We start from the raw sequence: 144,179 nt of genomic DNA, 5'->3' as shown, positions 1-144,179 counted from the left end.
ACATAGTTTTCTGATTAGGGAAACTTACCTTGGAGCCTCAGCCTCTTTTGTATCTTGTTGCGAATTTTCTAGTGTAGTAATTATTGGGGAGTGCATTTTGCATTTCCTATAGTGCAGTCAGGTTCTGTTTTATTTGTACTGTTTATTCCTGTCTGTATTGTCCTGTCCTTGCGATTGTACTGTCACCTGCGGTGGCTGACAGTGAATCGTTTGGTCTCGCTCCTAGATCGCATTCGCCCTAGCGGTAGAGGTGGTGGATCTCCCTTGTCTGACTCTTGGAGTTTAACCTCAGCTGCGGTTGCTATTGGTTGTTCCTTTAGAATTATTGATGAGTTTACCAGAAAACTTAGGGATTTGTGCTTCTGAACTTTTATGTGATGTTTTGGAGACCTCTGAGTCCCTGTCTGAGGGTGCAGAGCTTTTAAGTTATGCTTTATGCCCCTTAAGTCCCACTGAAGTAATGCCCACTTCAGTGGGCATCGCTATTATGCTAACTACTTTTGCAGCTCTTTTGGAACTTCAGCCATGTGTAGTCAATAACAAATTTTTGTTAGATACAGTTGTAGTCACAGAGACTTCTAAATCTGATTCTGTCTCTCTTTTTGAAAGTCCAGTACCTGTGACCACCGGTCACAATGATTTTTTGTCTTGCTCTGAATCTGGTCTGGCTGTGTCGGTTTCTGAGGTCTACAGTCCCTCAGCATGCCCAGTGGTTGCTCCTGTTCCAAGGTGTCCAGATGTTCTCCGTGATCCGGCACGCCTGGAGGTGCCCTCTGTGTTTATGTACTCTGATGTCCCCCTGGTGGTGTCTTGTCCAGAAGGCGTCGGAAGCGCCACATGCCTCAATACGGTTCTGATTCCTGAAAACTCTGTTTGTGACAGTTGTCCTTGTGACTTTGGCTTGGGGGTTTCCCTGAGTCATGTGGGGAGTCCTATTGGTTCACCATGTGGCTCTATGGGATCTTCCAATCTTTTGGGGTCTCTTTGGAATTGTGAGCCATTCTGGGAGATTCCTGGAGGTTTTTGCCTTGGTGCTGTGGACTGGTCCTATAATGAATCTGGGGCGGATTGTTTCCGTCATGGTTTACTCAGTTCAGGAAGCATGGTCGGTTGGTCTACCCCGGGCTTTTTGAATTATTTTTTTTTTGTGGTGGTTTTGCGGCAAGGACAATCTTCTGTTTTGAAGGACGTCTGGAAGCCATCCTTAAAGGGAGGGGGGGGGGGGGGGGGGGTTGATGTCAGAATCCGCTCTGCTGGCCTTGATTCCTTGGACTGTGTTGTTTCCTATGCAACTTGCATAGTGCAGTCCAGGGAAAAGAGGCCTTTCTGTCAGTTTGCAAGGCTGACTGATTTGCATTCACTTATCTTGCAGATCTGCTTGTCTGCTTCCTTTGGAGATTTAGTATAAATGTCACTTCTTCCCAGAGCTCCTTGCTCGACATAGTTTCCTGGTACGGGAAACTTACCTTGGAGTCTCAGCCTCTTTTGTATCTTGTTGCGAATTTTCTAGTGTAGTAATTATTGGGAAGTGCATTTTGCATTTCCTATAGTGCAGTCAGGTTCTGTTTTATTCGTACTGTTTATTCCTGTCTGTATTGTCCTGTCCTTGCGATTGCACTGTCACCTGCGGTGGCTGACATTGAATCGTTTGTTCTCGCTCCTAGATCGCATTGGCCCTAGCGGTAGAGCCGGTCGATCTCCCTTGTCTCACTCTTGGAGTATAACCTCAGCTGCGGTTGCTATTGGTTGCTCCTTCAGTCTGTCTTGTCTAGCACAAACGCTTGCTGTTGTCTGGGGTGCGGCAACCGATTAGCGAGCGTTCGCGTTATTTGTCTGCCGTCATTTTCTGTGTTCATTTGTTAGTTAGGGTTGGTACGTTTTGCCACTGTTGCGCTTAACGTTCGGTGGCCGTACCGTTAACGCGCTTGTCTCTGTTGCACATATCGTGCAGGGACCACGTTTAGCTAGTTCTTTTGTTATTTTCCTTGGCGTTCAGATTGTGGTTATTTGCTGTGTCTTCCTTACTCAATTTATGCTCTGTCTTTGCTCAGTCTTGTGTTGCTGATAGCAATCGCCTTTCTTGTGATTAGCTTTCTCACTCTGGCTTGTTATGATGTGATATGTCTACCGTCGCGGGGTCGCGACTAGATTGGTAGACATTCATATTGTCTGTCCCTGTTTTGGCTTTCTTCTGAGTTGTTACTTTATATTGCTCAGTGTTGCTCAATCGTGCAATTTCAATCTGGCATCTGTGGCGGTACAGAGGACTTGTTCCTCTGTACTCCACAGTTCCATCTGCTGGTTGGAATTCTCCTCTACAAATCTATACTGGGTGCTTTGCTTCTGTGACTGCGGCGATTTCCTTCTGCTTCGGCGCACATGGTGTGCGCTGACTGGAAATCGCCTGCAGATCATTACACCTGGCTTGTGCAGGGTCTATGACTTAAAGGGGCCCTGAGCAGGACCAAAAAAAGCCACAATGAACTTACCTGGGGCTTCCTCCAGCCCCTTGTAGTCTGCGATGTCTCTCAGTGTCCTCCAGGCTCTCTCCATTCTTCCCCACGACGGCTTTGTTAGTGTCATCCATTGATTTTCCATCCTAGAAATTTTGGCAGCATAAGAGGAAAGAGAGAGAAGTTGGAACTGCAAGAACTTTGGTTTAATCCACGACTAAAGTGCAACAGGAAAAATGGTAACAGTCCAAGCCTGTGCGGCAGTTCAAAAAATGGGTGCACATACTGGTCCTGGTGGGCAGCCAGTGGGTGGTGGATGCAGGGCACAGCTGCCTGATAGCCGTTTTTCGCTGGTATCGCTTCTACAGAGGCTAGCCTACAACAGGAGTGGATTTGCAGGCAGATGCTGGTCCATGTGTGTCTCTTACTCTATCATTGCTTTGTGAGTCCTCCTGGCTTTATTGAAGCTTATGTCACCTGCATTTGCTGCTGTATGAGAACGTACTGTATGTCATACATCTGTCATGTTTTAACCAAATAGTGTTCCATTTAAGTTACAAAACTTTGCTTGCAGCTTATTAGTGGTTAGTTCAATAACTATTAAGGTCATGCGCAAATGCTAATTCAGAAATAAGTACTGGTTACATCTCCAGGAAACCCTAAAGCATTAAAAATATGCACTGTTACAGATTTAACAACAACATTATTCCCTTAAACTGTAGTATAGTAAAACAACCACAACACGTCACCCTGTGTGTAAAATGTGATGATGATCTTTATGGGATTGTTATTTCCTGTAGTTGCGCTCTGTTCTGATGGTGGTGTACAATATATACAGTATCTACATGTTTTTCTTTAGTAAAGAGTTCTAACTTGTTATACTGGGTGTTTACCTGCTCCTTCACTTTTATTGATATCTTTCAACCATCTTGGCCTTTTTTGTTCTACCAAACAAAACTGAATATTGCTGGAAACCCTGTTTCCCCTTCTCCACCTAAGTGCTTTATAACTTAACACTATTTCTACTATTTTTTTCATCTACTCTTTATAGCTTTTATAATCTTCTATTCTCCTACAAGCTAAATGCTCCTTCTTCTCGTCTTTCTTCTTCTTGACGTCCTCCTTAATCTCATCATTCCACTAGGCGGTTCTTTTCATCTGATTTCCTGCTCTACTTTGACCATATACTTCTTCTGCAGGTATGAGCATACATGCTTCAAATGTTTCCAAGTTGCTTTTTAACTCCCCATTCTCGCACAGTGATGCAGATAAATAGAATGTTACTTTTTTTCCCATGACCAAATAGTGGTCATTATTTAATTCATGTATTATTTGACATGGCAATAAATTATTATTATTGTTATTATTATTACTTAGTAGTGGCGTACCTAGGGCATTTGCTAGGTATTAAATTACACCCCCCGCGCGCCCCCCAAAGAAGGAAAGGTGTGAGTGTGGCCCTAGTATAAATAGCCTGGTATAGGTAGCCTAGAATAGTTGCCACCAGTATAGGTAGGTGGTAATTATTCCCCAACACCCCCAATGCCAAATGTGTCCCTAAACTTAGTTTGCCCCCAGTTCAGGTATCCTAGTACAGCTAACCAGATGTGCCCCAGTAATAGCCACCTACCCAGCTTAAGTAGCCAGGTGTGCCCCACTTTTACCAGCCCCATCCACAGTTTAAGTAGCCAGGTGCCTAAATATTAGCAGCCCCCCTTACCAGTTATTAGACAGACAGGGAGTGAAGAGAGCCAGAAAGACAGGTGAGGGAGAGAAGAGAGCAAGAAAGACAGGGGAGAGAGAGGAGAGGCAGAAAGACGGGAGAGAGAGGAGAGACAGAAAGACAGGGGAGAGAGAGGAGAGGCAGAAAGACAGGGGAGAGAGAGGAGAGCCAGAAAGACAGGGGAGAGAGAGGAGAGGCAGAAAGACGGGAGAGAGAGGAGAGACAGAAAGACAGGGGAGAGAGAGGAGAGGCAGAAAGACGGGAGAGAGAGGAGAGGCAAAAAGACGGGGGAGAGAGAGGAGAGCCAGAAAGACAGGGGAGGGAGAGAAGAGAGCAAGAAAGACAAGGGGGAGAAAGGAGAGGCAGAAAGACAGGGGAGAGAGAGGAGAGCCAGAAAGACAGGGGCGAGATAGAGGAGAGCCAGAAAGACAGGGGAGAGAGAGGAGAGGCAGAAAGACGGGAGAGAGAGGAGAGGCAGAGAGACAGGGGAGATAGAAGAGAGGCAGAAAGACAGAGAAGAGAGGGAGAAAGACGGGGAGAGAAAGGAGAGGCAGAAAGACCGGAGAGATAGAAGAGAGGCAGAAAGACAAAGAAGAGAGGAAGAAAGACAGGGGAGAGAGAGGAGAGGCAGAAAGACAGGGTAGAGAGTGGAGAGGCAGAGAGACCGGGGGGAGAGAGGAGAGGCAGAAAGACCGGGGGAAGAGAGAAGAGGTAAAAAGACGGGAGAGAGAGGAGAGGCAGAAAGACCGGGGAGATAGAAGATAGGCAGAATGACAGAGAAGAGAGAAAAGAGAGGGAGAAAGACAGGGTTAGAGAGAGGAGATATAACAGCAACAATCCACAAGGACTCGACCCTCCAGGAGTGTAATACAGCAAAATATTTATTTTTATACAGCGGTGTTACAGCACACTAAAAAGCACAACGTTTCGGGCAGAGGCCCTTTCTCAAGTGAGAAACGTTGTGCTTTTTAGTGTGCTGTAACACCGCTGTATAAAAATAAATATTTTGCTGTATTACACTCCTGGAGGGTCGAGTCCTTGTGGATTGTTGCTGTTATATGGACTTTATGGTGAGGTGTGATGGGCCTCTGACCGCATTGGACTCCCCGTGTGATTAATGATCCCTCTGAGGCCGGCAGGTACACCGTGTTCTTGGATTAGAGAGAGGAGAGGCAGAAAGACCGGGGGGGGGGGAGAGAGGCAGAAAAACAGAGGAGAGAGAGGAGAGGCACAAAGACGGGGGAAAGAAAAGAGGCAGAATGACAAGGGGCAAAAAGTAGTGTTAGGCGAACAGTGTTCGGCACTGTTCGGGTTCTGCAGAACATCACCCTGTTCGGGTGATGTTCGAGTTCGGCCGAACACCTGATGGTGTTCGGCCAAACCGTTCGGCCATATGGCCGAACTAAGAGCGCATGGCCGAACGTTCCCCGAACGTTCGGCTAGCGCTGTGATTGGCCGAACGGGTCACGTGGTTCGGACCCGAACGCGCTCTGATTGGCCGAACGGGTCACGTGGTTCGGGTAAATAAATACCCGATCCACGTCATTTCTCCGCCATTTGTCTGTGGGTTTAGCTTGGGTAGGCAGGCAGGGTAGTTCTCTCTCCAGCCAGGCTAGCCAGGGTCCCCCCAGTCATTGTGTCGCTGCTGGGAACAGTAGTACACCGCTCACCCACCACTGTATAGCATTGTGCTCTGTGTCGCTGCTGGGAATAGTAGTACACCGCTCACCCACCACTGTATAGCATTGTGTTTACTGCCACTCTGTGTCTCTGCTGGGAACAGTAGTACACCGCTCACCCACCACTGTATAGCATTGTGCTCTGTGTTGCTGCTGGGAATAGTAGTACACCGCTCACCCACCACTGTATAGCATTGTGCTCTGTGTCGCTGCTGGGAACAGTAGTACACCGCTCACCCACCACTGTATAGCATTGTGCTCTGTGTCGCTGCTGGGAACAGTAGTACACCGCTCACCCACCACTGTATAGCATTGTGCTCTGTGTCGCTGCTGGGATAGCGTTACCGGTCCCTTTTCCTGGAACCTCTCATCTGTATTACATTTATGACTGCATGCCGACAAAAAGCAAATTGCTATCCGCACGCTTCTTGTCCGCATGCAAGGCCTGGGTTGTTGTGTCTCAAAGCGTGGCCTTCTCCTCCTGCGCCGCCCTCCTCCTGTTCCATCACGTGTGCTGCTGCTGGGTTAGCGTTACCGGTCCCTTTTCCTTTAAACTTTAAAATCGATTTTCTCAAAAACTATAAGCTCTTTTTGCTAATTATTTTTTCCTCTTGTACCCACTCCCAAGGTGCACATACCCTGTAAATTTGGGGTATGTAGCATGTAAGGAGGCTTTACAAAGCACGAAAGTTCGGGTCCCTATTGACTTCCATTATGTTCGGAGTTCGGCTCGAACACTCGAACATCGCGGCCATGTTCGGCCTGTTCGGCCCGAACCCGAACATCTAGATGTTCGCCCAACACTAGCAAAAAGGAGATGCAGAATGACAAGGGGGAAAAGAAGAGAGGCAGAATGATGGGGGGAAAAGAGGCAGAATGATAGGGGGGGGGGAAGAGGCAGAATGATAAGGGAGAAAAGAAGAGAGGCAGAATGATAAGGGGGAAAAAGAAGAGAGGCAGAATGATAAGGGGGAAAAAGAAGAGAGGCGGAATGACAAGGGGGGAAACGTTAGAGGCAGAATGACAAAGGGGGGGGGGGGGGGGTGAGAGAAGAGCGGCAGAAAGACAGGGGGGATAGGAGAGGCAGAAACACAGAGGTGGGAAAGAAGAGAGGCAGAAAGACAAGGCGGAAAAGAAGAGAGGCAGAATGATGGCGGGGAGGGAGGAAGAAGAGAGACAGAAAAGACAGGGGGAAAAGGAGAGGCAGAAAAAATTCAGCTGACTGCCCAGTCCTTAGAGCGACTTAGTGTGGGGCCAACACTGGCCTGTAGCTTAGTGCTCTCAGGGGATCATTGGTAGCCTGCAGCTTAATGTGGGGCCAGGGGACCAGCACAGGCCTTTGGCTTTGAGTGGAGACAGGGGATCAGCACTAGCCTGCAGCTTTGTGGGGGGCCAGGTTGTCAGCACATGTCTGTAGGTTGGTGTGGAGCATCACTGACCTGCCAGCAGTGGTTTGAAGACAATGGTGCAGACTCAGAGTGCATCTGAAAGGAGGCTGGAACCAGTGAGGGAGTGTCCGGGTTCCCGCATGCTGTGCTGGGCTGCCGAAGAGCGCTGACGGTGTCCCCAGGCAGCGGCAGTGAAGTGGTGGCAGCAGGGACCGAGAGTCCTTTAAAGCAGCTGGGGCCGGTATCACATCTTTAGGCTGCGCAGTGTCCCAGGCAGCGGCAATGGATTGCTGGAGCAGATAAAGCCGAGCCTGGCAATGGATTCCTCTTGAGCAGACACAGATCCCAGACAGCAGTGGTGAAGAGTCCCCAGGCAGCGGCAGTGAGATGCAGAGTGGCTGGGGCCAGCGACACGTGGGTCATCAGCTGAACTGTCCACATGGTGACCTCAGCACAAGTGCCGGAAACAAACAGGAACTGACGTCACAACGTCACATGGCGCGATGGAGGCAGGGACTACAGGGGGTATTATTCAATCACTGTTCAATTAATGCATGAAGGAGGCGCAGCTGAGGCTGCGGTAGGCAGCTTAGGCAGCAGCAGCATGCGTAATTAATTATCGGACTTCAGTTCTGACATCTGCTCAAGCATTAGGCTTTATAATGTACTGGTCTGAGCTAAGTAGCCATGTTCCCCAGATAACAGAATGAATCTGATCTGAAAGCTGTGTCACAGGGGCAGGCATAGCGGTGCAGCACAGGGGCAGGCATAGCGGTGCAGCACAGGGGCAGGCATAGGGTGCAGCACAGGGGCAGGAATGGCACCCTTGGTGCTGTGGCGCCCATGGCAAGAGCATGCCTGCACCCCTCTAGATACACCTCTGCCCATGGCAACCGACCAGCTCAGGATTCTTCCTAAAGAACTGTTTTTCCTTCTAGGACCTTAGACCTCTAGCGCCATCTAGTTTCTGGAATGAGCTATGCATCCCTGTTTGCACATGTGAGCTCACTTCCTGGACTTGGTTTTAGAAGTGCTTCCTTTGCTGGTACTCAGTGTCTGAGCTTCAAGTTTACTGTGTTCCTGTTTCCTCAGAGACTTATTTTTTATGAACTGATATCCTGGCTTTTAATCCTTGGCAAGACTTTGACTATCCATTTGTCCTTCGTTTCTGTACCTCACCTGACACGGACTGATTTCCTGATAACGAATTCCTGGCTTATCCCATGTCTTCTGTCTGTTGTACCTATACCTTGCATTGGATTTCTAGTCGCGCTCAGCAGTCACCTTCGGGCACACCCATCTGGTCTCCAGGGCTGCAACCATCCAACTACAAAGAGAATTCACGCTCCCCAGGTACGTGACATGGAGGCTCTGATAAGAACTGTCAGGCCACACTGTTACGCACCTGGCAATCCCCCCTGCATAGCTTCCTCTCTAAGATGCAGTTTCTAAGGATGTGACCTTCCCAGTTCCACCTCCCCTAAAGTGTACCACAATAACTAAGAGGAAGGCAAGGCTGAAGATGTTGGTTTCTTAGAAGTTGCTGCATAGCAGAGAGGAAGCCAAGTGACAGGGAAGTAACAGCAGAATTCATATAACAGTGAGGCCCTATAAGCATATGCAAATGGACCTCAGTACTTCCCCTGAAGACGGCATAAGCCCAAACTAGTCAGGACAAGAGCGGGAAGCATTTACCAAGGTCCTGTGTAAGGCTGACTAAGTACCACTCGTGTGGGAAGCGCAATACAACAAGGGGGTCCTAAGTGGATTAGGACCCTCACAAAGGTAAGTGTAACCTCCTGTACTTTGGCTGCCTTTTATCCATAAATAAAGTGAACATGTAATATACCACTGAGAGCATCCCTGTTTTGTCTTCCTGCACTTTGAGTGCATATGCAGGTGGTGAACAAGTGGAACATAAAACTACATAGAAAGAATGCCTATTCACCTGCACTGTGTTTTACTACATAGGTCTTGCCTCTATGCTTCAGAGGCTGTGTTGGTGGGGGCTCCCTGTCGTCTAATTCTGGGCCTTATGGCATGCCCTGTTTCAGGGGGGGATTTAGGGCTTGTTTCCACTGTTGCGACGCGATTTCGGCCGCATTCCGACGCTTGTAAAAACGCATGCGGATACGTTTCCACGTGCGTTTTTACCCGCGATTTCGCATGCGATTTCGCATGGCAGGGTGCCATGCGAAATTAACCATGACACTGCCAGGGCTAAATAAAATTGAAAAAGGTGCGAAATCGCACGCGAAATCGCGGGTAAAAACGCATGTAACAAACGCATGCGTTTTTACTATTAAATACATTAGCGGCGATTCGCACGGATTCCCGACGCAGGCGAAATCGTTGGCTCTTTTGTGCGTTTTTTTCACGCTGAAAAAAACGCACCTCAACAACGCTACAGTGGAAACAGGCCCATCCACTTGTATTACATGTGCGGATCTGCATGCGTTGGACGCATGCAGATTCGCGATAGTGGAAACGAGCCCTTAGGGTTCTTATCTCTTTGACACACAAAGATAAAATACACTTACTAAAAAAGTAGTGTCAAACAGGCTTATCATGGGTGAAATCCTTATTCAATAACCTCCAGCGGCCAACCTGTTCCTCCTCTGTGGCCAGCAGTGGTGGGTGTCCAAGATGGTGTGGAGTGATGTCATGACGCGTTCCAGTGTGTCCACGCCTTTGTCAAGTCTTGACACTACATCATTTCTTCTCCTATACCTCCCCAATGATACAGTTCCAGGCGTTTTCTGTATTATGTGCACGTATATTTTATTATCAGCTCATTGGTGTAAAGCCTTTAAATTGAAAGCACCTGATCTTGATATTGGCCTTGTTAAAGATAGGCTGGATTTACTTATGCTAACTGACAGGGTATTTTATGCAAGTATGGAAAACCTGGATCTGTATAATGCCATATGGGAAGAATGGATAGCCTATAGGGGTCTGCAATCCTATTAAAGTCTACTCTCTTTAGGTATTAGCCGTGGTGTGTTCCTTTGACACCCTGACGTCAGTCAGTCAGCTGTGTACTGTTTATTTTGTAATGGTCCAACTGTTTACTTTGCTTCCTGGACAAACTTGTTTTTGTTTAACCTGTTTTGTATTTGTCTTGCGTTTTATTGAGCCATGTTTTTTATTCTGAGATGATTTCAGTGTTTATTCCATTATTATCCTCTCAATAAATGCTTGTTGAAAAACAAAAAAATGACAGTGGCCAAAATAATTATACAAAAACGAATGGGTGTCTTGGCCACTAACAATCAGCACTGAAAGCTATGATAACGTGTTATAAAAATTTCCAACAGCCAAGATGAAAAAACTCTCATGGTGTACAGTTCTGTGCTAGTTTAAGCGTAACATCTACCTCACTGGACGCTCTCTTTATATACAATGCTTCCATTCACAAACAGTGTGATACAGACACATGAAAAGAGAACCCACCATTAATAATTCAGACCTTTAGGTACACTGTCAGCAGCATTTCCAACCACAGCAGCTCTTGTCAAAGTTAATCAAAGAAATACAAGCTTTCCTTGTTTATAAGACATGTCAGTATCCTATAGACATGCTGATGTCACCACCAGCCTCTGCGACAGTCAACGAACAAACTTTAACGAGGTAAAGCATGACAAGGACTGGGGACTTGGAATTATTTGTATCACAGGATGCGGTTTGTCAAAGACGTTGTGGTTCAGAAAACATGGCCCAGTTTTACCCTTTTGTTGATGTTATACAGTATCTTTATCCCTGCTTGTGTTCATTAATCGTCTTGCTTGAATTCCATACGCAACTTGGCGTAATGTAGGGTTCACTGCAAACAGCTATGACAGTACCAAGAGAGGGTATCTCCAGCGCTGGTTCTAGACTTTTTGCTGCTTTTGAGCCCCCCTCCCCCCGGATTTGGCATGATCGCACAGCACCCGACAATTTACTCTGCTTCATTTAATGTTCTCACATGAGATGCTGCAGCTCAACACAATAGCACACTGGCTGGCTGTGAGTCTATGACAACCAAACTGCTCACCCTCAGCCACTCCATTCCTCCTCAAACGGGACAGAAATGCCACCTCCTCCCTTCTGCTGTGCAAGTCAAATAAAACACTGCTGCTCTCCTGCCTCCCCCCCTTCTCACTCACTGTCAGACTCCTCACACAGAACAACAAACTGCTTTTCCCCAATGATGACCTCTTCACCTCGCTCTCCTCTTACTATGACTGCATGCTGTTAACACAGTACAATAATACTGCCCCTGTAACCTCTGCACCTGATGCAAATGTTTCACCTTGTTTCATGAGAGAACTGTCCCTGGGTATCTCTTACCCACTAAAGTCCTTATTCAATTACTTCCTTTTAAGTTTTCTCCTGAGAGAACATGTTTAATATTCTGTTTAAAGCGGATCCGAGATGAAAAACTAACTATAACAAGTAACTTGTCTATATATCTTATCTAAAGTTTAGATAGTTTACACAGCAAATCTAGCTGCAAACAGTAGATTATTTCTTCCTGTGATACAATGAGGGCAGCCATGTTCTGTTTGTGATCATTACACACAGGCAAGATGATCTGCATCTCCAGCCCTCAGCCTGAGAAAACTTCACTCCCCTCTCCTCCTCCCTCCTCCCCTCTGCCTGTGAAATCTCTTGCTAGTAACACCTCCTCCTCCTGCCCAGACTGAGCTCCCATAAGCCCTGGATCTCCCATAGGCACTGGAGAAGCTGTGGGCGAGGCTTGCTTAGTTCATAGGGAATTAGAGTACTGAATAAAAAGTATTGGTTTTGAGGAATGCCCTATAAACTATATGAAAGGAACACAATTATGCAATGAGTAAAGGCTTATCTCGGATTCACTTTAAAGTGGTTTGCCTTCTTAAAACAGAAGGTATTTGCAATAATTCAGCTTAAATGTATAACAGTGGTTACCCACAATTCACCTCTGCTGCAAACTATCTCTTTATGCCCTTGAAGCCAGGCTTACATCCAGGAAGGCTGGTGTATAGCAAGCCTATAGCTAATACATTTTACAAAGCCACATCAACCCAACATGCAGACAGCCTGTTTCAGAATTTTGGTCCTCCTCAGTGCATGGCAGGGATTGATATGGCTCTATGGGATAGGGCTTGGACCAGTACAACAGAGTAAACAAGCAACTCAGGGTGACCCAAAACCACTAGGAAAGTATTGGGGACTAAAAGAGCCCGAAAAGCCCTACTACTAAAAAGCAATGCTTAATCCCTGCCATGCACTGATGAGGGCCAAAAGTTGGAAACAGGCAGTCTATTGTGGGGTTGATGTGACTCTGTAAACTGTAATAGCTATAGGCTTGCTATACACCAGCAGCACTGGATGTAAGCCTGGCTTTAGGGGCATAAACAGATAATTTGGATATTGGACAAAGGTGCAGAAAAGAGCTTCCGGGCACCGGTTGCAATAGAAAACAACACCTTTATGACAGCCTGTTAGCTCTGCTTCTTCAGAGGCAAACTTTTGAGAAGCAGAGCTTGACTGTGCAAAACAGGCTGTCAGGCTTAACATCTGCTTTTTAATCTTTGACTGAGGATGAAATAAAGGTGCTGTTTTCTATTGCAACCGATGCACGGAAGCTCTTTTTCTGCACCCTTGTCATATTGGACTGTATTTTGGCGGAGGCACGGTACTTACACCATCCCCTCTGTGGTTTAACCAGTGGTCTGGTGCCGGTCCTATATCTCTACTATACCTAATTTGGATATTTGCAGTACTGGTGATATCTTAAACCACACATAGGGCCATATGCAATTCACTTTTTCACCTGAGTTTTCTCCTAAGAGATAATTTTTAATTTTCAATTTAAAATAACTTTCTAGCACTTTTCAACTAAAAAAGTACCCAAAAGAAGTTGAAAAAGTACTATCAAAATTATTTTGAGCATTTTCCTGCTTTCTGGTGGCTTAAAAGGCATTTTACTGACAAGTTTAAAAATGTCAACTTGGAGAAAACTAAGGAGGAAAAGTGAATTGCATAAGGGCCCTGCTCTCTGTATATTTTTGTACTTGTATTGCTGGATGTCCTGATTGTCCAGACTAATTTACAACTTTTTATGTTTAAATGCTCCCCACCGTGGCCCATATACAATTAACTTTTAATTAATATTTTTACACCTTGTCAATAAAATGCCTTTTAAGCCACCAGGGCCCACATGCAGTTAATTTTTTCTCCTCTGTCTTCTCCTAAGTGATAATTTTTCATCTTTTGTCTAAAATAACTTTTCAGCATTTCACAATTTAACCACTTAAGGATCATGGGCTTAAACCCCCCCCTAAAGACTAGGCCTTTTTTCACAAATTGGGCCACTGCAGCTTTAAGGCCTCGCTGGAGGGCTGCACAACTCAGCACACAAGTGATTCCTTTCCCCTTTTCTGCCCACCAACAGAGCTCTCTGTTGGTGGGCAAGAATCGCTCCCAGGATGTTTCTTTATTTTTTTACAAATATTATTGTTATTATTTTTTGAATACATTTCTGTTTGTTTGCTTTTTATTTTCCCTCGCTCCCTCCCTCCCTCCGCCAGCCAATCACTATGATCGGCTGTCATAGGATTCAGCTTCCTGTAGAGGTTAAAAAAGTACCAAAAGTAGTAGAAAAAGTACTAACAAAATTACAATTAAAATATCAACTTGGAGAAAACTAAGGAGAAAAGGTGATTGTATATGGTTCCAGGATTTAAGAAAATACACCGAATAATATTGACAGTACCTTTTCACCGACTTTTGCTATTTTTTTCAATTACAAAGTGCTGAAAAGTTATTTTAAACAGATGATTAAAAATGATCTACTAGGAGAGAAGAAAAGGTGACTGGGTCTATACATCTATCTGTTTTGCACCATGTACAGCGCTACAGAAGATTTTGGCACAATACAAAAAAAAAATTAAAAAATAACAGCAATAATAATAATGAGCCGACATCCTATTTTTGTCCTTTCTTACAAAGGAAGTGGGGGTTAAGTCAAGGGGCTCGATTCACAAAGCGGTGCTAACCCAGTTAGAGACTTTAGGCGTGATAACCATTGCACCACGCTGGTGAAAAGCCAGTTTAGGCATGATAAGTTTAGGCGTGATAAGTTTAGGCGTGATAAGTTTAGATAAGTTTAGATCGCACGCAAAGCAGCGCCATTAAACTCTATGCGAAGTGCACCAGACTTTGCTTGCGCAAAACTTTTGATCAGCTGTGCACTGCGGTGCTAACCCAGTTGGTGCTTAAACTTATCACACATAAACTTATCATGCCTAAACTTATCACGCCTAAACTGAGTTTAGGCGTGATAAAGGGCTTTTCACCAGCGTGCTAACTGTTAGCACCGCTTTGTGAATCAGGCCCAAGGAATCCTGCAGACACTTCAAGAATCCCTGAGGTTCTACAGAATGTTGGTTGAGACAGCATGCTCTAGACTTTTGCAGAAAGAAGTTTTGAATCAGGATGATACCATTTATTGTCTAACTTAGGAGAGAAGGAGTAAGCTTTCGGCTATGAAGCCTTCCTCAGATTTGATTCCTGTATGCTCAAGTCTGAGGAAGACTTCATAGCCCGATAGCTTATTTCTTTTCTTCTCAGTTAGCCAATAAATGGTGTCATCCTGATTTATTATTATTTAGTATTTATATGGCGCCAACATCTTATGCAGGGCTCTACAGAAAGCATAGTCTTGTCACTTAACTGTCCCTCAGAGTTGTTCACAATCTAATCCCTACCATAGTCATAAGTCTATGTATGTATCGCGTAGTGTATTTATTGTAGTCTCGAGACAATTTAGGGAAAAGCCAGTTAACTTATCTGTATGTTTTTCAGATGTGGGAGGAAACTGGAATGCCCGACGGAAACCCACGTAGACACGGGGAGAACATACAAACTCCTTGCAGATGTTGACGTGGCTGAGATTAGAGCCGGGGACTCAGCGCTGCAAGGCAAGAGCGCTAACCACTACGCCACCGTGCTGCCCAAAACTTCTTTCTTTGACTGATGGCTAACACGGTACAATATTCCCCTGCCACTACCGGACTTTTGCAGGATAATGAAACAAATATAAACTCTTTTGACCTATTTTGGTAGTTTTTTTAACACCAGTAGTTTTGTATACCTACCTGGTGTTCTCTTTACATAATTATTTTCCTAAAAGAAGTAAATAAAACATCGCTTTTGGAGCAATCACCACCCAGCCTCTAATAGCTTTTCTTGCAGTACAGCCTCAAAACATAAAATGCAATCACTTTAAACGACATTGTGTATCGCCACAAGCATCAATAACATTCTGCACATTCACAAATCTTTAAAAAAAACAAGCATTTGATCTAAATTGGCTCATTCCTTTCCACAGATAGTGTTACATATCTGGTTTACCATATATCTGAGAAACAATGTACTTTTACAAAATAGTCCTGCCTTTCTCCCCAACCTCACATATCTATTACTTTGATGTAATGCTACACAGTGCGTTGTTGCCAAACAATTATGATCTAGCCCAAACGGATGTATCATTTAACATTTATCCCTTGATATCAGTGTATCAGTAAGACATGAAAATCAATGCACATTACTATGATTATAACCATGGTCATAGATCAAGACTTGTGTTACAAATGAGACCGCATCATCCGCTTCATCTGAAAGATCAGGAATGGGGACTTTTGTTGTTGACGCTCTTGGCCTTATTATCATTAGAAAACAGGAAGTGACCATGTTGTTGCCTGTGACAACCAGCATATTCCTGTACATTTTAAATGCATTGTACTGCAAAAAAAAAAAAAAAAAAATCAATGCAAGTGAGTGTCTTTACAGCACTTAAATAGGCCTTTAACATGCACATCATGTAACTCTCAGACCTTGTTTACACAAAGATTTTTTAAACCATCTGGAAAAACACATACAGCATGTACTTGCTTTACTTTGGGTTGGGGAAGGAACTCCCACTCTCCAATAAGGAGCTACTGGATGCAGCCTGCCAGAAGCCAGAGCAGTACTTGCAACATGCAGTACACAAAACTTTATGCAATGCTAACTAATGCAAATAGGGATGGCCCTTGATGGGAGAACTCACAGAGGAGCATGTGATCAGTTTGTGGAGCTCATAGATTTGTGGGGTTCTTATCTGGTGTGAAATCTTGGCTCTTCCCAGAGCTTCAGTAAGCCAGCACCTATTCAGTAAAGAATTCATGGGCAAGACTCCCTAACACTGCTACTGCCTACTAGTGGCTGCCTTGCAAGCGATTGGAGTCTGAAAGGAGAAAAGCACTATACAAATATTGGTATTATTATATTATAGGCTATGAGAGCCTTAGGCCCGGTTCACATTAGCATTTCATGCCGAAACTGTCAGTTCCAACGGATCCGTTGTCCGTTCGAACGGATCCGTTGCGGACCGGTGTAAATACGTTTCAGTTCCGTTTGTATCCGTTTTGCATACATTTTGTGTCAGTTTCCGTTTTTAAAGGGGAAGTTCTAAAATTAGCATTAAAGATAAGCTATATATACCCCAGAGCTCTGAACGATCAGTAAATAAATTGTGGTTATTGTTGAGGAGAGAGCTTGCTGTTTGGACAATGGATCCTGTGTATTCCTACAGCTTCTGGCTTGGAATAGCCTCTTTTTGCATATTTACGTACTACTAAGTGGGACGTAGACCTACTATTCACAGGAGATGGTGGGTGCACCCTGTACTCCTTCAAAGGCAGAGGAAGGGACAGTTCAAGACACTGTACCAGGACCTGAGGCGACACCCAGAAAAATTTTACAGCTACCGCCGGATGTCCATATCGCTGTAAGTATCCATACCTACCCAACCCCACTCTCCCAACAATGACCTCAGGAAGAAGGATACCTGTTTTCAGAAGGCTGTCACACCAGAGGAACAGCTAATGATCACTCTAAGGTTATTAACAACAACTCCAACATTTTTTTTTAAACCAAAATGAAAAGTTTGATTACAAAACCTATCAACAATTGAAAAATAAATAACAAAGCTTCCAACATGGAAGTGAACACAACAGTCTTCCAACATGGAAGATAGAAAAATGTTTTTTTTTTTAAAAACAGAACATAAACTGTGGGCACAGAGTCCCTTGGGCGTCGCCTTCTAAACCTGACCCACAGAGATGGAAACATTCCATGCCAAGGCCAAAGGAACCAAGCCGGTAGCCGGGTTGGGCTGAGCCATGACATGTTGCGGTCCCTAGGGGACAGGTTCTGAAGGCCATGTCCAAGGGGAGGCAGGCAGAAGTAGTGCTACAATTTGCAGTTCAGCAGACACACACTGGGTGCGGGTACAATGGGGCACAGAGCCCAACTAGTGCAAAAAAGGACACTATAGTCCACCATGGGTGAGGGTAGAATGTGGGCACAGTGTCCCTTGGGCGTTGCATTTTAAACCTGACCCACAGGAACGGCAACATGCCATGCCAAGGCCAAAGGAACCAGGCTGGTAGCAAGGTTGGGCCAAGCCATGACATGTTGCGGTTCCTAGGGGACAGGTTCTGAAGGCCACGTCCAAGAGGAGGCCCAAATAGTGCTAGAATTTGAAGTCCAACAGAAACATACTGGGTGCAGGTACAATGGGGCACAGAGCCCAACTAGTGCAAAAAACAAGTGCAGGTTCTGACGGCCACGTCCAAGGGGAGGGCTTGAGAAGCACAACTTTCTTTTTCAATTGTACATTACAATTTTGGGTCTGACCCTGATCCAAGAAAAAGGTGTAGATGGTTGGTCAGGAGTGTCCGGGGTACTAATGGTTGAACTGCTAGAACCTGTTCCTGACTGGGTGTACCTTCAGTCCTCAAATGCGCTACCTCTATACCCTTGGTAGGTTTGGGAAGGGGATTGCCAGGTTTTAGGTGGTCTAAACACTGGTGGTTGGGCCTGAAACGGAGGTTCCATGAGTGATTTGACAGCCTCTAGAAGGCTGTAGTGGTATGACAGCATACTGCCACTTGGAACTTTGTCCACCAACGGAAGAAGGGATATGAGGGTGTGGTAGGCTGGGTGCCCTTGATGTTGCATGAGTTCTGCACTATGGCTTTGCATTTGATGTATCTGCTGCTGCATTTGCGATACTTGGTTGTGGTGCTGCTGTTGGATTTGGTCAAACTATGCACGATCTTCATCATGCTGTGCACGATATTCATCATGCTGTGCACAATATTCATCATGCAGCAGTTTTACATCCTGGTAGTGCCTGTGCACCGCTTCTAGCTCTTTTTTAAGCGACTTGATATGGAGCCGATAGCCCTCTATCAGGTTGCTTCTGTCTCCATCCTTCATCTGCCTAGTAATGATGGATTCTTGACTTCTGAGGATGCCAAGTAGGCCTGACACTGCACATCTCTGCCTCAGTCTCCCTTCTTGTGGGTACAGGAGCAGCTCTCCATCTCCTTGGAGCTGGAGGGGTTTCTGCCTCTGAGGATTGGACTCTACGGGGCTGGGCAGCACTAGTGGATGGTGACGGTGCCTGTGGAGTGTCCTAGACAGTGTCGGTTGGGGTAGGATCAGGGCCAGGGTCCTGAGGAGGGAGGGTCAAGTCCTTAGTTTCGGACCACCTGGAGTCCACGGAAACCTGCCTACTGGCAAGTGGTGGTGGCAAATAGACCCTGTCCAGCACAGGGTCATCATCAATGTCATCAAAATTATCTTCGTCATTGTCCCCAATACCAACAACCCCCCCCCCCCCCCCCCCCCCCGATCCGTGTCAAGGTCCTTATCCTCCTGAAAATTATCTTCAGTCCTGTAGATAATATAATTGGAAAATGTTACCATAATATACCGCATGTTGTTGTTGTTCTTATCATCATATACCGTGTTTTTACCAATGGTAAAAGTAGTTAAACTTACTCTCTAGCCTCCACAGAAGTTCTCAAGAATGCCAGCTGACGTGCGTAACAATCAGGCGGGGTGAAACTTTTGCCTCAGGCGGCATACTTCTAGGGGTGGCACCCGCCCGTCCGTGGGTGCGAGGGGGTGGCCGCCGAGCTGGAGGGGTATCGGGCAGGACGAGGGTATTAGGCCTAGCGGTGGGGAGGGGGTCGGATCCCCCCCTCCCTCTCCTGGGTCCCCCGATCTGCGCTCCCCTCCATCTTTAAATAGTTAAGAAGTAGCCCATAGTAAGAGGCACGGGTGGGGAGGACTCACCTTTTCCGCGTTCCAGCGTGCGCTCTACTGACGTCACTTCCTGCAACGCCATCCACTTACAATACAGTATACTGGAGGGGAGCGCAGATTGGGGGATCCAGGCGAGGGAGGGGGGGGGATCCGACCCCCCTCCCCACCGTTAGGCCTAATACCCCCGTCCTGTCCGCTACCCCTCCAGCTCGGCGGCCCCTCACCGGGGCGGCGGGGCGGCAATTTTTTCTAAATTTGACTCAGGCGGCAAAAAGTCTAGGGCCGGCCCTAGTAACAATAGGGTGTTCTTTTGGAGGATCCACTTCCACTCCTTTGTTCTTTGTGCTGAATTCTCAGTTCCTTGACATAGGTGTCGCGTACACTGCACCATCGGGTCTTGTATTTTTCAACTGACAAAAAACAAAAAATAATAACTTTATTATTTCTCTCCTACGTTCATGGCAACTGGGCAATCCTACACATCTCTACACATAACCTTCAGAACTCGGAAGAGTACGGTGGCAGGCATCATAGTGAGGACCTCCCAAATTATCTGAACAATATTTATGTTTGTAAATTGTTTGACTGGACATAATGTCAGCTGTGGGTACACAGAGCATGTGCGCCTAAGCTGCAGGCAAGCAGTCGTGCGCCCAGACACTCGTGGGTGGGACACGGGTACACAGAGCATGCGTGTCTGATTTGCAGGCAAGCAGTTGTGTGCCTGGGACCCAGACACACGTGGTTGGGACACGGGTAGTGGGTGGGACACGGGTACACAGAGCATGCGTGTCTGAGCCGCAGGCAAGCAGTTGTGCACCTGGGGCCCAGACACACGTTATTGGGACACGGGTAGTGGGTGGGACACGGGTAGTGGCCAACTCTACTATGTATACTGGTGGCAACTATATTACCTACACTGGGGACAACTATACTAGCTATACTGGGGCAACTATACTAGCTTTACTATACTAGCTATACTGGGGGCAACTATATTACCTACACTGGGGGCAACGATACTAGCTATTCTGAGGGCAACTATACTAGCTATACTGGGGGCAACTATACTAGCTATACTGGGGGCAGTGGCGGTGCCAGGGGGTGCTTTGGGGTGCTGAAGTACCCCCTAAAATTCTACAAGCACCCTATTAGCACCCCCCAGTGTGAACTGACTTTCGGCGTCTAATAGACGCCGTGTCAGTTCACCGGCAGCAGCAGCCAGCAGCTCCAGCAGAGCAGGGCTACAGTAAAATGGCGTCCAAAGCCCTGCTCTAGAGACTTTGAGTCTGCAGTGCAGGGCTTTGGGCGCCATTTTCCTGTAGCCCTGCTCTCAACATGGGAGTTTCAGGTCAGGAACGTTGCTGGCTGACTGCAGAGGATCGTGGGAGCTGCGCGCCGGACAGGAGGTCTGCTGTGCTGCAGGTGAGTAAATGTTTTTTTTTATTTATATTAGCAGGTGTATAGTGTATGTTCTGGTCAGGTCTCCTACATGAATGCATGTATTTTCTGGTCAAATCTTCCACATGATTGCATGTATTTTCTGGTTAAATCTTCCACATGATTGCGTGTATTTTTTGGTGAAATCTGCCGACATGCTTGCATGTATTTTCTGGGCAAATCTGCCGACATGATTGTATGTATTTTCTGGGCAAATCTGCCGACATGATTGCATGTATTTTCAGGGCAAATCTGCCGACATGAATGCATGTATTTTCTGGGCAAATCTTCCACGATTGCACGTATTTTCTGGTCAAATCTGCAGACATGAATGCATGTATTTTCTGGCCAGGTCTGCCACATGATTACATGTATTTTCTGGTCAAATCTGCTACATGATTGCATAAATTTCTGGTCAAATCTTCCACATGATTGCATGTATTTTCTAGGCAAATCTGCCAACATGATTGCATGTATTTTCAGGTCAAATATGCCAACATGATTGCACATATTTTCTAGTCAAATCTGCTGACATGATTGAACTATTTTCTGGTCAAATCTGCCACATGATTGCACATATTTTCTAGTCAAATCTGCCGACATGATTGAACGTGTTTTCTGGTCAAATCTGCCGACATGATTGAACGTATTTTCTGGGCAAATCTGCTCACATTACATGTATTTTCTAGAGAAAACCTGCAAAATTATGTGAATTTTCTGGGGAAAGGGTCACCAAAACTTGGGCCCACTGTCTTTGCGTTATACTTTTAAAGGGAACCCGAGGTGAGAATAATATTGAGGCTGCCATATTTATCTCCTTATTAAGCAATACCAGTTTCCTGCTGTGCTGGTCCTCTGCCTCTAATTCTTTCAACCATAGACCCTGAACAAGCATGCAGCAGGTCAGGGGTTTCTGACAATATTGTGAGAACTGACAAGATTAGCTGCATGCTTATTTCTGGTGTAATTCAGCTCACTACTGCAGCCAAATAGATCAGCAGGGCTGCCAGGCAACTAGTATTGTTTAAAAGAAAATAAATATGGTAGCCTCCATATCAAGCTCACCCCAGGTTCACTCCAGGTTCACTTTAAATTACAGCTAGCTCTGCCCTCATCCGGTCTTGGCCATGCCCATTTTTTGCCGTAGGTCTTCAGCTACCCCAGAAATTGGGGGGGGGGGGTTTAATACCCAGCACCAGGTGTCAAATGCCCTAGGTACGCCACTGTATAGTGCTGTATCATAGAGAGTACACAGGACAGCAGTTAGAAAGGTCTGTTTTTAAAGCCAGTGTCTTGTTCAGTTTCGTTTTTCATTGGTTCCTATTGCCCTGCAAAACCTTCCATTTCAGGTCCGCAGGGTGCAACAGTCCGGAAAATTAGGGCCTGCAGCATTTTTTCGATCTGGGGACCTGTCCTGAACGTAGCAACGTATCCGTGTGAACAGACGGATGTTTACGGCCCCCGTTCCATTTGTACAGTACACAGTCCAGTTCTGATCCGCAAAAAAAACGCTAATGTGAACTGGGCCTTACAAATTTATCAGCTGATCAAACTGATCACATGCTTCTCCATGAGTTCTCCTAGGCAGGGCTATCATGCAAACTCACTATTAGGGGTGCTCGGATGTGCCTCATCCACGAATTCGGCAATCCGCGTGGTTGCAAGAAAAAATCCGCATTCGGCCCCGCTGCATGCGGATTTTCGTCCGCGTCCACGCAACCACGCGGATTTTCTGCCGTGAATGGCGTAATCAAGCGTGGATTCCCGCCCGGAGGCGGAATTTCTTTTAACGTTAATAACAAAGCCCCCATACATGCTACAATCCCCCAAATTGCATGGATTATCGAGGTGATAAGGGGCAACATAACTTCAACATAAAAAATTCCACATTTTTTTTTTTTTTAATGGCTTTTAAAGACAAATCACCACTGTAAATGGGGCTATTAATTGGTAATACGTGGTTTTAAAAAGGGATATACGCGTTAAGCAATCAAAGAGGTGAAGGCGATTTCCAATGGCACTTGGCGGCGAAGGTACCGCTGGAGGAGGATGAGTGGCTGACGCCAAAAAGGCCCCAGAGAGGTTTTTGTAATTTTTTTTTTTTTTGCAGCAATTAGCAATGACATCGCAGCAGAGTTGTCAGTGGACACGGGCAGTGTGAACGCAGAGTGCAGTGGTGGTAGCGACTGAGTCAGGAGAAGGACTATGCGGGCAGTCAGTTCAGCAGCACAGAAGGACCACGGCAACATACTGGTAGTAGTAGTAGCAGCACAGCGTCATAGTGCTGGCCAAAAAATTAAATGCACCCGGTGACCCGGGCAGTGTGAACGCAGACAGAGTACATTGGTGGAAGCGATTGAGTCAGGAGGAGGAGGACAATGCGGGCGGTCAGTTCAGCAGCACAGAAGGACCATGGCAACATACTGGTGGTAGTAGTAGTAGCACAGTGTCATAGTGCTGGCCAAAAAATTAAATGCACCCAGTGACCCGGGCAGTGTGAACGCAGAGTGCAGCAGCGGGAAGCGACTGAGTCAGGAGGAGGAGGACAATGCGGGCGGTCAGTTCAGCAGCAGCAGCATAGAAGGACCATGCCAACATACTGGTGGTAGAAGTAGTAGCACAGTGTCATAGTGCTTCTGTCCCTACATCCCCAGACACAGACCCCTCTTCTTCATCACCAGAACTCAACAACGCTTGTGATTGTGGCCCGATCTCAATCTCTGCCACATCAGTCCCCAGTAAGTCCTGAGCTTCTTGCATCAGCAGGTTCCCAGATGCCGGACTGAGGGACAGAACGCTGTCATCCTGGAAGGGCTGCTGACCAGTGGGTGCTGGGGTGGATGTCACAACAAGCGTGGGACGTTGGCTGCTGCTGCTGCTGCTTGGAGTGGTGCTCACAGTAGAGGTCTGGGAGGAAGTCAAGATGTCCATGAGTACGTCAGGTTCCATTTGCTCAACCACCACATGGGGACCAGAAACTTTAAAATATTTGGACAATGGCGTCCGCTGACTCGGCCCAGGCTTTGCTGCCCCCCTTTCTGCTGCACCACGTACAGCTGGGCATCCTCTCCCTGGACGTGGAGCAGTCCCAGAAGTGGCTGAGGCAATTTAACTCCCTTTCCTCTCACCCCGCGAAACCCTGCCAGACATGTTGCTAGTAATGAATCACTGGATGCAGTGGGCACAGTACAAGGTCACTGAAGGATGCACCAGGCACAGTACAACGGCACTGAAGGATGCAGTGGGCACAGTACAAGGTCACTGAAGGATGCAGTGGGCACAGCAGTGGGCACTGGATATACAACTAGGTCACTGAAGGATGCAGTGGGCACAGTACAAGGTCACTGAAGGATGCAGTGGGCACAGCAGTGGGCACTGGATATACAACTAGGTCACTGAAGGATGCAGTGGGCACAGTACAAGGTCACTGAAGGATGCAGTGGGCACAGCAGTGGGCACTGGATACACAACTAGGTCACTGAAGGATGCAGTGGGCACAGTACAAGGTCACTGAAGGATGCAGTGGGCACAGCAGTGGGCACTGGATATACAACTAGGTCACTGAAGGATGCAGTGGGCACACAAGGATGTCACACTGTGTAATGAGATGCTTATATGCCAGCGAGCGAGCAGTGGGCACTGGGCACGGCACAAGGTCACTGACAGAATGAATGAACAGCGCTGGCAGAGAGTGGCGGTGCCGGCGGTGTGACTGGCTGCCTGCAAATAGTATAATTGAAGTGTATAACTGTCACTGAAATAATATACAAGTGTGTAATGAGATGCTTATATGCCAGCGAGCGAGCAGTGGGCACGGCACAAGGTCACTGACAGAATGAATGAACAGCGCTGGCAGAGAGTGGCGGCGCCGGCGGTGTGACTGGCTGCCTGCAAATAGTACAAGTGTATAACTGTCACTGGAATATACAAGTGAACACTGCAGCTGCACTAACCTGCCTGCCTGCACTACACACAGATAATCCCCACTCCCACTACACTGACTACACTGCAACACTGAACCTGCCTGCACTACACACAGTTAAATAATCACTAGACTCCCACACTCCCACTACACTACACTGACTACAACTAACTACAGCAATCACTCACTGACTAGCTAACTGTGTACAGTATAAGAGCAGTGTTAGCAAAAAAACGCTTTGTTTTTAACACAATAAATGCACTTGCTCAAACAACAATGGCCTGGAGATAATCCTCTCAGCACCACAGTCTAGCAAGGACAGAGCTTTTCCATCATGGCCGCCGCTTTATATTCAGGAGGGGAGGGCATAGCTCCCCTCCTGTGATTGGTTGCTAGGGCCTGGCTGGGGCCCTCTGATTGGCCTGCAATGTGTCACTTCCGCATAGTTTGACGCATTTCCGCTAACCACGACTTCAGCGCCGGGTTTCACGAGCGTGAATGCGGATTTCTGTCCGCATTCACACGAAGCAGAAGCAGATTTTCGTGGTTGAAAATCTATTCACGGCTTAGCGTGTCCGAGGTGGAATGCGTCAAAATGGTCGTGAATCCACGCGTAAGCGTGATCATGACCTGGCGGTGAGCACCATGCTCACTATCAAACTCATTATAGGAGGGCTAATGAAGAATGTTGTGTTAATATGACCAAACACCGCTAGCACTAGTTTCTATGCTCAGAATGAAGCGGATTTATTCTTGTATAACACTGGTATTTTCTGCAGTGTTTAAAAGGGTATGTAGTCATGTCACTGACTGTCCCCAGAGGAGATAATCTAGTCACAGTCGTATGTCCATGAAAGCTTGTAGAAATATACAGGTGCTCCTTTTTTAAACACATTCAGCAATTATAAATCCAAGCAGCTACAAGAGGTAACCACTTCACTATGGAAACAAAACTGTAATTAGGGGTTTAACCTACTTCTTCTACAATCCCAATGGTGCTGGACAAGATATTATTGATTGACCAATTTGGCCTTAGACAAGGACATAAGACTGTAGAACACCATCCTCAGAGCTTTGCTATTCAATCAGTCAGGCACTGCTGGAAGACCTCTATTCACCTGGTGTTCAGTATTCAATTGAGAATAAAAGTTTTGGATCGTGACATAGATACTGATCTCGTTTTGATTGTTGTGGCGGGAGGTAGGAAAATTGGACACATTTGAGATGTGGACAAATCGAGCGTCACCATTCAATCTAATGTTAAATATTGGCTATTGGGCACAAAACTGTACAATTTGGGCATCAGGCGCCACACCCGTCAAAACAAAATTTTTAGTTTTTTTTTAAATTAGTGGCTTGAAAAATATTGTTGTAAATTCCGTTTTGACAATTATCATTTTTGTAAATGATCATTTTCAACTTTTTGATATTCTACTTTTTTTCATTTTTACATTAGTTTTGAGAATTATAATTTCGGTAATTATCGTTTTGAAATGTAATTCTATTTTTTTAAAATCATTTTTACATTCGTTTTGAGAATTCAATTTTTGTGGGGCCTTAGGGTTAGCATCACCATGGAGGTCTTAGGGTTAAGCACTACCAAGGGGGTTTTAGGTTTAGGCACCCCCCAAGAGTATAAGTTCAGTATGATTCTTTTCTCAGCATAATACATTTACCTTCAATTCACCTTTAGGGCCCATTCACACTTGGGAGGTTTGCACCTGCAATTCACATTTTGCTGATCGCCAGGGACCAGCAAAGCGCTGCTGCCCAAATAATCCTGTGGGATTACTCTTACTGCAGTGATTGCAGTGCGTTTGCCATTATCACTGACTATAAACGTAATGCATGCAGCATTTTTCCATCGATTGCACTGCTATTCTCAATTACTGCAATGAGAATTGCTAAACCCAATCGCTAAACAATCACGAAATAATGCAATGCAAAATCGTGAACACAATTGCTAGGCAATTGCGATCCCGATTTTGCATTCCTGAATGTGAACGGATTCTAACTCCTTCCAAGCATTTGCTTATTTTTAACATATTTTGAAACAAGGTATTTAAAAATAGGAGGTTTAATTAGTTTATCTTAAGTGATTAATATTACCCATGTAGCCCTAACAAGAATATAAGTTGTTGGATAGGTGTTGTCCAAAAAGAACTCATGTGATCACTTTGAGTATGGCCCAGTGCACACCAAAACCGCTAGCAGATCGTCAAAACGCTAGCGGCTTTGGGAGCAGAGAGCAGATATTTGGCCGGGTGCACACCAAGCGGATTTTGTATGCGATCCACCAGCCGCATCAGCCAGTGAAAACGCTTGGCTATTGTATTTCAATGTGTGGTGCACACCGGCGGTTTGAGGTTTTTTAGCAAACTGCAAACGCGCAGCAGGAGGCGCGTTTGCGGCTTGGCAAAAACCTCAAACCGCTGGTGTGCACCATCCCATTGCAATACATTAGCCAAGCATTTTTCCAGGCGGATGCGGCCGGCGGATCGCTCCAAAAACCGCTCGGTGTGCACTGGGCCTAACTGTTTATCCACAGTCAGTGTACAGAGGAGCTGTTTGGCTGTCTGCAAAGAAGTACCTATTACACACTTCCAATCTTGATTGGCTTGCAGCGTGACCAAGCGTCAGGAGACGCGAAACGGCCGTCGCATAGCCGCCCTCTTACCCACCACCCACCTCCACTGGGACGACCCACCTTTCTTAAGGAAATGTAAGAACAATTTTGCACATTTTGATTAGGCCGCACTGGCCACTTTGAAGTACGAAGTGTTTATCACATGTCATTTATGTCAAGATTATTATTTATGTCAATAAACCTAAGGATGGAAGGTGCACACTCCTGTGATTCTTTGTATACTATTTTGGATGAACTTTCTTCTTGCCCTTTATAGCGGAGCACACGTCAGTGACATAAATATAAGACTTGTTGTGCAAAGTGGGTCTGCCAGTTCTGTCCTGTGTAGCCATCATCAAGGGTAATTCACATGCTCGGGGATGTGCCACACTGTTACCTTTCTTCTCATTTGTGCATATTCTCAATTACTGCAATGAGAGTTGCTAAACCCAATCGCTAAACAATCACGGAATAATGCAATGCAAAATCGTGAACACAATTGTTAGGCAATTGCGATCCCGATTTTGCATTCCTGAGTGTGAACGGATTCTAACTCCTTCCGAGCATTTGCTTATTTTTAACATATTTTGAAACAAGGTATTTAAAAATAGGAGGTTTAATTAGTTTATCTTAAGTGATTAATATTACCCATGTAGCCCTAACAAGAAGATAAGTTGTTGGATAGGTGTTGTCCAAAAAGAACTCATGTGATAACTTTGAGTAATATCCGGATTTTCCGGATCTGATCCGGACCGCATACTGTACAAACGGAACGTACGTTCCGCATAGCAATGTAAAGTCTATGCGGACATTCACATGCGTACGTTCCATACAGAACGGAGCCGGATCGGATCCGGACTCCAGACTCTTTTCCAACATGCGCTATTTTTTGGCTCTGGATCTCCGGCCAACGCACCCGGACCGGAGCCGGACTGGAGCCTGACTGCAGCATCCGGAACACAGAAACCAATGGGGAACGGAAGGCACAGAACACACTGCCTACAAAAACCTGACGTTCTACCCCACTTCCTATGCGTATCCAAGCGGCCATTTCGGATGGGGACACATGGGCCAAGCATGTCTGGAGTGGAGCAGCAGTGACAGACGTGCTGGAGCTGTTTGGCAGAATGTCGGAGGTGGAGGTGAGGCCTACAGCGGAGGAACCTGATTCTACAGGTGCACCAGTTGCACCTTCTGCTGACCCCAACATTTTTTTAATTTCACTATTTTTTGCCCACGGATCCGGATGGCAGCCTGATACAAACGGACCGGATCTGGATCGGAACCGTACGGTTCTGATCAGGATCAGGTCAGGATCCGATCAGGATCCGGTCAGTTTACTTGCCAAAAGGCAAGTGTGAACGGGGCCTTACTGTTTATCCACAGTCAGTGTACAGAGGAGCTGTTTGGCTGTCTGCAAAGAAGTACCTATTACACACTTCCAATCTTGATTGGCCAGATTTACCACTTCCATGTATTATGAGAGTTTTTACCTACACAATCTGTTCATAGCATTCAATGTCTGTTGGAACTCTTACTACATACAGGTGGAAAAATTGGTCACTGATTGGCCAATCAAAACTGGATGTATGTATGTATCTTAACCACTTCACTCCCAAGGGTTTTTTACCCTAACGGACCAGAGCAATTTTCACCTGTCAGCTCTCCTACCTTTCATTTGCCAATAACTTTAACACTACTTGTCATAACGAAATTATCTCTATGTTGGTTTGTTTCTCCACCAATTATTCTATCATAAATGCGTTTTAATAGGAATAATAAAAAAAATTGAAAAAATGTAATAGATTGCGGAAAAGCCGCCGCATGGACTGGCAGCGAGGCGGCTGGTTCCGCATTCAGCTCAGCGGTTTACACGCGGCAGCGTGCGTCTGATGTTGCTGGGCCTTCTAGTGCACACAGATTGAGGAATACGCGCGCGCGCGCTGAGAGGCGCAGCCTTTATGACAAACGAAGAGGGATCAGCTGATTTCAGAGCGGGCGGCTATTGGTTGATCAGCGATGGGTGGCGCCGGGGAGCGCCACTCTATATATAGTTATTGCTGGTCAGTCTCAAGTTGTCTGCCGTTGCGAACACTTACGTGAAAGCACTCAGACCATAGTCGGATCTCACAGTGTGTTAGAACCAGGTGCCCCTGGGGATTCACACTGAGCCAGATTACTACTGTGTTATTTACTATTGTGTTATACTTCAGACTAGTTCCAGGGTGTTGAGACCACGGACCACACACACCCAAGACTAGGGATACTTTGTTACTATAGTGTTATACTTCAGACTAGTTCCAGGGTGTTGAGACCACGGACCTCACACCCAAGACTAGGCTTTGTTTGATATCTGTTATGACCTATTGCTTTCCTGACTCTCCTTCTGCTTTCTGATTCGGTACCTACGCATATCTGATTACCTGTTGCCAACCCTGCCTGTCCCTGGTTACCGAATCAGCCTTCTGTCTCTGTACCTTATCTGCTCGTGTGTTGCCGACCTAGCCTGCCCGACCTTGCGAGCTATCATTCTCTATTGAGGGATTAGTTCTCAGTGCTGCTTGTGACGCCCACCTTCTAGGTGTCACTTAACCACAGGGCCTTCCTGCTATTCATCCTGGGGCTCCACCCCTTTGGAAGTTTCAGGCTGTGGGAAGGTCTTCACACTTCCCAGAGGGAGGTATTTCTCATATGGCCAAGGACCACCTGCTCCTCGGGTGGTCCTACTCAAAGTGATTACTATTGAACCAAACACTCACACTATATAGGTGTCCAGAGGTTAGTCATACTCGGATTATTGGTGATTCTGCAGATCATCCATAATCGGGTATATAATCCGCAATTTATGTATTGCTGGTGATACTGCAGATCACCAATAATCAGATTCTCTCTGGGTGTTGACACCGATCGTTACAAAAAATTAATTATTTCTCAGTTTTCACCCATTATAGTTTTAAAATAAAACGTGGTACTGTGAATAAAACCAACGTATTTTATTTGCTTATTTGTCCCAGTGATTACAGCTTTTAAATTATGTCCTTAGTACAATCTATGGCGACAATATTTTATTTGGAAATAAAGGTGTCACTTATTACAAGCCCATATATGTAAATATAAAAGTAATATAACTTAAAGTGATCCTTAAGCCAACTGAAAAAAATGAGATTTACTCACCTGGGGCTTCCCTCAGCCCCCAGCAACCGATCGGTGCCCTCGCAGCTCCGCTCCGATGTCCCAGGGTGACGGCCAAACCGGAAGTGCTCGCCGGCGGGTCCTGGGACATCGGAGTGGAGCTGCGAGGGCACCGATCGGCTGCTGGGGGCTGAGGGAAGCCCCAGGTGACTAAATCTAATTTTTTCAGTTGGCTTAAGGATCACTTTAATGCCATACATAACGTAACTATATATTTATTTATTTTTTTAAATGCTGTCATTTTTTTTTTTTTTACAAGGGTTTCATTTTGGTAACAATGGGGAAGAGCAGGGGAGGGGGGAAGGCGGTATTAATTTATTTTACTTTTATTTATTTTAATGTATATGGGGCTTGATTCACTAACCGGCGCTAAGCCGGTTAGTGAGCCCTATCACTCAGTGGGCGCAAAACACGGCACTAAGTAGTTTACGCCCACACATCATTGTGAGTACCGCTCAGTGCATGCACAGCGCGGCTGGCCAGTATTAGTGCTCGGTGCGACGATAACTGCCCCTTAAACGTCGTACCTGGCGCGTCGAAAATGGCGCATCGGGTGCCCATTGTGCCATTTTCGTTTACAGGGCAGTGGGTGCGACATTATCATCGCACTGTGCACTAACACCGGCCAGCCGGGCTGCGCGCGCACTGAGTGGGGCTGTGCGTGAAGTGGCTCTGCGCAGCAGTTAGTGCGCGCAGGGCTACTTATGGGGCACTAAGAGATTAACACTTAGCGCTGCTTTGTGAATCAAGCCCATAGTGTATGTAAAGTAAGTGTATGTAAAGTATAGTGTGTATTTTTATTTTTTGCATATATTTTTTTTTTTACCACTAGATGCAGAGTTTATTGGCTTCTCGTTGAAGCCATGATCTTTGCCTTACAGACACTTTGATTGGTTCAGGGAAAACGTCTTCCCTTTCCCCAATTGCAGCTCTGCAGGTTCCAATGGGTCAGCGCGGCAGTGGGGAGGGTAGCGGTGACAGGAGAGGATGTTTTAAAATGTCCTGTAGTCTGTTAACAGGGACCAACAGGATGTTTTAAAATGGTCCTATATAGTGGTTAAAGGTTATCTGAGGTGATAAGTACATATAAAGCTTTACTTGTGTGGGGATTCTTTCAGCGACTAGAAGTCTGTGTGTCCCTCCCACAAACACGCTCCTGTAGTTGGGAGCGTTGTGCACATGCGCAGTAGCACTGTGCATGTGCTGAACGCTCTGGTAATGGGAGTGCAATCACTAGGGGCACACCCTCGCATGCACAGAAGCCACTGACCCACCGGGTCGGTGATCATTACAGAGTGGATTGCTGATCACTGGAGCAAAGCGGAACAGCTGCAGGGGACACACAGACTTCTAGTGACTGGAAGAATCCCCAGGTAAGTAAAGCTTTATATGTATCTATCACCTTGGATATCCTTTAAAAGGAACCCAAGGTGAGAGGGATACGGAGGCTGCCATATGTATTTCCTTTTAAACAATACCAGTTGCCTGGCAGTCCTCCTGATCCTGTGTCTCTAATACACTTAGCCATAGATCCCGAACAAGCATGCAGCAGATCAGGGACTCAGACTAAGCTGATTCAGATTTTAGCCATATATTTGTTCCAGGGTTTTTTGACTCCATACTCAATACTTATGCCAGAAGATCACCAGGACTGCCAGGCATCTGGTATTGTTTACAAGGAAATAAATATGGCAGCCTCCTTATCCCTCTCAACTCGGGTTCACTTTCAAGAAGGAAGAGACAAAAATTAAGAGGCACCAGTACACATGCTAGATTGTCACCTGAAATGACTGTAAACAGTTGTTTAGTGTGAGGAAAATCTAACCTATGTACTTGCTTTAAAGGGACACTTAAGCAGGGAATAAAACATTAGTGTCATGATCGCTGCTGCAGCAGGTGCTGCTGGCAGTAGTAGTGCTGCAGCTCAGGCAGTTCTGATCTCTTTCCATGCAAGCTGCATAGCTTTGTCTGCCTTTCCCTGCTGTCAGCTTGTGACTGATTATCATTCACCTGTGTGGGAATCTGCATGTCTGCTCCCATTGGATGACCTCAGTATAAAGATCTGCTTCCTGCAGGACTCCTCGGGTTATCATAGCTTCAGTTTAAGCCTGTCTTGCTGTTGCTTCGGCCCCAGATCGTGTTTCTTGTTCTAAGGATACTTTGCTGGTCTTGCATCATATATTGGTTCATTGCCAATATATATGCATACCAGCACGTTTATTATTTTCCTTGTATTCGTGTTACGTTGATACATCAGTGTCGCTGATGTATACGCACACGAACTGTTTATATCCTGTGTTCAGTTAGTCAGCTTTCGAGCACGTTTTGGTAGTTTGCGCGTATCGTGATCACCCGTGCTGAGTTAGTTATCCTGCTCCTGGTTCTGTTTGTGGATTGCGTTCATCTCTGCGAAGAGATAACGAATCCTTCTGAATCCTGTTCTGTTACCGTTTGTGGATTGCGTTCATCTCTGCGAAGAGATAGCGAATCCTTCTGAGTCCTGTTCCCTGTATTGCTCCAGTCCTAGTCAGTGTTCCTGCTTATGTCATATATCGGTTCATTGCCGATATATACATATGTTAGTCAGACGTTACAAATAGTTTAATTGATAGCTGTAATTGTAATACGCTAGGAAAACATACTTATTGTATATTTGTCTGTGTTACGTTCATCTATCTTGATCCTGCTATTTCCTGACTATCCTGTCCTGTCTTTTGTGAGGCACGCCATCGCTGCAACGCATTGCTGCCTCATTCCAGTCTGTCTTGTTGTGGACGCTTGCTGTCACTAAGTAGCGGCTAGCTAGCAAGCGTTCATTCTGTCTACCTGTCCTGATCTCCTCAGTTCTGGTTTATGCGCTCAGCGCTACCTTGCGCTGAGACGTTATCGCAAAAGTATTGTTTGTGGCTGTCGGATCTGCACCGGCTCTGTGCGCCACAATCTCGTATTGAAGTCAGTCCTCCCCTCCACTATACTAGGGATAGCCTGTTTCCTTGTGCTAGTGTGTGTACCTCCTTCACGTCAGCTCATGCGTTGCATGCTGACTGTGGAGAATACACCACCAAGCCTGACAATTAGTTTTACTTGCCTGGGGCTTCTACTAGCCCCCTCCAGCCATCCCGTGCCCTCGCAGTCACTCATGGAGCCTCTGGTCCCCCGCCACCAGCTAGTTTCTTTTTCACTGACAGGTCCTGACATGAAGTCGGCGGGCTTTCTGCGCCTGCGCCGGCCTGGCCATGCATATCATACATGCTCCCATCCTCAGAAGCGTCCTGCATAGGCGCAGGACGCTATTTCGGATATGAACACAAAGAAAAATACGCTTGGCCAGGCCTGTCAGTGAAAACGGAACTAGCTGGCGACAAAGGACCGGAGGCTTTGTGAGTGACTGCGAGGGAACAGGATGGCTGTAGGGGGCTGTTAGAAGCCCCAGGCAAGCAAAACTGATTTTTTATTCCTCGCTTAAGTGTCCCTTTAAAGCTTTCTTTGACAAACTTGTACCGGAAAAATGACAATGACTGTCCTTTGATTACTTACAGCAGGCAACTCCCATACCTTCCCCTCCTCACAGTGTTTGTATCTCCCGTATTTTAATTTGTGTTTTAGGTATCCTAACCTTTGTAGTGTCAAGGTGCTCTAAAGGACATCAGAACGAATGACGGAACAATACATTTTAAACCGCCTATGTGATCACTGTAATCAGAGAAGCAGACAACAAAGAATACCAATAACAACAATTACAGGTATGAAAAAAAAAGGCATACGCATTACTGTAATAATGTTTATTTAGAATGTGCACATCTATACGGAGGCCTCTTACAACTTTACACTGTCATGTAAAATAGATCAAAGGCTGAAACAGCCAATGACAGGCTAGCACAAGCCAACCTCGCCCCTGGGGAATTACAAATCAAGATCAACAGCTGGGTGTGTCCGGGACGCCCATCCACAGTGTTTACACTGTATAGTAACCAAGTAGAAGTTTCCTGGTTTAAAATGCTTGTTATTTTCTTACGAGACAAGATACGTATGTATAAAAAACATTTTAGGATTCTTCACAAAAACTAGTATAATTCAATTCATATAAATATAAATCTGTAACAGTATGCAATACATTGGCTTTAAATAACACAGATATATATACAAACATTTAAAAGAAATGTATGAAATATACATTAGAGCAAGTATAACATGTCTCATTACTTCCCAAGGATGCAGAGATCAAAATAATGTTTATAGTGACACCTTAAAAGAATATGTTATTACTACAGTCCAATGAGTCAATCTGGATAAATAACCAATCCTAATTTAGTTTCATCTTTAAATAAATCCTGAAAGGATGGTGGAGTTTAAAAAAAAGGTAGCCTGAAGTACTGTATATACTTGACTATAAGTCTAGAAATGTAAGTCTGACTCACTAAATAAAAGAATAGGGGTCGACTTGTACTCAAGTCGGATCTAAATTTCTGACTCATTTGCAGAGGAAGCCACCGCAGCCAACAAGCTTTGGCATCCTCCTCCTACCATCACTTTTTACTTGGAAAAGCATTACTTTGCATAGCTTGTATAGCAGTGATGGCTAATCTTGGCACTCCAGCTGTGACAAAACTACAAATCCCATCATGCCTCTGCCTCCCTGAATTATGCTTAGAGCTGTCAGAGTATTGCAATGCCTCATGGGACGTGTAGTTCCACCACAGCTGGAGTGCCAAGGTTAGCCAGCACTGTTGTATAGTATCCATTGCCTGTGAGACACTGACAATTTTACCAACCAATGGCTTCAAAACTGAGCACACTCTGTAACGTGTGTACTATTAGTGACATTCCCATTTGCAACAATTTACCCAGTGGTAAAATGTGTCACTTACCTGGTAAGTGTCACTTTCTTGATAAAAGGAAATGCCAAGAAAACAAGGAAAGGGTAGGAGGAAAGAAACTGGGCTGCTGTGCTGACTAAGGAGAGGAATGGATAATGGCTGCACTTAAGGGCCAGGGGTGATTAACGGCTGCAATACTGTGTGCAGTGCAGTCATTAACATCTCCTGGTCCCCAAGTGCAGCTCTTAACTTTGCTGGGTAGACTTATACTTGAGTCAATAAAAAAATCCAGCTTAAGAGGATCAATATTGGACTCGACTTATACACGAGGTCGACTTATATTCCTGCATATACGGTAAACGTTTCTAGTATCAGCTTTGCAGATGATAATTAGTAATGGACGAACATTGTGAAAGAATGTTGGTGGGCCATTCGTGAACATTTACGTGAAAGTCTGCAAACTGTCAGTTTGCTGCAGACCGTATTGAGCTTAAAGGGAACCTGAAGTGAGAGGGATATGGAGGTTGCCATATGTATTTCCTTTCAAGCAATACCATTTGCCTGGCAATCCTGCTGATCCTCTGCCTCTAGTACTGGACCCTGAACAAGCATGCAACAGATCAGGTGTTTCTGACATTATTGTCAGATCTGACAAGATTAGCTGCATGCTTGTTTCTGGTGTTATGCAGACACTTCTGGTTGCCTCCATATACCACTCACTTTAGGTTCCCTTTAATGGTAGGCAAACTTCTAAAACCTTCAGGACCTATTTATAGCCACAAATTCTTTCAAAAAGGTGTCAGAATGCTTTCAAAACCCAGGCAGTGGCAAGGCAGACGGGGATCAATAGCACAGCCCCCATACATGCTAGAATCCCCAATCTCTTGTGGAAGCCCCGCCCCCCCTCTATCACACTCGCACACACACACCAGTCCTGCTCTGCCGCACTTTAACCCCCGCATGGAATTAACAATTGTAGAGAGCTTTGGGGACCACCAGAAATGGCTCGATGGACTACATTTGGCACAGGGTCAGACTTTGGACATGCCTGCTTTATGCCAAAGCAGTTGACTTTTCAGCTGCATTCATTGTATCCCTCAATAAACAATGCATGGATGCAGGACCAGTTATAGACTTGTTTTTGTAGATTTTTGCTGCTTGAGGCAAACTTGTGAGGATGTGTTCGCCCCCTCCCCTATTTGGAATCATCACACAGCACATGAAAATGTACAAATGTCACATGACATGCTACAGCTTAAAACAATAGCACACTGGCTGTCTGTGACAAACAAACTGCCCACTCCATTCCTCCTCAGTCAGGGTAGCATTGCCACTTCCTCCCTTCTGCTGTGCAAGTCAAATGAAACCCTGCTGCTCTCCTGCTTCCACCTCCTCACTCACTGTCAGACTCCTCACACAGCACAACAAGCTGCTTTTCCTTAATGATGACCTCTTCACCCCGCTCTCCTCTTGCTTCTCCTACTCTGGCTGCATGCTGTTAGTGTAAACACAGTACAACCATGCTGCCCCAGTAATCTCTGCATGGATGGCATTTTGCTTTTATCTGCTGCTCCTGTCCATTCCTTTATTCCACAAACACATTATTCATCTTTAGGCTGAACAATACAGATTGATACTCTTATTTACAATCTGTTGAGTATGAACATAAACTCCGTTCCAAGAAAAATAGTCTGTTATTTACTTCCAATATACGATTTATGGAACAGCTTATAGAGACATTATCTGAACAAAGTAGCAACAAAAGGATTTGTAGAGCTAATAATCCATGTCCATTACCTTCATCTGTCTACAGTTAGTAATGCCAATTGTCAATACACTTAAACACTGACTAATACTGCATTAGCACATCTGAGAGTTTCCAGAAGACACGCAACCCAGAGAATGTGCTGTAGCAGTTACACAGCACAAAGCTGCAAACATATACAAATAAGAAGTATATTTTTTTCCAGAGTAAAATTAGCCATAAATTACTTTTCTCCTATGTTGCTGTCACTTACAGCAGGTAGTAGAAATCTGACAAAAGCATAGGTTTTGGACTAGTTCAACTCTTCATAGGGGATTCTCAGGGATTTATTTATTTTCAAAAGCACTTAGTGAATGGCAGTTGCTCTGTCCAACTGCCAAAAAACTGTGTAGCGAGCAGGGAAGTTGGCCAGCATCATTGTTTGAATCCTTTTTAGGGAATATCTTTATAAAGAATAAAAGCCTTGCTGAGAATCCCCTATGAAGAGATGGACTAGTCCAAAACCTGTCACTTCTGTCAGATTTCTACTACCTGTAAGTGACAGCAACATAGGAGAAAAGTAATTTATGGCTCATTTTACTCTGGAAAAAACATACTTCTTATCTGTTTGTTTGCACATATTTAAAATTTAAATTTTTTTTTTTGCCATAGTGCCCCTTTAAAGAACAAGTGACACCAATGCTAACCTAGAAATAAAAAAAACACATATATAAGCAGATAAATACTACTTCTACTTGCATAACAGATGCATTGTGTTATCCACATAATGATTCCTGTGAATTTTATAAAGGAAAAGCAGAAAATGCTATTCTCGGCAGTGGCCATCTTGTCAAGCTAATGCTGACATCATATCCTCCCTGACTCTTGTTTTCTCCCCCTCCCTTCTCTTGATCATTGTGTATTCATTAGCTGCCCTCCTCCCAGAGTCTTCAGACACTCCCACTGATGCGTATACTAGGAACTACACTGTCTTATCCTCCAATTGCTGAGTCACCTCAGCCTTGCTTGTAAACACAAGTGAGCAGAGGTGTTTCAGATAAGAAGCTAGGCAGGGAAATAAATGGAAGAGGAGGAATATATTATAGATAAAAATAACTCCCAGCATTCAACTCTTTGGCACTGTTTGGCACTAGATCAGTGCTCATAAAGTATGTGATAACTCCAGCAGAAAAAGTTTTGCAAGTTTTGAATGCAGGATTAGCATCTTTATCACTTAATGCACTCAGACTAGTTGCTGTTGAAATTTGATTTTTATGGTGACAATGCTGCTTTAAAGGAGAGCTGAGATAAAATAAAAGTTGTATGAATACCTGGGGCTTTCCCCAGCCCCATGCGCACAGATCTCTCCCACGCCGCCGTCCTCAGCCTTCTCCCGTAACGTCAGCCAGTCGCGGCAAGTCTACTCAGAAGAAGTGCACCCTCTACGTATTTCTCCGGCGGCTGACGGATAGGTAGAGGGAGCACTTCTTTTGCGCAGACAGGATGCGATTTTGAATCAGAATTCTGTGGAAATTCCGCATTACTACAACTTGGTAATTTTAGCTTAATAACAGAACTCAGAACCTTTGGACCAGTCAGAGAATGCAGAGAATGCAGAATCAACTTGAATGTATTCGGTCAATCAGACAATGCAAAAAAAAAATATATATATTTTACCAAAAAAAGACTACTTAGAAAATGGAAATCAGATTTCTATGGAAGTACTGTATTATCACAACTTGGTATTTTTGGCCCACACAGAATTCAGAAACACTGAACCAATCAGGGAATGTAAAAAATGGCTAGTCAGAGAATGCAAAAAATGACCAAGAGATCAAAAAAATGGAAATCCGCAAAATCAGTAATCTGCATTAGCAGAAATCAGAATTTCTGTGGAATCGAAAATGGACCATCCCTACTCATGATCAGTGGATTACCCATCCTGCTACAGGCCTCAATTATTTTGCTTCGGCATAAGGAAATAGTCTTTAAAGCGGATCCGAGATGAAAAAGTAACTATAACAAGTAACTTGTCTATATATCTTATCTAAAGTTTAAATAGTTTACACAGCATATCTAGCTGCAAACAGCTTCAAAAGTGTATGCTTACCATATATACTCGAGTATAACCCGGCCCCCAATTTTTACATTTAAAACCAGGACAAAATGATTGACCCGTGTATAAGCCAAGGGTAGGAAAATGGCACCTACTGAGGAACTTTGAGGGTTCTCTGATCACTAAGTGGGAATTAAGAATATTCCCACAGGAGGAGCAATAAGGCAGTTTTAGTTGTAGGCAGCTATGTAAACCTCTAAAATGAGTAAAAACAAAAAGGCTCTGAGTCTAGTTGACCTAATAAAGCCAAGTCCTACCCAGGACAGGTCTCACCTGGATATGGTGTAGCCAACAAGAGAGCCAAGCCTGTGTAAGCATGTCACCCCTGTGGCAGCCAGGGACTGGGCTCTCTAGATGACAGCAGCCGTGGATACTTCCGTGTTGACTCGCCGGTATGAGATAATTTGAACCTGAGAGCAGCAGCAGCATTAGCCCCACAGCGAGACCGCCAGCTCAAACAAAGATGTAAGTAACAGCGTGAGAGCGGAGTCCGCATATCATATGCTGCTGCTGCTGGCTGAATGCAGGGAATGAGTGTCACGCAGGTTGCTAAGCAACACAGTGGCTTGAAATGGAATAGCGGGGGGCTAAAGGGTAGTTTACTGGGCAATAAGAACTCGGCCCCCGGCATCTGTTGAGCGGCGCAGAGTGAGAGCATTCACTCACTGGTTCCCGCCGCAATGATTCATCTTCAGCTTCTCTTTCAGTCTCATTTCTATGACGCGCTCCAGTGTCACTTCACATTACATGTGAAAAAGGAAGCTGAAGAGGAAACCTAGGGAACCATTGAGTCAATACTCCCACTCTGCGCAGCTCTACAGATGCCGGGGGCCGAGTTCTTATTTCCCTGTAAATTACCCTTTAGTCCCCCGTTTCCATTTCCAGCCGCCGCGTTGCTTAGCAAGCTGCGCACTCATTCCCTGCATTTGGCCAGCAGCAACATATGATACGCGGACTCCGCTCTCCCGCTGTTACTTACACCATCCGGAGTTGAGCTGGTGGTCTCTCTGTGGGGCTAATGCCGCTGCTGCTCTCAGGTTCACATGATCTCAAACCGGCGACTCAACTTGGAGGTATGCATACCACGGGCATACCACTGCAGGGGATGGGGGGGTCAAATACCGGCAGTAACTGCAGGCAAACACTGTTCAACATATACCGCTCTGGCGGTGGAGGTTGGAGTCCACATGCCGGGGACTAGAGATCACTTATTTATAGCTTCACAAACAGCGTCACCACTCCTTAGAAATATGAGGCTAGTATAAGCCGAGACCCCCACTTTTGGGACACTTTTTTTGTCCCCAAAACTCTGGCTAGTAACCTTCTCCTCCTCCTGCCCAGACTGAGCTCCCATAAGCCCTTGCTACCTGGGACTGAGTGCCAAGGCTCTCTGAAAAGCTGTGAGTGAGGCTTGTTTAGTTTATAGGCACAAACTAAAAAAAAAAGTATTTGGCTTGAGGAATGCCCTATAAACTATATGAAAGGAACACAATTATGCAATGAGTAAAAATGTATCTCAGATCCACTTTAACTAAGGAGATTTTCCAACATGCTCAAAAGTTTTTGTAACATGCAAAAAATTCAAAGCACATTCCCCACTTCCTACTACACACACGATAAGCTGTTCATGTGCTACTGATCAGGAATGGACTTTAAACTAACCAAAACTTTAACAGGAACTTTACTTAAAGAGGAACTGTTGCGAAAATCTTAAAATTTAAAACACATGCAAACAAGAAGTACGTTTCTTCTTGAGTAAAATGAGCCATAAATTACTCCTCTCCTATGTTGCTGTCACTTACAGTAAGCAGTAGAAATCTGACATTACCGACAGGTTTTGAGCTAGTCCATCTCTCCATAGGGGATTCTCAGCATGGCCTTATTTATAAAGACACTCCCTGAAATGGATTTGTACAAATATGCTAACCAGCCCCCTTGCTCACTGTACACTTTTTTTGGCAGATGGACGGAGCAACTGCCATTCATTAAGCGCATTTTGAAAATAAAGAAATCCATGTGAACCCCCATGAAGAGATGAATTAGTCCAAAACCTGTTGCTTCTATCAGACTTCTACTACCTTCTGTAAGTGACAGCAACATAGGAGAAAAGTAATTTATAGCTCATTTTACTCTGGACGAAACGTACTTCTTAATTGTATATGTTTACATATAATTTAAATTTGAAGATATTCGCAACAGAGGTCCTTTAATGATTAAAATCGCTTATATTTTTCAATAGTCATTTATAAAAAATATGAATTATTTAGCCAATGTTTGCCCATTGTAAAATCTTTCCTCTCCCAGATTTACATTCTGAAATTTATCACAGTTGGAAAAATATCTACTGCTGTCAAGGAGCATTACTGCGGAATGTACAGTATGTTTGTTGTGCGTTCTGTGAGTGAGCAGAAACAACACATGGGCCTCGATTCATAAAGCATTCCCGCATGAGGAAATTCTGAAAACTGCTCACTTTACCGACCACACAGCCAAATCTGTATTCATAAAGGCTTTTTCCGCATGAAAAGCCGACATCCACGAGCAGAGTGATCAATCACCGCCTTGCGCGGTGATTATCACAGCAAAAGTAACAAATGTCAATTCATAAAGATTAGAGGTAGCGGTATGCGGACGGGTATTACCGCTACCTCTGATGTGGCGAGAAGCGTGCGGAATCCGTTGCAGTGAATGGGACAGACCTCCCAAGCAGCTGCAGAGAGAACACCGCACGGAGGGATTCCGCCTGCTTCTCCTGTTTCCGCATGCGTAGGACAGCCTAACGCCTGCCTACAGTGGAGTATCTCCGCACGCCTGTCACAACTAGCTAAATTTTTATGAATTACCTCCCTGAAGGCGGAAATACCGACAGCGGTGTTTCCCCGCTCGACTTTCCCCGCTCGCAGGCACTTTTATGAATCGAGGCCATGGTCTCCTAGATTGGTCGTGGACAGAAGGCTGCATAACTAAATAGCGAAATAAAAAAACCCCTAAAAACGAAACTACCTTGTGTTTCCTTTAATTAGAGGGTGGGCACAGTGTCATGTAGGGGGGAGGGTGGGCTGGGAGCACAGTGATGTGGTGGTGGTGGGGGGGGGGGGGGGGGTGGACCAACTTGGCACTTCAGGATTGCCACTTCCGTGGCCCTGGCACTTCTAAATCCTGGAGATGTGCCACAGCCAAAATATCAATTCAATTAATTATATAAACAAGTCATCATGATGATTATAGGTACAATTTAAATGGACTTTAGGAATCTCTACGGAGTTACTGGCATGACTGCAGGTAATGCCAAGAGTAATAACACAGCTCTTCCACAATAACTGGCATCATAAATAGAACAATGCAATGTACAAGCCATTATCACAGTACGAGTGCTAAACACAATAATAATATAATTTAGAAGAGCGCATCACATCACATCACAGTATTAATATTATTTGGGTATCTGTCTTTTGTACAAACATTTATTTCCTGGACATATTCACAGAACTCTCCTGATATAAAAAACACACAGAGCACTTTCCTACAGAAACTAAAAATGAAAATATCCCTGGACAACGGGATATTAAAACATTGTGTACTTGGCATTTATATACAAAGGGTATATAAGTATATTGCAGCGTTCATCACCCTGTAATTTGAGAACACTGTTTAGGTTGCTATGGCACCTGCGTGCTGGAATGTTGCTAATGACAGTGATATTATAGAGCACAATAGAGTCTGCCAGAATATATGAAGAAAAACCTTAACCAACGGCATCCATGGCTGATCCCACTCTCTGATTTCCAGGATGCTGCATGGATGGTTCAATCCTCCCTCACGGTGACAGGGGTGTAACTAGAGGGGAGTAGCCAGCACCTGCAAACACGGGGTCCAAAGCTGTGGAAAGGCCCCAACTACTAATCTTCCCTTCCTCCGATACAGGGGATTATACTTCAGATCTGGTGTTTTAATGGCTGCACTTGTTATGGGTGTGAAGATCATGATGGCCACACTTGTTTTATGACCCTTGTGAGATGGACTCCAGGGCCATGAAAGGTACCAAGGGGAGGCAAGGGAAACGGTGTACATATTGGGGAGGCCCCATCAAAGTTTTGCTGGGAAGCCCCATGATTTGTAGTCACGTCACTGGTAAGTAAAATCCATTGTGTTTAGAAGTCCTCTTCTGGTTTAGTAAATGAAGTGGTTCGGAGTATGTCCAGACAGTTGACAAAAATGAGGATTCCAGTGAGCTCCCTCCATTGCCTGGTCACGGGGTACTTCATCTTGTCCAGTGCACAGTGCAGGTCTTGTAACACGTCCCTGTAACTCTCTCCATAGTGAGCAGCCCAGGTGTACAGGAAGTCAAACGCTGGCTTCCACATCATCTGCAAATACAGTCGTAAGTTAGAATTCCAAATTCAAGGTCATAGAGAAGAAGGAGTTTTATAGTCAGCCTGAAGGGTAACAATTGCCCCATTTAGATATTTACTTTAGTAGAGAGAAGCCTCCAGAGGCATACCCCATCCTCCTTTCTTCCACCAAACGCTGGGACCTCCTGCACCTCATCAACGAGGGCTTTGTCAAGTCTGGCCACTTCGGGTTCTGGCCGGTCTAGAAGTGGCCATGCCACTGCGGCCAATGTGCAAAATGTATCGAATCCTGCTGGCTCCGGAGTCAATCCTTACAGCTTCGGAGTCTGTTCTGCTCTGGCTCCTCCCCCTGGCCACCTCCTATTGACTTCTGCCAGCCAGCCAGAGTCGTTCGTAGCAGCAGGGAAGCAGAGCATGAACGCTGCAGACATTGCTTCTGCCAGCACCCGCTCTGCAGGAACGAACATCACAAATCCCTGCTTCCCTGCGATGAACAACTCTGGCTGCAAAGCATGTCCACCCGGCTGACAGAAGTAAACAGGAGGTTGGAAGGGGGAGGAGCCAGAGCCTTAATAGAAGAAAGGAGCCAGCAGGATTCTATATATTTCGCACATTGGCCGCAGTGGCACGGCCACTTTGAGTTTTGACCGGCCAGACCCCGAAGTGGCAAGACTTTGGGTTCTGGCCATAACATATATAAGAAGAAAAAAACTGCCGTGTGCTGACTGCTTGGCAATTTTACCAGTACTTACACCAATAGTGGGCACTGTGTAACTAACACAACCTGTCTTACATGGGTACCCAGCATTACATTGTTTGTGTAATGCCTGTTACCATAGCAATGTGACTGTTACTCGTGTAAGGCATGTTGCACATTTAGCTCTACTGGCATAAGTACCAGTGAAATTGCTGAGCCCTATCAGCGCACAGTTCTACCGCAAGTTAAAGGACCACTATCGCGAAAAAATGTAAATGGTAAAATACATGTAAATGCATACAGATAAGAAGTATTGTATGTTTCTTCCAGAGTAAAATGAGCCATAAATAACTTTTCTCCTATGTTGCTGCTACTTACAGTAAGTAGTAGAAATCTGACAGAACTGACTGGTTTTGGGCTAGTCTATCTCTTTATGAGGGATTCTCAGCATGGCCTTTATTCTTCAAAAAGACTCTACCTGAAAAGGATTTATATAAAGATGTCAGCCTCCCTGCACACTCTTTTAGCAGTTGGACAGAGCAACTGCCATTTGCTAAGTGCTTTTGAAAATAAATAAACCCCTGAGAATCCCCCATGAGGTGATGGGCTACTCCAAAACCTGTTATTCTGTCAGATTTCTACTACCTACTGTAAGTGACAGCAGCATATGAGGAAAGTTATTTGTGGACCCTTAATGAATAAAACTCCTTAGAGAAAAAAAAACGTAATAAGTAAGATAAGATAATTCCCAAAATAAATTTTGTGAAGTAACCTATTAACCTGTTTGGCAAAAATCCTTGCAACATACAGTATAGAGGTGTACTGAAGGGAGTTTTTCTCTTAAAGGGGGTTGTTGTAACATCTCCCCCCAAAATTGCTAAAAAAAAAACAAAGATAGCTAGTGCCCCCAAAATATGTAAACCACTTTTTGTTTTTCTAAAGTGGGTCTTTTCCTTTGCCTAACTGCAGAAACTGTGCAGTGCCAATGAGTTTTTGGGAATTTCTTTTTTTAGCTACAGTATTTTTCTTTTTTTAGCTACAGTAAGGGCCTGTTTCCACTAGGAGCGGTGTGATGCGGCTACATAGCCACATCGCACTGCAGGTGTCCTGAAACACATGCACGGCAATGGAAGAGTTTCTACTGCGTGCATGTTGTGCTGAGCGATCCAAGAATCTGCAGCATGCTGCAGATTCTCGCATGGCCGCGTCCGCCCGCAGCCGCCTCCCATCTCCTCCAATACACTTCCGCATCGGGAGATGCGGAAGTGATGCGATGCGGCTAGGTAGCTGAATTTGCATCCCTTAGTAGTGGAAACGGGCCCTAACAAGCTTATCTCAGCATACAAATAACAGACAGCTTCCTACTTAGGAAAAGATAAGAACAATATGACCAGAAAGTCATTGAATCCGCCCTCCTTTTGAAGAGTTTGCACGTTGATGCAAGCCTGTTGTCTAGATGTTATTTGCTAGAAGGATAGTCACAGGTAGCTGTGGCAATCGGGAGGGGAAATTAGTTTGGTTGAAGCAAAAAAGAAATGGGCAGAAGTGATGTCCCTTTTGGCATCACAGAAACAGTAAATATGGAAACCAGCAGAAATATTCTTTTCTTTTTCATTTCACATTTCTCCCAAATTTGACAGAGAACACTATTGAAGTGGCTGGAAAGTGTACTGGTTAAGGGTCACTGCCTTTAACATCGGAGACCAGGGTTCAGATCCTGGCTATAGGATCAGTACCTATCCAGTAAGGAGTTCAGGGCTAGACTCCCTAACACTGCAAGGTGGCAGTTTGAGTGCATCCCAGTGGCTGCAGCTCTTGAGCGCTTTAAGTCTGACAGGAGAAAAGTGCTATACAAATGGTTTGGATTATTATTAAAAAACAACAGGATTAGTAAGCTAAATAAGTAATTTCTGGAGGATGTTTTTCTACTTTTCCAGTTAATATGAAGCTTCATCCCACTGTAACTGTACCTGTAGACTGACTTCTCCATTCTTTCCTTGATGAGGGATTTCGTAGGCTTCAATCTGTTGCTTGGTAAGTCTGGCTAGCTTCTCGGCCAGCTCTCTCCATCTTACGCCTAGCTGAACAGCAGCAGTCAAGATCACTGTGTCTTGTGTAAGACGAGCTACTAATGCTTGGCAGTCTATCTTCAACAGGCCCTACAAAGACAAAGCAGAGGCATCACACCAGTGCACAGCAAATACAGACATCAACATTACAGGTATGCACAACTGCTTGATGCCAATAAATCTAAGCAATAAAATGCACACACAGTCACGTGAGTTAGGGCTGATGAGTGAAATACATTGCCTGCAGCAACAACCTTATTTTCATTTACTAGACTGCATTACTAAATTAGTATAACATGCACACACAACACAATGCAAAAGATAATTTAAAAAAAAAAGTATCTAACACCAATTGCTATACAGATAAAAATTGTATCAGTTGACTTTGTACAGCCACAAACTCTGATCAACTAAAACTTTAAAGGACCACTACAGCGAAAAAAAGCAAGCAGTTAAAATCTGACAGAACCCACAGGTTTTAGAATAGTCCATCTTCTCGTGGGGGATTCTCAGGATTTCCTTTGTTTTCAAAAGCATTCACAGGACGGCAGTTGCTCAGTCCATCTGCAAAAATAGTGTGCAAGCAAGTAGGCAGGCTGGCCGGTGGTATCGTACTATTTTGGCAGTTAAGACTTAGCAACTGATGTTCAGGAAATGCTTTTTTTAATTTCACATGAGGAGATGGTCTAGTTCAAAACCTGTTGATTCTGTCAGACTTCACCTGCTTACTTTTTTGCTATAGGTGTCCTTTAAGCACCTAACTAATTTTGTGTAGGACTACATTTGGTGAAAAAATCTGGCCTTTTGGGGCACAGACTCCTGACATCAAGACATGAACAGCAGATACTTAGTGCTGGAAGCTGTGCGGTTGGATCTCCATAGACTGAGTGTATTTTTTAGCAAATTCCAGAGATACTCGAAGAGACTTAGATCTGGGAAATTTGCCGACAAATAACAGCATGATTCATCAGTGAGGATGGTGAATGGGAAGCAATAATCCAGGTTTAGGCAGTTTTTATGCTAGTTGTTATGCAAATATATGCAGCTTGAAAAATGATCCATCAAATCCTGCAGTAGCTTCATTTGATTGGTCTGTTTTCAATCCGCATACATTTACATAAAATTATAATAACATTTGAATCAGAGTTTTTGCATCTCAATGATCATCTCTTTTCATTAGACGAGGCCAACATCATCCACTATGATCCAGTTCTCACCCTCATATGCTGAATGCTTTGGGTGATGGCAGCAGGTCAGTAAAGGCCGGTTCACATGGCGTTTACTGCCAAGCATCTGGGACTCGTCTGTAAACAGTCTTATTCAAGTGAATGGGAGCGTTTACATGGTGCAGTTACCGTCCATTACCGTCGATTGCGTACAACTCACTTAGCTATCATTCCCCTATTGTGTTTGAAGCAAAGAGAAATAAGAACAAGGGATACACGGCAGCGATTGCAAGCCAGATAATTAGAGATGAAGGTGTTGGGGGCCCTGGGGCAACTGTTGGTCTAATAGCAATCAGTGTGTGACAGCTGGGGTGGGAGGGATGGAGGGGCGCACTTTGGTGTCTCAGCCTTAGGTTCTGCCCCACCTCATGACAGCCAGGTACTGTTGTAACAAAGATAATCAATGTTGTTCACGTCACCGTCAGTAGATTTATTATTGTGGCTGACCAGTGTACAGCATGAATAGAGAGGTACAAATCCTCAATACCCAGGTAGGACGCTAGTAGACAAACAAAAGTGATCATGCACAAGGTTGTACAGCAAACAATCGTGGCAGAGATGACAAAAACATTGCTAGGGATAATGTAAACACTTGGGATTGAGAGATCAGCAGGCCATATGGTATACAGGTAACAAAACCTGTCCTGGAGATCTATTGCCTGGTACACCATGCCATTTCCCTTCAGATAGACAGGTCAAAATTATTATTTCACACAGGTCCGATATTATTTCCGATCATTTTTCTGATTGATTTTTTTATAGAAGTGATCAGAAAATCGATCAGAAAAACGATTGGAAATCAGATCAGACCTGTCGGAAATATCCAATTCAAACCATCTACCTGATGAGAAATTGCGTGGTGTGTACCAGTCATAAGAATAGTACCAAAGTGTCAGAGGCGCATGCATCAAATAAGGGTCACAGAAAAAAAGGGCGCAGGGTATAGCCGAAATTTCAAGATATGGTGTATAACATTTTTTTTTTATCGTTTCTTCATCTTTATCTGAGATAGAATAATAAATACGTTAAAATAAGGGTATTAAAAAGGGCAAAATATCTATAACAAGGAAAACTATAGTTATAGAGAAAACGTTGGCAAACATTACAAATATTATAATATAAGAACCCCCTGATGGTGCCTAACCCTAAGAACCCCCTGGTGGTGCCTAACCCTAAGAACCCCCTGGTGGTGCGTAACCCTAACACTCCCTAGTGGTCTAACCCTAAGACACCCCTGGGTGGTGCCTAAGGCCCGGTTCACATTGCCGTTTTTTATGGAACCGGACATATGTATCAGGCCAGCTGGATCCAGTGAAAACATCCGTTTTACAGCCAGTGTGCTGTAAAACATCCGTTTTCATTGGTTCCTATATGCTGCAAAACCTTCCGTTTCCGTTCCGCTGAGCGAAACGGTCCGGAAAATTCAGTCCTGCAGCATTTTTTCGTCTGCTCAATGGAATGGACCACAGAACCGTATGGCCGGTTCCGTTGGCAAATGCTAATGTGAACCGGGCCTTACTCTAAAACCCACTGGTGATGCCTAACCCTAAAACCCGCTTTTCTTCGCTGCAAATAAAGTTAATACAAAACGCAATACATTTCTAAGATAATATTTTGGCGCGCAATAGCCTATATTTTGCATTAACGCCTATGGGGCGCCCAAATAGTCCATTAGCCCCAGGAACCCCACTTCTTCAAATTGCACTGCGCAAAGGTAAATAGATGCAAGTGCTCACTAATCCATGGGCAGTAGGACTGATAAACTGTTAGCACTCTTGTCCAGTGGTTCTAAAGTCTCGGGTTCAATTTTCACCAACGGCTCAATCTGCATGGAGAGCGCATGAACTCCCCAATCCCCATGTCTGCACAGGTTTCTTCAGAGAGCTCCAGGTTTCATCCTCACACTTTGGTAGGTTTTTTGACAGTATCTCAGAAAAGACTATAGACTGTGGTAGGAATAATAGATTGCAAGCTCCATTGAGGGGCAGAGAGAAATGTGGACCACTTCTACTTGGTTTGTAAAGTGCAATTTATTACCGTGTGCTACATAACTGCAGCATAAAGAAAATATTCACTAATAAATAATTCTTTAGCCATTAAGCTAACTAAACTATTCTCTGATTGGAACCAGGCAAGGATTGTGAAAGGGTCAGTGAAGAATGTGTTAAAGTGTACCAGAGACAAAGTAAATTAAAAGATTTATACAGGGTGGGCCATTTATATATATATATATATATATTATATATATTTATACACGCGATTGGTCTGACACTATCCCACATTGGATAGATCCCTCCAATACTGTTGGAACAAAAAGATTGATGGTATGGTGTGGTATATGAGGTGTAGCCATAGATAAGGTGCATCCATATAAATGGCAAACTCTGTACATACCTGAGGCTTCCTCCAATCCCATCCGCACTGATTGCTCCCACACCGCCATCCTCAATCTTCTGTGAGTTTGGCCAGTCACGGCCAGTCTGATCATGCGCAGTGCATCGGCATGCACTTGGCGCCACTAATAGTACCACCATGCGCAATAGTGCTTATAACTTCAGTGGATGTTCCTATTGTAGTAGTAGTCCTCACTTCCTTAAAAACACCTTAAAAATTATCAAAAACAAACACAACAGTGTATCATAGGGTAGGTACAGCTGGCTGCATTACACCCATAGCACACGTGTTTGTTGAACATGCGGGCTAAAGCGTTCTAATAGGCAAATTCCACTATTCCACTACCAGGGGATCGAGGCCAACAGCCCCTCCCCCCCCCACCCCCAACTGTTTTGTCAAAAAACAGTTGATATCTATATCAATATTTAGTACATAAGGTTCCAGGCGTGGACAAGAAGGGACCATAATGGGCATTTAATACTATTGTATTTATTTGATTAAATTATTAAAACCATGAAGATGGGAGGACAGATGCTAATTGGGAAAATGGAGGCCTTAAAACACTGAATTCCTTCCCCCGATCAGTCATAACATTGACGAAACCATGAGGGCGGAGCCTAGTGAGACACACTGGATTGTTGCAGGGAGGAACTGGCACTAGTGATGGCCAGTGACGCTTTTAGGAGACAGTAATATATGCTGATATGTGATATGATATGCTGGTTCTAAAGAGTTTTTCATGCATGTGTATCTACTTATACATCCAGAGATTAAACTTGTCATACGGATTTTACACATGATTGGGTTCTGCTTCCTTGAGGTAGCTGGATACATAATGGAATCAGATAATTGATGTGCCTGATACAGAGTTTATCCGGTCAACAGGGAAAGAGAGTTGGCCCCAAGTCCCTGGTGGTGGAATCTGCCTATTAGCACGCTTTAGCCCGCATGTACTACAGACACGTGTGCTTTGGGTGCAACATAGTCAGCTATACCTGTGCTATGATATGCTGTTGTGTTTGTTTTTGATTATTTTTAAGGTGCTTTTAAGGAAGTGCTGATTACTACTACAGTGGGAACATCCACTGAAGTTATGAGTGCTATTGCACATGGTGGTACTATTTAAAGGGATAGAAGATTTCTGAAGCATCAGTGCTCCATCAACTTTTGAGTAACTATAGGAGTACTAGTTAATACTAAGATACTATATTTGTGCGCAGATACAGACTTGCTATACACCTAATCCATATGTCACCGACATAGTCTAAGGCCAATGTTAGAAGGGGAAACAAGTAACTTTTCTGTATGTTTTTTGAGATGTGGGGGAAACCCATGCCCAGTGAATATACAAACTCCAGCGTGAACAGTGTCTTGGCCCAAGATTGAAGGTGAGAGAGCTATCCACTATGCCACCATGCTGATAATTATCAAATATTTACTAACGATAGTGCAGGAGCATAACTAGAAATCACTGCCCCCCCCCCTGCAAAACTTTGTATGCCCCCCCCCCCCCACACACACACACTTTCTGCACATGTAAACTGAGAACCAATGTTATTGAATTGGCTAGTGCACACATGAATGTGTTTTCCCCATGCAGATAAAACCAGACAACAGTGAAGCACTGTACACATTTTCTCTATCAATTACATTCGCTTCTGTGTTAAAACATGTATGTTTTCACACATACAGACGCACATGGTGTACAGAAAACGCATACAGAAAACTGACAGACGAGTGTGCTCACAACCTCAGCTTATTACACTCACTCTGTCCATCTCTGATGGAGCAGAACTGCCTCTGCAGCCAGCATCACTTCAGTACAGAACACTTGGGGCGGAGTAGAGCGGTTGGGGGCTGGGCATTGTACAGAAGACCCTGTTGCACACTGAATAGGGACTGTCTACAAATCTTTGTCTTTAAAACTTTGTATGATTCCTTATTAGTGGCTAAACAGATGCAGTCACTAGAACAATTGTGCAGAGAGCAGAGAGCTTTTTCTCTGTGTGCTCTTAGTTGTCAGTCTCTCAGGACAGGGAAAAGAAGCTTCTCCCCCCACGGGGCCCCCTGTGGCTTCTGGGCCCCCCTGCGGCTGCTTCCCTTGCAGGGTCTATTGTTATGCCACTGCAATAGCTATGATAAAGTAATTTAGTTTAATAAAACTACTGTTTAAAAATACAATTTTGTAATTCTCTCAGACATGCCAGGAGTTATTTAAATTAAAAATAATTTCACTCCCTGGTACTGAAGGTGTAACAATAAGAGCATGTATTAAAAAAGTATGCTCTTCTTGTCACTGTATGACATATTCTTTTCTCTTTTTCCCATTCCCATTATAAAATACGTTAAATAAAAAACCTTGAAATCTCTAAATAGATAAGGGATGCACTTTACTATTAAATAACGTTACACTTACATGCTTTTTAGGCGTAACGTGAAAACTCACCTCTGCAGACAAGCATAGTCTCTTTCTTACCCTGGCAACTGACCACTAATTTACCATCTTATGATAAAGCTTCCTTTCACCTATTGCCTTAACCCTGAGGCCGGTTTCACACCGTATTTTGGCGTCAGCGTCAGTGATGCTCATCTGAGCTAGGATATCCGAGGTACTCGGATATCCTAGCTCTTTTTTCACTATTCGAGCTCAAAAACCGAGCTCGAATAGTATTAGCTATCCGGGTTGTGCTTTCCGAGCCCACTTGGATAGCAAGCAGCTATCCGGAGATATCCTATAGCTATCCGAGCTCGGATAGCGTCACGAGCTCGGATAGCGTCACGGCAGACGTCACCTCGAGTCCTCACAAGCGAATCAGAGGGCTCCCAGCCCTCTGACAGCCCTCTGACTGCAGCCAATCACAGAGGGGGAGCCTAGCCAAGCCCCCCTCTATAAATAGCGGACGCCATCTTGCCTCACTGGTCCTGCTTGCGACTTACTGACTGATTGTACTGAGAGAACTGCTCCAGTGCTTTTTGTCTGTGTGCAAGTGCATTTCTATTGTTCTAAACCTAGCGTTTTTACACTCCAACACTTGATATTAAACTGTATTGCTTTGTATTGTAGATAGATTGTATTTTAGGCAGTTTAGTTTGTGTGATTACTAGGGACTAGGGAGGAAGACTGTCACTGGTGCTGCTGCAGGCCTGCAGCCAGCAGCTAGGCCCTGAGCCTAGGCGAGGCAGCCTGCCCTGCTCTGTGCTCTAGTCTCTACCTTACCTGTGCTCTCACCTGTCCTACTCTACTCCTGTACTACTACTTCTGTGTTGGATATTGTACTATAGTATTTTGTAGTTAGCAAGGCCCAGCTTTAGTGCTATACCTGTCCTGCTGTATCTGCTCTCTGTAATCTAGTCACACCTGTTGTATTATTTAGCTAGATTCTTCTATTGTTTAGTTAGTAGTACTGTAGTGTACTCTAGTCTGTGTATAGGGACCGTCCGTCACCGCGTTACCTAGGGTCTTTGTGTGCGCAGTGCACGTCTGCGCTGTCCGCACCCTCTCGTTAGTGCTACAACCGTCCTATTGTTTATATTACTTCTATTGTATATTAGCTGACTATACTGTACTGTAGTCTGTATATAGGGACACCGTCAGTCAGCGTCAGCTAGGGTCTTTGTGTGCGCACTGCGCACTCTCTCGTTGGCACTACACTGATCTCTGCTGTAGAGTACACCTGTCCGTCATCTCACACACCCACCACCACCAGTCCCACCCCATTAAAGTACCCCACTTGTCCCACCCGCCTTTACATACATAAGTTTTTTGTTTTTCATTTGTGTAATATTAAAGATATACGATGTCTGGCACTGGCAGCCGCGGTTTGGGCAGGGGCAGCAAGGGCATCCCCAAGAGAGGAGGTCATGGGCGTGGCAGCCGCGCCACCACCACCATGCGCAGTTCTGCGTCTGCACCAGTGGCTATTCCGCCATTAGCCACTGGCCGTGGACGCCTTTGCCGCCTAACAGCTGGGAGTCACGCTGCAGAGACACAGCAGCAGCAGCGTGTGGCGCAGATGTTCCTCCCACCGCCAGGTCGTAGCCGTCCTATTGAGGAGAAGGACGCAGACGCTGTGGTGGAACTGATGGTGGATGAGCAGGCCACCATTAGCTCTGGAACCGAGTCCTCCACCCCCGCCACCACTCCTGTTCGCAAGAGCAGCAGCAGCCGACCAGCACTGCCTGGTGAGGAGGACTAGTGCAGTTCTCCAGCCCCAGCGGGTGACACCAGCACCCTGTCACTCAGCACCTTCTTATCCCCAAGCACAGCGGGGTTATGGAGTGCTGTTGCGGCAGAATTGGAGGAGGAAGGAATGCTGATGGGCACTTTGGGGGATGATGTTTTGGACAGTCAGACAGTGGTGACTGTCCATCCGCCCATGCATGCAGAAGGGGAGTTTGGGGGATTCCAGCAGGACATGTTTGTGGAGGGGGAGGATGATGATGACACTGTGAAGGACAAAGACTTATTGCCAGGTCCTGGGACTGGGGATGTCATCAGCTCTGAGGAGGAGGAGGCTGTGGGCCTTGCTAGAAGGATCAGCATTGCAGGCATGGGCAGAATCACAAGTGGGCAGGCCAGACAGCGTGCTGATCAGGAAACGAGTTCTGCCAGTGCCACCACCAGCCGCACCAAGAACCCCCCCCCCCCAACCACCACAGGGAGACCAGCGGCAGCAGCACCTTCTAGCCGAAGGGGCAACTTCACCTCCCCAAATGGAATTTTTTCACCCTGCCATATTTGGAGTGCAAGTATGCCACCTGCAACCAGTGCCGCAAGCAGCTCAGCAGAGGGAAGGAGCCCTCTGCGTTTGGCACCACCTCTCTGGTCAACCATCTTGCAGGGAAACACTTTCATGAGCATGAGGAGTTCATGAAGTGGAAGGAAGCTGGCAGTGGCAGACCCGCCACCACTGCGAAGCCGTCGGCAGCAGCCACCTGCCCTCCTCCACCTCCTCCAGCAGCACCAGCAGGAGTTTTTCAGAGACGCACTGCTCCTCCTCCCTCTGCAACTCCTGCTGCCGACACTGAGGCCTGTTCTGGCAGCCAGTCCTCAGTGGCCTCCTCTGCTCCCTCCAGTGATTCCCGTGCCAGCAAAAGGCGTTGCCAAACCCTGCTCAGCGACACCTTCCAGGGGGTGGTCAGGGTTCTGCCTCCCAGCAGCCGTCGTGTGCGTCAGCTGAACGGCTTGCTGGCACGGGCCATGTGCTCCCAACTCCTGCCTTATTCCCTTGTGCAGGAGGGGAGTGACATGCGTGCGCTCCTGATGTGCGCAGCCACCGATTGGCCAATCCCCAGCTGACATTATTTTTCGCGCACGGCCATCCCTGCACTTCACCGCTCTGTGATGGCCAATGTCGGGAGAGGGATGGATCACGCGGTGGGTCAACGGGTCCACGTCACCATGGACTCGTGGAGGAGCCGGTTTGGGACAGGTCGCTATCTGTCCTTCACCGCGCATTGGGTCAGCTTGGTGGAAGGGGGTGAGGAGGGGGGAGCAGCATCGGGCACTGTCAGAGCAGCAGCACCAACAACGCAGTGGGTGGTGCCACCATGCAGGGTCAGTGGAATTGCAGCAGGTTCCTCTGATCCGCTTCCATCCTCCGCCACACCAGCCCAAACCCCCCGCCTCAGCAGCAGCGTGAAGCCCCGCCACTGCCAAGCGCTGCTGGAATTGGTAAGCCTGGGTAAGACCAAACTGACGGCGAACCATGTCCTGGCCAAACTCCGAGAGCAGGAGAGAAGTTGGCTGACCCCCAGAGGCCTCAGAGTCAGAGAGGTGGTGTCCGACAATGGGGCAAACCTTGTTGCTGCCATCAACAAGGGAGACCTGACCCACATCCCCTGCCTGGCGCACGTCCTGAACCTGGTAGTCCAAAAGTTCCTGCGGACCTACCAGGGGATGGACCGACTCCTTGAGGCAGCAAGGAAGGTTGTGCGTCACTTCCGGCACTCGCCTGCAGCCGTAGCGAGCCTGGAAGAGGTGCAGAAGGAGCTGCACCTGCCACAGCACCGGCTCATGATCGATGTTCCAACTCGCTGGAACTCCACCCTGGCGATGTTGGAGCGTCTGGTTGAACAGAGGCAGGCTGTCAGCCAGTACGTTGCACGAGCAACAGTTGCCTCCATCACTGCAACTGGGCGTGCCGCCACCAACCTCCCATCCATCATCTCCATGGAGGACTGGGGGCACATGCAGCAGCTGTGCTCAGTGCTGGCACCCTTCCTGCAGGCCACCAACATGGTAAGCAGGGACCATGCAATGGTGTGCGAGTGGGTGCCCATGGTGTGTGTGCTGGACAGGGCCCTGTATGCACTGGTGGAAGAGGGAGCGGCAGCCTTGGACCAGCAGGAGCTGAAGACAGCTTCACAGGCCACCTCTGAGTAGGAGGGCTCGGAGTTGGTGGAGGTCCCTGACCTTGCTGCTGATGAGGGGGAGCAGCAGAGCGCAGCTGGACTGGTGCAGGGGTGGAGAGAGGATGAGGTGGAGGAGGCAGAGGAAGAGGAGGACAGCACTGTCGGCTCTGGGGCTGCCGATGATGTGCCAGCAGACGTGGCCAGACTCTTCCCAATGGCAGCGCACATGCTGAGGTGCCTGCGCAAGGACACAAGGGTAATCCAGATGAAGAAGAGGGAGGACATCTGGATCTGCATGATGCTGGACCCACGTCTTAAGGGGAAGCTCAGCCAGTTCCTGCCTGCAGGAGGAGACCATGCGCAACAAATGAGGGATTTGCAGCTGCCCCTTGTTGAGCGCTTGGAGGAAGCCTTCCCTCAGCCATCCACCCCCACTGTCCAGCCAGCACAGAGGCAGCAGCAGGTGCCTGCATCCACCAGCAGCAAGCGCATGCGCACCACAGACCCGCTGTCTCCGACCCAAGAGCTCTACATGAGTGTAGAGCTGCCAAGGACTAGAGAGGAGGTGCCTGCAGCAGCATCCTTCTCCAGTCACAGGCAGCGCTTGACCCGCATGGTGGCTGACTACATGGTGTCCTTCAGCGGGCTTGACAGCGTGGCCCCTGTTGATCCCATGGAGTATTGGGTCAAGCACCTGCCGATCTGGAGCGAGCTTGCGCAGTACGCTCTGGACGTGCTCTTCTGCCCCCTTCCAGCGTACTGTCAGAGTGTTGCTTCAGTGCAGCCGGTGGAGTCGTCACTGAGAAGCGATCTCGTCTGTCTCACAAGTCTGTGGACAGACTGATGTTTCTCAAAATGAACTAGGCTTGGGTGGAAGGCGAATTCATGGCCCCTGTTATCGGCGAGAGGGGGACATGAAGTGACGACTGGCACACACACATACACATGCTGCTGCTGCTGCTGTTGTATTTCATCCTGCTGTCTGTATGTTTCCACTGCCAGGGAACACATTACAAGGTGCTGCTGCCCATGCACCACCAGCTATTACGCTCAACAATAGCTGCATTATTTTGAGAAACAAAAATTGTAATTAATTTAGAGGTGTCCGGGTTGAAAACTGTGCTGTCCCAATTGTGTATTGGACACAATGTGGGCTTCACGACCGCTGTCTGGAACCTCATGCTGTTCATTTACGGCCCTGGAACCACCGCTAGGACCCAGAGCCTACTATGTCTCGCTGCCTGCCCTCCTGCCTGCTGCCAAATGCCAGTCTGCCACACACTTATCCTCCTTACGCTGCCTGCTGTTATATTTCCTCCTGCTGTCTGTGTCTCCTCTCCACTGCCAGGGAACACATTACTAGGTGCTGCTGCCCATGCGCCACCAGCTATTACGCTCAACAATAGCTGCATTAATTTGAAAAAAAAAAATTGTAATTATTTAAGAGGTGTACGGGTTGAAAACTGTGCTTTCCCAATTGTGTATTGGACACAATGTGGGCTTCACGACCGCTGTCTGGAACCTCATGCTGTTCATTTACGGCCCTGGAACCACCGCTAGGACCCAGGGCCTATTATGTCAGTCACATCACACTGCCTGACACACACTACTCCTCCTGTAGCTGCATTGAGCTTCTGCTGTCTGTGTGCTGCTAGTACCACTGCCAGGGAGAACAGAAGAAGAACTACTTTCTGCTGCCACCCACTCTCCTACCAGCTATTGCCACACTGCAATAGCTGCAACTACTTCCTTCTCCTGCTGATGTCTGTGTTTTACCACCACCAGGGTACACAGAAAAAGGCGCTGTGGCTTGCAATGTGTCACTAGTACCTATTATGCCATCAACACAAATATAGCTATGGTGTTATTAAAATAAAATATTTCCACAAATGAAGTAAAAAAAAATTACAAAAGAAAGGAAGAAGAAGAAGAAGAAGAAGAAGAAGAAGAAGAAGAAGAAGAAGAAGAAGAAGAAGAAGAAGAAGAAGAATTTGATTAACTCGAATATCAAACTTCGAGTGAATTCGGATAGTTTACTATCCGAATTTGACCAAACTCGAATAGGATAATGAGGTATCCGATCAACACTAGTCAGCGTTGCAGTGCCCGCTGCACTGCACCACCAAAAACAGGCCTTCAGGGAATACCGCGTTACTATGCGGTATTCCGCTTCTGGCATCCGGCCAAACAGGAAGTGAAGAGTGTTTACGGTAACTTCCTGTTTCAGGTATGCGGAAGTGCACGGTAACCTATTGTAGAAGATAAGCTTTCGCGCATGCATGCCGTACCACCAACTGTTTTTGTTTTTTTTTTAACCCTGCCCCGCCATCGACTTACATGACTTCTTGCCTGAAGCAGATCACCGCAGGATGCCACAGGAGCCATGCGGTAACATAGGTATTAAAGCGCTTTAGATAGGGCACTTCTGGCGCAGCGTACCACAACATGGGGAGTATGAACATAGATTTTCAATAGGCTACGGTAGCAGTGTGGTAATTTGTTGCACTGCCACAGTGTAAAAGGGCCCTAAAGCTGGCCTTACACTTCTAGATTTCCACTCAATTTTCCAAAACAATCAATTCCTTTTTGAAAAGAATGGATCCAGAAGGATTGGATTCCTACCGTTTTGGCCCGAAATTGGTTGCATCGTTGATCGGGCATACACTTGTATGGCCACCTTTTAAGGCTAATTGGCCAGGGCTCACTTCCTCTTTTGCCTCACAATTTGTGTAATGTGCATTCATATCTTCCACCATTATGTACAAATCTGTAACTTATGTGTGCACTGCATAAATTGTAATCCACCATTGTCTTGTACTGTTAACTGTTGTATTGTTTATATAGTATTGTTACACCTTGTATTCTGTTGTACAGCATCACGGAAGATACTGGCGGTTTATAAAACAACTAGCTGATGGCCTGGCGTTGCCCGGGTATGTATTTGGCTGGTGTTGGCTCCACCCAATGTGCATTCATATCTTCCACCATTATGTACAAATCTGTAACTTATGTGTGCACTGCATAAATTGTAATCCACCATTGTCTTGTACTGTTAACTGTTGTATTGTTTATATAGTATTGTTACACCTTGTATTCTGTTGTACAGCATCACGGAAGATACTGGCGGTTTATAAAACAACTAGCTGATGGCCTGGCGTTGCCCGGGTATGTATTTGGCTGGTGTTGGCTCCACCCAATGACCAACTGTACCAGGTTTGAGGCTTGTGCCATTAACAGTGCAAGAATCGCAGCAATTAAATATTCCCCTTGAAAATCAATAGGTGAATTTTGATTGGCTTTTGTAGGCTCCACCCACTTTTCTGAATTTTAATCCCAGTCACTCAGTGATCAACTGTGCGGAGTTTGAGAACCCCACCATTAACAGTGTAAGAATGACTGCAGTTTACATTTTCCCAGTGAAATTTGTATTTGTCTCCGCCCATTTATAGGTTATGGGGATAAAATGTATCCTATATGTTATTCCGAGTAATTTACTATGTGTGTGTAAAATTTCATTCACATCCATTCAGCCATTACTGCGTGATTGAGTAACAAACATCCAAACTTTCGCATTTATAATATTAGTAAGATAAGATAATAATAGTAATAAAGAACATTACGCCTTTAGCACTGACACATTTTCCCACAGCTTTTTACAGCTTAGCCTATGTTCAACAATTTACTTCACTTGGTGTCCCACAAAGAGGCTCATAATCTCATGTTAATAAAACTGTGAAATGGGATTTTTAGTGGCTAAAGCCTCTATTCACACAAAACATAACAACTGAGCACTTTGATTAGTAAGCTATTAGATGGCATTTTTAGATTCCTGCCTGAAGATGGACTTCAAAGATTGCTATGCAGGTGGCCCTTTGTAAGAACCTATAGGGAATTATTAACCTTGTACCCAGTCAGGTCTTTCAATTATTTGTAGATGAAGAGCTTAGCAGCTCCTATATAGAAAAATTACAGGTGTACAACAACACATTAAAGTGTATGAACAACACATGTGGACCATAGAAACAAAACATAGAATAAGCAGCTGCTCATCTTGTTTCTTATGTGCAAGAGCAGCTGGAATACCGGCTCAAGCCATCACGTAAAACAGTAAGGAGTCTTTGAGCAAGGCTTTCGAGGCTTCCCATGTTGTCCATGACCCGACCCATCTAGTGCTGCAATTGTTGGATATGTTCTTGTGGCTGTGCTATTCACCATGTACGAGTACAGCCCAGTCTGTGCAGTATGCCAAAGCCGCAAGTCCACAAGTGGCTTTGTGTTACTGTGCAGGTGTGGCCTTAACCATGCATGTGCAGCACTTGTACACAGAGGGGAGTGTGGCCATGAACAGGGACCCACCAACAGCAGATGAATTGAGGAGGACATGGAAAGTCTCTGGAGCATCCAGGGGTTTCCTTCTACTTAGGTAAGATTCTAACTTTTCTTTCTTTTTTTTCATTTTTTTCTGATCAAATGGTGGTCATTTAAAGAGCACCTAAAGCTTGCACAAGCATAACATTTAATTAGTCTCATGTGGTAATTATAGAATTGGCGATTAAAAAGTGCAATTACTCACCCTCTCGTTCGTAAAAAAAAAAGCTATCATTCTAAATCCCCCTCCCTTGTTGACAAAACTGATGTTGTCAAATAGGTGGCCACCGACGTGGTACGGGTCACAACTCAGGTGGGAGTGGCCAAAAGGGGAGCAGGTCGGTTATTGCACTTTTCCAAGTTTAATTACAGTTCTAAGTTTAATTACAACGAGGTACTAATTCAACTTATGCCTGAGCAGCAAGGCTGTATTTATACTTTTTCTGCCCCTAGGCCAGGTGTGTTGGGGCTCCCTTTCCATGTGCAACAGTGCCCCTCCCATTCCACTTGTAGTCATCTCTTCAATGTGCATCATCCATATACTGAAGGCCCTTTCTTTCATGAACAGCTCCCTTGGGCATCAGCTTCCCTTTTTCATGTGTTGCTCCCCAATTTGAAACCTTTTTTTTGAAATGTAGCAACTCCTATTTTAAATCAAGGTGACCCCTTGTGCTAGAGCTGCCCAAGGCCCAGGCCTTTGAGGCTTCTCCAGAAATCTGGCCCTGCTGAGCACACTGTAGGTGCCCTTTAACCAGTTGCCGACCGCGTCACACCGATGGGCGTGGCCGCGGCGGCAGCCCCAGGACCGCCTAATGCCAATTGGCGTAAAGTCCTGGGGCTCTGCTTTGCAGGAGATCGCGCGCAAGCTGCGCACGCATCTCCTGCTTGGGGGGGGGGCAGAGCTCGGCCCCGCCTTTAGTCTCCGAGCGGCTATTCTTGTCCCCCTGGGGGACAAGAAAGCGATCGGCTCTCATAGGGTGAAGCCTATGAGAGCTGATCGCCATGATTGGCTGGCTGGGGGGAGCAAGGGAGGGAGGGAGGGGGTTTAAAGGAACAGGGTTTGCAACAAACAAAAAAAAACACAAACAAAAATATTTATTAAAAAAAAAATAAACATGAGGAGAGCGATCAGACCCCACCAACAGAGAGCTCTGTTGGTGGGAAGAAAAGGGGGGGGGAGAACACTTGTGTGCTGTGTTGTGCGGCCCTGCAGCTTGGCCTTAAAACTGCAGTGGCCTTTTTTACTAAAAATGTACTGGTCACTTGCTTGGGGGGTTTAGCCCTGCAGTCCTCAAGAGGTTAAGCGCTCATTACCACTTTCAGGCTGGGTGCACACATAGTAGAAACCCTAGCGTTGCATAAAACGCTGTGTTTTTGCCGCTATTGGAAGTCTATGGGCCGCAGGAAAAAACGCATATAAAAACACATATGCGTTTTGTGTGTGTGCGTTTTTAAAATTACGGGTATTGTTGCATTATTATGCAACAAAACCCGCGCTTTCAAAAACACGCACATCAAAAACTCACATAATGAAAGTCAATGGGAGCGCAATGGTATGCATTTTTATATGAGTCCCAACCCCCCCAATTTTTTTTTTAATGTATTCCCGCGTCCTGTTGTCTTCCTATTGATTTGCATAAATGTAAATATGAAAACGCATGAAAAACACATACAAAACACATATGCATTTTGTTTATGCAAACCGCAAATGCATTAAAGCGCACACAAAAACGCTTGAAAAACGCATTTCCGATAAGAAAAACGCAGATACAAATGCACCAAAAACGCAGTAAACGCAGCAAAAACGCAACATTAACATAAAACTTGAGATAAAACGCAACATTTCACGTTATGTTATGTGTGCACCCAGCCTCATAAGTATGGAGAAGAGAAAAATGGCATTGTGCAGAAACATCTATTTTTCAGCTAACTGTCATCTTTACAAACAGACCACTATGTGCTGACTTTTAGAGTTGGGCCGAACGGTTCGCCTGCGAACGGTTCCATGCGAACTTCAGTGGTTCGCGTTCGGGTCCCGCAGGAAGTTCGGTTCACCCATAATGCACCATGAGGGTCAACTTTGACCCTCTACATCACAGTCAGCAGGCCCAGTGTAGCCAATTAGGCTACACTAGCCCCTGGAGCCACTCCCCCCTAATAAAAGGCAGGCAGCGGCAGCCATTACGCTCACTCGTGTGCCTGCGTTAGTTAGAGTAGGGCGAGCTGCTGCAGACTGTCTCTCATAGGGAAAGATTAGTTAGGCTTAGCTTGTTCCTGGCTGCATACCTGTTCTGTTCAGTACCTGCATACCTGTTCAGTGAACCTGTTCAGTGAACCTGCCACTGCATACCTGTTCTGTGAACCCACCACTGCATACCTGTACTGTGAACCCACCACTGCATACCTGTTCAGTGAACCCGCCACTGCATACCTGTTCAGTGAACCTGCCACTGCATACCTGTTCTGTGAACCCACCACTGCATACCTGTTCTGTAAACCCACCACTGCATACCTGTACTGTGAACCCACCACTGCATACCTGTACTGTGAACCCACCGCGTCATACCTGTTCAGTGAACCCATCACTGCATACCTGTTCTGTGAACCCACCATTGTATACGTGGTTGGGTGTGGGTGTCTGTGCACCCTCTGGGGAAAAAAACACAGGAGACAAGGACGGGAGCCCAATAGTGTAATATGTCAAAAGAAGAATTGGATATAGAGAATGGAAACAAGACTACTCACAAAGGTGGGTTGCAGTGGGGCAACCGACCACAGGAAGCAGGTGGAGACAATGAACCCGACTCCACTCGGGGTGACCCCTAGGGATCTGGATGCGGTCGCTCTCCTTGGAAAAGGAAGGGAGACAGATTTCTACCGTGGTTACCCACGTGTATTCTGTCTAAACCCCTCAGACCATAAGGTATGGGGGTATGGGATGCACAATTGGTTGAAAGAGGCGCCCTGGTGGTTTATAAAAGCAGCCTCTCCCTATGCTGACCATATCTTTGTAGTTTGGCACTGTTATTTGGCCTGAGGAAGCGGGCTCAGACCCGTGAAACGCGTTGCCTGTGCTACTAATAAAATCTCTTGTTTTCATCAAGGATTTTTGGTTCTTTGAGGTAAGCCACCTCAAAATATTTTGTCGATTTTATACTGATTTTAAGTGCTTTTATAAACCACCAGGGCGCCTCTTTCAACCAATTGTGCCACCACTGTATACCTGTTCAGTTAACCCACCACTGCATACCTGTTGTGTTCAGTGAACCCGCCACTGTATACCTGTTCAGTGAACCTGCCACTGCATACCTGTTCTGTGAACCCGCCACTGTATACCTGTTCTGTTCAGTGAACCCGCCACTGCATACCTGTTCTGTGAACCCGCCACTGTATACCTGTTCTGTTCAGTGAACCCGCCACTGCATACCTGTTCTGTTCAGTGAACCCGCCACTGTATACCTGTTCAGTTAACCCGCCACTGCATACCTGTTCTGTTCAGTGAACCCGCCACTGTATACCTGTTCAGTTAACCCGCCACTGCATACCTGTTCTGTTCAGTGAACCCGCCACTGTATTCCTGTTCAGTGAACCCGCCACTGCACTCTCGCCATGGTGCGCACCAGTCCAGCACGGCCGTCACTACACAAACAGCTGTTTGCGGTGCGTTACACAGTGAGTTTGGTGTGTCAGTGTGAAGCAGTACCTTAATTACACTATCTGATTGATGTATACACATGCAAGATGTTTTAAAGCACTTTAGGCCTGTCATTTAGCATTCAATGTGATTTCTGCCCTTAAAACGCTGCTTTGCGTCAAATCCAGATTTTTCCAGGGGACTTTTGGCATGTATCCCACTCCTCCACCTGGGGGTCCAGGTGTTAGACCCCTTGAAACATCTTTTACATCACTTTTGTGGCCAGCATAATTTTTTTTTTCAAAGTTCGCATCCCCATTGAAGTCTATTGCGGTTCGCGAACTTTTACGCGAACCGAACCTTACGCAGAAGTTCGCGAACCCGGTTTGCGAACCTAAAATCGGAGGTTCGGCCCCACTCTACTGACTTTCACCTTACACACTTTTTTATATTGCATGACTTACCATTATAAGCTCATAGTGAAATTTTCTGTTCTTGGAGTCAGCATGGCAATCTTCTTTTAACCGTTTAACCACAGCACAAACTCTGTCTGACTCTTTCTCTGGAAGAGCATGAGTGAGATCATCCAGGGACAGATGGGAGTACCCAAGAGCATCGGCTAAACTTTTCCAATCGTACACTTTCTCCGATACATTTGACAGAACAGATGAGTAAATGTAAGTTAATTTTTTGAAAGGCAGTGTTATCTGTTCCAGGAGCATTTTAGTTGTAAATTGCACTTCTGAAAAGTCAATGACTTGCTCCTTACAAATGATCTTCACATTTTTGGAATGGACCAAACCAATCTTCCCTCGTAATACTCCAACATACCAATCTTTAATCTTGGTCTGACCAATGGCCTTTACCTTATCTTCACCAAGAAGTGCAATAGTGTCCCCCTTAAAATACTCCAAAAAGTAGTCAATCTTCTGCTGTCGTAGAACAGTCTTTAATGTCACAGCAAAGTTGTTGATTTTTAATACTTTGTCTTGGAACTTGGGATATTTAATTGCATTGGTAACTGGAAAAACAGGAGTGGACATTACTTCTTTGCGTTTTTGCAAACGAGTCTGCTTTTTGGGTGTAAAGTGTATTTTGGGCGCAGAACTTGGAGTGTTGACTGTAAATTCTGATATAACAGATGACTTTTTAGCTTCCTTAACTTGAACTGAAAAGGCAAATGGGCAAACTTCCCGAATTCCCGTTAAAGAAAACGGAAACTGGGCCCTAATCATTTTACCCGTCCTTAATTGTTGTTCTTTGATTTCATTGTGATTATCTGCTGCCATGACAGAAAAATTGGAGTCACTTGAAACAAAATGTACCACCAAATCTTGCATAGGATCGAGAACGAACTGATGTTTTCCCCAGAGCTGAAAAACCAAAGGTGGCATACTCTTTCCACGTCTCTTGATGTCACTGACCGTAAGTTTGTCCGGGGTATAGTCGTGTCCCATAACCGCTAAAACTGTTGTAAAAGCTGGATGAATATGTTTGGGTCCATACACGGCTACCGTCACAGTCTTCTGAATGTAATTATAAATGGGGCTCACGGGGCTTTGAGCTGATTTAGCTGTAGCTGCACTTACTATATATGTGACACGACTCAGGATTGGCAGCTGGATTTGTAACATGTTATTGTAAATGTAACCATTTGGAATTTTTTCAAACGGGCCTTCTTTGTTGTAGCTGTAAAAGGTTGCAATCTCGGTCATGACTTGACTGTATGGATCTTTCTTTACTTCTGCTGCAATTTTCATTTCCAGTAAGAGAGCCTCTACTGTATTGATGTTGCTCAAGGTTATTTCTAGTAAAGGGCTAACTGTAGCGGAGAAGTCATTGTTTAGAGATTCTGGTGGATCAAGAAAAGCTTTTAAGGAAATGTCCTGAGATTCCCCAGGAGCAATGTGACCTTCAGGGACATGGATGGATATATCAGAGTTAGGAAGCTGCACAGAGCCTCCTTCGTGGTCTATTTTGCAAATTATATGTGTGTCTGTAGCTTGTGTTTGTGCCCATCCTGGGCTTTGGCTTATTACATCCAAATCAAGGCATGATCGGGTCAGCTGTCTATGACTCAGCCAGGCCATTTTGTAGGCTTCGCGGTCATTCTGAAGCCACTCCAAGTCTGGAGCCAGAATCTGACCATCAATCTTCTGTGTAGTGGATTCATTGCCATCAATAGCATCTAAGTAGGAGACACTTTTAGATCTTGCAGTTCTTACTGGTGTCTCTTCCACAATGTGATCAATATCAAGTTCATCCCCAGAACTCGATAATGAATTTCTGGCATCTGAATCTCTAAACAGCATATAAGGGTCCTCCTTCAGGATAGACACATGCTTGTTAGTCTGTGAAAATGTATTGGCTTGGAGAACATCATCCAGGAAAGGGTTGGATTCCGAAAGTCCATTCCAAAATGGGTTGGCATGCTTTGATGCAATCTGGGCATGGTCTTGGAAAACATCAGACCAATCAATAAGAAGATCAACATTTTTTCCATTTTGTTCTGTAAAATACATAATATTGTAATTAGAAACAATACACAAAGGACTGCATTGAAACAAACATTTTTCACAACTTTTTTTTTTTGACCATTTAAGTTACACGTATACAATAGCATTTGATGAACCACAAAAAATGATATTTTATGCAATCATAAAAGAACAGGTTAATCACTTCCTGCCATGGGATGAAGGGTATAAATGCACATGCACTTGCGCAGGCAAATTGGACGTTTATATAAACACATTATTTGCAGGTGCACAAATGGAACATATAAAAAAGTTCATTTTGCAGGAAGGGGTTAAGCATCCATCTCTTAAAGGACTCCTGAAGTGAGAAAGATATGAAAGCTACTCTAAACAATAGCAGCTGCCTGGCATCCTGCTGATCTCGCACACCTGAAACAAGCATGCAGCTAATCCAATCAGACTTCAATCCAAAACACCTGGTCTGCATGCTTTTTCAGGGTCTATGGCTAAAAAGTATAAGGGCCAGTTTCCACTAGTGTGGAGTACGCTGTGTAAGAGTACGCTGCGTACTCCACACTAGTGGAAACGGGCCTTTATACTTTTTCCCCACATGCAAATCAGATGGGGAAATGGTGCTTGTTCAGTCAATAGGCTTGATGTCCAAATCATATGCCGGTGTGATTAGGATGACATGCTCCAGTTTACCACAACACATATCAGAATACCTATAGCCATGTATTTCACAGCTATAGCAATTCACCTGCAGCTGCACAATAAGATGGTGCCACGTCCGATTTGGAAACTGATCCAACACCCCACTGGAAATAGGCCTTTACAGGCAGAGGATCAGCAGGACAACCAAGCACATGCGCACAGATCGCTCCCACGTCGCAGTCCTCTGTCTTCTCCGTCTTCTGTACCGGATTCTGTTACTTCCTCCAGTCGCGGCCAGTCTGGCGTAAGTGAAGTGCGCTATTTACGTATCTCTCCAGCTGCGAGAGATACGTAGAGGGCACATTTCTCTTGCGCAGACTGGCCACAACTGGAGGAAGTAACGGAACCTGGTACAGAAGACGGAGAAGACTGAGGACGGCGGCGTGGGAGCGATCTGTGCACATGGGGCTGGAGGAAGCCTCAGGTATGTATAAAACTTTTAATTACAGTCAGCTATGGTTTCCTTTAATGAGAAGTTATTTACCCGCATCTGGGCATTCCACTGATGAGATCTCCCTTCAGTTGGGGCACCTCTAATTACTTAATACTGAGGGTACCTCTAGCTACCTAATGCTAAGGGACATTTGTAACTACCTGTGATGGGCAGGGGAAGTAAGGGAGAAGTTACAGCTGGGACAGTTCGGCGGTGGTTTGTAGGTTCATGGAGGGCAAAGTCTAGTGTGTCAGGACATCTGTGCCTATATAGGCTCCTGTGATGTAAATCTAGGCCTGACTTCAGTTGTGCTTTATGGTGCATACACACATACTCAATCTTAACTTAATCTAATTTTTCAACTTCCATGTATGACAGACAAAAGATCTTGAATACCTTGAACAGAGTGTGTAGGTAAGCTCTCATGCTACATGGAAGTGGTTGACCAGTCATGATTGCATATGTGTAGTACACATCTCAAGTGTCATGATATTGGTTTTCCCTATAAACTAGTCTTCGAGCTTGGTAGGGACATAAGACTTTTACTGTGCTGGCTATTAGAATGAGAGTTTCTCTGAGCGGCCGATAGCGACTGTGAAGTGCTGTGAAAAATGTCATCGCTATGTAAATACATAATAGTTATAATATTATGTGAGCACTTATGGGATGAATCAATCACTGGAGTTCCCAGCTATGACAAAGGCCTCTCAATCACAACCAAGCAGGGGAGTCTGATTCCTTCTCATATAAAATAAGCGACTAGAGAAGACTTATCAAGAGCATAAAAGATGTTCTGCATGTGAGCAAATATAGAACTCAAGCACACACATCTCGTTCTCGGAGTCACAGTTCACCTACTTATTCAGAACAGCAAACAGTAATGTACACAGAAGAACAGTAAATTATAACAGCAAACAGTAATGTGTACAGAACCGTAAATTAAACCAGCAAACAGTAATGAACACAGAACAATACATTATAACAAATTATAACAAATCATCACTCAACATTTTCAAAACACTTAACACAAGTTTCATTAGTTCTTCATTCATTCATTGATTATTGTGTCACTGAGCGTGAAAAATGTATCTTTGCAAAGTTAGTATTGAGCGTCTGTCTTGTCTTGATGTTGCCTTTATGGTCTTCTAAAGAAGTTGCCAGTTATCTGGTTGCCGTGTCTTGCGGTCGATTTTACATTTTTCTCCTGCATTGCTGAAGGGATGCGGTGTCCCCGCCTCATCCCACCATAATGCAAAAATGACAAACATATGACCCTGCGGCAGAGTGCGCTGACAGGGTTATACGCATAGCGCTGCCTCCTCTCAGTGGCGTATGCCCTGCTGGGCAGGAAGTACATCACTGGGATTCCCGTCAGTCCACACATGCACGCCGCAATGCAAAACGCTCCCGTCGATTAAATTCCTGTGCCGCCCATCAAATCCAATGACTTCCACGGCTACATTTTTTAAAGTAGGTAGTAGAAATCTGAAAAAACTGACAGGTTTTTGACTGGTCCTTTTCATGGTTGATTCTCATGGTTTTCTTTATTTTCAAAAGCACTAAGTAAGTGGAAGTTGCTCAGTCCAACTGTCAGAATATTGTACAAACAGGTGGTGGGTGGGCTGCATCTCTGTATAGATCCTTTCCAGGGAGTAGTTTTGAAAAGTATAAATTAAATACTGAAAATCCCCCATGAAGACATGGACTAGTCAAAAACCTGTCGACTCCATCAGATTTTTAGTACTGTAAGGGAAAGCAACATAGGAGAAAAGGAATGTATAGCTCATTTTACTCTGAAACAAACTCACATCACTATTTCTATTGATGGCACTTCCATAACTCCTGTCCCCCAGGCTCGCTGTCTAGGTGTAATTTTGGACTCAAGTCTCTCATTTAAACCACACATTGGTAAACTATACTCCTCTTGTTGCCTCCACCAAAAAAACATCTCCCGCATCCAGCCTTCTCTCACATAGGAAACTATGAAACTTCTGGTGCATGCCTGATTATTTCACGACTAGACTATAGCAACTCTCTGCTCTGCAGCCTCCCAGCCAACCGTTTAGCCCCGCTACAGTCTATCATGAACTCTGCTGCATGACTCATCCGCCTCTCCTCCCACTTCTCCAGCCCAATCCCCCTCTGTCAGTCAAAGGATACAATTTATAACCCTAAAGGCCCATACACACGTCGGATTTCCGCGGACGGGTCGTTTGAACGTCCCGTCGTTCGCCCGCTAAATCGGGCGTGTGTACAGACTGTCGTTCACTTGATAAGGGTGGGTTTGAGCGATCCGTCAGGCGGATCACTCAAACTCACCCTTATCAAGTGAACGACAGTCTGTACACACGCCCGATTTAGCGGGCGAACGACGGGACGTTCAACCGACCCGTCGTTCGCGGAAATCCGACGTGTGTATGGGCCTTTATTCTCGCCTACAAAGCTCTCCACAACCTAACTCGTTCCTATCTAAATCAACTTATTTCCAGATACCATCCTTCATGCAATCTCCGCTCTACTAACAATATCCTTCTGTCTTCTTCCCTGGTCACCTCTTCTCACTCCCGCTTACAAGACTTCTCTCGATACTCTCCCCTCTTCTGGTACACTCTCTCTCAACATATCCGCCACTCACCCACACTTACTCTTTTTAGATGCAAGCTTCTAGAAATGATTATTGCTGAAGTGTCCCCACTGTTGTGATTTTCCCTCACTTCCTCTTCTTGGAATCTCTATGTAGCTTTGGGTGTATATAACTCTATTCTCTTAAAGAGTAACTGTCAGGCTGCAGAAGCTAATTTAAACCTCTATTCTCCTGTGTTAAACAGTTTAGAAGGAAGCCCAAAAGCCATTAGTGAAGATAAAAATCTCAGTTACCTTTGATGTGTGCTTATCAGCAAACTGTTAGACCTAAGCAGGACGCAAGCCGCATACTATACTGCAAAGCATTCTGGGGCCCTCCCCTCGGCTGCTAATGAGACGTTACAGCAGCTTGTAATCAGTCCAGCGCGTAGCACTGATAAATCTCCGGGCAGAGTACACTGCAGGAGTCAGCTATTGTTCCTAGCCACATGGCTCATTAATATTCACTGCACACTGTGTTATTTAGTACCAGCTTTTCTGTGATCAGGAAGCAGGCAGGACATGATGACACATTTGACAGAAAAACATGGAGCCTGCCATGAGCTGTCAGGAGCATCTATCTCTGCATATACTATATACAAATTCTGTGAAATCCAAACGTGGACAGTGAAATGCATATGTAATGTAAGTACAGCCAATCTTTAGCTACTGATATATGTGTTTATTTTCTCTGAGACCTTATACCTAACAGCTCCTCTTTAACAATGATTAAGCACTGAGTAATGAGCTGGCATCATGTACAGGATTCAGGAACATCTGTACAGCGTATGGGCTAGAACAGTGGTGGCGAACCTATGGCATGCGTGCCAGGGTGGCACTCAAAGCCCTCTCTATTGCCACATGTGCTGCCAGCCACCACCACTTTAAAGCAGAGATTGCAGAGAGGTGCTGTGTATATTGTACTAGCCAGGCATTAGCCCAAACACTGGCAGGAGGGCAATTGCTACATTTCTTTTGTGGGAGTAATTGCTGCTATGCATATCTATGCATTTTAAATGTAGGGTAATTGCTGCATTTCAAATGTGGGGTGACTGCTGCATTCCAAATGTGGGGCGACTACAGAATTTTAAATGTACAGTGTCCTTTAATGTATGAGCTGTTTTTTCAAAACTAAAACTCCAATATCCAGTATAAATTGCCATCTTGGTACTTTGTGATAAATAATTGAGAGATTTCTCACAGATGACAAATGGGGCAGTAGCAAACCCCCCAACACTATTGAAAACTAAAGTAAAAATGTTACCAGAGTTCAGCTTTAATAGAAAACAGCCACAAACGTGAAACTTGAACTCTGTCCAGCGCTTCTTCCGTTTTGCTACTTTGACCATAAAATAAAGAAGATGATTGCCTCAGGTCAAGATAAAGGCACAATAAATCCTACTTAACAAATGGAACAGGACTCAGGGGGTGAAGGAGAGAGAGAAGGTGACATCTTCGCGTAGGTACAGGACCAACACTATCCCAAACCTTTGAAATGGAATAATGAGGACAGATGACAATTCCAAATCCAAATTTTTCAAACCTGTCAAGGTAAAGTTCAATTCAAAATGTTAACACCGACTAAAAAGCATGTAAAAGCAAAGCATGACAGCAGGGATCTTAAATTAAAAATCTGTCAGTGACTTATTTCAGGTAGCCAGGTGAAGAAGCATGAAGCCAAACTTTTAAGCATCCAAAACTCTGTAATCCGGGGACGTAACTAAAGATTACTGCCCCCCTCCTCCCTTGCAAAACTTTGGATGCCCCACCCTCCAAATCCCCCAAAACAGAAATTGGAAAGGCAGGCCATGCAGGACACTTAAAAAAAAAAAGAAAAAAAGAACTTACAGTATATAGGTAGCCAGAGGTGGCACTCAAAGCCCTCTCTATTGCCACATGTGCTGCCAGCCACCACCACTTTAAAGCAGAGATTGCAGAGAGGTGTTGTGCACATGGCCGGATTTCTGGCAAGGCCACATAGGCCATGGCCTAGGGCACCAGATAAACAAGGGGCGGCCTGCAGACAGTGGGCATTATTTGCAGGGCACTATTTGCAAGTGTCCAAACAAATGAAAGGGGTCAGGATAACTGCACTATTAGTATCAGCTGGCATCTGCCTGTGCTGTGCTCAAGGCCGGCTCTACCATAGGGGCAAAGGAGGCAATTGCCCCAGGGCCCCAGAGCCTGCAGGGGTCTCCAGTGGCTACAAGAGGCAAAAAAATTCCAAAAAGACCTAATAGTTTTAGAGAAAATCAATTTTAAAGTTTCAAAGGAAAAAAATACACATTTAAAAACCCGATTACTTTCATGGTTAATACGGTAGCAAATCCACCTTAAATGCTAGAAACCCTACATTTGCAGGATATGTTCAGGAAATCATTGGGAATAAGAAGAAAATTTTTTTTTTCAAAAAGACCTTATAGTTTTTGAGAAAATCGATTTTAAAATTTTGAAGGAAAATAGTATACTTTTAAATGTGGTAAATGTCACTTTTAGTAGCAAACCTAATGGTAGTGTAATTTTACATGTATCAGAAGAAAGAGCAATGAATTTCCTGATGTCGTTTCCAGGGGGTTCATACGCAGTACGTATGGACCTCCTGGAAACCCCTCCGCAGCTGCAGTGCTTTGGCCAGGGATCGCTATACAGCCGCAATATGGCTGTATGAAGATCCCTGGCATTTTTTTCCTATTTTCCCAATTTTTTTATGTTTAGAGTGTGGGAAATGTTTTTTAAAAAATTATGTGGGGTCCCCCCTCCTGAAACATTTTAACCCCTTGTCCCCCATGCAGGCTGGGATAGCCAGAATGTGGAGCTCTGATCGATTGGGGCTTCACACCCTGACTATACCAGCTGCAAAAAAGATCCCTTAATGCCGATTTTTGTTCCTGGGTATCTGTTGGGGGGGCCCCCCAGGTTTATTTTGCCCTGGGGCTCCATTGTTGCTAAAACCGGCCCTGGCTGTGCTGCAGGCAGCTGCAGTCCGTTAACCAAACGTTTGTGAACAGTGTGTGACTAGCAAAAAGCCAGACCTTGTCCAATGACATAGCAGCAGCTGCAGGCAGTTACAGAAGGCCGGGTCTCACGCACTTGGTGTGGGGGATGAAAGAACCAGGGGCAGCACCAGCAAATAGTACAGAATACAGAAGGCAGCCTCTCACAGTACCCATTTCTTAATTATTGATTGGCAGCGCTGTTACCCTGGAGAAAGCAGTGGGTACAGGACTCACTTTTACGTGTTGCTGACCCCACCCAATGTCCAATTGTGAGACACTTTTGACTACGTGTGTGTGGTGGACGGCTCCCACCATGCCCATCACCTGTAGATCGCTTGATTGACCAGTTCCCCCGTGTGACGTGATTGATTCACATCACGTTGTCATGGAGACCTCGGCACTAGCCACAATAGTTGACACCAGCGGCCCAAAAATTTTTGTGTGTGTGTGTGTGTGTGTGTGGAGAGAGGTGGTAGGATACGGTTTCGGTTGGGGCGGCTGGTAAAAGTCGGCCTAGGGCGGTAAGAAGTATAAATCCGGCCCTGGTTGTGCATATTGTACAAGCCAGGCATTAGCATGGAACGCAAGAGGGGAGTTTCCATGTTTTGCCCGCTGCTGTCATTTCTGCAGGAGCGAGCGCGGAAAGAAGAGCCCGAGTTCAGGGAGGAGGGAGTCGGACTGTGTGTGCCCACTGCTCCCCCCTCCTGTGCTGCGTCCCCTCCAGCCCCTAAAAATGGCCCTGGTCTGGCCCTAGAGCCGTGGGCCTTCCCCCGGGCTTTTCCCCCCAAGGACCCCCCCTGCTGCATCCATTGCGGGTGTGATTGTTACGCTCCTGCTGCAATCCCAAACATTTAAGTACATAAAACAATGAGCTTTTATCTATGTACAGCACACAGTTGACTTCTGTCAGCAATTCCGTGCTGTTGTCTGAAACTGATTTAGTTAATTATGTCTGTGGTGTAGGAAGACGCTTACATACATGTTATCACTTCTGTTTTGGCAAGTTAAGGCAGATATACCAGCAGGAGTGCAGTTTTCTTTTCTACTATTAGCAAACTACAATCTAACCATAGTTTTTTTTTCTCCTAGTCTTAACCCTGGGCATGTTTGAGCTGTTGGTACTTAATAGCTAAAGAAGAGGAATGTAAATACACTTATAAATCTGTTTCCTATAAACTCCCAAACGTAACAGTGAAATGTAAAGTCTAATAACATAGCAGCATGTACCTTTATTTTATTTTAGTGTGAATATTGGAGTCAGGTGATCAGTGGTGTAGCTACGGAGTAATGGACCCCATTGCAAATTTTATACTAAGCCCCCCAGCACTGTATCTCTTAGGTAATAATTGCATAAGGGAGTGTTCACACTGCATGGATCAAAAACTGATCTGTGTAAAAATTGATCCATCAAACAGATCAGTTTATCCTCATGCAAGCAGTGAGTAGACTGCAGCAATGATATCCTCATGCAAGCAGTGAGTAGATTGAAGCAAATATATCCTCATGCAAGCAGTGAGGAGAGTGAAGCACTACTACTCACCACCTGAGTGAAGCATTGACATACTCATGCAAGCAGTGAGGAGAGTGAAGCACTGATATCCTCATGCAAGCAGTGAGTAGATTGAAGTAAAGATATCCTCATGCAAGCAGTGAGGAGAGTGAAGCACTACTACTCACCACCTGGTGAAGCATTGACATACTCATGCAAGCAGTGAGGAGAGTAAAGCACTGATATCCTCATGCAAGCAGTGAGTAGAGTGAAGCAATGATATCCTCATGCAAGCAGTGAGGAGAGTGAAGCACTACTACTTACCACCTCAGTGAAGCATTGACATACTCATACAAGCAGTTAGAAGAGTGAAGCACTGATATCCTCATGCAAGCAGTGAGTAGAGTGAAGCAATGATATCCTCATGCAAGCAGTGAGGAGAGTGAAGCACTACTACTTACCACCTCAGTGAAGCATTGACATACTCATACAAGCAGTTAGAAGAGTGAAGCACTGATATCCTCATGCAAGCAGTGAGTAGAGTGAAGCAATGATATCCTCATGCAAGCAGTGAGGAGAGTGAAGCAATGATATCCTCATGCAAGCAGTGAGGAGAGTGAAGCACTGATATCCTCATGCAAGCAGTGAGTAGAGTGAAGCAATGATATCCTCATGCAAGCAGTGAGGAGAGTGAAGCACTACTACTTACCACCTCAGTGAAGCATTGACATACTCATACAAGCAGTGAGGAGAGTGAAGCACTGATATACTCAGGCAAGCAGTGAGCAAAGTGAAGCCTGTATTTATATACCAGCTGTATAGCATAGTGTTATAAATGAAGGATTAGCATGGCTACATCCATTATCCTCAGGTATATTTCCTGTTTCGACATTTCTATCAATATTTTGGCAATACCTGACTGGAACATGTGTTCCGTGTGTCTTAGCAAGTATGCAGACAAATTTATTTTAACCCCTTAGCAGCACATTTATTTAGATGCTTGCAAGTGCTCCAGGCCAATTTATTTGAGCACATTTGTTTTTTTTATTCTTCTTTGTTACATTTCCCTGCTTCTAATTAGCACTGCAGTAATGTGTCTTTATGGCCACTTGTCACTAGGGGGCAGTGTAAGACAATAACAGAGGATTTCTGCTTTCTGTTTCTATATTTTCTGCTCAGTAGAGAGAGATCAAAGCATTCCAAGAATTTACAGCACAATAAGTTATGCCAACTGAAGTCAAAAGCAGTGCACTTATCTCAAACGAGATAACTCTATTGAAGCTGCTAATGAGTTAAAGGAGTTTGTCAGTACCATATTATTTCCAGATTTCCAGTTTTGTTAACTGGCCAGGATTTATAATTTTGTCTTTGCTACATTATACAGCAGATGCCAGAGCAGACAGAGGAGCAGCTAGTGCAGGAATGTATTCAGAAGATGCTAACAACTTTCCTTGTCCCTTCAACATTAAATGTATCCCCATTATAAAATTACATTGTGTCTTTATGGACGCTGGCTGGGAAACAGCTGACCAAATCTCTTCTGCAGCAAGCAAATCATTAAGGCTGGAATGCTGCTACACTGCAGAGAACATTCATTCCAACATTTTTTGAAGTTAATGATTTGTTAATAAGAACATAGCCAGGCGAGGTTCAGCGTCCACTTGAGAAAATATAACTACATTAAAATGAATTTACTAAATGAAGTTAATAATTAAGCCCAGTGGGAAACATTAGTTGAACAAGCAGAGCTTGGAAATGTGTGTTTTTGGAGTGCTGAGTTCTTTTTATTCATGTGGTTTCAAACCCAGAATAGTAGGACTGGAATAAGGGAAAAAGTTTTTTAAATATATTTGAACTGAGAAAGCAATGGGGGAGAATCATTTTGTGCTTGGCTGGTAATGTGGCCTGCCTGCCGTGAGTTACGGCCATAATAGACCAGGCAAGAACCCATTATTGTTTGGGAACATAAATATCAGAAATTCAGATATCTCAGCCTGAATACTAGTAGGAAAGCGACCAAAATTCACTGCTTCTAAAGTGTAATCCTCCCCCCTCCCCCGTTTGTGCCCCAAAAGTCAAATTACCTCCAGTGTTAGGTAGTCTCCTTCTGAGTTTATATAGCTTGATGCCCTTCTAGTATTAGATGGGTTTCCCCTCAGTATAGGTATTTAGATGTGCCCCCAATATAGCTAGTCAAATGTGCCCCCAGCATTAGGCAGCCCAGCTCCCTCGGTGAGATAGTCAGATATACCCTCAATGTTAAGTAGCCCACCCTACCCCACCAACATGCAGAATGCGGGCGGAGTGCAGTAGAGGTGCACCAGAATTTACTTACCTCACCGCTCAGTGCTGGGATCTTGTCAGCCATTTTTCAAGGTCTCCTCTGTATGACTCCCTCTAGTGTCAACTCTCATTATGTGTGCCACTGGAGAGAATCATAGAGAAAACACACTGCATCGTGGCTGAAGAGATCCTAGCAATGAGAGGTGATATAAGTAACTTCTGCAGCACTTCTACAGTGCTCTACTCATGACTCTGCAATGGCCGGGCAAGGAGGACACTTGAGGTGGCATAAGCGTACCCTTAGGACACTGCAGCCAGGTTGGTGCCTCCTGAGCTTCTGCCTCGACCTGGCACTGGTGGTTGAGTTTAAAACTGTCTTCTAGTGCCGGAACGGGTTCCAAACTTCTACTCACATGAAGCAGTCAAAGTGGAGCCTGAAGGGGGAACCAGCAAGTGTCATTTAGTAAATTTAGAGTAAGGGATTTTACCTGGTTTAGCTGTTGACACGTTCTGTCCATCAAAATCAATTAAAGTTCCTTCAGACTTGCTTCTTGAAATACCTCCAGAACGGAAAGAATGGAGCCGCCTTGACATTTTCCTACCAAAACAGGACAACAGTGACTAGAAGATACACAAGCAACGCTGTATGCATATTTTTATACTAATTTGGGAGACACAATTAATCAGGTAAGGAAACACCTTAGGAACATGGTCTGCATGACATTTGGGAGAGTGAACCAGCACAATGTGAAAGCTTAATCCACAGTTATACAGAAGATATTATAACCAGCTAAGGACCTCGGATAGTTAAAACTACACTGCACTTGTGGCTGCCGAAGCCTAATGCGGCGGTAACAGTAAAAAAGGGCGCAGGAGGCTAGTGGACAAATCGGGCGCCGCCATTCACTCCCATAATAAATATCGTTTAATGGGCGCCCGATAGGAAAAAAGGGCGCCGGAGAAAAATAACGTTTTAAAAGCGGCGCCCGGAGACTTAATGTTTTATTACTGCTTCTCATGATTACACATTATTTAATGATTTATACATTTTTTAATATTATTTTTAAACGAAAAACAGTACAATTTTTTTTTTCCACATTATTTTTAAACGAAAAAACCGCACAATATGTTTTTGAAACGTTATTAATGCTTATCACAGGGGGGTCTTAGGTTTAGGCACCAACAGGGGGGTCTTAGGTTTAGGCATCAACAGGGGGGTCTTAGGTTTAGGCACCAACAGGGGGGTCTTAGGTTTAGGCACCAACAGGGGGGTCTTAGGTTTAGGCACCAACAGGGGGGTCTTAGGTTTAGGCACCAACAGGGGGGTCTTAGGTTTAGGCACCACCAGGGGGGTCTTAGGTTTAGGCACCAACAGGGGGTCTTAAGTTTAGGCACCAACAGGGGGTCTTAGGTTTAGGCACCAACAGGGGGGTCTTAGGTTTAGGCACCAACAGGGGGGTCTTAGGTTTAGGCACCAACAGGGGGGTCTTAGGTTTAGGCACTAACAGGGGGGTCTAGGGGTTAGGGGTAGGTACAGGGAGGGTTACTTAGGCACCAACAGGGGGGGTCTTAGGTTTAGGCATCAACAGGGGGGTCTAGGGGTTAGGGGTAGGTACAGGGAGGGTTACTTAGTAATTTTTTTTTTAAACATTATACGTTTCACTATTTAAATGAAAGATTAACGTTTTTACAATTGCCGATTTAATGCACATTATTTAATGATTTATAACTTTATAAAACATTAATTTTAAACGAAATACAGTACAATATATTTTTAAACGTTATCCATGCTTATCGTTTAAAACCCCGCGCCCTTTTTTCCCAGCGCCCCTTTTTAACGTACGCTAATGCGGCACAGTATTAATGCAGGCGTTTCCTTGCATGGGACAAAATAGAGCATCTACGCTGACACAGAGAAAGAGACAGTAACAGAATCCCTTCTCATAATTTTTAAGTGAACACTTGTTCATACTCTTTATGAGTTCTAAGTAGCGCAGTTATTAACATGTCGTTGTGATGATCCATTACTCTTAAATATATCACAGCTGTGAAATTTAAATGGAGCATTATTACTACCATGGATATCGCAGTCACTAATATTAACTACCGGCACAAAATGAATATACAGTCATTTTCAAGAGAAAGACAGTAAAGTCATTACTCAGATCAATTTAAAAAGCAGCAATACAGAATTATTTAATAAAAATGCATACCAGTTATTATAGGCAAATATATTTCACAGCTTATGTTAAAAAAAAAGTAGATATATACATACATATCAGGGGCGTAGCAATAGGGGGTGCAAAGGTAGCGACCGCATCGGGGCCCTTGGGCCATAGGGGCCCCCGAAGGGCCCTTCCTCAACTACAGTATTAGCTCTCTATTGGTCCTGTGCTCATAATAATAACTTCTATAGATACTTTGAATAGTAGTGATCATTAACAAGCTGTTCCCCATCCACTTCTTGCACCTCTGACACTGTAGTTGCCATTGGCAGGTTTTGGTGTGGCGTATCAATTGTTATGTGTAGAGTCCTTGGGGGGCCCCATTGTAAAACTTGCATCAGGGCCCACAGCTCCTTAGCTACGCCACTGATACATATATACATACTTTTATTCTCATTCCTGTACCTCTCTATGTTTTTGGTTTATTACAACTTATTTGAATTGCCTGCACTACTAAAATCTGACTTAATGTTAAAGATATAAACATCATATACTGCAAGGCGACAACAACAACAATTGTACATTTCTAAAGCAAAAAAGAGAAATGAATAACAAAGAAAAAAGAGAAATCATGAGTTTAATCAGTGCTCACACACAAATACATATAAAAAAAATCATTGTTTCTGTACAATAGTGGTCCTCAACACTTGCTATTTAGTGACTATAGTGAGGATTGCTATAGGGCAAGTGAAGTGGTAGCTCTCACAGGTGCATGTGTCCTACTGAAACTGTTGAACGTTGTACAATATATCTAGAAGTAGCTAAATAAATAACATGTAAAAAGAAGGTTTAACATGACTACAGTTGCATGTCTGCTATTTAACTAACTAGCTACCCCCCCCCCCCCCCAACACACACACACACACACAGGAACAGAAAATGTTGCTAGCCGGTAGGCTGACAACACCTATGCCTTGGCCTTGTACGAGAGTTTACAGAACTTCCCACTGGATCCAATTTGGCTAATAGTCTAGGCTTGCAAACCTCGACGATAAGTACAGTTTGTCCAAATACAGATGTAGCTGGGTTCCACTTGGAGAGATAACCTCACTGTCGAACATCCCTCTCAAGGACTAGAGCAGACTTATTTTTACCAATAACATTGAACTACTGTAACCAAGTTTGCATGATCTTTATTTATTTTGCAGCGCTGCATAATATGTTGGTGCTTTATACATAATAATAAAATAATAAATAACTGGTCATCAATTTATCCACATTTAACCCTGTTGTTTAGTGTAGAATGCCCGAGGCATGCATTACAGACAGTGATCACGTGGGTTTCACACACTAACATCTTACAATACGATAAGCAGTTCAGCAAGTTCGGAGGAACTCACACCCTGGTACTGTCTTATTTCCATCCAAGTGCAGAAAATCATGTCATTCCAGTTTGCAGTGTAGCCCGGATGAATAAGTGGCCACACCCACCCTGCAAAGTGTCTTATCTCACACAAAAGATTAGCAGGAGAATAGCAACTCTATTTTATGTGACAAAATTAGCCAATGCTCATTCCTTAAATCAACAGCTGAAAATAAATTCATTATAGCTGTAAAACACTGAAAAAATAAAGTGAGTGTTTTATAGCTTTTACTTTTATATTACAGTATTGTTGCAACAAGAGTGTGTATTGTTTTTTTGTTGTTTTTTTGTAATAAGAGTAATAACCTCTGTCTGGCTGCTTACAGTTGTCGGTGTCCATGATTGTTTTGGAAGTTACATATGATACCAGGACAGCGGGTGAAGTGGCATTTTATGGTAGTAGTCACGTTAGAGAAAAGAGACACCTATGACAATGGCACATATAATAGTTGCAATGTACACATTGTGTAGGTAACAGCACAGTGATATAGTGGTTAGCACTCTCGTCATTCCTACGGACATAGTGTTGCTCATGAATGTTCACCAAAGTCATTTTAGATTGGAGAACATTTTCACAAAAAAGTGCTTGAATTTTTGTGTTTTCATAAAAACCCGGTATTACAAAAAAAAATAAAAAAATATATATTTTTACCGTGAAAAATAAAATGTATTTTTTCATGTTTTCACGAAAATGAATGAAAAAAGAATATTAGCATTTTCGCTCATCACTGTCCAGGCACTCTCGTGTTAAACAAGTAAATTGGCTTCCCCGTAAATTGGCCCTAGACTACAGTGGATATATGACTAGGATAGAGACAAGAGCTCCTTGTGGGACAGTTAGTGACATGACCATATACTCTGTACAGCGTTGCAGAAGATGTCAGCGATATGTAAATACTAAATAATAACAGGAGTTATGTTATTGGCATAATGCCTGCTAAACTTGAAGTGCTCTCTCAGCAACAAAGTTCACTGAGGTCCGTTTCCACTACCTCCGAATACGCAGCGTTTCCTAGCATGCAAGCCAGATGGGGAAAAACTGCCTATTCAGGCGATAGGCTTGCTCTTCGAATCACATGCTGTTGAGATTCTAGATGGCATGCTGCAGTTTTCTGTAGCATACATCCGAATCCCTATAGCAGCATGGCACAGCTATAGTGATTCAGCTATGACTTTGCAGTAGCACAGGTGCTGCATCCGATTCGAAAACGAACGCAGCACCCAGTGGAAGTAGGCTCTGAATTGGGCCCCATATGTTAAGATGAAAACAGGTACTTTTTGGGGTAACAGATAATATGTGAAAGTAGTTTATTTGGCTGCAGCAGCTGAAGGCTTCCATACATATTGTACTGTAGTCTAATACTGGTAAGCACTACAATGGAACCAATCTGTTTTGGATCACTTTGATCATCTATTAACCATTTATGCCTCCAGGACGTAGTACCTACGTCCAGGAGGCCACGTGCGCGTCCGCGTGCTCCCGCGGCCGATCGCGCGTGTGCACGCACGCTCCCGACCCGCGGTTCGTTAGCCAGGCAATCAGTGAATCGGGCTATGGTGCCCGACCACTGATTCCTCTCCCCCGCTGAAAAAGCGACAGCTTCTCTCGGAAGCTACGCTTTTTCTGAAGCTATGTCCCTCTAAGCGTACATTGTACGCTTAGAGTGACGTCATGTAAACAAACTCAAGATTGCCATCTTGTGGCCAAAAAGTAAAACTACAAGTAACAGTAAAAAAAATTACAATACACAAATATTTCCCCAAATAAAACACTATTTATATCCCACCCTCCCAAAAATGCCCACATAAAATGTTTAATAAAAAAATACAAAAACATTACTATAAAAAAAACAACACATAAATATTTACCTAAGGGTCTAAACTTTTTAAATATCTATGTAAAGATGAAATATTTCTCTCTATTTTTTTTTTTTTTTATAAGCTTGTAAATAGTGATGGATGCAAAACGGAAAAAATGCTCTTTTATTTCCAAATAAAATATTGTCGCGATACATTGTGATAGGGACATCATTTAAACGGTGAAATAACCGTGACAAATGGGCAAATACAATACGTGGGTTTTAATTATGGAGGCATGTTTTATTTTAAAACTATAATGGCCGAAAACTGACAAATATTGAATTTTTTCATTTTTTTTCTTATTCTTACTGTTAAAATGCATTTACCGTAAGGTAGCTCTTAGCAAAATGTACCCCCCAAAGAAAGCCTAATTGGTGGCGGAAAAAATAAGATATAGATCAGTTCATTGTGATAAGTAGTGATAAAGTACAGGCTAATGAATGGGAGGTGAACATTGCTTGGATGCATAAAGTGAAAACTACTGAAGGCTGAACTGGTGAAACACAATGGTAAATATAAGACCAAGGAGAACTTTGGAGTGGCAACTGGCAAGTTGAGGTCCAGGTAAGAGGCACAGTGTGTTCTTTTGAGATTCTTTCTTAAGAGTCCTTTTACAAATCAGTCCCTTCTCTTATCTAGGTATGTGTCTTAGCTCTGCTCTTTCAGTGTTACAATGTGCTAAATAATTTGAAGACATAAATAGGAAACTGGAATTTATTTAGCACTTTGCGTACTAGTCCCACTCCTTTTATCCAAACCCTAAGGGCCTGTTTCCACTACACATAGATTGGATGCAGAAACACTGACTCCAGTGATTGCATATGGGCCTGTTTCCACTAAACACAATTTTTCTGATGCAGATTTTCCCATAGGCATTCATTGGAGTCAGTTTTTCTGCGTGTAGTGGAAACGGGCCCTTATTCAGGACCTATTCTACCTAAGTAAGGAGGGATATAAGATTGGAGAAAAATATCTTACACATCTTTATAAACATACAAAGCTTCAACAATTTTTAAAACAATCGCAGAAAACACTTATGAAGTATTTTCAACATCAAATATATAATTGATTGATTGTTGATGCTGATTGTTCAGACCAGTGCACCATTATTAGTTAACTGATGCACGTTTCGTGGCCTGCCAGCTGCTTTCTCAGGGACACAATATGGACAGTTTAGAGTAGTTTTCAGCAAATATAAATGCCAATACATTCCGTAGTAGAAACACTAGCTGGCATGATGTCCAGTAAGATGCCTTGTGAAAAAGTCTTTGTGTGCATATAATCATTGATCAAGTGTTTTCTAATTTTCCTCATCATGGAAGCTCATAAAGTCCTTTCACAGTACTTTGTTGAAGTGAAAAGCCAGTGGTGCCAGATCAGTGTAGTATACAGCCGGCATCTCACGTGGAGTGATGTATTAAATTTAATGAATAAACTAAGTTCTTGTGTAATTTAATATCTCAAGGAGTCCCTAGTTTTATGAAAGAAGAAACGGTTTGCCACTGTTCATACTGTTCATACAAGAGAATGTGTAGAAATGTGCGCTAAATGTTTTTAGGTTCATATTTTTAGTCAAGCTACAACATACTCCTTCTAGAAGAAAAATTAAAAATGGAAAATAAATAACTTTTAGTAATTTTTAGGAGGATTCCAAGCATGAAAAGAAGGTATCATTGCAAAAGCTGCAATAATATGACTTTTGGGGATACATTTATGTTTGGTGTCATTTCACAGAATGCTCCATAAAATAACTTCACTTATACAAAATCGCTCCAATTTTCTTTTCTTTCTTTTTTTTTAGCAACTTCAGAATTAGCTGCACTTCCTCTAAAGTAGTTTTTATCACACTTAAGTAATCACTGGAAAGTTTCATTTACAAACCTAAAATTGCATTCCTCAGCATGAAAAGTCCAGACCATTTAACCACAAAGCTAACAGTGATTACATCCGAAATGTACTTTTTGTTGAGTAGCAAGAAACCCCGAAATACTAACTGAATGACTGAGGATGAAATAGAAGAATATTATGTTGGACCTGATCTAAAGCTCAGCCATGTGAAGTGTATGCTTTGCTATGTACAGAAGACACATCATTGAAAATCATGAGTAGCCTATCAATCCATCAATAATCTGCTGAAGTTTTCTGAATAGTTGTGTAGTGTGCTGAAAATTAAATATATTTATGAATGCTTTGAAGTCAATCAGAAACTCAAATTACAAGCAATTTTAAAGATAATTTGGTTTGGTGATGGGACTAGGTTGCTGGGAAAACTTCAATGAATTAGGACTGTTCTGTTGCTTAAAGCATAGTTCCCCAACCCTGTCCTCAAGGCCCACCAACAGTACATGTTTTTCAGAAAACGACAAGCATTCACAGGTAAGGAAATTTGTGTCTGATTATCTACCTCTGTGGATTTCCACAAAACATGCACTGTTGGTGGGCCTTGGGGAAAGGGTTGGGGAACACCAGCTTAAAGGACAACTGAAGTGAGAGGTATATGGAGGCTGTCATATTTATTTATTTTTAAACAATACCAGTTGCCCGGCAGCCCTCCTGATCTATTTGGCCACAATAGTGTCTGCATAAGACCAGGAACAAGCATGTGGCTAACCCTGTCAGATCTGACAATAATATATAGAAACTAGAAAATGATTATAGCGCTCCTTTTCCAAAATATAAAAATGGACTGCAAAGAGACAAGTGGAATAGCACCCCTACTGCCACTCACAAATGTTCAAATAAATTATAAACTGGAACTTCTGCACACTCAGCTTAATAAAGCTTTATTGAAAATTATTAGACAGCATTCGATTAATGCACAATTAAATCCTCATACACAAAGGCCATCCACTAACCCCACAATCAATCTCCCAACACCACACATCCAACCAATTCAGCATCAATCTGCACCCAACACACTGACCACCCACCATATTTTGGCAAGATCTTGCAGTGTATGCACTGCAAGATCTTGCCTCAATATGGTGGGTGGTCAGTGACCCTGAGATATCTCAATCATGGATATGTGTATAATAAATTTTGAATAAAGCTTTATTAGGCTAAGTGCGCAGGAGTTCCAGTTTATAATAGATCTGACAATAATGACAAACACCTGATCTGCATATGCTTGTTCAGGGTCTATGGCTGAACGTATTAGAGGCAGGGGATCAGCAGGACTGTACCAGGCAACTGGTATTGCTTAAAGGGACTCCGAGCAGTGCAGAAACTATGGAAAGATGCACATCATTTTAAAGCTCTCTTTCTCCTCTTTCCAATGATATATAAACCACCACCCTACGCCTTTTAGTTTTCACTATTTTCGCAATCAAAATTGCCGCGGCCGCGACTTTGATCGCGAAAATAGAGAGAACTAAAAGGCATAGGGCGACAATTTAGGTGTCGCCAGAAAGAGGAGAAAGAGAGCTTTAAAATGATATCCATCTTTCCATGGTTACATTGTATTACACAGGGCGACTTTTTCTGCTGAATGGAGCTGCTGACTTTGAGAAAAAGTCGCCCTGTGTAATACAATATAACTATGGAAAGATAGATATCATTTTAAAGCGCTCTTTCTCCTCTTTCTAACGACACCTAAATCGTTGCCCTACGCCTTTTAGTTTTCTCTATTTTCATGATCGAAGTTGCGGCCGCAGCAATTTCGATTGCGATTGCGAAAATAGCGAAAACTAAAAGGCGTAGGGCGGTGGTTTATTTATCATTGGAAAGAGGAGAAAGAGAACTTTAAAATGATATGCATCTTTCCATAGTTTCTGCACTGCTCGGAGTCCCTTTAAAAGGAAATAAATATGGCTGCCTCCGCCCTCCATATCCCTCTCCTTACAGTAGCCCTTTAATACTTACATTACTTGATTTCAAATGTGCATGATAGGAGGAAAGAATAAGAGCGAAGTTAAATAGAGAACACAAAGGCCTTTTAGCATCTGTAGTGGATGTTAATTAATAAGTAGTAAAAGCTTATGTCCTAGTAGAAAATTAAGATGGCCATACAAAATCCAACCAAAACATTTAATTTTTCCATTTGTATATAAAAATAGAATGCTAATTATTTATTTTAAATCAAGAAAATCTATTGATTTTTTTTGAAAATTATCTATGGACCATTGTCGAAAATTCTGACCAATTTCTAGAGTAAAATGAAATAATGTATGGTGCATTAGTTTGATTTTCGAAACAATACAATCACTCAAATAAATAAATACATTTGTATATAGCCACCTTCACAGATGGCAGAATGAGGTTTAGTTGAATTTCGGTGCAACTGTACATATTTGTGTACAGGAACTCTTTGCAGCAAATAGTAATTAGTTTGTTCTCATGTAGAAAAAAAAATTACAAAAAATGTAGAAAATTAAAAAATAAAATAAACTTTTGCAAAAACTCTCATGGGGCACAAATGGGCAATTTAATAGATTGAAAAACTCATCAATACTTGCCATAGGACTGTGGGAAGTATCAACATCAACAGGATTATTAACTAAACTGCAGTATAATAAAACAACCACAAGATGCTACTGTCTGTAAAATGCGATGATGATCTCTATGGCATTGTTTTTTCCTGTATTCACTCTCCTCTCCGTTCTTAGGGCTTGATTCACTATTGTGTGATAAACGCTATTACAGCAGTTATCACACGAGCCCCTGCGTGCAAAGGTTTCCACGCAAACGTGCATGATAAGCGAAGGTTTGCACACAATCACAGGTGATTTTCACGTGAAAAGCGCCCGTGATCGCGCACAAACCATTGCTTATCACGTGAAGTAACACCGTTCACGTCCAAATCTTTGCGCGCAGCGGCTCGCTTGGTAACTGCTGTGATAGCGTTTATCACACAATAGTGAATCAAGCCCTAAGTACGCTGCATTTCCTGATGGTAGTACATGTTTTATCTGTGCAGGTGTTTCTTCAGTAAGGAGTTCTAACTTTTTGTACTGGGTACCTATCTGCTTGTACAGACCATTTTCTCCATCAAGGACAAAGCTTGCATAAAGGCAAGCCTGTACAAGGATCATTGCCACTCTGTCACCGTAAATAATCATGAAAAATAATTTTGAGAAGCTAATGTCTTTCCTTAGTGTAACGCTTAAGATTTGAAGATAAATATACACCCAGACTCTTAACTCCTAACTGACAAGGCAGCTGAGCGATAGCATAAAACGGGAGACTGATACATCACTTTTAACATTGTTATGCACTGCCTAGTGTGCCTCTCTTAAACACAAACGTCTTGTTGGAGTGTCAGACTTGAGGTAAGTGATGCTCATCAAAGCATTTAGTAAAGTGCAATGTCTCTCCTGCATATTTCATGAACACAACTTAGAAATTGATTTAAATCCTCAGAGAAAGATTCAGGGTGGCCCTCTTTGTAAATCGGTCAGGATGGAGGTTTACATGATCAGTAAAAGCAAAAAATGTGTTTCCTTCTCTGTGGAGCAGACTGCTATTCCAAATAACATACAAATGCTTTGTTTATCATTTACAGTGAAAATATGCAATAAAACTGTTGTTTCTGCAAGAGGCAGGACCACCTCCTGGGAGGGGGGGAGGGATGCACAGGTAGCTTTAGGCCCTCACATTTACTGTGCATGTGGGGGGGGGGGGGGGGCTACAGCAGGGCCGGTTTAAGCAACAAAGATCGGCATTAAGGGACTTTTTTTGCAGCTGGTATAGTCAGGGTGTGAAGCCCCAATCGGTCAGAGCTCCACATTCTGGCTACCCCAGCCTGCATGGGGGACAAGGGGTTAAAAAGTTTCAGGAGGGGGGACCCTACATAATTAAAAAAAAAAAAATCCCACACTCTAAACATAAAAAAAAAAATGGGAAAATAGCCAGGGATCTTCATACAGCCACATTGCGGCTGTATAGCGATCCCTGGCCAAAGCACTGCGGCTCCGTATGGACCCCCTGGAAACCCCGTCAGGAAATTTATTGCTCTTTCTTTTGATGCATGTAAAATTACACTACCGTTAGGTTTGCTACTAAAAGTGACATTTAACGCATTTAAAAATATACTTTTTTCCTTTGAAACTTTAAAATCGATTTTCTCAAAAACTATAAGGTCTTTTTGAAAAATATTTTTTTCCTCTTATTCTCAATGATCTCCTTAACATATCCTGCAAATTTAAGGTTTCTAGCATTTAAGGTGGATTTGCTATTAACTATTAAAGTCGGCAGGTTTTTAAATGTGTATTTTTTTTCCTTTGAAACTTTAAAATCGATTTTCTCAAAAACTATAAGGTCGTTTTGAATTTTTTTTCCTCTTGTAGCCAACGGGGGCCCCTACAAGCTCTGGGGCCCTGGGGCAATTGCCCCCTTTGCCTCTATGGTAGCGCCAGCCCTGGGCTACAGGGAGACTCTGGGCGTACACGGATTATTGCCGCCCGGTCACTTTTGCGCAGGGTGAGCTGGATGACAGCTCACTTTACTGATGCGTAAATGCCAGGCAGTGTTAATTACTATTCCCCCTCCGAGTTGTAGCAACCAGGCAACCTAGATAAATGCTTGGGGCCTAGTGGGTGTCAATGGGCCCACCTGCCACCTTCTCTGACCTCTCTTCACTTCAGCTTACCAAGAGGACCACAAGGGAGCACCAAGTCTACTACCTTGCCTCATTACATCTTAATCTATCTCTGACTACATTATTGTATCACAATCTGGGGGAAGGGCATCTCCTCCCATCCAGCATAGTCTCTTCCCCTGCAATTGTAAACAATGGCCCTTTGTTTTCCAGGAGCCTGACCCACATTGACCTGGTTGATTCATCATATCCACAAGGAAACTGTTTTCTTCATATGTCTGAATCTGTGGTTGCCTATAGCAACCCATGTTTGTGAGTAGTCGCTATTTTTTTTTTTTTACACATCTCATTGCCCATACTTTTTTGGCGCTCCTGGTGACCTTTAGTCTCATTTTATCTCCAGTATCTGAGGTTCAAAGCTTGAAATTCATCTACTAGACATCTTGGAGTTTCATGGATGGTCCACATTGGATCAACGGACATGTCAACTAATCACATGTAACCATGTCATAGAAACAGGATCATGCCATGGATGTTGAAAGTGGATCCAATGTCACAGTCCACAGCACAAACTCGATGTAGTAAATCAATCTAATAAAATATGAAGACAGCAAACTTCAGACTTAATGTGACAGTCTTCCAATATTGGGCCATAGCCATTGAGAGGGTTCTTGGTTTACCAAATGTCCAAAACTTTGCAAGTCCCAGCACACTGGACTGCCTACAACAACTTTATTTATTTCAGTCTATCATCACCATGCAATGTTTTATCATCTTTATCTATAGGCAGTACTCATCTTCAGCGTACTTATACAAGTAGCATCCGCTTCATGACTCAACTAGCTAGATTCTTTGTTTTACGGAAATAAGATTATTATGAGTATGTAAATGTCTTGGTAGTAATCTGAACTGAAGAATTAGCTAGTATTAAGGTGGCCATACATCTGTTGATTTTGCAGCCCAATTGACCATCCGATTCAATGATTTTATCGAATCAGATGAAAACTGGTGCCATAAAAAGCATGCCAAATCAACGATTCGACTGATTTCAGGCAGAAATCGTTGAATGATTCGATCAAGCATGCTGGACACTATGCACTCCCATCTTCATCAGAAGAAGCATCACCCCAAATAGCTCCAATAGAGGGTGGATGTTTAGGATTTAAACAAACAGCACAGCCTGCATTCATCCTGATCAGTATTCATAGTCCACTCATCTTTTACAGCACATTATACTGCAAAAATATTTACAGCCTGTTTGCAAGCTGTACAGCCCATAAAGAACACCACACCTACGAGTGGGACAATGACACCATATGGACCTCTGTTGTCACCATGCTCTATTCAGCTGTACCTAAGATAATGTCATGTTTACATTGATTAAAGGTTGACGTTTGTTTTGTTTGCGTCTTTTCCTTAACATATGCTCTTGTAAAACAGCAGGTGTATGTTGTATTCAAGCCTTGCAGTACTAGGCATTATTACAGCTGTAAATACAAAGGTCCCAGTGGTTACAGAACTTACAATAGAGCAGAGGTTGACACACAAACTTTGTATTTTTAACAAGAATTCCACATTCTAATGTGCATTTATGGGTGACATAGCTTTATTTCCATTGCTCCTTTCTCCTGCCCCACTATCTCTGTTCTTACATACACGCCTGCATAAATAATAACAGGAGGTAGCCATTTTAATTACATCAACTGATTAACCACTTCAGCCTTTAATGTTTTTTCACCTTATGCATCCAAGCAATTTTCACCTCCCATTCATTCACCAATAACTTTATCACTAATTATCACAATAAAATAATCTATATCTTGTTTTTTCCGCCATCAATAAGGCTTTCTTTAGGGGTTTCTAATTAAAAATGTTATTTCAATATTTTTGGGTGTGTGGGAGGTAGATTTTAAATGTAAAAATGTCTATTCATTTTAATAAAAATGTATGTAGATGTAGTTCTACTATTTCGCCACAAGATGACTACAGTTAATTTTTTTTTTTTGGCTTCCTGTAAGCGTACTTACAGGAAGTGAAGAGGGTACGTGTAACAGAACAATTGCGGCTTCTCCATAGAAGCCAGCGATCGTTCTAAGGGACTTAGATCAACGAATGGGAACTGCTTTCCACGCAAACCCCGCGGTTCCGGCCCTGCGAACACCAGTGGCTCAGTTTTCTCATGAACATAGCTCCTATGTCCAGCATGCATATTTGGACGTAGGATGTATGTCCAGAGGCCCCTACAGAGTCTTTGGCAGTGTAGCATCTCACTTGCCCACCAGCACAGGTGAGACACTATTCTGCCAAAGACTCTGCAGAGGCCCCGGGGCACAACAGTTAAGATGGGGCAGGGCAGACACCTTAGGAGCCCCTACATGCCCTTTGCCTCTATGGTAGCGCACGCCCTGCTTGCACACTGTTTTAGCAGTTGGACTAAACAAATGCCATTCATGATGTGCTATAGAAGATAAAGAAAACCCTGATAATCCTCTATGAGGGGATGGACCAGTGTAAGTGATAGCAACAGAGGAAAATTGAAATGTATAGTTCATTTTACTCTAGAAAACTGTAGATTGTATACATAAGCATACACATGCATTTTAAATGTTTCATTTTTTTGTGATAGTGGTCCTAACATAAGTTAATTTAGGTTAAACACAAAAGTTTTAAAGTAAATGTCAATTGAAAACAAAAACAAATACTCACCTATGGAGAGGGGAGGCCCTGGGTCCTATAAAGCCTTCCCGCTCCTCTCATGGTCCCCTCATTTCAGTGCTGTCCCCTCCATTACCAGTTTTAAACCAATAAGTCAAATACTGCTCTGTGCCACCGTGGGAGGCTTTGGAAGATGGGTGGCTCTGTATTGCGCCCTCTCTCACGCACTCACACATGCACAATACGGAGCTGCCTGTCTTCGGGAGAGCTTGGGCTCCCGAAAACTTCCTAAGCCTCCAGGGGTGGAGGGAGATTCAAATGGGGGTGACATCGCTGGAACAAGGGGACCGTGAAAGGAACAGGAAGGCTCTATAGGACCCAGAACCAGGCCCGGATTAACATCATACGAGCCTATAGGCATAGATGTCCTGGCACCTTAGACTTCACCCTCCATGTACAGTACCTACAAACCCCCCTGCTGAAACGCACCGCAAGAGTGCTTTCTGACCCAGCTGTCACTTCTCCCTTACTTCCTTTGCCCATCATAGTCAGCTACAGGTGCCACTTAGCGTTAGGTGGCCAGAGGTAGTCTCAGTATTAAGTTGCCCCCGACTGAAGGGAGATCTTACCTGGGTAAGTAACCTCTCATTTACTCAGGGCTCTGCATAGGGAAGAAGAGAGGGATGCGCTCTAGGACAGGAGTGAGCCACCTTTCCAGTATCAGGCGCCTGTAGGCACACGTCTACAGTGCCTTATGGTAAATCCGGCCCTGCCCAGAACCTTCCCTCTTCTTAGGTAAATAACGGTTTTGTTTTTTCAGTTTACATTGCACATTTTAGAGAAAACTAAACCAAAACAATAATTTGGCACCGCTTTGGAAAAGAATATAGTGAGTGTACAGCAGCCCCATGAAGTCATTTAGAGGGGAGGGGAGTAATAGATGCATGCATCTTTTATTTTTACATGGTGAGGACACCTTCTCCACCCCTTCCTGATGCCTGTGTGAATAGCCAGACCGGAGGAGAGGTGACACACATAGGCCTGTGCATTGCAGTCACTGCCACTATGCTTACCTCCCTTTGCTTCCTACCGAAACAGTATCTCCTGTCTGCTGGCCCACAGCATCCTGGCTCTGACCGCCAATTTCCCAGTTTCCCTGGTATGTGCTGCATTGGAGCCGCATCACTCACACACTCTCATCAGATTAGCGATGATGGGATCACCAGTCACACGTGTAGTCCTGCTGCTTCCTCTCTGTCTACAGTGATGCCTCATGTGACCTGGCAGCAAGTAAAAGGTCACATGAAGCACCGCTGTAGCCATGAATACAAGATGCTGGAAGGGTAAGGTGGACAGAGATCCATTGCTGGAGTGCTGAGAGCAGATGAGTGAAGCGGCACTGCGCATCTAGGGAGGGGGAGATGGGGAGTGCAAGGAAGGGGACATTTGGAGAGGGAAGCCACCTCTTGACACCCTCTAATTGTTGCTGCCCTGAAGCATGTAGAAGGACTGCCCCTGGTTACTGCACAAGACCACCTGGGAGTTTATATTTCACAAATACACATCCTCTAGACCTGGATTATGTCCACAAACAGGAATGCACTCATTGGATCTGGAATTCAGAATATGCAATTCTAGTTTCAAGTTTAGTGTCATTTAAAAGGTTTGTGTACACAGGCTATTTTATTTTTATCTGGGACTGCAATTCTGAAGCACTTTGGACAAGTCTTGAGTGTAGTGTTTGATTTTTAAACACGTGATAGATACTTCATGCCAGAATAAATAGGATATTCCCTCTACTGCAGTTAATCCCTTGAGTTTTTCATAGAAATCATATAACAAACTAAACATGCAGTTCTGACTATGGTTATTTTCTATTTCTTTAGATCTCTCAAGATGGCATCTAAGAAAGCAGTTCCTCCATCAGGGTCGCTCATGTACTCTCCTGGGCAGCCCTTAGTAAAGCCCCTTTAAAGAGGAACTCCAGTGAAAATAATGTAATAAAAAGTGCTTCATTTTTACATTAATTATGTATAAATGATTTAGTCCGTGTTTGCTCATTGTAAAATCTTTCCTCTCCCCGATTTACATTCTGACATTTATTACATGGTGACATTTTTACTGTGGGCAGGTTATGTAGCTGCTCCTAGCTTTTTTGGCTGTTAGAGACAGCTGTAAACAGCTAATTCCTGTCTGTGAACCTTGTTACATTGTAACAAACTGCCAAAAGTACCGCGGTCCCAGAGCTTCTTGTGGGAGGGGTTTCAGCACAAAATCAGTCATACAGCGCACCCTGGTGGTCTGTTTGTGAAAAGCAATATATTTCTCATGTAAAAGGGGGTATCAGCTACTGATTGGGATAAAGTTCAATTCTTTGTTGGAGTTTCTCTTTAAAACCTAACAGCAATGTTAGTGCTGACTAGATAAGCACTGTCCTGCAGCTATCCATCTGTGCCATTTTCTTTAGGTAGTAGACTTAGTGGGGTGTGATTCAGTTGGATACAGGCTGTTGTAAGTGTACCCGAGGTGACATATATGACATGATGAGGTAATTATGTGTATATACAGTGCCAAGCATATTAATAACTAGTCTATGTCGATGATTCCCATAATTGTAACAACACCAGGCTCATCTAGAAGACAAAAGGAGACCATGAGCCCAATGGTGCAGAGTCGTGTAAGATTCAGAAAAGCAAAATGCTAAGTATGTGTATACTAACCAAGGTGGGTTACAAATCCTTGCAACCACCGCCAGAGCAGGTGGTTTTCCAGGTCTGTAACAAGAACTGATCAGTCGCACTCCGAATGTTCTTTAGGACAAACTAAAAAACTATCACATCTAAAGAGGTAGGACAAGACACTTAAAACAGCGGTGGAGGCACCCAATGCATAAAAGATAGGCTAATAAAGCTGTTGATCTTATAAACAGAGAGGTAATTTGACCTCTTTTGAAGAATTTGGACCAATCTATTGAAAAAAGTTTTTTTTAATTTGAGCACATAAAATTGGCAATGCGTTTTGCAGGTGCTTGGGGTCAGTGAAAATACAGGTGCCTTAAAGGGACTCCGAGCAGTGCAGAAACTATGGAAAGATGCATATCATTTTAAAGCTCTCTTTCTCCTCTTTCCAATGATATATAAACCGCCGCCCTACGCCTTTTAGTTTTCGCTATTTTCGCGAAGTGTAGAGCGGCGATTTATGTGTCAGAAAGAGGACAAAGAGAGCTTTAAAATGATATCCATCTTTTCATAGTTACATTGTATTACACAAGGCGACTTTTTCCTAAAGTCAGCAGCTCCATTCTCGCAAAAATAGCGAAAACTAAAAGGCATAGGGCGGCGGTTTATATATCATTGGAAAGAGGAGAAAGAGAGCTTTAAAATGATATGCCTCTTTCCATAGTTTCTGCACTGCTCGGAGTCCCTTTAAAGGGAACCTAAACTGAGAGGGATATGGATGTTTCCTTTTAAACAATACCAGTTGCCTGGCAGTCCTTCTGATCTCTTTGGCTACAGTAGTGGCTGAATCACAGACTTGAAACAAGCTTGCAGCTAATCCAGTTTGACTTCAGAGCACCTGATCTACATGCTTGTTGAGGGGCTGTGGCTAAAAGTATTAGAGACACAGGATCAGCAGGAGAGTCAGGCAACTGGTATTATTTTAAAAAGGAAAAATCCATATCCTTCTCAGTTTAGGTTCCCTTTAACTGCTATGGCTGTGTAGCAAGCATGAGCTCCTCTAAACTCTGTTGATATTAAAGTGAACCTCCGGACTAAAAATCGACTCAGCAGCACTGAAAAGGCTAGGTGTTTCTTTAACAGTTTCACAGCATCAGAACTCTGTTTCTCTTATCCAAGCCTCATTTTTAGCTGCACAGAAGAAAACTGCCCGGGCAGTTTTCCCCTTATGCTGTGCAAAGCATGATGGGATTTCTAAAGTTGTTGCTCTCGTTCTGCTGTTTTGGTGCAATTTTTTTTTTTTGACATTTTAAATTTGACATTTAAAGCCTAGCTTGTGCAGCTGGGAGGGGTTATCAGGACACAGGACAGTTGGAACTGTGTCTCCTGCTCCTTTTCACCTCCTTTCAACCAAAAAGATGGCTGCCCCCATGACAAAGATGGCAGCCCCCATGAATCACAAACATTTGCCTGTTATTTTAAAACTGGGTGGGTAAAAAATGATATTACCTATCTATTCTAATTAACATAACTAATGTAACTGAATGACAGCAAGTTTGTTTAGGCTGAAGTTCCCCTTTAATAGCTATGCTGTGTTTATTTATTTTCGTTTTCTGCCTGAAAGAGTTAACTTTCAGGCATGCAAGTGACAGTTTTTCACTTGTCGAACTCTTGTTGGATTATAGTGTAACCCCCAATAATAAGTAATTGCAGCCATAAAACTTTTGCCTGCATAGAACAATTACTTGGTGCAGAGGATAGATAAAAAGAGGTGAATAATTCATGTGTTTTAGCTCTGGAACACTTAATAGACTGCCATTTAGCAGAGACAATGAACATTCTACTTTAAACAAAAAATAAAACCATGGGATATATAAAATCATAAAGTCTCTTTCAGGAGTGGGAGGATAGATACAAATGTTTATCTAATCAGTTTATTTTCAGCAGAGACAGACCCTGCAGAGAAGATTAGGGTTAGAATATTAAAGTGTAACTGTCGGGCATAAAATCAATTCTTTATTTTTATCTGGTTAGCAAGTAATAAGGATGCTAACCAGGCAAGCCAAAAGTTAAAATCACTATTACTTTTCTTGTTAATAAATTATCATTCCTCAGTTTACCTAACTCTTATTTGGTACACACAAAGGAAGTTGCAGGGAATTCTGGGTTATCCTTTTTTGCTTCTCTACTTTACCCTCAGACTTAACTAATGCGGCCTGATTGGCCGAAGACTCTTTCCCTCCTGTTTTCCCCTCCCACACCTCTGTTCCTCTCTGCTTGGCCAATATTTATTATGCTGAGACAATGCACTTTCCATAGTGGAGGGCGGGCAATGCATACACAATCACGCAGAGGAGAGTAAGGGAGGAAATGACATCATGATTGTCTTCAAAATAGCCACAGTTAAAATGAGAAATGCTAAGAAGGAGTTTATCTTTTTTACTGTAGAAAATCAAAACGTGGACAGTGCAATACATATGTTATGTACGTAGAGCAAGTATTGTTTTGTTTTCTGAGATAGTATGTCTGACAGCTCCTCTTAAAGGGCCAGGTGAGTATCATAAGCAGAGGAAGTGGAACTAGTTACAGCTATGGCCACCATTCGGAAGTTACTTGTGACATTTTTGTAAGTCTCTGTTATACCTTAGCTTTTGTATTGGATTCCTGAAACATTTGTACATGTTTGTAAACAAGTATGTGAGGAATCTTAGAAAACCTTATAAAAGTAATGAACTTTAAAGCATTTAGAAGGTACTAGTTTATGTGTGCTGGTGCATGGCGGACCTCTGCTTGCCTTTCACATTTTAACATTTTTGGCAAAACATTCTGTACAAGCAAAGTTAATTATTAGAAAGTACAGGTTCAGATTACTGCTCATCCATGTCAAATGTGAACAATGATGTTTTTGTGTTTTGTGATATATTACACAGTGTGACTCACACATGTATTGATATTTGCTAGATGTTGGAGCTATTAAACGTCATACATGCAGTCATGCACCTAACAGGAGAAGCAGCTTTGGCATTATGATGGAGAATAGATATCACAATAATGTACAAATGGTAGGCAAGAGATAAGTGGACGCTAGTGTATCAGCAGAGTAGGTAAAACATAATATTCCTGTGGGTATTGATGTAATAACAGCAGCATAAATTTCTCAATATACAGGTAGCCCCCTGACTTACGACCGGCCCATGCCAAGGGCATTAAAAAGTGAAATTTGATTTCGAACAAGTAAAAAGAAATGTATGAAAGACTTTGTAGTTTTTGAGAAAATGAATGTTTAAAAAAAAAAAGCAAATTTGTAAACATAGGATATTAACCCTATGGGCTTGATTCACAAAAGAGTGGTAACTGATAGCATGGCCATTTCCGTGCAAATTTTCGCGTGAATCTAACGTTTTTGTGCGCAAATGCAAATTTTCATGCAAAACCGGTATCGTTTGCATGCGAAAATTAACGTTTGCACGCACAAACATTATAGTTTCGTGCGAAAATTCGCGATCACGCGAAATGCAAAAATGGCTGTGCTATCAGTTAGCACTCTTTTGTGAATTAAGCCCAATGTCTGCTTCCATGAAAGCAGGAAGTAGGCACACAGCAGATTTATTGCAGGATTTATATCAGCTGTAAAGAAGATTTTTTTTTTTCTTAAAAGAGACTGCTAAAAAAAAAAAAAAAAAAAAAAAAAAAAAAAAAAATACCCCTGGGAGGTACTCACCTCAGGAGGGAAAGCCACTGGATGCTATCGAGGCTTCCCCCATCATCCTCCGTCCCATCCTATGTTTACAAATTAGCTGCTCTCCGAGGCAGCTAGCTGACACAGCTGAGAGATCACATTACACTGGTAATTGGTCACAAATGAGGGCTAAACTCATCAATACACACAGGGTGCATTTCTCTCTGTTTTCCTTCTGTCCTTTGCAAAAATTCAGGTCCACTTTAACCCCTTGCCGACTGCTCCACGCCAATTGGTGTGAGCAGTGTGGCAGCCCCAGGACCGCTCCACGCCCAATGGCGTAAACGGCCGTCTATGGGGCTAGCAGGAGATCGCGCGCATCTCCTGCTTGGGGGGCGAAGCTCCGCCCCGCCTTCAGTCTCCGAGCGGCGATCGCCGTCTAATAGGGTAGTACAGCGCTGCGATCAGCAGCATCGCTGTACTGGGGAAAGCCATGTGACATGGCTGTCCCCCTGGGTGACACAGAAGCGATAGTCAGTGATAGGCTAAAGCCTATCACAGCCGATCGCAGTGATTGGCTGACTGGGGGACGGAGGGAGGGAGGGAAAACATTTAAAGAAATATGTTTTTTTGTTTAAAAAATAATAAAAATATTTACATAAAAAAATAAACATGGGGGAGCGATCAGACCCCACCAACAGAGAGCTCTGTTGGTGAGGGGGAAAGGGGGGGGGGGGAATCACTTGTGTGCAGTGTTGTGCGGCCCTGCAGCTTGGCCTAAAGGCTGCAGAGGCCCAATTAAGTAAAAATGGGGGGGGGGGGGGGTTAACACTGCAGTCCTCAAGTCGTTAAAATAATCCTGCATCACACTTAACTGGTGGCGGTAAGGCTGTATAATATGCAATGGTTTATCAACCGGATGTGGTGGTATACATCGGTCAGCCATACATGCTACGTTGATTTTAAATTTTGTATTATAGCAATGTGTAGTAATTTCGCTATTTCCGAAATATAGGCTATTTCCGTCTATTTCTGAGCGAAGAGCCAGGAAGGTAAATATTTACATGGCCGCCGTTCGTGGACCACTAGCGAGACCTCCGTGGGACAGAGGAGGATGGGGGAAGCCTCGCTTGGATCCAGAGGCTTCCCCTTCCTGAGGTGAGTACCCCCCAGGGCATTTTTTTTATACAAATTATCTTTAAAGGTTATTATGCTGTTGCTTATCTTTTAAAGCAGAGAGGAAGTTCTGAGTTCAGGTCTGCTTTAATTATGCCTGAAAAAGCTTTTGTTGACTTGACACTGAGTAAGTGGCATAAGGTGACTCTTGTATTTACTGCCTAAATACATTGTAATATACAGTGGCTTGCAAAAGTATGTGAAGTTTTCCACATTTTGTCAAATTGCTGCCACAAACATGCATCAATTTTATTGGAATTCCACGTGAAAGACCAATACAAAGTGGTGTACATGTAAAAGGGGATCGAAAATCATTCACGATTCCAAACATTTTTTACAAATCAATAACTGCAAAGTGGGATGTGCGTAATTATTCAGCCCCCTGAGTCAATACTTTGTAGAACCACCTTTTGCTGCAATTACAGCTGCCAGTCTTTTAGGGTATGTCTCTACCAGCTTTGTACATCTAGAGACTGAAATCCTTGCCCATTCTTCTTTGCAAAACAGCTCCAGCTCAGTCAGATTAGATGGACAGTGTTTGTGAACAGTAGTTTTCAGATCTTGCCACAGATTCTCGATTGGATTTAGATCTGGACTTTGACTGGGCCATTCTAACACATAGATATGTTTTGTTTTAAACCATTCCATTGTTGCCCTGGCTTTATGTTTAGGGTCATTGTCCTGCTGGAAGGTGAACCTCCGCCCCAGGCTTCAGTCTTTTGCAGACTCCAAGAGGTTTTCTTCCAAGATTGCCCTGTATTTGGCTCCATCCATCTTCCCATCAACTCTGACCAGCTTCCCTGTCCCTGCTGAAGAGAAGCACCTCCAGAGCATGATGCTGCCACCACCATATTTGACAGTGGGGATGGTGTGTTCTGAGTGATGTGCAGTGTTAGTTTTCCACCACGCATAGCGTTTTGCATTTTGGCCAAAAAGTTCCATTTTGGTCTCATCTGACCAGAGAGCCTTCTTCCACATGTTTGCTGTGTGTCCCACATGGCTTGTGGCAAACTGCAAATGGGACTTCTTATGCTTTTCTGTTAACAATGACTTCCTTCTATAAAGCCCAACTTTGTGCAGTGCACGATTAATAGTTGTCCTATGGACAGATTCCCCCACCTGAGTTGTAGTTCTCTGCAGCTCGTCCAGAGTCACCCTGGGCCTCTTGATTGCATTTCTGATCAGCACTCTCCTTGTTCGGCCTGTGAGTTTAGGTGGACGGCCTTGTCTTGGTAAGTTTACAGTTGTGCCATACTCCTATTTTTGAATGATCGCTTGAACAGTGCTCCGTGGGATGTTCAAGGCTTTGGAAATCTTTTTGTAGCGTAAGACTGCTTTAAATCTCTCAATAACCTTATCCCTGACCTCTCTGGTGTGTTCTTTGGACTTCGTGATGTTGTTGCTCCCAATATTCTCTTAGACAACCTCTGAAGCTGTCACAGAGCAGCTGTTTTTGTACTGACATTAGATTACACACAGGTGCACTCTATTTAGTCATTAGCACTCATCAGGCAATGTCTATGGGCAACTGACTGCACTCAGACCAAAAGGGGCTGAATACTTCCGCACACCCCACTTTGCAGTTATTTATTTGTAAAAAAAAATGTTTGGAATCATATATGATTTTCATTCCACTTCTCATGTGTACAGCACTTTGTATTGGTCTTTCAAGTGAATTTCCAATAAAATTGATGCATGTTTGTGGCAGTAATGTGACAAAATGTGGAAAACTTCAAGGGGGCCGAATACTTTTGTAAGCCACTGTAGATATAGCTGATGATGTTGACAAGTCACATTTGGCACTGCTAGTAGTTTCCTGGCTGAGGGACTTTGCAGGCTTTGTGAGTCATCCACACACACAGTCAGGTGTGGCTTCTGCTTCAGATGGTGACAAACACTATGACGTCACTGTGACCCAGGAAGATCTCCCAGCTGCGCGGCCAGGAGAAGGCAGATAAAAATAACCACTAACCACATTATCTGAGTTGAAATAATAGAGATTAGATAAGCTACATGGGTGAGCAGAAACCCATTCACAATCGATCAGTAAGTGATGAACTGAGTAAATTAGGCCAAAATGCAATGAGGATGTGTACAGTGCAGGAATAACAGCAGCCAGAATAAAGGGAATAAAGGGAAAGGTTTGCTAAGTGGCCGCTGGGTGTTATTGATTTTACATTGAGCTACCAACGATCTGGCGGATCGTTGGTAACCAGTCTTATCACCCGAACGATAGTCTGTACACACGTCGGATTTGACGCGAAAACGTCCGAACGACGGAACGTTCAAACGACGGGTCGTTCGCTAAAATCCGACGTGTGTATGGGCCTTAATGCTGAGCATACTCGGATGCAATTATGCGCCGGATCGAACTGCTGGCTCGATCCCGGCGCATCCCCGCCAGTGCCTGTATCGATCCCCGCTCGAGCGGGGAATCTATCCGGCGGGTCATCGGACCTGTCTGATATTATCAATCGAGCCATCAGCGGCTCGATTGATAAGCAACAAACTTACCGTGTATGCCCAGCATAAAGTCTTCAACACATGCTAGATTGTTCTTGGCGTTCTAGGGGTGGGGCTGGGCATGGCTAGAGGTGTGGCAGGGGGCCAGGGGCATGTCTTAAAGTGTCCCATTTTTTTCAACCACTTCACCCCAAAGGGGTTTTTACCCTGACGGACAAGAGTGATTTTCTCCTTTCAGTGCTCATCCCTTTCATTTGCCAAGAGCTTAATCACTACTAATCACAATGAAATGATCTATATCTTGTTTTTTTCACCACCAATTGGGCTTTTTGGGGTTGATATTTGTTTTCAGTAATTACTTTATTTTCTATGCATTTTAAAGGGAAAAAAAAGGTAAAAATTAAAAAAACACACTATTTCTCCAATTTCATCCCCTATAGCCCTATGTATTGTCCAGCGCTGGGTAATATGTTGGCGCTTTATAAATACAATAAATAATAATAATAATAATGTTTTAATATAAACACTGCTACTGTACATAAAACCCACACATTTTATCTGCCTATTTGTTCTGGTTATCACAAGATTTTAATTATGTTCCTGGTACAACATATGGTGACAATATAGTATTTGGAAATAAAGGTGTATTTTTTCTATGGTGTTTTTTTTCCTCTATTCTCACGTGCACGGGGATGCACGTACATGCACGGGAGCGTGCACGTGCACAGCGGCAGCAGCACTGTCTGACTTATAAAAATGTCCTGGAGCCATTAAGAGGCTCTAGCAGGACGTTTTTATAAGTCAGCTTGTCATTAAGTGGTTAAGTAAAAAAAGTTGGGAGGTAAGATATCTTTCAGCTTCAGCTGCTATAACATAATCCCACAGCGAGGAGGGATCGTATACATCCATAGGGTTCCTTCCTGGCTCTACACATTCAAGGTCTGGGTTAAACACTAACAAACGGCAAATTCAATTATTATAATTATTATTATTATTATTAAGTATTTATATAGCGCCGACATCTTCTGCAGTGCTCTATAGAGTATATTGTCTTGTCACTTAAGCGTCCCTCAGGGGGGCTCACAATAAAATCCCTACCTGAGTCATATGTCTATGTTTGTATCGTGTAAAGCATGTACTGTACTCTAGTGCCAATTGAGGAGGAAGCCAATTAACTTATCTGTATGCTTTTGAGATGTGGGAGGAAAGCGGAGTGCTCGGAGGAAACCCATACAGACATGGGGAGAACATACAAACTCCAGGTAGGTAGTGCCTTGGCTGGGATTTGAATCGGGTACCGAGCACTGCAAGGTGAGAGTGCTAATCACTACACCCCGTGCTGCCCCATAATGAAAAGTGCAGAGCTGCTGAGCAGTGACCTTTCCAACAACAGAGTAAACAGAAGTATGTTTACCTAATATGGTTTCTTGCACTAAATAGAGATGATTTGGTAAGGATTGCTTTTTGCTGCCTGTGTTTTTATCTCCATGAAAACTTTCAGAACCTCTGGAAGAGGCACTAGAAGTAGAATAACTGTAAAATAACTGCACAGCCTTGGCTACAGGTGAGAAAACTGCCACTGAGGTAAAAAGTAAGCGCCAGCCTCCCAATCTACAGGCAGAAAGTACAGCTGCAAATGTGGCATGTATGGCATTGCTAACCAGATCAGATTCAGCTCTGGTTTCAAGTGAAACTTTAACCAAGGATTAAACTTCATTCAAATCAGTAGCTGATCCCCCTGCCCTCAAGAAATATTTTACTTTTTTCAAAAAGAGTATGAGGAGGTCTGTGTGGCTGATATTGAGGTAACCCCCCCCCCCCACACACACACACACACACACACACACAGTTTGCTGTCTGTGACCTGCATTGCATAGTGGGAAATAACAGCTGTTTCCCACTGCCAAACAAACAGCATCTCCTTCTGCAGAATCACCTTCCAGCAGTAAATATGTCGTCTATAATAAATGTCATGATAGCTGCCACAACTTGACATTCCCTACAATACTTAACACGCTATATCCACTTAACCTAATTAATAAAACTCAAAGTCTGCTTCTTTTGGAAAATGTTTGGCCAAGGCAGTCATATTTATTAAATACTAAATGAAAGAGGAGCGCGCCATAGTGCATTACATCCAGAGGGAAAGGTTTATTAGAGTTAAAAGTTATACTCACAAAGGTACAATTGATAAGCGTGTGTCAGCGGACAGCCAACCGCTTAACCTCAGTGGAGGATGACGCGCTGTGGCTAGTGTTGGGCGAACAGTGTTCGCCACTGTTCGGGTTCTGCAGAACATCACCCTGTTCGGGTGATGTTCGAGTTCGGCCGAACACCTGGTGGTTCGGGTTCGCCCGAACTGCTGAATGCCCAGCCGAACAGGGCATTCAGCCCCCCTATGGGGTCGCAGGCATAAGGGGGGAGCATGCCCCGATCGCGGGTTGGGTCGGAAATTCCCCCCACCCCCTCCGCTAGCGCTCCCCCCTCTGCCCGCTTCCCCATACAAAAGTTTGACGAAAGTAAAATAGTACCGGTGGTGGTGGCTGGCTGCTGCAGTGGCTGGCTGGCACTATGAAGTGAAGGGGGAGGAGTAGGAGTAGGACGCGTTGAGGGAGGCCGGGCAGCGGGCGGTTCAGCGGTAGTACCCTTGTGGTACTTCCGCCCTTTCTCTGACCTCACGTCCTCTGCGTGATGACACGTACCCTCGTATGCAGAGGACGTGAGGTCAGAGAAAGGGCGGAAGTACCACAAGGGTACTACCACTGAACCGCCCGCTGCCCGGCCTCCCTCAACGCGTCACTCTCCGGACTCCTCCTCCTCACTCACTTCACAGTGCCACTGCCAGCCACTAACACCGGTACTATTTTACTTTCCTTAAACTTTTGTATGGGGAAGCGGGCAGAGGGGGGAGCGCTAGCGGAGGGGGTGGGGGGAATTTCCGACCCCCCCCCCCGCGATCGGGGCATGCTCCCCCCTTATGCCTGCGACCCCATAGGGCCCCCAAAAGCGGGATGTTCGGGGAGTTCGGGGTTCGGCCCGAACATGCCGAACATCGCGGCCATGTTCGGCGAACGTTCCCGAACCCGAACATCCAGGTGTTCGCCCAACACTAGCTGTGGCCAGATCGGGACCCGCGTTGCTGGCCACAGCGCGTCATCCTCCACTGAGGTTAAGCGGTTGGCTGTCTGCTGACACACGCTTATCAATTGTACCTTTGTGAGTATAACTTTTAACTCTAATAAACCTTTCCCTCTGTATGTAATGCACTATGGCACGCTCCTCTTTCATTTAGAGTTTCCTGTCAAGCAACCCCATATGGAGCGTCGCAGTGCATACATCTGAGGAGGAAGCATCTGTATGTGTCCACTTGTGACTGAGAGCGCAAGAATCTAGTTTATAGTGACGAATATTTATTAAATACCATACATAACAGTAACTCTTAAAATGTTGTAAACATAAACTTGTAAATAAGAAAGATAAAGGAAAACGCTTGAGGTTAGGGTCCAGAGGTTTTAAAAAATCAATAAGGTCAAACAGCTTTAGGCCCTGTTTACACTTAATAAGTTAGTACGCAGTTTTTTTTTTCTTCATAGCGGTACATTGGGAATAATATTTCAGTTAAAACACGTTAAGTGTGAAAGGTGCCATAAGAAAACATGAGCATTACTTGGAAAATCAGTTGTCCTTTCAGTTATAACAGAGCGACTGATTAAGTGTAAACGGGGACTTAGTGACCGGCCTCCAGACGTGTGCGCCGTCTGGGAGACAGCCGTTTGCCCCCAATTATCAATGTCGAAAATGACTATGTTCCTTCAGGTGTCTGCCCCACCGCGAAGACTTCCTTCATAACCAAAAACGCAATGACAATCGATTCAATCACTCTTAGAAAAAACAAACCACTATCTGAAAATTAGGGTGGGTGGGTGTTCAAACTTCTCTTGCGAAGCCCTACTCCTAAACTCCTCCCTCCTATTTTAAAACCTTGCTGCCTAATCCCTCAATCAGGAGCTAGCATGGGAAATAAAGGCTGACCAGGAAAAAACGTAACCCCCTCTATTCCGGTGACAAGCCAGCCCTATCATGTTAGGCCTTCCCTATCCCGTGCTATTCCCTAGTCCAGGCCCTGCTGAATGTAAACCAGAGAGAGGAAAGGTCTTACAATGAGCAAATACTGACTAAATCATTTATAAAATGATTATTGTAAAAAATAGGTACCTTTTTCATTGCGTCATTTTCACAGCAGTTCCTCTAACATTTTTTTTTTTATCAATGGTCACATGAGCTCAAATAAAACTGCAATAGAATAACTTGAAGAATACTTCCATGTATGCTGCCTAGAAATGATTTTTAGCTGAAGAATTGCTAAAATGCTAACTTTGTTACAGTCCTGAAGCAGTTAAAAAGCAATATTATTTTTTTATGACCAATCTCCTCTCACCTGCGTTTTTATGGGCTGTCTGTAAACTTTAGAACACTTGGCAATCCTGCTTCGGAATTGTGTGTTATGAATTATCCGTTCGGGCAAACAGTTAGGAACAACTTCAGCTATTTCAATAGAGTATTTCCCCACAACCCCCAGAGAAAGAATTCCTCTACACTAGTATGCTGCTGAAATGGCCACATATTACTATTGTAAATTAAAGGGGCTATCACAAAGTTACACACCTGTGTGGTTTGACTGTCAGGAAAGCAACCATTCTCTGCGACAAATGCTACGTAGCCGTTGAAGGGCAGTGAATACGTTTGGGTACTCTGCCCTGGAACTAGAAAATAGAAAATAGCTCAAAGACTGGACGTCAGGGCCGACTCTCTCATGTAGCAAGGTGAAACATTGCATCAGGTTCAGAGATTACGGGGCAGCATTTTTGTACTGCATTTACGCTAACAGCATGCAGTAGAGTAGGAGGAGAAGTGACAGGAGAGCGAAGTGAAGAGGTCATCACTGGGGAAAGCAGAGTATTGTGCTGTAGTGAGGAGTCTGACAGTGAGTGAGGAGGAGAGGGGGGGGGGAGGCAGGAGAGCAGCAGTGTTTCATTTGACTTGCACAGCAGAAGGGAGGAGGTGGCACTGCTGTCCTGACTGAGGAGGAATGGAGTGGCTGAGGGTGAGCAGTTTGTTTGTCACAGACACACAGCCAGACAGTGTGCTGATGTGCTGAGCTGCAGCATGCCATGTGAGAACATGAAGCAAAGTAAATTGTCAGGTGCTGTGCAATCATACCAAATTGTTGGTGAGGGGGGCAGCCTCAAAAGTTTACCTCAGGCATAGGGATGATCGAAACCAGCAAATTCCGTTCCGCCGGAATTCACGGATTCCATCAGTCTTAAATTCTGTCGCTATGAAAATTCCGCCGGATTTGTATGAAATTCCGTGGAATTCCGGATTCCGTCAAATTTTTTTAAAAAATCTCTCTCCTCCTCCATCCATCCATCCATACTCTTGTATCATTCATCATCTTGTAGGCAATTGCAGGTTTTCAAAAGCCAGCTTACATACCATGGCTGGGAATTGAACCCAGGTCTCAGTGTGTAGTAGGTATCTGTCTTACCCCCTAGACCACCAACCACACTACATGCTAAAGCCAGCCTAGCATGTACCATTATGATCAATCCAATAGAAAAAGTAGCGTGCTTAAAGGGGAACTTCAGCCTAAACAAACATACTGTCATTAAGTTACATTAGTTATGTTAATTAGAATAGATAGGTAATATAATCTCTTACCCACCCCGTTTTAAAAGAACAGGCAAATGTTTGTGATTTTTGGTTGAAAGGAGGTGACAGAGCAGGAGACACAGTTCCAACTGTCCTGTGTCCTGATCACCCCTCCCAGCTGCATGTGCTAGGCTTCAAATGTCAAATTCAAAATGTAAAAAAAGGATTTGTACTTTTTCAAAAGCCAGCTTACATACCTTGGCCAGGAAATTAACCCAGGTCTCAGTGTGTAGTAGGTATCTGACTTACCCCCTAGATGACCAACCACACTACATGCTAAAGCCAGCCTAGCATGTACCATTATGATCAATCCAATAGAAAAAGTAGCGTGCTTAAGGATTAGTACTTTTTCAAAAGCCAGCTTACATACCTTGGCAAGGAATTGAACCCAGGTCTCAGTGTGTAGTAGGTATCTGAGGTATCTGACTTACCCCCTATACCACCAACCACACTACATGCTGAAGCCAGCCTAGCATGTACCATTATGATCAATCCAATAGAAAAAGTAGCATGCTTAAGGATTTGTACTTTTTCAAAAGCCAGCTTACATACCATGGCTGGGAATTGAACCCAGGTCTCAGTGTATAGTAGGTATCTGAGGTACCTTACTTACCCCCTATACCACCAACCACATTACATGCTGAAGCCAGCCTAGCATGTACCATTATGATCAATCCAAGAGAAAAATGAGCTCTCTCTAAGGATTTGTAGCCAGGCATGGCCTTGCCTTTTGTGTTCAACCGTTGTCCGTAGAGAACCCCAGATAGCCAGGTAGATTCATCTCTCTCTCTCTCTCTCTCTCTCTCTAGTAGGGATGGTCACTGCTTTCCGCGGAATTGTATTTTCTGGAATTTTTAGGCGGAAATTGGTCATTCCGTTTCATTTGGTCGGAACGGAATTGCTTTTTCAATCTGGCGGAATTCCGAAAATGCCTAATAAAATCTGCCAGTATCCGTTGATGGTTTTAAGCTGAAAACAGTTCAATGGCATCTAGTCCTAGAGAGAGAGAGAGAGAGAGACAGACAGAGGTCATTTTTCTCTTGGATTGATCATAATGGTACATGCTAGGCTGGCTTTAGCATGTTGTGTGGTTGGTGGTCTAGGGGGTAAGTCAGATACCTACTACACACTGAGACCTGGGTTCAATTACTGGCCAAGGTATGTAAGCTGGCTTTTGAAAAAGTACAAATCCTTAAAGTGGACACAAATTAAATATACAAGATTTCAGAAATAAAATCTATTTTCTAAATTATAATAATAAATAGCAGCCTTTTTTTCAGCTGCATGATGACAAATATAAAATATTTTACATTTATTGGAGGAACCCCTCCCTTCCTTTCAAATTGCCGGGACACAACCCGGCAAACTGGTGAAGTAGGTGGTGTCCGGCAATGGAGGAATTGCTAATGGCTGCCCCCAGTATAATCCTAGTTATGAAAAGAGAAGGGTAAAAAGCATGCACTGAAATCCTCATAGGTTTGAAGGAGTATTTATTTATGTGTGAGAGTGTGAGAGTGTGAGAGAGAGATTTTTGTGTTTTCCGAAGTTTGTGAGAGAAGAGTGAATGTAACACAGGTAAATACACTTAAAGTAGACCTAAACTCTTGCACAGGACATAAGGAAAACATAGAAATGCACCCTTTATGTATTTAATGAGTTTAGCCTGTCTAATTCCCCCTCATCTGTGACTAAGCACAAGTTGTAATTTGATCCCTCAGCTGTGTCAACTCCTGCCATTGCAGAGAGTTATTTGGTAAATACAGGATGTTAACCCTATGTCTGCTTCCATGAATGCAGGAAGTAGACACACTGCAGATTTATTGCAGGATTTGTATCAGCCGTAACAAAGAAATGTTTCTCTTTAACCACTTCCCGACCGCCCACTACACAGGGGCGGCGGGGAAGTGGAGCCCTGCAGGACGGCCTCACCCACAGAGGCGGCGGTCCATTTAAGGGCATGGGCGGAGCGATCGCGTCATCCGTGACGCGATCCTCCGCCGGCGCCTGTCACCGTTCGCTCGCCGCAACATCCCGCCGGCTATACGGAAGCGCCGGCGGGATGTTAACCCCGCGATCGCCGCATACAAAGTGTATAATACACTTTGTAATGTTTACAAAGTGTATTATACATGCTGCCTCCTGCCCTGGTGGTCCCAGTGTCCGAGGGACCACCAGGGCAGGCTGCAGCCACCCTAGTCTGCACCCAAGCACACTGATTTCTCCCCCCCCTGCCCCAGATCGCCCACAGCACCCATCAGACCCCCCCCCCTGCCCACCCCCCAGACCCCTGTTTGCACCCAATCACCCCCCTAATCACCCATCAATCACTCCCTGTCACTATCTGTCAACGCTATTTTTTTTTTATCCCCCCCCCCTGCTCCCTGCCCCCTCCTGATCACCCCCCACCCCTCAGATTCTCCCCAGACCCCCCCCCCCAGACCACCCCCCCCTGTTTACTGTATGCATCTATCCCCCTGATCACCTGTCAATCACCTGTCAATCACCTGTCAATCACCCGTCAATCACCCATCAATCACCCGTCAATCACCCCCTGTCACTGCCACCCATCAATCAGCCCCTAACCTGCCCCTTGCGGGCAATCTGATCACCCCCCCACACCAATAGATCGCCCACAGATCCGACATCAGATCACCTCCCAAATCCATTGTTTACATCTATTCTCTCCTCTAAACACCCACTAATTACCCATCAATCACCCATCAATCACCCCCTATCACCACTTGTCACTTTTACCTATCAGATCAGACCCTAATCTGCCCCTTGCGGGCACCCAATCACCCGCCCACACGCTCAGATTGCCCTCTGACCCCCCCTTATCAATTCACCAGTGCATTAATTACATCTGTTCTTCCCTGTAATAACCCACTGATCACCTGTCAATCACCTGCCAATCACCTATCACCCATCAATCACCCCCTGTCACCCCCTGTCACTGCCACCCATCAATCAGCCCCTAACCTGCCCCTTGCGGGCAATCTGATCACCCACCCACACCATTAGATCGCCCGCAAACCCGCCGTCAGATTACCTCCCAAATGTATCGTTTACATCTGTTATCTTCTCTAAACACCCACTAATTACCCATCAATCACCCCCTATCACCACCTGTCACTGTTACCTATCAGATCAGACCCTAATCTGCCCCTTGCGGGCACCCAATCACCCGCCCACACGCTCAGATTGCCCTCAGACCCCCCCCCCCCTTATCAATTCGCCAGTGCATTAATTACATCTGTCCTTCCCTGTAATAACCCACTGATCACCTGTCAATCACCTGCCAATCACCTATCACCCATCAATCACCCCCTGTCACTGCCACCCAACAATCAGCCCCTAACCTGCCCCTTGCGGGCAATCTGATCACCCACCCACACCAATAGATCGCCCGCAGATCCGACATCAGATCACCACCCAAGCGCAGTGTTTCCATCTATTCTCTCCTCTAAACACCCACTAATTACCCATCAATCACTCCCTATCACCACCTGTCACTGTTACCTATCAGATCAGACCCTAATCTGCCCCTTGCGGGCACCCAATCGCCCGCCTACACGCTCAGATTGCCCTCAGACCCCCCCTTATCAATTCGCCAGTGCAATATTTACATCTGTTCTCCCCTGTAATAACCCACTGATTACCTGTCAATCACCTATCAATCACCCATCAATCACCCCCTGTCACTGCCACCCATCAATCACCCCCTGTCACTGCCACCCATCAATCACCCCCTGTCACTGCCACCCATCAATCAGCCCCTAACCTGCCCCTTGCGGGCAAACTGATCACCCACCCACACCAATAGATCGCCCGCAGATCCGACATCAGATCACCACCCAAGCGCAGTGTTTCCATCTATTCTCTACCCTAAACACCCACTAATTACCCATCAATCACCCCCTGTCACTGCTACCTATCAGATTAGACCCCTATCTGCCCCTAGGGCACTCAATCACCCGCCCACACCCTCAGAATGCCCTCAGACCCCAGCCCTGATCACCTCGCCAGTGCATTGCTTGCATCCATTCCCCCCTCTAATCACACCTTGAGACACCCATCAATCACCTCCTGTCACCCCCTAGCACACCTACCCATCAGATCAGGCCCCAATTTGCCCCGTGTGGGCTCCTGATCACTCGGCCAAACCCTCAGACCCCCTTCCGATCACCTCCCCAGTGCATGGATTGCATCTATTTTCCCCTCTAACCACCCCCTGAGACACCCATCAATCACCTCCTGTCACCCCCCTAGCACTCCTATCCATCAGATCAGGCCTAATACAACCTGTCATCTAAAAGGCCACCCTGCTTATGACCGGTTCCACAAAATTCGCCCCCTCATAGACCACCTGTCATCAAAATTTGCAGATGCTTATACCCCTGAACAGTCATTTTGAGACATTTGGTTTCCAGACTACTCACGGTTTTGGGCCTGTAAAATGCCAGGGCGGTATAGGAACCCCACAAGTGACCCCATTTTAGAAAAAAAAGACACCCCAAGGTATTATGTTAGGTGTATGACGAGTTCATAGAAGATTTAATTTTTTGTCAAAAGTTAGCGGAAATTAATTTTTATTGGTTTTTTTTCACAAAGTGTCATTTTTCACTAACTTGTGACAAAAAATAAAATCTTCTATGAACTCGCCATACACCTAACGGAATACCTTGGGGTGTCTTCTTTCTAAAATGGGGTCACTTGTGGGGTTCCTATACTGCCCTGGCATTTTAGGGGCCCTAAACCGCGAGGAGTAGTCTAGAAAACAAATGCTTCAAAATGACCTGTGAATAGGACGTTGGGCCCCTTAGCGCACCTAGGCTGCAAAAAAGTGTCACACATGTGGTACCACCGTACTCAGGAAAAGTAGTATAATGTGTTTTGGGGTGTATTTTTACACATACCCATGCTGGGTGGGAGAAATTTCTATGTAAATGGACAATTGTGTGTAAAAAAATCAAACAATTGTCATTTACAGAGATATTTCTCCCACTTAGCATGGGTATGTGTAAAAATACACCCCAAAACGCATTATACTACTTCTCCTGAGTACAGCGGTACCACATGTGTGGCACTTTTTTACACCCTAAGTACGCTAAGGGGCCCAAAGTCCAATGAGTACCTTTAGGATTTCACAGGTCATTTTGCGACATTTGGTTTCAAGACTACTCCTCACGGTTTAGGGCCCCTAAAATGCCAGGGCAGTATAGGAACCCCACAAATGACCCCATTCTAAAAGAAGACACCCAAAGGTATTCCGTACGGAGTATGGTGAGTTCATAGAAGATTTTATTTTTTGTCACAAGTTAGCGGAAAATGACACTTTGTGAAAAAAAACTATTAAAATCAATTTCCGCTAACTTGTGACAAAAAAATAAAAACTTCTATGAACTCACCATACTCCTAACGGAATACCTTGGGGTGTCTTCTTTCTAAAATGGGGTCATTAGTGGGGTTCCTATACTGCCCTGGCATTTTAGGGGCCCTAAACCGTGAGGAGTAGTCTTGAAACAAAAATGACCTGTGAAATCCTAAAGGTACTCATTGGACTTTGGGCCCCTTAGTGCAGTTAGGGTGCAAAAAAGTGCCACACATGTGGTATCGCCGTACTCGGGAGAAGTAGTACAATGTGTTTTGGGGTGTATTTTTACACATACCCATGCTGGGTGGGAGAAATACCTCTGTAAATGACAATCTTTTGATTTTTTTTACACACAATTGTCCATTTACAGAGGTATTTCTCCCACCCAGCATGGGTATGTGTAAAAATACACCCCAAAACACATTGTACTACTTCTCCCGAGTATGGCGATACCACATGTGTGGCACTTTTTTGCACCCTAACTGCGCTAAAGGGCCCAAAGTCCAATGAGTACCTTTAGGATTTCACAGGTCATTTTGCGACATTTGGTTTCAAGACTACTCCTCACGGTTTAGGGCCCCTAAAATGCCAGGGCAGTATAGGAACCCCACAAATGACCCCATTTTAGAAAGAAGACACCCCAAGGTATTCCGTTAGGAGTATGGTGAGTTCATAGAAGATTTTATTTTTTGTCAAAAGTTAGCGGAAATTGATTTTAATTGTGTTTTTTCACAAAGTGTCATTTTCCGCTAACTTGTGACAAAAAATAAAATCTTCTATGAACTCGCCATACTACTAACGGAATACCTTGGGGTGTCTTCTTTCTAAAATGGGGTCATTTGTGGGGTTCCTATACTGCCCTGGCATTTTAGGGGCCCTAAACCGTGAGGAGTAGTCTTGAAACGAAATTTCTCAAAATGACCTGTGAAATCCTAAAGGTACTCATTGGACTTTGGGCCCTTTAGCGCAGTTAGGGTGCAAAAAAGTGCCACACATGTGGTATCGCCGTACTCAGGAGAAGTAGTATAATGTGTTTTGTGGTGTATTTTTACACATACCCATGCTGAGTGGGAGAAATATATCTGTAAATGGACAATTGTGTGTAAAAAAAATTAACAAATTGTCATTTACAGAGATATTTCTCCCACCCAGCATGGGTATGTGTAAAAATACACCCCAAAACACATTATACTACTTCTCCTGAGTACGGCAATACCACATGTGTGGCACTTTTTTGCAGCCTAACTGCGCTAAGGGGTCCAAAGTCCAATGAGCACCTTTAGGCTTTACAGGGGTGCTTACAATTTAGCACCCCCCAAAATGTCAGGACAGTAAACACACCCCACAAATGATCCCATTTTGGAAAGTAGACCCTTCAAGGTATTCAGAGAGGGGCATGGTGAGTCCGTGGCAGATTTCATTTTTTTTTGTCGCAAGTTAGAAGAAATGGAAACTTTTTTTTTTTTTTTTTTTCCTCACAAAGTGTCATTTTCCGCTTACTTGTGACAAAAAATAATATCTTCTATGAACTCACTATGCCTCTCAGTGAATACTTTGGGATGTCTTCTTTCCAAAATGGGGTCATTTGGGGGGTATTTATACTATCCTGGAATTCTAGCCCCTCATGAAACATGACAGGGGGTCAGAAAAGTCAGAGATGCTTGAAAATGGGAAAATTCACTTTTGGCACCATAGTTTGTAAACGCTATAACTTTTACCCAAACCAATAAATATACACTGAATGGTTTTTTTTTTATCAAAAACATGTTTGTCCACATTTTTCGCGCTGCATGTATACAGAAATTTTACTTTATTTGAAAACTGTCAGCACAGAAAGTTAAAAAAATCATTTTTTTGCCAAAATTCATGTCTTTTTTGATGAATATAATAAAAAGTAAAAATCGCAGGAGCAATCAAATAGCATCAAAAGAAAGCTTTATTAGTGACAAGAAAAGGAGCCAAAATTCATTTAGGTGGTAGGTTGTATGAGCGAGCAATAAACCGTGAAAGCTGCAGTGGTCTGAATGGAAAAAAAGTGGCCGGTCCTTAAGGGGGGTAAAGCCCTAGGTCCTCAAGTGGTTAAAGGTTATTATGCTGTTGCGTATCTTATAAAGCAGAGAGGAAGTTCTGAGTTCAAGTCCGCTTTAATAAATGTTATAAAGAATAATAGTGAGGCTGTGAGTGGTAAATAGACATGGATGTCATTGAGTTAATAAAGTGTGTGTTATGCTCTCAGCACTCTTTATTATAATTTCGGATACGTACATCAGTAAGAACATTGCACGTTGTGTATATGGTGTTATCTTTTACATCATCTTATCTTTGCTCTGTTTATTAATTAAAACTATTCATTAAAAGTATTTAATGTCAAACTATGATGACAGCAACACCCAATACAGGAGTATGGTGATGAAGCGATTCATACTGTGGGCAGTGACACGGGCACTGAGTTTTAAATAAAAAATAGAAAATGGAACATAAAACTCAAAGACGGACATTTTCATAGGAGTACACTGACAGATGAGTTGCTGGTGACAATTTCTATAAAGGATGCCTTAAAGAGAACCCGAGGTGGGTTTGAAGAATATTATCTGCATACAGAGGCTGGATCTGCCTATACAGCACAGCCTCTGTTGCTATCCCAAACCCCCCTAAGGTCCCCCTGCACTCTGCAATCCCTCATAAATCACAGCCACGCTGCTGACAAACAGCTTGTCAGAGCTGGCTGTGTTTATCTCTATAGTGTCAGTCTGCTGCTCTCCCCGCCTCCTGCAGAACTCCAGTCCCTGCCTGCATCCCTTCCCTCCCTGCTGATTAGAGGGAAGGGACGGGGGCAGGGACCAGAGCTATGCAGGAGGCGGGGGAGCAGCTGTGACTGACACTACAGATGTAAACACAGCCTCACAGCACGGCTGTGATTTATGAGGGATTGCAGAGTGCAGGGGGACCTTAGTGGGGTTTGGGATAGCAACAGAGGCTGGGCTGTATAGGCAGATCCAGCCTCTGTATTCAGATAACATTCTTTAAACACACCTCGGGTTCTCTTTAAGTAAAGGTGGCCACACACACCATACAATTTTTTAAAAATCTGTTCAATTAAAGAATTGCAATTAATTTTTCTGACTGATTGTAACTAGAGATGTGGCGAACATCTCTGGAGGTTTTACTAGTTCCGGGTCGCTCTGACCCGGAGTAGTACGCCTGCGCTGCCCGGCGGAGCGCGTCCTAGATCATGACGTCACGCACATGCGCAGAAAGTGCCCGGCAATAGGAGCGCGATCGAGGACGCGCTCCGCCGGGCAGCGCAGGCGTACTACTCCGGGTCAGAGCGACCCGGAAGTAGTAAAACCCCCATGAATTCAGAGATGTTCGCCGGCGAACGGTTCGGGAACCGTTCGCCACATCTCTAATTGTAACATTTCAAAAATATGACCAATGTACCACACACCTATGTGCAATTTTTTCCTCAATTATGATAAAAATGATTGGAAACTCAGAGAAAATTGCTAGGGTGTGTATATTAATAAATTAACAATCCAACACACACCATACAATCTTTAGTAGAAATTGAAGAGTAATATCTGGCATTCCGGATCGATTTAAATTGAAAAAAAAACGTGAAATCCGATCGGATTTTTCAGTTGAATGAAAAAAAAGCTTTCGATTTTTTTGAGAGATACGATCGTTTTTATCGAATCACTGTAGAAATCGGATCATTTTATTGTATTGTGTGTGGCCACCTTTAGAGCAAATATGGAGGCAGCAATTTTATTTTATTTTTTAATAAGATCAGTTGTCTATTTTATATCGTATTCCACAGATGTCATTTTCTAGGGACAATGCCGATCTTTCAAATAAATCCACCACAGTCCCTCTTTACCAGTGATTGGCAAAAATGCTAGTATTCTTTTCGCATTCATTTTTGCATAAATAATGTTAAATTAGATTTTTGAAATTCCATTGAAAATAAGTTTTCGCGCTTTTCACACATTTTCGTGGCCAAAAATATATAGTTTATACGTATTTTCATGGTAAAAATATCGACTTTTCGCAAAGAATGCAAAAACATGAAAATACAAGCCATTTTCACCAAAATTTCTCTCGAAATCAAAATTTGCATTTTCGATGCAAAAAAAATGACTTGCGAAAATGCGCAAGCAACACTGCTCTTTACCTTTTATCAGGGAGATGCCAATAATTCCAAGTTGATATAGGAGAATTCAAATTGTGTATGCGGTGTCGGACTGGGAGGTGGGAAAGCTGAGGAAATCCACTTGTTGGCCAAGCAGCAGTTATCATGTGTTGCTGCTCACAGTGAAGACTAGAGATGGCCCGAACAGTTCACCAGTGGACAGTTCCCGGCGAATTTCTGATGTTCGCGTCCATGACCAACAGCGAACATTTGGCGTGTTCGACCTGCCCCCTATACATCATCATGGAGCCAAACTTTGACCCCTTACCTCACAGTCAGCAGACCACTGGCAGCCAATCAGCTAGAACCCCCTCCTGGACGCCCCACCCCCCTTAAAAAGCAGTTGCAGTGGCCATATTATATTCTTCTCTGCTGGCTGCTGTTAGTGAGAGCAGGGTCAGACTTGCTGCAGGTAGGTAGGGTAAGCATTAGCTAGGCCTGTGTTTTTGTTCCTCACTGACCACTTGCTGAAAGCACCCCAAAACAACATGTGTCAGGAACCAGGAAGAGCCGGCCCAACACCCGGTCCAGGGGTCGCCGGTAACGGGGGCCGGCAGAGGCACACAGAGAGGAGCCAGGAGGATGCCGGGGGAATTGGCCGCCTACGGTGGGCTGGAGGAAGCCTCAGATAAGTGTAATCTTTTAATTTAGGCTACTTGCACACCAAGACGTTGCGTTAGGTGCTACATTAAGGTCGCATAACGTGCACCTAACGCAAGGCCTGGTGCTCTTCGATGTGGACGTCAGAGTGAGCCGCATTGTGCAGCTCACTCTGGCGTCCGTGATGCCGTGATGCGTACTCTTGGACACATGCAGCATCACGTGGTGTTACATTGCTGTGTGTTGGGGGAGCGTTACAGGCTGCACTAACATGCGCCTGTAACGTCCCTGTGTGTAAGCAGCCTTAAGGCACTGCTCAGGGTCCCTTTAAGTAGTATGCTTTGAAGCCCAAATCTAGGCAGTTTTATTATATTCAATTAATAACACTTATTTTCTTTAAAACAATGGCAGTTCCCTGGCTGTCCTGCTGATCTTTCTGCCTCATTAGCAGGCATGCTCAGATGTACCAAAATTCGGTTCGGGTACATTCGAATTCGGGTCCGCATGACATTCGGATTCAAATTCGCCGTTGACTGCAAAATTCGGTTCGGATTCGGTTCGGGAGTCGGTTTCAAAATTCGGTAAAAAATTAGTGTTCGGAAATTCGGATGCGTTTTTTTTTTTTAAAGGGAAATTACATTGAAATAGGTGTAATTTAAAAAACAAAACAAAAAAGTGACATATGGCATTGACAGCAGGCAATGTATTGTGTGGACCCACAAATCTTATTCAATGTCAGGCCTACACTGCTTTACAACATCAGGCAGTGTATCCCTCAACTCCCTCACTCCCTCCTCCCTCTCATCTTCCAGGGACGTGTAGAATTTCAAAAGCCAGCTTATATACCTTGGCCAGGAATTGAACCCAGGTCTGAATGCTTGGTAGATAGCTCTCTTAACCGCTATACCACCACCAACACTACATGCTGAAGGCAGCCTAGCATGTGCCATTATGATATATCCTAGAGAAAAATGAGCTTGCTTAAAGATTTGTAGGCTTTGAAAAGCCAGCTTACACATACCTTGGCTGGGAATTGAACCCAGGTCTAAGTGCATGGTAGATAGCTCTCTTAACCGCTATACCACCACCAACACTACATGCTGAAGCCAGCCTAGCATGTACCATTGTGATATACGCAAGAGAAAAATGAGCTTTCTTTCTCTCTCTCTCTCTAAGACTTGATGGTTTTAAGCTGAAAATTCACTTCAATGGCATCAATGGATGCCAGCAGAATTTCACAGGCAATTTCAGAATTCTGCCGGATTGAAAAAGCAATTCCGTTCCGACCAAACAGAATGGAATGACCAATTTCTCAAAAGGCAAGGCCATGCCTGGGTGGGGTTGAACAACCAACCTTTTAGTTAACAGCCAAACACACTAACCAATTGTGCCACAGAGACTGTGTTCTATTCCTGGCCAATGTGAGTTGGCTTTTGACATACTACACATCCTTAAGCAAGCTCATTTTTCTCTAGGATATATCATAATGGTACATGCTAGGCTGGTTTCGGAATGTAGTGTTGGTGGTGGTATAGCGGTTAAGAGAGCTATCTACCACGCACTCAGACCTGGGTTCAATTCCTGGCCAACGTATGTAAGCTGGCTTTTGAAAGCCTACAAATCTTTAAGCAAGCTCATTTTTCTCTAGGATATATCATAATGGTACATGCTAGGCTGCCTTCAGCATGTAGTGTTGGTGGTGGTATAGCGGTTAAGAGAGCTATCTACCAAGCACTCAGACCTGGGTTCAATTCCTGGCCAAGGTATATAAGCTGGCTTTTGAAATTCCACAAGTCCCTGACAGATGAGACCCTCCTCCCTCCGGGGTGAGGGGGTATAAATACAGCAGGAGCGACGCGTGGCACAGTCACACAAGTGCGTGGCTCTGCAAGATGGCCGTCGCCTTATATAGAGGAGGGGAGGGCCAGGTTCCCCTCCTCTGAATGGTTGCCAGGTCCACGGCTGGAGGACCTTTTATTGGCCTAATGACGTCATCCCCGAATTCCGAATTCAAATTTTAACCCATTCGGCCATCCGGCCGAATTGGAGTGCGCACATTCAGGAAAATTCGGATTCGGATCGTTTTCAAATCTTCGGGTTCGGGTTCGCATTCGGGAAACCTAAAAAAAACGCCCGAATTTTAGGGTAAAATTCGCATTCGGGGTCTATCTGAGCATCCCTGCTCATTAGTGCATAAATCAAAATATCTCTGCTGCCTGTGTGCAGACAATACTTCTCTAATCTCTAGCAAAACTGGCAAGAGATCCTGTATATAAATTATATGCCTGAAAAAAGTATTAGAGGCAGAGGACCAGCACAAAGGCCAGGCAAGAATTATTCTTATTTGAATAAAGATGGCAGCTTCCACATCTCTGTCACTGCAGGTTTCCTTGCAGAACCAGTTTGTCGGTGTACAGTGTCATCCTTTTGCTTGCAGTATGAAACACAGATCAGAGGTTCTGCTTTAGTTCTTTGACTTGGCGATGACATGTGCAAGCCTTCTGCACTGTGCTTCCAGCTTATAAACATCTGTAGTATATGACAGCAAAATAGCAATGTATATGGCATAAAATACCTGTAACCCTATTAAAAGTTGATTTGGACTTGTATTGTTTAATATGGCATGCTGTGTGAGAGACTAGGGCACTGGTGGAAGGATAACAAGCAAATGCATACTTTCAACTGCAACTTTTTGGCAATGGCAATTAAAGGGCCAGTGCTCGTAAGGTATGTGATAACTCCAAACCATAAACGCAGAAAAAGTTTTGAATGCAGGATTAGCATCTTTATTACTTAATACACTCAGACTAGTTGCTGTTGAATTTTGATTTTTATGGTGACAATCCCGCTTTAAGGTTCTCCTGAGAGTCACATAACATACAAGATGAGGATGGGGGGAGAATTAGCAGGCAGCTGCACAAAGAATGCAGCGATCAATTCACTGCAATTAGTTTTCCATTTAAATTTGATCAGATTCTCTGATGTGAACCCAGAACATTTCAGTCAGATTACACCAAATGCTACAGAAAAACATTGTTAATTAATGTAATTATTCCTTTAGATTCTAATTGTGTTCAGTTTAAAACTGATTGCATAAAAGGACTGCATTAAAATCTATCTATTGGTATGTATGGCCAGCATTACACTATAAACTATTACACTATAAACTATACTGTATCAGAAGTTTGTAGTGATAGAAACACTGTATGGAGAATTGCACTGTAAATATTAGAAGGCTTCAATTTTTACAGAAATTCTTTACAAGGAGAAATCAGCATGTGACCAGTTTGATCTAGTGATTGATTTATAAGTTTCTGACTGGCTGGTGGTTATTCTATATAGTTTATATAGGAAACATAAGTAAGACACAATCACAACCAGACAGAACTCTGGCTAGGTTCACAATGGAAATTGCATTGGGTACCAAGTAAAAACAGGAACGTTATGCAACCAATGTGTCGCATACAGTGAAGCATAAAAAAGTATGCTTTACTGTTAATGCATGTGTTAACGCATTCGGGATGCTGCACTCCGTTAGATTTTACTGAATGCACTGTGAAAATGGAGTGGGTTTTACATTTCAGTGTGGTTCAGGGGCGTAACTAGAAATCACAGGGCCCCCCTGCGAAACTTTGAATGGGACCCCTTCCCCCCCATCCTCGCTTTCTGCACAGGTAAACTGAGAACCAATGTTACTCAATTGGCTAGGGCACACTTGAATGTATTTTCCCCATGCAGATAAAAACAGACAGCAGTGAAGCATTACACACATTTTCTCTATCAATTACATTCGCTTCTGTGATAAAAAAAAAGTGCATGTTTTCACACATACAGACACACAGGGTGTGCAGAAAACGCATACAGAAAACCAACAGACGAGTGTGCTCCCCGCCTCAGCTTATTATACTCACTCTGTCCATCTCTGATGGAGCAGAACTTGCTCTGCAGATTTCTCCAGCATCACTATAGTACAGAGAACTTAGGGGCTGGGCGCTGTAAACAAGAGCCTGCTGCACACTGAATAGGGACTGTCTACAAAACTTTGTATGATTCCTTATCAGTGGATGCAGCCATTAGAACAATTGTGCAGAGAGCAGAAAGTTTTTTCTCTCAATTTTTTTTTAAAAAGCTGTGTCATCATAAACTTACATGACTTCCAGTCTTTGCACGTTGTCACGCAAGTTGTCTGACAATCTGCAGTTGCTTTTACGACAATTTGGGAATTTCCCCATAGGCATTCATTGGTGTAGTGTTACCCTGCAGCAAAATAGGGTAACGCAATGCACCAGTGTGAAAGGGGCCCTAAGGTCTGCGTTTGTGTTTACGATGTGCGATTGCGTTTTGTGCAAAAGATTGCATAACATTTTGAAGTTCATTAGACTCATTTTCATGCAATTTCAATCTGACAGATCACAGAAAAATGTGCACAAAAATCGCAACATCACAGACAAAAAAAATCAAAAGACAAAAACTGAAAATTGGAAAACAGAGAATCATGCATGTGGGAAAATGTGGTAAATTGAATGCAATGCATAATTCACATGTGAATGCTGCCTTTTCAATTCAATTGAGTCTATGCTTCTCTCTGAACTGGCCTAAGGCCTCATTCACACTTAGAAGGAGTGATTTTTCTGCGATTTCACATGGAAAAATCACTGGACAGTGCAATGATTTCTCAGTGATCACGTTTAGCGCTTCTATAGCACTGAAACGTGATCGCCGGGAAACCGCCTGAAAATGGTGCAGTGCAGGCTATGCGTTTGCGTTTCGCGATTTTGGGTGATTTGCAGCGATTAGCAAATCTCCCAAGTAAGAACGGGCCCATAAGGTTATATTACATTAGCGCTTTCAAAAGCACTAGCGTTTGAGTGTTTTGCCGAAATTTCTGGCAAAACGCTCAAGTGTGAATGGGACCTAAAGGAGGATTTCTGTAGAATTACCGTAACTGATAATCTCTAGCAAAACTGGCAAGAGATCCTGTATATAAATTATATGTCTGAAATTGACAATTGTGCCATATTTATAGAGGCCTATTTTTGTTCTCCATTGAGTCAATTTTGTTTTCTACTTTTATTATTGCCATCTTTTCAAAACGGAAAAGAGTTCTGTTATGGTGGTTTCGATTGCCCTACCACAGTCCGACTGACTGATCAGAGGCTTCATTCTCTTGAATGGGGCAGCAGACCAGCAGTCAGAGCCGTAACGTCTCGCCATATGACTTGCAATGTGCCTATCTTCCGCTACTTCTTAAAGGGAACCAGAGACAAAGCTAATGAAAAATATGAAAAAGGTTTTATACATACCTGGGGCTTCCTCCAGCCCCATAAGCCTGGATCGCTCCCACGCCACCGTCCTCCACTGCCTCTATTGCCGCTACCGGGTCCCGTCACTTCCGACGGACGCTGCCAATTTTCCGCATGCACAGGAGCTCCCTCCATATCCTTACGCATGCGCCTGCGTAGTATAGAGGTGCATGCGTAAGGATATGGAGGGAGCCCCTGTGCATGCAGAAAATTGCCCGCATCCACCGGCAGTGACGCACTGCGCTTGCGTCGACTGGCTCGACTGGCCGAAAGTACAGGGCCTGGTACCGGCGGATAGAGGCAGCGGAGGACGGCGGCGTGGGAGCGATCCAGGCTTATGGGGCTGGAGGAAACCTCAGGTATGTATAAAATCTTTTTTCCCAACGTCTCTGGTTCTCTTTAAAGTGGCGATCTATGGCAAATAAGTTATTTGAAACAAATACCACTTTTTTTGTAGCCTATAGCATTTGCCACTTCCAGGCTGGTTTAACATATGGTGCCTTGAGATTGTTCTATGACAGGGAAGCGCAGGACAGAACAATTGCACCATTTCCCCTTGCATATTACCCCGTGTCAGAGTGTGCAGACAGGGTAATATGCATAGCTCCACCCTGAACAGTTGCATGCTCCCTGCTTGACATGCTCCCTCACTGTTTTTCCCCCTATCAGCGCATGCACATTGCAACGCCACCGCAACAATCTAAATAGATTGTTGCGGTGCTATAGACTGCAATGCAAATGTCTGCTGTGTAGTACCGCTCGGCAACGCATTGCAGAGTCTGTGTCACCTCTGTATCACGTAACCACTTCCAGGTAGTGTGGCCAGTCTCAGGCCTGGAACCTACTAGAAAGCGCAAAGTGTTATCGCATTCGTTAGTGATTTGTGATAGCGTTTTGCAAGGGATTTTGAGAGCGATTTCCCTGCTCTTATACCATTCATTAGAATAAAAAAGCGCCTAAAATGCTGCATGTCCTGCAATTGCAATTTCCTTAATCGCAATCCCTCTAGTGAAATTTGTCCCATCCATTTACATTGGCAGAGGATTTAGGGAAATTGCTAGCAATTGAAAGCGCTCCCTAAACGCTCGAAAAAACGCTCTAGTGGATTCCAGGCCTCATAGAGACTAATGTCCACTGCGATGGGGAGTGGCGGTGGAGCACACCGCAATATGATACAACATGGTATGTGTGAAAGAAGCCTCAATGTGACAAATGCTATTTAACAATCTACACACTGGCAATGAGGCAAATCACCACTTTGTAAATGCAGTGATCACGGATTTGAGTCCATATTCCTGCTGAAATTTGTGCATGATAGTGCTTTGTGCTGATCAGCAAACTACCAGTAAGTTGAAAATTTGAAAATAGAGTAATATAGTAATTTTCTTAATTCCAGAGGCTCATCTGATTGTGTTGTACAGATGCAACTCAAGTTACAATATATCAGAGATACAAACAAAGCTGTCTTCATATACAAAATATACCAAATGCTACGAAACACCACAAAGCACTTATAAAGCACATTCAAAACAATCAAAAAACCAAATCCAGAGTTGTCCAAAAGTAAATAATTTATCCACATTTAACACAGGATTCAACTTACAAACAAATTCAACTTATGAACAATCTCCCGGTACAAAACCCGTTTGTCAGAAGGGGACAGAGGTATCAGATGCACAAATAGTATACAACACAACTTCTTCTAACCACGATCATCCACAGAACAAAGTACAGTGACTGCATTCAAATGGCAGAGAGTATACACATGATAATCGTTTCCTGAACATATGCTAATAACAGGCAGAAAGCAGGTTTACTTTATACTGGATAATACATATATTACTCAAAATTTTCACTCTGAATTGGCGGATATCAAATAAAGGCCAACTCTATCTACACCAAGATTGTCATTAGTTAGATTCTGACGTTTATAAAAACAGAGGTATAGCATGGCCAAACACGCTGCATATTAATGAAAGGTATTATATTCAGTTTTCACCTGAAACCAGCAGACAAATGAATCAAACCCGAGAAGTGACAAGTAATACCTATGGAAAAAATACACAATGACAGGAGCAGGACAAAAGTCATTGTAGGGATGTGATCTAAGTCAGAAGCCAATATGTGGCATGTGTAACTCACTGGCTACTTTATATCAGGGCCCTTTTCCACTAGCAATCGCTAGCGTTTACGCTGAATGCTAGCGATTGCTGAATCGCAATTACCGGCGATTCCCCCGACGTTCGCGGCCGCAATTTTGCTATGCTATGCACTGCATAGCAAAATCGCGGCAATTATCGCTCCGCCGCGCGTTCGCGTTCCCGGCAAAAACGAATCGCGGTAGTGGAAATGACCTACCGCGATTCCCATGTTAAAAAGCAAACCGTAGCGATTGTAAAATCGCTAGCGGTTTGCGTTTTTGCGATTCAGCCAGCGCAAACGCGCTGGTGGAAAAGGGCCCTTAGCTGCTTGAATTTGTTGTAGTCTATTCATTATAGCAGGGGCATAACTACAAAGTATAGGGTCCCCTGCAAACCTTTAATGAGGCCTCCCAATGTTCACACCCTTTCACTTGCCTACCCCTGGTGACCCCCCCCCAGCTTTGGGGCCCATCTTACGAAGTGCATAAAAAAAGTGTGGCCATCATAATCTTCAAGGGTAACAAGGGTAGCCACAAAAACACCTGACCTGAAGCATGAGCCCCTTTCTTGGAGGGAGGGAAGGTTATTAGTAGGGGGCCTTCCTCGCAGCCCCCCCCCCCCCTCCTTGCAGTTGCAACAGCTGCTCCCCTGTGCTTACGTTTCTGCATTATAGTAACATTTAAGATAAAAAAAATAAATAATTCATGCATAAAAATGTGAATAAATATTTTTTGTTTATTCAAAGAATAAGTAAATGCTTGCAAAGAAAGCATCCATATACAATCACAAAGCATTCTTTACAAGTGTCAGAGCTCGTGCACACCTAAAAGCACTAGCGTAATCGCAAACGCTAAGCGTTTTTTAAGCTACTTCCCAAGAGATTTCAGGCATGTGCCTAGTGATTTTCTGGGTATGCCTTGTGATTTTTGGAGTACAGTAGAGCTGGAAGTGTACTGCTTTTGTAAAACAAAAATTTAAAAAAATTGCTCTGATCTCGCGTTTTTTAGAGTGATTTTCCACTTCCTATACTTAACATTGAGGCTGAATTGCCTCAAAAATGCTGCAGGACCCGTGTTTACGTTTGGGGGGGGAAAAAAAAAATCACATCGCTCTGGTGTGATTCATCCCATTCAAATACATTGGCCAAGCGCTTTTCAAAGCGCTAGCGTTTTAAAAAAAAAGCACTCATAAGCGCTCTAGGTGTGCACCAGCCCTATGTGTGTGTATGGAAACTTGGGATGATGTTACCCACAACACTGTCACTAACAGAGGCGCACATGCTCTAAAAATGTCAGCAATAATATAAATACACACTGATGTAAGTGGACGAGAGTATACTGCAGAATGAACAATTGCTAGCATAAGAATCAATGTTAAATTAAGTCAGTCGCTACTAACTTAAGTCAACTACTGAATAATCACATTTTGAATTTACCTAAGTTACTTAAAAGTCAAGTCATTTTATTTGTAGGCAGGTTTAGATCAATTGAAGTAGAACTTACTTTTTTCTTCCAGGGACTCAGGTGGACACGTTCATGGTGCTCTCCCCATGCTCAATTACTCCTCTTTGTTTACCCAGTCAAGCATTTAACTGCAGAGAGTAAAGATTACCTTGTTGAGCAACTCTAGGCAAACTCAGACACACCTTGCCCTATCCCTTCAGCCCAGCTCACTGACATACCAGAGGACAAAGGCTTCTGGGACTTGAAGTTCCTTGCCCTGAAGGTAATGCTAGGTGTTAGGAAGGAAAATAATCACTACCCAGAATCCCAAGCTGTCAGACTGAGTCTACACCTGAAACTGCATGTAGAGTTTCGGTTGAAGGAGGAACCAGGGAAAAAAAGTGAAAAGTGTCTTGTCTCTCCTGAGTGTCACGTTTGCACTGAAGGCTTTCTCGATGAGGGCAGTGTCGATCTTCTGTATTGCAACAGTTTTGAAAGTATGCAGTGACTTCAACTGTGAAACTATTATTTATAGGTCGTTCAAAAGCAATAATAATGCGGAAATCAAAGATGACTATCGAGATTTCCCTTTAGTGCAGAGTTTTTAAGGACAACTGAAGTAGGAAGTATATGGAGGCTGACATATTTATTTCCTCTCAAACAATACCAGTTGCCTGGCAGTCCTGCTGATCCATTTGGCTGCTGTAGTCTCTGCATAACACCAGAAACAAACATGCAGCTAATCCAGTCAGATCTGACAATAATGTCAGCAACACCTGATCTGCCGATGCTTGTTCAGGGTCTATCGCTAAAAGTAATAGAGGCAGAGGAGCAGCAGGACAGCCTCCATACCCTTCTTGCTTCAGTTGACCTTTAAAGCAGTGATGCAGACAGTGAAAGCAGTACAGAAGGTATTAGTGGGATCTGGAGTAGAGATGGACCGAACGGTTTGCCGGCGAACGGTTCCAGGCGAACTTTGGGTGGTTCGCCTTCGCCGGCGGACTTTCACGGAAGTTCGATTCGCCCCATAATGCTCCATTAGTGTCAACTTTGACCCTCTACATCACAGTCAGCAGGCACATTGTAGCCAATTAGGCTACACTCAGCCCTGGAGCCACTCCCCCCCTTATATAAGGCAGGCTCCACCGGCCATTACACTCACTCGTGTGCCTGCAATAGTCAGAGTAGGGCGAGCTGCTGCAGATTGTTTCTCCTAGGGAAAGATTAGTTAGGCTCTTGGCTTGTTAGCTTGCTCCTGGCTGAATCTTATTGCTATAATAGCACCCCACAACAGCTCTTTTCAGAGCTAATCCTGTTCTTGTGATCTATTTTTTTTCTTCTGTGTGTCCCACTGACACTTGTGTTGCATAGACGGCCTTGATAATTCATACTGTGTGTGTTCCACTGCCAGCGGCCCAGCACATTCAGTGACTACCTGTGTGACACAGGTGCACATTTAATACCCAGTACTGCATATACCTAGTACCTGTTGTGTTGAGTGAACCCACCTCACTGCATCTACCTACCTTTTGTGTTCAGTGAAACCACCTCACTGCATCTACCTACTTTTTGTGTTGAGTAAACCCACCTCACTGCATCTACCTACCTTTTGTGTTCAGTGAACCCACCTCACTGCATATACTTAGCTGTTGTGTTGAGTGAACCCACCTCACTGCATCTACCTACCTTTTGTGTTCAGTGAACTCACCTCACTGCATATACCTAGCTGTTGTGTTGAGTGAACACACCTCACTGCATCTACCTACCTTTTGTGTTCAGTGAACCCACCTCACTGCATCTACCTACCTTTTGTGTTCAGTGAACCCACCTCACTGCATAAAACTACCTTTTGTGTTCAGTGAACCCACCTCACTGCATCTACCTACTTTTTGTGTTCAGTGAACCCACCTCACTGCATCTACCTACCTTTTGTGTTCAGTGAACTCACCTCACTGCATCTACCTACCTTTTGTGTTCAGTGAACCCACCTCACTGCATCTACCTACCTTTTGTGTTCATTGAACCCACCTCACTGCATATAACTACCTTTTGTGTTCTGTGAACCCACCTCACTGCATATAACTACCTTTTGTGTTGAGTGAACCCATCTCACTGCATATACCTAGCTGTTGTGTTGAGTGAACCCACCTCACTGCATATAACTACCTTTTGTGTTGAGTGAACCCACCTCACTGCATCTACCTACCTTTTGTGTTCTGTGAACACACCTCACTGCATATAACTACCTTTTGTGTTAAGTGAACCCACCTCACTGCAACTACCTACCTTTTGTGTTGAGTGAACCCACCTCACTGCATCTACCTACCTTTTGTGTTGAGTGAACCCACCTCACTGCATATACCTACCTTTTGTGTTCAGTGAACCCACCTCACTGCATATAACTACCTTTTGTGTTCAGTGAACCCACCTCACTGCATATAACTACCTTTTGTGTTCAGTGAACCCACCTCACTGCATATAACTACCTTTTGTGTTAAGTTAACCCACCTCACTGCGTCTACCTACCTTTTGTGTTCAGTGTACCCACCTCACTGCATCTACCTACCTTTTGTGTTCAGTGTACCCACCTCACTGCATATAACTACCTTTTGTGTTCAGTTTACCCACCTCACGGCATCTACCTACCTTTTGTGTTCAGTGTACCCACCTCACTGCATCTACCTACCTTTTGTGTTCAGTGAACCCACCTCACTGCATCTACCTACCTTTTGTGTTCAGTGAAACCACCTCACTGCATCTACCTACCTTTTGTGCTGAGTGAACCCACCTCACTGCATCTACCTACCTTTTGTGTTCAGTGAACTCACCTCACTGCATATACCTAGCTGTTGTGTTGAGTGACCACACCTCACTGCATCTACCTACCTTTTGTGTTCAGTGAACCCACCTCACTGCATCTACCTACCTTTTGTGTTCAGTGAACCCACCTCACTGCATATAACTACCTTTTGTGTTCAGTTTACCCACCTCACGGCATCTACCTACCTTTTGTGTTCAGTGTACCCACCTCACTGCATCTACCTACCTTTTGTGTTCAGTGAACCCACCTCACTGCATATACCTAGCATCCCCCCGAGATGGACAAAATGGACAAACCAGGCAGAGGAGGAGGTAGAGGCAGACCCAGAGGAAGGCCACCTGGCACCGGCAGGTCTGTGCGAGGTCGTGTTGATGTGATTTCATGCGGCCCTGGCCCAAAGTACAGTGCTCAGAAGAAGGCACGTCCCATCACTTCCCAAGATTGTCAGGATGTGGTTGACTATTTAACACAGAACACCTCATCTCCCGCAGCTACTACAAGCACCACATCCGCTGCATTTGACACTTCGCAGGAGTTATTTGGTGTTGAAATCACTGATTCACAGCCAATACTGCTACAACAAGATGAAGGCACTAAACAAGTTACCCCACCTCATACGTCTGAGTTAGGTGGCGATAGTATGGACGTAACGTGTGAGGAGGGGGATGATTAAGCACCTGGTGTTGGTGCAGTTTTGGAGGTGTCTGAGGAAAGCGAAGCTGGGCAGGAGGATTATGATGATGATTATACGGATGCCACGTATGTTCCCAATAGAGGAGATGACCAGGGGACAGTTCAGAGAGGGGAGTCAGAGAGGAGTAGGAGGAGATGAGTCCATGAAAAAAGCAGAGGGAACTCGTCCTCAGGAACGGCTTGGGGCAGTGTCCGGCGCCATGTATTGCCAGCTATGGACAGCCAGCCAACATGCCCTTCAACGTCAGCTGCTGATGCCACCATAGTGCCATCACCCCAGGGGGGCTCAGCGGCTTGGAAATTTTTTACCTTGTGTGCCTCAGATCGGAGCAAAGCCATCTGTTGTCTCTGACTCCAAAAATTGAGCCGTAGAAGGACAACTCTCACGTGGCAAGAACACCTGAGAAAAAGCAGCACCCAAAAGACAAGCCACCCTCCGCCTCCTCTTCCTCCTACAGGTGCAGCATCTTCAGCCGCTTTCTCCCTTGTACCTTCACAGCCACCCTCCTCCACACCGCCTCTGCCCTTGAGCGGTTCCTGCTCCTCTGCCCACAGCAGCCAGGTGTCTGTGAAGGAAGTCTTTGAGCGGAAGAAGCCAATTTCTGCCAGTCACCCTCTTGCCCGGCGTCTGACAGCTGGCGTGGCGGAACTATTAGCTCGCCAGCTATTACCATACAAGCTGGTTGAGTCTGAGGCTTTCCATACATTTGTGGCCATTGGGACACCGCAGTGGAAGATACCTTGCCTTCTCCGCCACCACCAACAGGGTCCAGGACTCCAGGCAGATTCCTGAATTTTTAAGGCCGATGCTAGCAGCGGCCGGCCGCTATACTAATTTTTCTGGTGCGTGTACATGCCTTCCTAATTTTTCTGGCTGTACTGCGGGCGGCTGCAACAACAAAAAAAAGGCATGTACATGTGCCCATTCCCCTTCGTGATCATTACCTTGCCGTGGTGAAGGGGCTTGCGTATCACAATGAAGCAATGACCGACGGCTATATGAATGTCTCGGGTGGGGGTGGCACACCAAAGATATTAAGGTCGTTGCTTCATTGTGGTCAGGTCAGACCAAATTTGATCAGCTGGACAGTCGCTGTTGTTCTATCATTGAGCTACCACAGCCCGGCGACCATATGGGCTGGAAAACCGCCACGGCCTGCACTCTGGCCATGTTGCGCACCAGTCCAGCACGGCCGTCACTACGCAAACAGCTGTTTGCGGTGCGTTACACAGTGAGTTTGGTGTGTCAGTGTGAAGCAGTACTCTAATTACACTCCCTGATTGATGTATACACATGCAAGATGTTTGAAAGCACTTTAGGCCTGCAATTTAGCATTCAATGTGATTTCTGCCCTTAAAACGCTGCTTTGCGTCAAGTTCAGATTTTTCCCCAGTACTTTTGGCATGTATGCCATTCCGCCATGCCCTCTCCAGGTGTTAGACCCCTTGAAACATGTTTTCCATCACTTTTCTGGCCAGCATGAGTGTTTCCAGTTTTCAAAGTTCGCCTCCCCATTGAAGTCTATTGCGGTTCGTGAAAGTTCGCGCGAACCGAACCTTCCGCGAAAGTTCACGAACCGAAAATCGGAGGTTCGCGACATCTCTAATCTGGAGTGGTTTTATTTCTGGAGCTGATTAGAACGGTTTGGCCCTTATTCAATTCACTTTTTTTTTCTACCTTTCCTCTTAAGTAATATTTTCAAACCTTATCAATGAAATGCTGTTTAAAGTTTACCTGTAGGAAAGAAAAAGTGTACATATTGAATCGTTAATGGCTCAGCTGGGCGCAGGGTGAGCCGAATGAAAGCTCCTCCTGCTGCCGCTGAGATTGCAGGCGGGCGTTAAATGCTATTCCCCCTCCGAGTCGTAGCAACTCGGGGGGAGAAGTAATGCAAGGTCCGGCTATTGCCAAATCAAATTATATGTAAAATCCCGCTGCGCCACTATAGACATAATAACATTACATCTATGGTGGGGCCTAAGCCAGGCACTATGCGGGCTAGGAGTGCACACCGAAATTACCTGTTTCAAATAATAGTGCCCCAATTTACCTCAGTAGAGGAAAGCTTCAGGTTAATCCAGAGGTTTCTACCTTCTCCTAGATTCCACCGGTCCAGCTCTGGGAACCTCTTTGACAACAGTTTAAGAGTGCACTGGCTGCACTTTCCTTCATGAATGGGCATTACCACACCGATCCTCCATGAATGGGCATTACCACACCGAACCAACACATCAGGCTGTGCTATTTTCGGGTTCTGCTTTTTTTACGGAGCCCATGTGGCTCCTTGCTACTGCGCAGGTGTGAGGCATCTTGTGCCTGTGCAGTGTAGCCACACTCATTCGGAGACGGGAGCACAGCTGTGAAATTCAAAAAGTCCAGTGGTGGGAAGCCTCTGGAGGATCTAGAGTCTTTCCTCTACTGAGGTTAGTATTTGACTTTTTCTCCTAAGGAACACACAGGCTTGCTTTAAGCAAAAAGTGCTCAGAATGATGAAAGTACTTTTTTCACTTACTTTTTGGTACTTTACAATTGTGCAGTGCTGAAAATTATTTTAAACAACAGAAAGTGATCTCCTAGGCAGTGGCGTACCTAGGGTGTTTGACACCCGGTGCTAATTATCCAAATACACCCCCCCCCCCCCCCCTAAAAATAGAATCCCACTACCAGCCAGGCCAGCATCAAGTTAAAGTGTACCAGAGACCAATAGAAATAAAAGTTTTATACAAACCTGGGGCTTCCTCCAGCCCATCCACACAGACTACTTCCACGCCCCTGTCCTCAGCTTCCTGCAGCTCCGGTATTGGGTGCAATTAGTTCTGTCAGTGGCGGCCAGTCTGAGCAAGAGGAAATGCGCTCTCTACATATCTCTCCAGCAGCCACCAGAGAGATATGTAGAGAGCGTATTTCCTCTTGCGCAGACTGGCCGCCACTGGCAGAACTAACGGGACCCGATACCGGAGCTGTGGGAAGACTGAGGACAGCGGCGTGGGAGCAGTCTGTGCGGATGGGCTGGAGGAAGCCCCAGGTATGTATAAAACTTTTTTTTTATTGGTCTCTGGTTTCCTTTAAAGACAGTGCTCCCTCCTGCTCCCAGTCTCATTAGACATCTTTTTTGAAATATCGTAGGCCATGGGACCTAGAGGTTGTTCCACGGCGGTCATTACAATTTTTTTTTTTTGGAGCAGCAGGAGTTGGCGTAGGCCATGGGACCTAGAGGTGGTTTCCCGGCAGTCATTACAATTTTTTTTTGGAGCAGCAGGAGAAGTTGTAGGCCATGGGACCTAGAGGTGGTTTCACGGCAGTCATTACAATTTTTTTGGGGGGAGCAGCAGGAGTTGGCGTAGGACATGCGACCTAGAGGTGCTTTCACAGCAGTTATTACATTTTTTTTTGAGCAGCAGGAGAAGTTGTAGGCCATGGGACCTAGAGTTGGTTTCACGGCAGTCATTACAATTTTTTTTTTTGGAGTAGCAGGAGTTGTTGTAGGCCATGGGACCTAGAGGTGGTTTCACGGCAGTCATTACAATTTTTTTTAGAAGCAGCAGGAGAAGTTGTAGGCCATGGGACCTAGAGGTTGTTCCATGGCGGTCATTACAATTTTTTTTAGAAGTTGGCGTAGGCCATGGGACCTAGAAGTGCTTTCACAACAGTGATTACAAATTTTTTTTGAGCAGCAGGACAAGTTGTAGGCCATGGGACCTAGAGGTGGTTTCACGGCAGTCATTACAATTTTTTTTTTTGGGAGTAGCAGGAGTTGTTGTAGGCCATGGGACCTAGAGGTGGTTTCACGGCAGTCATTACAATTTTTTTTAGAAGCAGCAGGAGAAGTTGTAGGCCATGGGATCTAGAGGTGGTTCCACGGCGGTCATTACAATTTGTTTTTGGAGCAGCGGGAGTTGGCGTAGGCCATGGGACCTAGAGGTTGTTTCACAGCAGTCATTAAAATTTTTTTGGGAGCAGCAGGAGTTGTCATAGGCCATGGGACCTAGAGGATGTTCCATGGCAGCCCTTACAATTTTTTTTTTTGGAGCAGCAGGAGTTGTCATAGGCCATGGGACCTAGAGGTGGTTCCACGGCAGTCATTACAATTGTTTTAGAGCAGCAGGAGTAGTTGATGGCCAAAAGCATAGGGTTAGGAATATAACGTCGGACAGCTGCAAAAGCTGCATTTTTATGATCTTACAATGCAAAAATATGTGATGATAGTGATAGGCAGCAGAGTTTGAGAGGGAGACCATTTGAGTCATTAAAAACAGCAAATTTGTAATTTAGTCTGTCTAATCTTCATCATGAATCAGTGAGAGGGGCCTTGTAATTATCACTGATCCATGACTCGTTCATTTTTATGAACGGTAATAATATGTCCACATTGTCTGAGGACAGACGGGTCTGGTGGTCGGTGACCACCCCACCTGCAGCACTAAATACTCGCTCAGAAAGAACACTGGGAGCGGGGCATGCAAGAACCTCCAGTGCATACTGAGCAAGTTCAGGCCAGGTATCCAGTTTTTGTGTCCAATACTCCTAAACGACCTGTTCTAGCACGTTGATGCCCAGCATTGGACTGGTGGGTATTGACAGACGGGATAGCACTTGCAGGCTGCTGGCCAACCGTCTGCTCTGTTTCTCCATGCTGGTGCTCACACCTGCTAGTGCCTAACCCACCAGATGGCGACCACGTTGGATCAGCCACCTTATCATCCAAAACATCATCCAGTTCAACCAAAGCTCTGGAAACCATAAGTGACTCTTCTGGACCCTCCACCTGGCCACGAAACACCTCTGTAGTTGACTGGTGATGTTGATTGGTGGTGACACAAGCTCCTAGTTGTGATGGATTACTGGATGAAGAAAACACAGGAGCCATTTCTGTCACCACAGAACCCACCACTTCTTGGGAGCTCGGTTCCATGGTCTCCTCCAATGCCTCCTCCCAATCCTTCTACACATCTCTCTCATCGACAAAGGTGTGCTTTAATTCTGTAGGAGAGTACTGGGAGGAAGCAACCTCGTCAAGAGAAGCAGCTGCGGTCAGGTTCTGGTCATGAGGAACCTGGCCACTACTGGTGCTGCTGCAACTAGCTTCAAGTTCCTCAGACTGGGTAGAGGGTTCCTGATCGAAATAATCAACAACTCTGTTCGCCTGCTGCTCTGTCAACATTTTCCTGTGTGCGAACATAGGGAAGACATCTCTGATCAGGGGGGAACACTTCCTGCTGCTGCCACCCTCAACCTGATCACGTACTTGACGTGATCCACCAACACCACCATCACTCCATTTTCGTTTAGAAGTGGCAAGAAATTGCTGCTGCTCTCGCTTCCTTGTTTTGGGGCAAAAAAAGTTTATTGGGCAAGGGGTATGAGTGACAGAACCAAAGTAAAATAAATCCACCTAACTTGAACTAAAAAACAGATAAGAAAATAAGGGGGTGAAATAAAGAAAATAAATGAAAAACAAAATAAAGAAAGCAAAAAAAAAATGAACTTAGAAAACAAAAACAAAAAAAACTTGCACTACACTCAACTAATCAATCACCTAACTCTCTCACTCTGTCAAACACTAAGCCTGCGGCCTGGCTGGCTCTCTCTAAACCTCTCCACACAGCAACTACTAGTACACTACACTACAATCTATCACTCAAACTAACAATCTACTGTCGCTCTCTCACAAATACACCTACTATTACTAATAGCTCACACTCAGTCTAATTCTCTCTCACAGGGCCTGATTCACAAAGCGGTGATAACTCAGTTATCACGCCTAAAAGACTTTAGGCGTGATAACCTTTGCACCACACTGGTGAAAAGTCAGTTTAGGCGTGATAAGTTTAGGTGTGATAAGTTTAGGTGTGATAAGTTTAGGCATGCTAAGTTTAGATAAGTGTAGATAGCGTGCAAAGTCCCGCACGCAAAGCAGCGCCATTAAACTCTATGCGAAGTGCACCAGACTTTGCTAGCGCAAAACTTTTGATCAGCTGTGCACTGCGGTGCTAATGCAGTTGGTGCTTAAACTTATCATGCCTAAACTTATCACACCTAAACTTATCATGCCTAAACTTATCACACCTAAACTTATCACACCTAAACTTATCATGCCTAAACTGAGTTTAGGTGTGATAAAGGGCTTTTCACCAGCGTGCTAAGTGTTAGCACCGCTTTGTGAATCAGGCCCCCAGTCTTTAAAAAGACTTTTGTTTTATATACAGTCTTTAAAAAGGCTATTGTTTTATGAAGAAACAACTAATATGGGTCTGTCTCTCCTCTCTCCAAAACTCCAGACTGAAACTCACAAGCTTCATGACTGTCACACCTCTCTTATATACAAAATGGTTGGAATAGCTGATGATAGGTAGCTAGGAGCTGGTTGCTAACGTTGGATTGGTTGGTTTTTGTAAAGACTCTAATTGGTGCTGAAATTCCGATTTTAATGCAGAAATCAGCGTGTTTTAAGCTCCTGTGATGGGTCTAACCCTTCCGATCCTTCTGATTGGCCAAAAAATTCCGACAAGAAATTACGCATGGAAATTACCAATCACCGGCATACATTTTCCGATTCCGGGTTAACGGTACGGAATTGCAATTTCTCAATTCCGCGGAATCCAAATGAGCAACCCTATTTTTCATAAGAATTGTGTCATTGGCATATTTGATGCTGTTGATATTTCTTTCTCCAATCATAATTTCAACATTTGCTTTATACAATCCAGCATTTTGCATGATATACTCTGTATATAAGTTAGGGTGACAATATACAGTCTTTTCGTACCCTTTTTCCAACATTAAACTAATCAGTTGTTCCAGTAATCTTAAAGGGGAACTTCAGCCTAAACAAACATACTGTCATTAAGTTACATTAGTTATGTTAATTAGAATAGATAGGTAATATATTTTTTTACCCACCCTGTTTTAAAAGAACAGGCAAATGTTTGTGATTCATGGGGGCTGCCATCTTTGTCATGGGGGCAGCCATCTTTTTGGTTGAAAGGAGGTGACAGGGAGCATGAGACACAGTTCAAACTGTCCTGTGTCCTGATAACCCCTCCCAACTGCAGGCGATAGGCTTCAAATGTCAAATTCAAAATGTAAAAAAAAAATTGCACCAAAACAGCAGAACGAGAACAAAAACATCAGAAATCCCATCATGCTTTGCACAGCATCAGGGGAAAAATGCCCGGGCAGTGTTCTTCTGTGCAGCTAAAAATGAGGCTTGTATAAGAGAAACAAAGTTCTGATGCTGTGAAACTGTTAAAGAAATACCAGGCCTTTTCAGTGCTGCCAAGTCGATTTTTAGTCTGGAGGTTCGCTTTAAATCCAATGTTTGCTTCATCCAGTCCACCATTTAGTGTCTCTAAGTTTATTAAAATGGCCCATTTATTATACAGGTAAAGAGAGTGCATATCTGTGAGGATCTGTGGAAGAGTGTGACCAATCACCCTCAAGAAGAAGAACACAGAGACAACAGGAGCTCAAATGGTGCAGTGCGTCACAGAGTAGTTGGTAAAAGCGAAAGGGAAATTGTGGTACTCACAAAGGAAGGTTGCACAGGGGGCAATCAGCTGCTGAAAGCAGGTGGAGCCTCTTCTTCAGAGGCGCTCTGTTATTGGCTCATTACACATTTTTGGCACTTTATTCAGCCTGAGGAAGTGTGTGCAGCAGGGGCGTACCTGGGTAATATAGAGCCTATGGCAAAAAAAAAAAAATTGCGCCCCCCCCCCCCCTCTCTTACCCCCCTTCCTTGTCAGAGCACCCTTCTCCTCTAAAAGCAGCATCCTTTCTTGTGTACATGTGTTATGGTTGCCAGTGCTTTTTGGCTCGAGATATTGCTGAAGTTACTTTTTTGGAAATATCTCTTATTCTCTCACTGTCCTCTTTTCTAACACTAAGCCAAGTGTGCCCTACATAAATAATTTAAGTAGCCATGTTCTCCAAATAACAGAATTAAGCTGATCTGAGGTCCGAGTGATGAGGAGGCATGGGGGCAGGCATGGTGGCATACCACAGGGGCAGGCATGGCACCCATGGTGCAGTGGCGCCCATGGCATGAGCCATGCCTGCACCCCTCTAGATACGCCTCTGGTGTGCAGACCCACAAAACGAGTTGTCTTTGCTTATTGAACTTGTTAATTTTTTTTTCTATTTTTAGTTGCTTTTAATCCAGTTTTATCTACTACCGGGTGCCTCTTAATCCCTTTATATTTGTGAGGATGCAGTCTATGAAGATGCTAGAGGTGTTCCTGTTTTCTGCACATAGTAGTCACTCTCCCTTGCTGCTTCCTGGGATTACAAATGCAAACAAGAGCACTAGTAGTGCAGATAATGTGTAATATAGATTTTTTATAAGTGATCCGGATAAGGATCTTTTTTTATGACAAAACAGGTGTTAAATAGGACTCTGAGCTCAATAAATTTACTACCTCATTTTTTTTCAGTTCATCTGCTAAATGCCACTGTTTATAGCAAGCAGCATTTAAATAGCTTTTTTTTGAATTATTGCTCTTTTCCTAATTCACTTCTAGATGCAGAGCTGCTACATAGTAGCCGAATAATAGTCTCTGGAGGAAGTCAATGTATGATATCAAATGTTTCCAGCTTATAAGCAATTACCGTATATACCATAGTCACTGGCAATGGAAAAATATTTCAGCTTTATTGCTCTGTTAGGTTTGATAGAATAAACAATAGAATAAAACAGCCATATTGCTTTGTATCTAGTATCCCCTTCATTTCAATCAAATTCCATTGATTCCTTGTTCACACAACCTACATCCTGATTGCATAAGATGAACCTAAGGAGGGCTGGGAAATCTTATTAAAATCGATTTTATGGTGGATGTCGCTTTCTCTAAAATTTTGGTAAAAGCAGCCACCCTTATCACCATGCGAGGCATTTAACAGGAAACCTAAACATAAACTGCTTATTTTTCCAAAGTTAGTACTTTTTTTTTTAACTTAATGGTTATTTAAAGAGGAACTGTAACCAAGAATTGAACTTCATTCCAATCAGTAGCTGATACCCCGTTTCCCATGAGAAATCTTTACCGTTTCTCAAACATCAGGGGTTTCTCGATCATCAAGGGTTGTCCGTATGGCTAATATTATGGTGAAACCCCTCCCACAGTGTGATGTCATGACCAAGGTTCTGTCAGTTTGCTGTCTGTGAACCTCGTTGCATTGCAACTGTCAAGCAAGGTGCATAGAACTCTTAGTAATGAACATTCTGTTCAGATCACCCAGCAGATCTAAAGATGTCACCACCAGTGTTAAATTCCAGAATGTAAATCAGGGAGATGAAAGATTTTACTATGGGCAAACACTGACTAAATAGTCTATATATGAATATTGTAAACAATAAGCAATTTTATTCATTATATTATTTTCACTATAGTTCCTCATTAAACAGGTGTTACCCTAAATAGAGGAAACCCACTTAAAAAGAATAAAAGTCAAGGGCTTACCTTGTGACAAGTTGTATGAATACCAATAACCTCAATGTGTTATCAATCCAAAGTACCATATATAAATTAGTGTAATTATAAAAACAACAATCCGCAATGCATTAACACATTTTCAGCCAATGTAATGTAAATATCAAGAAACAAGTTTTCTTATTCACACTGGGGCGATTAGCTGCCGTTTAATGCTAATTGCCGGTGAACGCTACAACTTTTAAAAGCGCTAGTGAAATGTAAAGTATATGCCAGTGATCTCACTGCCGAGATCACCGTCAATTCACAGTAAACGCCAATGCGGTGCATGCAGCTCTTTTTCGCAATTTTTGATGCGCTACACCTGCTATTGCCGAAATTCTGTTTTGTCACAACGTTTATTGCCTGATGAAGCGGGTTGGGCCTGTGAAATGTGTTGCACTGTTTTTGGGGTACCGTATAATAAATGTATTGATTTATATAAAGACAGGATCTCGTGTCTGCTTTTGGGAGGCAAGTCCACCACTTCCTCCAAGCAATTTTTTAAAATGTTATTGACTTTTATCCTGCTGGCGCCTCTGTTCTACATACAAATACTCTGTGTCCACTCCTGGTGGAGGAGAGTGCTACCCCCTTTCTTGTTTCTTTACTACAGAGAGCGACTTCTTAATCCTGAGTGAGGGCACGTCTAATCTCCTCACCTGCCTATTGAGTGGTTGCCTGAATGGTAACCCATGTTTGTGAGTATAAATTCTCTCACTAAACCACTTACCAATTGTCTTTAACATACTACACCATATTAGGCTCTCGTTTTTTTCTATTTTAACAAAAAATATGCGTTTTACTGTGAAAAATGCTGCCGCAAAATGCTAGTGCTAATCGCTAGCGTTTTATGATGCAAATGGGCCCTAAAATTGCATTTGTTTAGTCCTGATAGATTTCCCTGATGCATGTTTTAGCATGTCTCATCAGGCATACAGTGTCCCTCTCTGAGCCCCGAAGTGACGAAATTTATTTCCATAGTTCTTGTGAAACCAATCAAAACTTCAGTTAAAAGCTAACAAGAACACTATCCAGATTTATCTAAAAACAAAGGTGTCTCAGATTAAAAACGTAACACGAGCACTGGATTTAATTTAACATGCCCATAATACACCATCTGATTTGATTCTCGTGAGAATTATGGGGAGCCTCATGTTGCCTCATTTATTTTGTAATTCCCTAGACTGTCTAGAGTCATAAAAGTAAAAATGCATATTGAATGATCAGTCACTGAGCTCTAGGAAGATAATTCCGTGTCACAGACCTAAAGGAACAGTTCAGGTCCCTGTTACTCATATGTGAAATACTGAGCCCCAATGGTGAGCCCAATGTGCTATATACCTAGGACCAGTGCTTCCACAGGGGCAAAAAGGGCAATTGCCCAGAGCCGACTGAAGGGCCCCTCAGGTCTCTCCCCCCAAGTTAACAGTGCTCCCTTAAAACCCCTGCAGAGTACTCACAGCAATGGCAGCAAACTCACCTGTCCAGCCGGTTTAGTGTCCTTCTATCTCCCTCACCGCCGCATGTTAGGTGAGTACATACATGCTGGCAGGTCACAGAGAATGGGAGTTGGCGAGCATGAAGATGGATAGAAACAGACTAAAGGAGGGATTGTGTTCGCTGGATAGGTGAGTTCATTCCACTGTTGCAAGTACATTACTCTCTGAGGCTGGGGCCCTGGGGAGCACTATTATTAACTTGGGAGGCCCGAAGATAAAACTACCTAGGGGGATTAAAGGGGCCACTTAATGCTGCTATCTTTGGGGGATGTCACCTAATGCTGCATTCTAGGGGAGAGGGGAGGCTTTGGCACATTTATACTGCATTATCTGGTGGGGTTCAGATGGGCCCAATGCTGATTTTTGCCCCGGGCCCCATTTTTTTTCTGGAACCTATCCTGTATATATGAGTAGTTCTAGGCACAGATTTTTGAGAACTTTGCCATATTCTGAAATTCCTTGCTACCTTGTTTGATTTACACTGATACAACATAAGTATGTATTTCTATTACGCAATGCTTATAGTCGTTTATGCCTTGAAATATATTGTACTGTAAGACAACTTTAATAAATCTGGTGCTGTCAGCACAATAAAACAACAGAAAGATGGATAATTTGGAGAACCCAGCTGTGACATGCGGTGATAACCAATGTCAACTGTCAGTCTCTTCACATAATTATCCACTGAGTTCCCAAAGTATTCTTGCAGTGTTAGCTATTTTAAATTATAAGTACCGGATGCAGAAGCAGCAATAACTTTCATCATTCAGTAAAAAATAAATAATTGAAAGAGTCATTATTTTCTATCACATTTTGTAGCAGGACCGATCATCCATGTAAGCTTTAACTCTGAAGTGTCCATTTTGTATTTTAAGTGTAGTTGAAGTCACATGTGAAATGAGGAAATAAACTTGGGCACATAAAGTACCTACCCTATTTAGAATTTGTCTGTGTTCCTTTTTATTTGTATTTTTTTTTCATTGCTTTATCTATACAGTTGGAGAATGCAGTCAAATAGCAGCATCTCTACTGAAAAAGCCAAAACACTTGTATCTGGATGAAAAAATACTCCCATACAGCATACATAATCATGCTAAAAAGTTCAAGGGTTACTATTTCCCTTGGTGGGGGAGCTGAATGAACCATATTTTACATCACACTGACGTGGCTTCTGTTAATATTTACACTTCAGTTTCCAGATTTTAACTACTTAAAAATAAAATAAGAATATACTGTATATGAAACTCCATTACTATTATACATGCCAGTAATGAAGGGCTGCTTTAAAGTTATTGAAAAATAAATGTGTATATATATATATATATATATATATATATAATTTATATATCAGATTTTTCACATGAGTTAATAAAAAAACAACCAGGACAATTGATCCTTTTTACTGAAAAAAGTGTAAAAATCTAACATTTTTATTGTATCATGTACTGTATGGACACCTTTAGACAAGTAGATAGGATATTCTTTAGTGTTAAAGTGGCCACACGGTACAATTTTTTTAATATTTTTTTTCGACCTAAGATGGGGGCAAAACACCACTAAAATCCAAAAGAAGGCGCAGCAGAGGCTATTCTTCTTGCGCCAGCTGAAAAAAATTGGAATACCACGGGATCTGCTTATCAGCTTCTACACAGCCACAGTGGAATCCATCCTTTGCTCCTCCCTTATTGTTTGGTATCCAGGGGCGCCCACCAGCGACAAACACAAACTCTACAGAATAATCAGTGCTGCGGAAAAGATCATAGTATCGCCTCCTGTCACCCTTGGATCTCCTCCACACAACCAGAATGAGGTCGAAAGCCACCAGGATCTCGCATGACCCCTCCCATCCAGGGAGCCGCTTCTTTGAACTGCTCCCATCAGGTCGACGTTTCAGAGTCATTCCCTCCAAGACCACCAGGCGCAGTAGCACATTCTTCCCCCAGGCTGTGCTTCTAATGAACTATAGCTGCAGCACTTGAGAGCTATGGGTAGCATCACTTCTCCTGACTCCAACTCTGTACTGCGAGCTCTCCTGCGCGGATCTTATTCCAACAGAAGAAAAAGTAGTGGTGCATATCCGGATAAAACTTCACTTTTATTGATGTAGCTTAAAAATCCATCAACAGTACATTTTCCATTGTAACAAAGAGAGGTACAGGCAGTGAGAGGTCTTCAGCTGTTTTGCGGCATAAACAATATGACGCTTCATCAGGACAAGCTGTCCCCACAAATGACACTCCTTAAATAGTTTCCTACCTTCTAGTGCAGAAAGGCCTAAAAGACATCATCGCTTAGCTGTCTAAACCCAATGGAATGCACGCCAGCAGCGAATGGTGACTTCCTTTCTCTTGGAGCGCATATCCGGGATGCGTATATGCGTCACTTCCGGAACGCATCCAATTAAGCGTAGAATGCGGAAAAACGTACACGTGAACCGCCACTGACAGGCAACACATGCGTACATGCGTTACTACCGAGACGCATACAGTTATGCACAGGATGCGGAAAAACATCCACGTCAACCGCCGCTAACACGTAAAGGATGCATATGTTCTAATTAGTGAAATCACTTGTCATGGGCAAAGGACGCATACAAATTATGCATAGCTACTCTGCCACCTAGTGGAGCTTTTATAAACATACTCTTCCAAATGAGAGGAAAAGACCCCCTGCCTAGTATCTAAACAAAATTAAAACCACACATTTTGAATATTAATTAATAGAACATGGTTCATGCCAACAAAGGATTTCCAACCGGGGGAGGGAAAATACATTAAATTATACATATTAACGGAATTCATTCTCGCAAATCAAATTCACTCACCACCTCATATCATTGGAGGACCCAGTGTAGCATAGACCATGGTCCATAACTGTACGTGTTAGCAGCGGTTGACGTGGGTGAAGGGCCGAATTTGTACTCTTTACCGCTCAAGGCCACTGTCACCAACTGCCCCTCTTCAGAATAG

General features: G+C 44.2%; 1 protein-coding gene across 1 annotated transcript; it reads right to left on the bottom strand.

Annotated features, from left to right (window-relative positions):
• Window positions 1-40,251: 40,251 nt before the first annotated feature.
• MACC1 (MET transcriptional regulator MACC1) lies at window positions 40,252-126,876 on the bottom strand. The gene is made up of 5 exons (XM_068235986.1): window positions 126,790-126,876; window positions 77,820-77,929; window positions 64,785-66,829; window positions 46,246-46,434; window positions 40,252-43,593 (listed from the first exon to the last, which is right to left on the bottom strand). Exons 2-5 carry the CDS (start codon window positions 77,923-77,925, stop codon window positions 43,378-43,380), a joined length of 2,556 nt encoding a protein of 851 aa, XP_068092087.1. The 5' UTR covers window positions 77,926-77,929; window positions 126,790-126,876; the 3' UTR covers window positions 40,252-43,377.
• Between the last annotated feature and the right edge of the window lie 17,303 nt (window positions 126,877-144,179).

This window comes from Hyperolius riggenbachi, chromosome 5 (assembly GCF_040937935.1).
Source record: "Hyperolius riggenbachi isolate aHypRig1 chromosome 5, aHypRig1.pri, whole genome shotgun sequence".
Taxonomy (NCBI): domain Eukaryota; kingdom Metazoa; phylum Chordata; class Amphibia; order Anura; family Hyperoliidae; genus Hyperolius; species Hyperolius riggenbachi.
Note: the sequence above shows the minus strand (reverse complement) of the source record. Positions and strands in the feature narration are given on the sequence as shown.

Coding starts and splice junctions, on each gene's coding strand:
- MACC1 (XM_068235986.1), bottom strand. CDS start 77,925: ATGTCAAGGCGGCTCCATTCTTTCCGTTCTGGAGGTATTTCAAGAAGC. Junction 66,830..77,819: donor CGTGTCAACAGCTAAACCAG/GTAAAATCCCTT, acceptor TGTATTTTACAG/AACAAAATGGAAAAAATGTT. Junction 46,435..64,784: donor TTCACTATGAGCTTATAATG/GTAAGTCATGCA, acceptor TTGTCTTTGTAG/GGCCTGTTGAAGATAGACTG.